The 142,127-nt window shown below is 42.8% G+C and overlaps 3 protein-coding genes and 1 pseudogene across 3 annotated transcripts; 1 reads left to right on the top strand and 3 right to left on the bottom strand.

Moving 5' to 3' along the window:
* Positions 1 to 10,478: 10,478 nt before the first annotated feature.
* Positions 10,479 to 10,700, top strand: LOC119236698 (cornifin-like). Its single transcript, XM_037500646.1, has one exon. The coding sequence runs from the start codon at positions 10,479 to 10,481 to the stop codon at positions 10,698 to 10,700; it is 222 nt and encodes a 73-aa protein (XP_037356543.1).
* Positions 10,701 to 23,276: 12,576 nt separating this feature from the next.
* On the bottom strand, positions 23,277 to 23,977 carry LOC119236637 (small proline-rich protein 2E). The gene has a single exon (XM_037500584.2). It carries the CDS (start codon positions 23,963 to 23,965, stop codon positions 23,723 to 23,725), a length of 243 nt encoding a protein of 80 aa, XP_037356481.1. The 5' UTR covers positions 23,966 to 23,977; the 3' UTR covers positions 23,277 to 23,722.
* A 29,443-nt stretch (positions 23,978 to 53,420) lies between these two features.
* LOC119235567 (small proline-rich protein 2E-like) lies at positions 53,421 to 54,194 on the bottom strand. Its single transcript, XM_037498998.1, has 3 exons — positions 54,147 to 54,194; positions 53,803 to 53,900; positions 53,421 to 53,493 (listed from the first exon to the last, which is right to left on the bottom strand). Exons 1-3 carry the CDS (start codon positions 54,192 to 54,194, stop codon positions 53,421 to 53,423), a joined length of 219 nt encoding a protein of 72 aa, XP_037354895.1.
* Positions 54,195 to 70,024: 15,830 nt separating this feature from the next.
* LOC119236851 (RNA-binding protein 7-like) lies at positions 70,025 to 94,466 on the bottom strand (annotated as a pseudogene).
* Positions 94,467 to 142,127: the final 47,661 nt, after the last annotated feature.

Below are 142,127 nucleotides of genomic sequence, written 5' to 3'. Positions count from 1 at the left end.
GACAAAAGAGCACCTAGCACAGCCAGGCCATTTTTCAGATAAGGAAATTCCTATCCAAATGATAATTACGGTAACACAAGATGAGGTGTCTACATCACACTGAGATCCCAGCTCTCCCGACCTCCAACCCCTCTCTTCCCAGCACGTTGGTCTCCTGATTTCAAGGTGACCAGTAGGGGCTTGGGCCTGGGTTGAGTGGGGGTCACAGCAGCAGGGAAGACAACATAAAACGCAGATGGGCTGCAGTAGTCATTGGCGACGAAACCCCGCTTCTGAATAGTGTGCATGATCCCTAATTTCAAGGGGTGTGAGGCGGATGACACTTGCATGATGAACAAGAAATTCAAATAGGTTTAATAAGATTTCCAGAGATATTTGGAAACTTGTAAGTCAGAAATTGTCCAACAAGTTATTACTAAGTAACCAGTAGTTGTCAAACTGGCAGGAGAAGATGAGGTGTCTTGGGTCTAAAAGAACATATTGAGGTGACTCCATATTATTGCTGTTGTCAATGGTGAGCATGTCTGGAGAAAATCCAGGGCCACTCATAATTAAACAGGCTGATCCTGAATGGGGAAATGAGCTCTATGAGGCACGACTCTTTGGCATGTAATGTACTTTCTATTTCCTATTGTTTGAGGTCAGTTTTTCTTAAGATAAGTTTTTATTGTAGTGCAATAACATATAATTTACATAAACATAAAATTTACCTGTGGGCACTCTCCCTTTATCCAGCTTAAGCATATAATTCAGTGACATTATTAAGTGCATTCACATGTTTTTAATTGTAGACATGCTTGTAGATTGATGTAAAAATAAAAGTCTGGACACTAAATACAGTAAAACATAAACAAGATTATTTGGGGCTGCTTTATGTTGATGGTGATATTTTCTTTTTCGTAATATAATGACACAATGGGTATTTGTGTATCTAAACATATGTAGATATAAAAAAAATCCATCATTAACTGAAATATTCTGTGGCACATAACTTTATTCTTTTTTTTTTAAGATTTATTTATTTATTTATACAAGAACCAGGGTACAGGCCAGATGTGCTGGAGGGTGAGAGGATTCACCAGAGACAGAGCGGGGAACAGAGCAGGCAGACTGATGAAACACACTGCTGAGGGGAGCAGCGGGCGAGACAGGAGAAGTCTGCCGTGCCATGTGGGACCCTCGCCGGCAGGCCGGGATAGAACCGGGACTGCAGAGGCTGCTGACAGCCTCCCAGCGCTGCGCTCAAAGGCCTGCGCCACCAGGGCAGGCCCATATAACTTTATTCTTTTGTGTTTCAAAATCTTTCTACATTTTACCGGTATAGTACACTAAACTGACTCAAAGTTTAAGATAATAACTTAAATGATATAACGTGCCATTATTTTTTTTAGTGAAAAGAAAGTGTAATAGCAATGAATTGAGGAAAAAATGTTTCATCTCTCATAACACTAATACAACAATGACTGCTTATATTTTGAGCCTCCACCAAATCACCAGAGCCCACACCCTATCTGCCTTCCTCCTTCATGCCTTCCACCCTTTTTCCTGTCCCCTCTGGCAGCCATTATCTTTATTTTTGCTGAGTTCATTTTTTTTTTTTTTAAAGATTTATTTATTTATTTATTTATTTTGTTTATTTACACAGGCACTGGGTACAGTCAGAAGCGCGGGAGGGTGAGAGAATTCACCAGAGCCAGAGCGGGGAGCAGAGCAGACAGAAGGACCGAAGTACACTGCTGAGGGGAGCAGCGGGCGGCAGGAGAGGTCTGCGCGCCATGTGGGACCCTCCTCCGGTGGCCGGGGAGCAGCCGGGGATCGAACCAGCACTGCAGAGGCTGCGGGCAGCTTCGCAACCCAGTGCTCAACCGCTGTGCCACTGGGGAGGCCCTGAGTTCATTTTTTTTTTTTCCTAATGTTGTTTGCATGTAATTGCTTTTGGGGTATTTATATTCCACAGAGGAGTGAAACCATCCACAATCTGCCTTTCACTTTTTGATTTGTTTGGGGATTTTTTGGGTTTTTTATTATCATTATTTTAATTTTATATATTTTTTACATCATTTTTCATTTCTGCACAATGTTTGCATTTTCATCTTGGTTATAGTCCCCATACAATTCCCACCCCACCTTGTTTTGATCCTACTCTCTCCTCCCCTCCCCCACCACTGTAGTGTGTCTCTGGTTTATAGTTGCTTGTTGATTTTTATTACTCAGCAATCAAAAAAGATAAACTCATGCAATTTGCAGCACATGGATGGAGCTGGAAGGAATTTCGCTCACACTCAGCAAAATAAGCCAGAAAGAAAAAGAAAAATAGGGCCTCCCTGGTGGTGCAGAGGTTGAGCACTGGATTGTGAAGCTGCCCGCAGCCTCTGCAGCACCAGTTCGATCCCCAGCCACCGGGTGGGGGTCCCACATGGCGCGCAGACTTGTCCTGCCATACCCGCTGCTCCCCTCAGCAGTGTCTTCGTCAGTCTGCCTGTTCTGCTCCCCGCAGAACAAATGAATTCTGGCTCTGGTGAATTCTCTCACCCTCCCACACTTCTGACTGTACCCAGTGCTTGTATAAATAAATAAATAAATAAATAAATAAATGAATAAATAAATAAATAAATAAATAAATCTAAAAAAAAAAAAGAAAAATAACAGACAGTCTCACATATAGCAGGAATTTAGAAAATCTAAATAAGGGACCAGGAAAAAGACTAATTATAATAAAGTAAAAATCAAAATCAACATGCCTTTCACTTTTTGACTGATTTTACTCAACATTTTGTGCCAGTGGTGTTCATATTTTCATAGCTGTGTTTTGCACGGTCAGTGGAATGATGTTATTTCATTTTGATAACTTTTTACCCTGACATTAAAAGCATAGAAGTCAGTGAAGATATAGCTGAGCTAGAGAAATAACTGCCCTACCCACACAGAACATTCTTGAGTCTCTGAAGCAGCTTCCATATGACAATCCAAGGAGGACCCCACTTCCTTGTTGGGGTGCCTGTGTATCTCTCCTCACTAAACATCACCATCCCACTTCTGAACCCTCCGTTGGAACCCCACTCATGCCTCAGGGCCTCAAATCCTGCCCACTGACTTTCACCCCTATTCTAGTTAGGGGCTAAGTGAGGACCTGTCCTGCTACCATCCAAGCACCATCTCTCCCTCGGCTCCTCTGCCCCTCTGCTCCTCTGGACCAGTCGTTTAGAGAGCAGGTCTATTCAGCAAGAAGAACTTGAGGTCCAAACCACACACAGTGTGGAAGACTTCAGTCCCAGCCTGGTAGTTGATCTCAACTGTGCTGATAAAAAAAAAAAAATGCACATTTGTTTTCTCTCCATAGTTATTCTTGTATCTACACCTTCAGTTTTATTCTTCCTACCGAAATTATGACCTTCATAATTCCTGGGGGGAAAAAATTCTCTCTGGCTCAACTAGAAAATGATGATGGAGGGAGTGGCCTGTACTTCTATATTTTTGACTTAGGGATGTTTCATGGTGGGTGTAGGTCAACCACTTTCTTTGCCTATTCTTTATTGGCCTCCAACTCCTTTTTCTCAATTCTCTTCCCTCTCTTCTGTTGGTTAGCTCATGCTTTATCTTCAACACCGCCTCCTCACCTCTTACCCCACACATTTCCATGAAACAAAGAGGTCTCTCTGGGATTTGGGGTCTTACTAGGTCCCTCTGCCCCTGACACATTTTCAGACACAACTGTCAGATGCCCAGGAATATAGGGACCCTCCATTCGGCTGCCAATAGCACTTAAAAAACATCCACAGTGTGGGGGCAGAGCAGGGGCATGTCAGGTTACAGCCTCAACTTCAGGGGAGGTGACACAAATGTAGTGCCAGCAGGTACTCCATAAATATTTAGGTTCAGCAAACTAAGGAGAGAAGTGTTTGGTGTGGAGCGGCCACCAGTGAATGGACAATCATAGAGTGAATAGCTGAACAGATGGCATAACTTGTTATGGGACACCCGAAGCTACTTTGAGAACTGCTGGGAAAGCTCTTATAAGGGCAATGCTCCCTTGTGACAGGCTCAGTATACGAGCTGAGGGAGGACTCAGCAAGAGGGCTCAGCAGCTGTTTCTGCTACTCTCCTGGCCCATTTGTTTCCTCTGCTAGAGGTTAAATAGTGACTTCTCTTTGGGCTGGGCCGTGCCATCCGTGAGCTCAAGTTTCAAGTTGTTCGCATCATTTTTCTCTCTTCTAGACTGGGGTATTAGCCTCTCCTGATCCGAACCCCATCATTAAGGACCCTGAAGCCTTGCTACTGATCTGGTTGGATTCTCAGATCTAGGCAGCCCATTTCTGTCTCCTTGGTGCTCTGTGGCCCCAAAATGGACATAATTGGTTCAGGACCTCAGGTCTGAGGTTGGGCCCCTGTCTTCTATCTCTTTCCAGGACCCACATCCCTAGGTGCAAAGGGGGCCGTTATTCATTATTCTCCTGGTTTTGAAGTGATGCACCTCACTTATGCCTCCTTTCCCCACCTCCACCCCTGCCCCCACAAAACCTTTTCCTTTCTAGCTCCTGGAATTATTCCTTTATCCTTCAGCTGTTTTCTCTAATGTATACTGAATAGTTATATATTAGGGGCCTTTTTCTGTTATACAGGGAAGCTCAATTTTTTCACCAGCAGCACTGAATTAAGCAACGAATTGCTGATGAAGCCATATGGCTTCTGATGGGAACTTGTATCTCCCCACATGCCCCTAACTTTCATCCTGATGCCATTTTCAGGATGCTGCTGATTTCTAATATCAATGTCTGACCTTTGTTGGTATTTCTAGTTAACTGTACTACATGCCTTTTGGGCATTCCTACAAATTCTCTGCCCACGTCTTACCCACACACTGTCATGTGGCCCTTTCCATGTAGGCTTGGGTGGGCTCTGTGCAAAAGCCTCCTCTCCTTCCCTGTGATACTACAGCACAGGGCACCGGTGACACACAGCACTCAATCTGGAAGCATGGGGAGTTAATGCACATGGAGCCTGGTGCTGGTGAGAGGAGTGACGGGAAGCTGTGGATAAATATTCTGGCCTTCCTCTTCAGGACACAGTGCTCTGAGACCATCCCTAAAGATTTTCAATGGTCACATGGACTTGACCATCACTAGTTTTGGTGATGTGCAAAAATAAGGCCTACTTGGGTGGACAGCCCTTCCTTCTCAATTATCCCCTAGTCCATTATTTCTCTTCCCTGGCATCACTCTTCTAAATAAACTTCCCGCCCATGAAACTTGGGCATCAGATACATCTTTCAAAAGAAGCCAAGTTAAGACAATTATAAAATAGTCTTGTGAAATGCAGGAAACAGATCTATAAACATATTCATTTAAGATGGAAATCACTGCCCAGAGCACAGAAAATCAGATGGATCACTATAGGAAAATAGCTCTTGACCTAAGCGCCTTTTGAGGCTCTGGAAAAGTGGGCATGACTGAGGATGTTACTTTCTCAGCCTACTTTTAGAATGTTACACTATAAAGATTTCAGGAAGAGGCCTGTCTCTGTTAAGCGTCATCCCAGGGAGATCAGGGGTTGAAGCTTAATGGAGTTGCCACCTCTCACTATGACAGGTTTTGAGGAGAACTGATGATGGTGGAGTGCCATGAAAAGGAAGGTCTGGGGCCTCCCCGGTGGTGCAGTGGGTTGAGCACTGCACTGTGAAGCTGTCCACAACCTCTGCAGCGCGGGTTTGATTCCCGGCCAGCCAGGGAGATTCCCACATGGCGCGGCAGACCTCTCCTGCCTTACCCACTGCTCCCCTCAGCAGTGTCTTTGGTCAGTCTGCTGTTCTGCTCCCCACTCTGTCTCTGGTGAATTCTCTCACATTCCCACGTCTCTGACCTGTACCCCAGTTCTTGTATAAATAAATAAATCTTAAAAAAAAAAAAGAAAGAAAAGAAAAGAAACGGAAGGTCTGTTTGTCTTTGTGCTGTTTGGCCCTGTCAACTTCTGAGGCTCTTTTAGTTTTGGGAAATATGCTATTGGCCAAAGAAGACTTCAAAAGAGAAGACTTGTGCAGCCCATTTCTAGGTGGTGACTGAGAAGATGGCCACTGGGGAAAGATCTGGTGGTGGTAGATAGTGGTGGGCTTTGTGGAAATGTGCAAGGTGCTGGATACTTAGAGACCATGATGTCAGGGACCCCAGAGACATGCCACAGAAGAGGCAGGTGAGGTGGCAGGAGGCAACTAGCCAGGCTACTGCTGGTAAAACATCTTCCTGGTTGCTTAGAGAGTCTCTCTGCAAGGAGAGGGCAGAGTTCATCTGATGAGCTAGGACAGTACTTGTCAAAGCCATGAAGGTATTTGTTCAGCATCTATAATCATCATTATGGCATCAGATTGCTTCCCCTCCTTTCCTAGTTAGCATTTTTCCTCACTAGAAGTTTGTTTTACTGATAAACATTCTCTCTCTAGATGCCATTATTTGAAAATAAAGCTCTTTCTTATGCAACAAACCAGAACACAACACTGGATGAATTAAGGTAGATGGGCTGAATTCTGAAACTGTGATTCAAGAAAATTTCCTTCTCCTTATTTAATCTGAAATTCATTTTAATTAAACAGTATTGGGAAGTGAGGTGAGGGCTGCTTGGAGAAAATCATCAGAGTTAACTTGCTCTTCTTCAAAACCAACATGGAGGAATTCTTTCTCAAATGGACACTCTTTATCTCATTTTTCTTCATTTTACTATCATCTGCCTAACTTGCTTCTCTATGAAGATGTCAAAATAACCCATCAAAAAATAAAAATAAATCATATTTCACACTATTGATATCTTCTCACCACAAAAGGAAAAGACACAAAAGCATGAACCATTATATTTTCTCAGATTTAAATCCCAATCAGATTGCTCCACAGCAGACATGGATTTCAAGAACTCAGGCTTAGTCATGTGGGAGAATGCAGCCTCCCAGGCTGGGAGGTAGACCATCCCAAGATTGACAGGCTAGTTATTTCTCAAGCTAAAGGAGTGTTAGGTTATCTGAAAGGACACAGCAGGGAGCGTCAGGTGATGCTGTGTCCCGGAACCTCCCCACCAGAATATGGGCTCACCCTGAGCAACCTCACAGTTACAAAGAATTGCTGGTGGCAATGGAAAATTTTGAGGATTCTCCAAATCTAGGTCAAAGGAACTCCTCCAATTCATTTATTCATTCAACTGATGCTCGAGTGCCTGCAATATGTCAGGCGGTGTTCTAGACACTTGGGTTGTATCAGTGATCAATGACAAGAGTCTTTGACCTTGGGGACTTCTATGCTCTAAGAGAGATACACTGTTCTTGGCCATAATAAAGAAACATGATAACCATGTAAATTGTGTTTGAAATGCTATGGGAAGAGGAATAGTAGTAGAAGGTAGAAGCAATTGGGAGCTCCCAAAGGGAAGGTCCTCTTTGAGTAGGTGATGTTTGAACAAATTTGAAGGTGAAGGAGTTAGATATTATGAATCTGTGGAAAGAGTACCACTAGAGAATATCTGAGGCAAGCGCCCCAAGGTGGGAACGTGTCTGGTATGTTCCAGGAGTGCTGTGGCTCAATGAGAAAGAGTAAATGGAAGAAGAGACAAGGCCCCTTAGTTTGTCTTCTGCTCTTACTCCGCCATCAGCCGTCCTAAGGACTGGTGAATCTTATTTCATGGTGCTCTGTGGTCTTCAAAAACAATCAACTTGGAGGGCCTCCCTGGTGGTGCAAGGGGTTAAGACACAACCTGTGAAGCTATCCGCAGCTACTGCAGCATGAGTTCAATCCCCGGCCAGGGAGCCACCCACATGGCACAGCAGACCTCTCCTGTCTCGCCCGCTGCTCCCCTCCGCAGTGAATTTCAGTGGATCTGCCTGTTCTGCTCCTGACTCTGTCTCTGGTGAACCCTCTCACCCCCCCACACCTCTGGCCTGTACCCCAGTTCTTGTATGCATAAATAAATAAATCTTTAAAAAATCCGCTGGAGTAGAAGACACTAGGGAATGTTCCTTCATGTATACAAATGCTGCTTAAATTCTTGGACCTTCTTGTTTTTGAAAGTTTCCATCCTAGAGAGGTCAGATTGCCTGTAAGGGTGGTTTAAAGTCACATATAAGAGCCCTTTGAGGATAGAACATTGAATTACCAAAGAAATGGCTTTGTGCAAGCTTTTGTTTGTTATGCATGAAAAGAATATCGTTGGTTACTCTAAATTGATAAATGTGGAATTATGATTTTTGAAAAAATGTCCCTTATGAAACATAATGGTGAAGAGCTATATTAGCAAATATAATAGAGATATATAAGGTTGTGGTAAAATAAGGATACTAATACTAGTAACTGAATATTGGGGGAAATTACCCAAATATACCCTTTCTACTAACCTTAGGGCATCTGTCTTATCTTCTTGATTATACAAGTTTCAACAAAATTCCCCAGGTTTCTCACTTTTAAAACCACAGTTTGTTACAGATTGTGTATTCAAGGCATATCTGGATTAGTGACCTCAGTTTTATCTTATCTTGAGCAGAGTGAGTTCTGGTATAAAGGGTCAGGTAATTACAGAACTCAGTGTCCCTGTGTTGTTCCAGGAAGAGATCCCCATGAAAGACAAGGTCTTCAAGGCCTGCTGTCACATTAGACAGAACTAGCAGAAAGATGCCCACAGGGCCACGTTGCTGGGGACCTGCTGAAGCTGATTGCCCACCATGGCGTTCGCACTGCTCTAGGTCTCCAGGCCCTGTTCCCTATCAGTTCTGAGGCCGTTCTTGGAATGACGACTTTTTATGTCCAAAAGAATCATTTCAGCCTTGCCTTTCCTCTGCAGGCCCGGGTACACTGAGTGATGGATAAACAGGAAAATTTCTTTCTATACCTGGGGAAATTCATGCCACCATGCCCTTGGCCTCCAGAAAAAAAAAAAAAAAGAAACACCTATTGCTAATCTCCACATCCACCAACAAGCAGACCAACAAACTGGATCTGTGCTAAGGATTAGGGGCTCCAGAAAACAGGGCAGTTTCTGGTTCCAAGAGTCCCAGAACCTCTTCCTCCTCTCTTCTTTCAGCCCACACCCCCTCACCATAAACACTATACCTGGGCACCAAGGACATTCAGTGGGATAAGGCCATGTGACATCATTGTTAGACAGCCAGTGCCAAAAATATGTCAAGTGGGTGGTTTCATCACAAAAGCTGAGCCAACCGGAAAATGAGGGGAGCAGGTGATTCATGTTTGACAAACAAAGAATGAAGACACAGCGGCCCCAAAGATCCCATTTCCTTGAGACAGGCCTCCTTCACTGTATAAAAAGCCAGCTGGCTTGGGGACACCACACCAGACACGAGTGACCACACAGCCTGTTCTTCTCTGCACCGGGTGAGTCTCTCAGCTTGCGATTTTTCCGTTCACTCAAGTGATTTTGATTGGAAACTTCTTGATATTCTTGGCTTCTTTGCCCCCATTGTTGAAACTCTGTTTTAGAGTTAAAGCCTCTTGAAATATCTTTGTTTTAAGTATGTTGTTAGTTTGGATTTGGCAGAATTTAAGACCTCACCAGTTCTACTCCATCACTCTTGCTGTGTCAGCATAGGGGACTGGCATGTGCCAGGACCCACAGAGTGCAGAACAAGGACCAGAACTGAGGGCCACAGCACTTTTAGTGACATTATAGTTCTCTTTGTTCACAATTTCAATACGGAGAATTTTATTCTTTCAACAAATCATTTTGTGAGAATTTTCTTTATTTGACAACTTGGTTGCTAAGAACAATTTAGACAACAGGGAATTTGCTCCATGAAAGTACAATTTATTCAGGAGAGTAAGACATGTGCATGAAAACTAAAGTACCATGTAGAACATCATCAGTAGAAGGTGATAAGTGCTGTGGCAGTTTGGGGAGACAGGCGATTTCTGGAAGACTTGTTCTAGGAAAGCCTCCCAGAAGTGTCAGATAAGTGCTCTGTGATCCATGGTAGTTGCAGAATGCTTAAACTAGCCAGAACAAGGAAAGCACTTGAGGCAGAGGAAGGTATAAGGGAGGCCAAAGGTGGGATTGTGTGAGTTATAAAGAAGTCGGTCTCTATCTTAAAGATGATAACCTATTCTATTTATCAGAAATGTGTGGGTGGGCTGGAGTTACTGGTTTTACGACTTGGGCTTTTTAATTTTTTTCAAATAATACACATTTACCTATAGTCTTATATTGTGACCTCTCATGCTTACCAGGATCCTGTCATTGTGCTGTGTTGGGAACTGGGTTTTTAGAGATGCATCAGGAAGAAAGAGATAACTGGGGAAGGCCCTGCTTAAATGAAGCAGAACACCTGCTTTTATATTCCTCCTCTTCAAAAGCTGAGCAATTATCCAGGTGTTCTTTATGGTAGACAAGGAGAAAGAATATTTGCTTCTTAAGAGAAGCAGCATTGAATGTGTCTTCTTCCATAGTTAATCCCTGTCTAAATTACCTTTTCTGTCTGTAGGTCCAGCCTCCTCTGAAGCATGAGTTCCCAGCAGCAGAAGCAGCCCTGTACCCCACCCCCCCAAATTCAGCAGCATCAGGGGATACAGCCCTGCCAGCCTCCACCCCAGGAGCCATGTGCCCCCAAAACCAAGGAACCATGCCAGCCCAAGGAACCAGAGCCCTGCCAGCCCAAGGTTCCTGAGCCCTGCCCCTCGACCATCACTCCAGTGCCCGCTCAGCAGAAGACCAAACAGAAGTAATGTGCTCCACAGCCACGCCCTGGGGGAGCAGACCACTGGATATTGAATCACCTTTCCATTCTGCTTATGGGTCCCACTTGCAATTAGCATGCTGTCAGTCTGAGCCACAGTCCTTTCTCATTTGGCCCCTAAAAATGTGGGCTATGATTCTTTCTTTCCCAAATACTCTGGGCATCTGAGTCTCATTGTAGGTCTTAGAAGCTTAGAACCTTACTTTAAGCTGCACAGGATTCATCCAAAAAGATATTTCAGATAAAAAACAAGTGAATCAATTTTGTTCTTCCCCCATTAAATTTATTTTTTAATTCTATTCCTGACTGTGTGTTATGATCTGATTCAACTCCTTCCTTCCCCTCATGAATTAGAACCTGTATATAGACAGGTTGGTGAAGAAGGACTTCATTCACAGGCATCTGGTCTGAGTAATAGGTGGGTAGGAGGTGGGTAAGATTACTAGATGGGCAAGAGAGGGCTGCTGATGGGAGGTTATGTAATACCATCATGATACTGATGCTTTGGGCATCCAGAGGTGAGCAGGGCTTTCCTTCTCAACTCAGTGAGTCATACCAGCATCTAGTTAGTGCCTGTCCAGGCTGACTCTGATGCTCTAACTTTCATACCTGCCTCCAAATCTGGCTTCTGAATCACTGATTAATTCCACCAATTACTGATTATTTCAAGGAATACTGTTCCTACATGTGTGAATCTTCTTCTCTTTACTAATTGCATTCTGGTACCCATAACTCAGGTTCTCAAACCAAAAATGCACAACTTCTACTTTTGTTACATTCACTTAGTGTCTTACATTCACTTAGTGTCTATTTTGTGCTGGAAAGAGGTTGAGGGGGATTCATAGCGCTTACCTAGAATTTGCCAACACTAGGCCCCCCCATAAGATATGTTGAAAGAAGCTCTCCTATTTAAATCAAAGAGAAAAAATACACACACACACACACACACACACACACACATAAATGAACAAGACAATAAATAGATACAACCAGAAAATTAAAGACAAAATGACAGTAGCAAATCCTTATATTTCAGTAATCATCTTTAATGTAAATGGACCAAACTCACCAACCAAAGGCACAGTGGCTTGTTGGATCAGAAAATAAAATCCTCTGTCTTTAGGATATCTATCTGAGTTCCAAAGAAAAAACATAAGTTCAAAGTAAAAGGTTTAAAACAATAAAACAATGCTACAAGCAAATAGTGCCCTAAAAAAGGCAGAGAGCTAGGGCCTCCCCTGGTGGCGCAGTGGTTGAGCACTGGGCTGCAAACCTGCCCGCAGCATCTGCAGTGCCAGTTCAATCCCTGGCTGCCAGTGAGGGTCCCACGTGGCATGCAGACCTCTCCTGTCGTGCCCGCTGCTCCCCTCAGCAGTGTATTTTGGTCCATCTGCCTGTGCTGTTTCCTGCTCTGGCTCTGGTGAACTCTCTCACCCTCCCGCACTTCTGACTGTACCCAGTGCTTGTATAAATAAATAAATAAATCTTTTTTTTTATTATTATAGATTTTATTTTTATATTCCCCGTACAATTGTGACCCCCTTATTTTGACTCCAATCCCTCCCCTCCCCACCCCCCACCCCCCCATAGAGTGTCTCTAGTTCATAGCTGTTTGTTGATTTTGATTTTTACTTTCTTATAGTTATTCTTTTTCCTGGTCCCTTATTTAAGTTTTCTAGATTCCTGCTATGAGTGAGACCATCCGGTATTTTTCTTTTTCTTTCTGGCTTATTTCGCTGAGCATGATCCCTTCCAGCTCCATCCATGTCGCTGCAAATTGCATGTGTTTATCTTTTTTGAATGCTGAATAATATTCCATGGTGTATATGTACCACATCTTCTTGATCCAGTCATCTATTTGTGGGCATTTGGGTTGTTTCCAAAGCTTAGCTATTGTAAACAGTGCTGCTATAAACATAGGGGTGCAGGTGCTCTTTGGAATTGATGTTTCTGTGACCTTTGGGTAAATACCTAGGAGTGGAATTGCTGGATCATATGGAAGCTCTATGTTTAGTAGGTCCAGAAATCGCCACAGAGCTCTCCATAGTGGTTGGACCAGTTTGCACTCCCACCAACAGTGCAGGAGAGTTCCTTTTTCTCCACACCCTTGCCAACATTTGTTGTTGCTAGTTTTTTAATATGTGCTATTCTCACTGGTGTAAGATGGTATCTCATGGTAGTTTTGATTTGCATTTCCCTGATTGCAAGTGATGTTGAACATTTTTTCATATGCCTGTTGGCCATTTGCATTTCCTCTTCAGAGAAGTTTCTTTTTAGCTCTTCTGCCCATTTTTTGACTGGATTATTTTCTTTGTTTTTGTTGAGTCTCATCAACTCTTTGTAGATTTTTGTGATCAGTCCTTTATCATTAGTGTTGTGTGCAAAAATGTTCTCCCAGTCGGTGGGGTTTCACTTTGTTTTGGTTATTGTCTCTTTTGCTGTGCAGAAGCTCTTCAATTTGATGTAGTCCCTTCACTATCACTGCTTTGGGTGATGTGTCTGTAAAGATGTCTTTGATGTGCATATCATGTAGTGTTTCGCCTATATTTCCTTCTATGTATTTTATGGTTTCAGGTCTTATGTCTAGTTCTTTAATCCATTTGAGTTGGTTTTTGTGTATGGTGTGAGGTAGTAATCAAGCTTCATTCTTTTGCATGTAGCGAACCAGTTTTCCCAGCACCATTTATTGGACAAACTTTCTTTGCTCCAATGCATATTCTTTGCTCTTTTGTCAAAGATTAGTTGACCATAAATCTATCAGTTTATTTCTGGATTTTCTATTTGATTCCATTGGTCTGTGTGTCTGTTCTTGTTCCAATACCATGCAGTTTTGAGGATTATGGCTTTGTAGTATAGTTTGAAGTCTGGGAGTGTGATGCCACCATTCCCTTTTTTTTTTTTTTCAGGAGCGCTTTGGCTATTCGGGGTTTTTGGTGATTCCATATGAATTTCATCAATAATTGTTCTAATTCTTTGAAGAATGACATTGAAATTTTGATTGGAATAGCATTGAATCAGTATATTGCTTTTGGTAGGATGGCCATTTTAATAATGTTGATTCTTCCAATCCATGAGCAGGGGATGTCTTTCCATTTCTTTGTGTCTTCTTCTATTTCTTTTAACAGTGTTTTATAGTTTTCTTTGTATAGGTCCTTTACCTCTTTTGTTAGATGTATTCCCAAGTATTTGATTTTTTTGGTTTCGATAATAAAAGGGATGGTGTTATTGATTTCTTCTTCTTCAGATTTATTGTTTGTGTATAGGAAGGCTACTGACTTTTGCGTGTTGATTTTGTATCCTGCCACTTTACTGAACTGATTGATGAGTTGAATTAGTTTTTCTGTGGAGTTTTTGGGGTTCTCTATGTATATTATCATATCATCTGCAAATAGTGATAGTTTGACTTTTTTCCTATTTGGATTCCTTGTATGTCTTTCTCTTGTCTTATTGCTCTGGCTAGGACTTCCAGTATTATATTGAAAAGCAGTGATGAGAGTGGACATCCTTGTATTGTTCCAGATCTTAATGGAAATGTTTTCAGCTTTTCACCATTGACAATGATACTGGCTGTTGGCTTGTCATATATGGCCTTTATGATGTTGAGGTATGTTCCTTGTATCCCAAGAATTTCAAGGGCTTTTATCATGAGTGGGTGTTGCACTTTGTCGAAAGCTTTCTCGGCATCTATTGATATTATCATATGGTTTTTATATTTCTTTTTGTTGATATGTTGGATAACGTTGATTGATTTTTGGATGTTGAACCATCCTTGTGTCCCTAGAATGAATCCTACTTGGTCGTGGTGAATTATCTTATGGATACATTGTTGGATTCTGATAGCTAAAATTTTATTGAGGATTTTTGCATCAGTGTTCATTAGGGAGATTGGCCTGTAGTTTTCTTTTTTGTGTGTTGTCCTTGTTCGGTTTTGGTATTAGTGTAAAGTTGGCTTCATAGAACGTGTTTGGTATAATCCCTTCCTTCTCAACTTTTTGGAAGAGTTTGTGAAGGATAGGCACTAATTCATCTCTGAATGTTTGGTAGAATTCATTTATAAATCCATCAGGTCCTGGGCTTTTTTTGGGGGGGAGGTTTTTGATTACCATTTCAATTTCGCTGCTTGTAATTGGTCTGTTTAGGTGTTCTATTTCTTCTTTATCTAGCTTTGGGTGATTGTAGAGTTGTAGGAATTTGTCCATCTACTCTAGATTGTTGAACTTGTTTCCATATAACTGTTTATCGTAGTTACTGATTATTCTTTTGATTTCTGCTGTGTCCGTTGTGATTTCTCCTCTTTCATTTATGATCCTGTTTATTTGTGCTTTCTCCCTTTTTTCCTTTGTGAGCCTGGCCACAGGTTTGTCTATTTTATTTATTTTTTTGAAGAACCAGCTCTTGGTTTCATTGATCTTTTGGATTGTTTTTTTAGTTTCGATTTCATTTATTTCTGCTTTGGTTTTTATTATTTCTTTTCTTCTACTGGTTTTGGGGCTTTTTTTGTTGTTCTTTTTCTAGATCTTTGAGCTTCGAGATTAGGTTGTTTCTTTGAGTTCTTTCTTGTTTCTTGATGTGAGCCTCTTTTGCTATATATTTTCCTCTTATTATTGCTTTTGCTGCATCCCATACATTCAGGAAATTGGTGTCCTCCTTGTCATTCAATTCAAAGAATTTTTTAATTTCTTCTTTGATCTCCTCGTTAGTCCAGTGGTCTTCCAGAAGTGTGGTTTTCAATATCCATGAGGTAGGAGAGTTCCTTGCCTTCTTTTTATGGTTTATTTCTAGTTTGATGCCTTCATGTTCAGAAAAGATGGTTGGTATGATTCAATCTTGGTGTATCTGTTGATGTTTGTCTTTTGTCCCAGTATGTGATTGATCCTGGAGAATGATCCATGTGCGCTTGAAAAATGTGTACTCAGATTTTTTTTTGGGTTTAGTGTTCTATAGATGTCTGTTAAGCCTAAGCACTCTAGATCCTTATTTAGAGCTTTAGTGTCTTTACTTATTTTTTGTCTCATTGATCTATCCATTGTTGATAGTGGTGTGTTGAAGTCTCCCACTACGTATGTGTTTTCTCTGATGTCTGTTTTCAGAGATGACAATAGTTGTCTGATATATTTTGGTGCTCCTTCGTTTGGTGAATATATGTTAATGAGTGTTATTTCTTCTTGAAGTATTGTCCCCTTGATCATAATGTAGTGACTGTTGGGGTCTCTTTTTATCTTTTTGAGTTTGAAATCTGTTTTATCTGATATAAGTATAGCTGTTCCTGCTTTCTTTTTTGGTCCATTTGCTTGTAGGATTGTTTTCCATCCTTTAACTTTAAGTCTATGTTTATCTTTTGTAGCTAAATGTGTTTCCTGGAGACAGCAAAAGGTTGGATTTTGTTTCTTAATCCAGCCTGCGACTCTGTGTCTTTTTATTGAAGAGTTTAGTCCATTGACATTTAGAGTTAATATTGATATGTTAGCATCTGTATTTGCCATTGTGTTTGTCTTTCCTTTGATTTTATTTATTTATTCTTTTAATAACTTTTTTTTCTTTGGCCTTCTTTCATTGTTATTCATCCCTCTGAGGTTCTGGCTTTAGGACTCCTTGTGGTATTTTTTGGAGTGGGGGTTTAGTCGTAATGAAATTCCAGAGTTTCTGTTTGTCTGGGAAGGTCCTTATTCTTTCTTTATAGAGGAAGGAGAGCTTTGTGAGATAGAGTATTCTTGGTTGGCATCTGTTTTCTTGGAGTCTGTTGACTATGTCCCTCCACTCTCTCCTTGTCCATAGTGTTTCTTCGGAGAAGTCTGATGTCAGTCTGATTGGTTTTCCTTTGAATGTTGTCTTGCTGTATTTTTCCTTTCATTGTGGAAGTTTGGTGTTCTTCTTGCTTCTTGTATATCAATTTTCAGCTAGTTCTTCACGTTTGGGAAGTTCTCTTCATTATCTCCTTGAATATTTTCTCTGTTCCTACATCTCTCTCCTCTCCTTCTGGGATTCCTCTAACTTTATATTTCCTTTCCTCATGAAGTCAGATAGTTCCCGAAGTCTTTCTTCTGTCTTTTTCCTTCGTACTTCTCTTTCCTTTTCTGTTTTGGTTCTTTTTATTTCTGTGTCTTCAAGAGTACTTATTCATTCTTCCATTTCATCTATTCTGCTTTCATTGCTTTTCCCAGAGTTCTTTAGCACCTCCATTAATTCTTTGATCTCCTGCATTTCTTTTACTTCCCTCCTTAGGGACTCAATTTCTTCTGACCATTGATTATTTTTCCCTTATCATTGTTTTCCTTTATGACTTCTGTCAGCTTTTTAATCATGGCAATTTTATATTTTCTTTTTGTGGTGTACTTTTTTCCTGAGGAGTTGCTGGGTTGCGTGTAGATTTTCTACTCCCTACTGTCTGTTTTCTAATTTGCTGTATGCATTGGGACACTGTGTTGCTGGTACTAGCCGGCATCTTGGGCGAACTTCCCAGCTCACCTCTGGCTCCTCCAAGAGCCATCTGCCAGTTTCAAGCAGGCTTTACTGAAGAAAGGTCCCTGTTCTAAAAAGGCAATGCGGGTTCGCACTCCTCTGCATGCCCAGTCTGCCCCAGTCTTGGGTGCCCGCTTCCCCTCTGGGCTCGGACTGCAGGCCAGAAGGGGCCTGGCATGGGCGAACTTCCCAGCTGACCTCTGGCTCCTCCAGGAGCCTTCTGCTGGTTTCATGCAGTCTTTACTGAAGAAATGTCCCTGTTCTAAAATGGCGATGCAGGCTGCACTCCCTGCATGTCCGGTCTGCCCCAGCGGTGGGTTCCCGCTCCCACTCTGGGAGATGCGGGACACACTCCCTATGTGCCCGGTCAGCCCTGGCGGTGGTCAATAAATAAATTTAAAAAAAAAAAAAAAGGCAGAGAGCTAAACTTATATCAGATAAAAGGGACTTTCAACTAACAAAGGTAATAAAAGATGGGGGGACATTATGTAATAATGAATGGACCAATACATGAGTAAAATATAACACTCATCAATATATATGCACCAAACAAAGAAATATCAAAATATGTAAAGCAATTATCAATAAACTTAGACATTGACAACAACATGAAAATATTTGGGGACTTCAATACCTAACTAACATAAATGAACAGGTTAACAGTAAACAACAACCTTCAATGAGGAATTAGACGATGGGTTAAAGACATTTATAGGGCACTGTACGTGCCAAAAAAAGTGCACATGGAACATTCTCGAAGATAGACCACATGTTGAGAAACAAAATGAGTGTTAACAAATTCATGAAGATTGAAACCATATCAAGTATCTTCTCTGGTCACAAAGCTATCAATCTAGAAATCAACCACAAAAAGAGAATGGGAAAACCTCAAATATGTGGTGAGTAAACAAATGTTAATAAATATCTATTGGGTTAATGAGGAAAGTCAAGGAGAAATTTTAAAACACCTGGAAACAAACAGAAATGAAGACAGAAGCTACCAGAAACTATGGACTGCAACAAAAAGACACTGAAGGAAAAATGTAGTAATAAAGCCTACATTAAGAACCATGAAAAAATAAATCTTTTAAGCTTACAGTTTAAGGAATCAGAAAAAGAAAAACAAATGAATCTAAAAGCCATTAGAAAGAGTAAATATGGCCTCCCCAGTGGCGCAGCGGTTGAGCGTTGGGTTGAGAAGCTGCCCGCGGCCTCTGTGGAGCCAGTGCGATCCCCAGCTGCTCCCTGGCCATCGGAGGAGGGTTCCAGATGGCACACAGAACTCTCCTGCCGCCCACTGCTCCCCTCAGCAGTGTACTTCAGTCCTTCTGCTTGTTCTGCCCCCCACTCTGGCTCTGGTGAATTCTCTCACCCTCCCGCACTTCTGACTGTACCCAGTGCATGTATAAACAAACAAACAAGCAAACAAACAAACAAATAAATAAATAAAGCATGCCTCTATAAAAAAAAAAAAGAATCTGTCTCTGTTTTTTTTTAAAAAAAGAAAGAAAGAGTAAATAATAAAAATTAAAGTGGAAATAAATGAACTAGAATTCAAAAACAGCTCAAAAAACCAATAAAACCAAAAGCTGGTTCTTTGAAAATGAAGTAGACAAACATTAATTAGCTTCACTAAGTGAAAAAGGGAGAAAACGCTAATAGAATCATAAACAAAAGACAAGAAATCAGAAAGAAAACAGACATCACAGAAATACAAATGATTGTAAGTGATTACTACAAACATCTTTATGCCAATGAACTGGATAATCTAGAAGAAATAGACAAATTTTTGAAGCATGTAAGTTTTTAATATTAAATTAGGAGGAATAGAAAACCTGAACAGATCAATTATAAGCAAGGAAATTGAAACAATAATCAAAAGTCCCCCAAAAAGCAAAAGTCCAGTACCAGCTAATTTCATTAGTGAGTTGTGCCAAACATTTAAAGATGAACTAATACCTATCCTTCTTAAGCTCTAAAAAGAATTGAAGTCTAGGGAATGCTTCCAAACACATGAGTCCCCCATTACTCTGCTACCAAAACCAGACAAACATTTAATCAAAAAAGAAAACTACATATCAATATCCTTGACTAACAGAATGTAAAATCCTTAACAAAATATCAGTCAACAAAATTCAATGATAAAATAACAAGATCTTATACCATGAACACTGGGATTTCTTCAAGGGAAGCAAGGATGGATCAATACTCACTAATCAGTGTAATTCACATTAGCAAAAGGAAAGATAGAAATCATATGATCACCAATAGATGCAGAGAAAGCATTTGACAAGATTCAAATTTCATTAAGATAAAAACTTCCAATAAAATGGGGATAGAAGGAATGTAACACAATAAAAGGCATATATCACAAATACACAACTAATGTCATTCTCCATGGTGAAAAACTCAAAACTTTTCCCCTAAGATCAGGTACAAAGTAGGAAGATTACTTTCGCCACAACTAGCCAACATAGTATTGAAAGTCCTGGCTAGAGAAATTAGGCAAAGAAGAATGATTAAAATTGGAAAAGAAAACTAAAACTATCACTACTTGTAGATGACATGATAATATACATAGAAAACCTTAAATCCTCCACTAACAATCTGTTAGAATCAATTAGTCAGTACAGTGAACTGGCAGACTATAAAACCAATATACAAAATAGTCTGATGTGTTTCTATATGCAACCAATGAACTAGAAGAGAAAGAAATGAAGATAACAATCTCATTTCATCACATCAAAAATAAGGTTAGAAATAAGCCTAACAAAGGAAATGGAAGACCTATACAATAAAAACTATGACATTATTAAGAAACAGAAGATATAAAAAAATGAAAAGATTTCTTGCTCATGGATTGAAAGAATTAGCATTGTTAAAATGGCCATCCTACCCAAAGCAAAGAGTAGATTTAATACAAACTTTATCAAAATTTCAATGGCATTTTTCAAAGAAATAAAGCAAACATGACTGAAATTTATATGGACCCACAAAGAATCCAAATAACCAATGAAATTCTGATGAAAAAGGAAGAATGGAAGTATCACATGACCAGACTCCAAACAATATTACAAAGTTATAGTAATCAAAATAGTATGGTATTGGAATAAAAATCAATACACCAATCAATGAAATAAAATTGAGAACCCAGAAATAAACCAGACCTATGTGGGCAGTTAATTTATAACAAAGGAGACAAGAATATGTTGAAGAGAAAGGAAAGTCCCTTCAACAGAAGGTTAGGAAAGCTGGACAGTCACATGCAAAAGAATGAAAGTAGACCACTATATCATCATGCACAAAATTTAACTCAAAATGTATTACAGACTTGAAAAACCATGATGATGAGATGAGATGATGAGAAAATACTTAGAAACTATAATATGTATAGGAGAAAACATAAGTAAAACACTCCACAACATTGGCATCAGTGATATCTTTGGGAATTTTCCAATGACAAAGGAAACAAAAGCAAAAATAAACAAATGGGATAACATCAATATAAAAAGTATTTTCACAGTAAAAGAAACAATCAGTAAGGTGAAGACACACTTTATTGAGTGGGAAAATATTTGCACATTATACATCTAATAAGGGGATAATATCCAAGATCTACAAATAAATCATATAACTCAATAAGAAAAAAAGAAAACCTGATGAAAAAATGAGAAGAAATAGTCACTTCTCCAAAGAAAACATGCAAATGGCAAATAGGCATGTTAGGGGGAAAAGGATGTCCTAAAGCTAATTCCATACAGGTTTTGTGGACTCCACCCCCACTCCAGACCAAAGCCATCAGGACATTGGGAAAGACAAATCCCATCACCACCAAAGGGAAGGTGGCTGGGACCTGAGGGTGGAGTTAAGCAGCCAGGTTTGGTATAAAACCAGACACATGGACTTTGGGGGGGTCCCCCATTTTGGCTCTCCTCCAGCTCGCAGCTCTAGGCCAGCTCTGAGAGTGCCTTTGGGTTTCCAGGTCGGCAGATCAGGTAGGACGCATTTAAGACTTTATTTCCCTATTTTCTCCCTGAGTTGTACATTTCCTCATTTCCCTTTCCCTTGTAAATAAACCTTTTATTAACCTTTTGTTTGTGCCTGTAGTGGAGTATTAATAAGTCCCTTTTAAGGGCGCGGGTGAGGACCCACAGCCAGGCAACCTGTTTTATATCGGGGCTGCTCCGTAACAGGCACAGCAAAAAAAAATGCTCATTATCACTTATTAGGGAAATGCAAATCAAAACCACAATGAAATACCACATCATACCTGATAATGACTCACATCAAAAAGACCAGAAACAACAAATGTTGGCAAGGTCATGGAGAAAAAGGAAGTCTTAAATATATGGTGGAAATATAGATTAATCCAGCCCCTATGGAGAACAGTATGGAGGTTTCTTGAACTATGAAAAATCGATTTGCCTTATGATCCATGAATTTCTAGGAATCTATGCAAAGTATGCAAAAACACCAATTCAAAGTGACATATGCACTCCTAATCACTGCAACACTATTTACAATAGCCAAGCTATGGAAGCAATCTTAATGTCCAACAACAGATTAGTGGATAAAGAAAATGTGACATACATACACAGCAGAATACTACTTAGTTATAAAAAGCAAGACAAAAATCTTGCCATTTGCAAAACATAGATGGAACTGGAGGAGATTATGCTAAGTGAGATAAGTCAGAAGGAGAAAGAAAAATTCGACACACATGTGTGGAATATAAATAAAAGAATAGAAAAAATTAAAGCCAAACAAGCCCTAGAAATCTGATTGCAGCATTGAGCCTATCCGAATGGAAAGATGGGGAGCATAGGTCAAAAGGGGAGGAGGCCATGAACTATAGTGGAAGATTAAACTGGTACAGTAACATGTCCAATTTGTTGTGGTAACATACATCTGAAGCAGTATGAACCTATTTCCCTAAATCATATAGTGTTGTTAGCTAGCATTACCTCAATAAAAATAATACAATTTAATTTTAAAAACAACATAGTTTTCATTTTGCAGCCTACTTGACCAGTAGATTGAATATTTGAAAACAATCTGCAGAGTGGTAAATTAGCAAAGCTCAATAATATTCAAACATAGTATCAAACTCTCCAGTAATTTCAGTAATGAGTACATAGAATAGGACTCTGAATTTTGGTGGGTGTTAATGTCAGAAGAGCAAGTGACTTACGCAGAGAGGAGGCAGCAAATTGTTTCTACACATTGTTTCCCTTTCTCTACACTCTTCATGTTTCAAGAACTACTATAATTTTTGCAAACTACTCCACTAATTTCCAACAGCTCTATCTGAAATATTGCCAAAAAAAAAAAAAAAGGAAATCAAAAAAGAAAGAGAACAACAGACTATGAAAGCATAAAAGGGTTTTAGAATCCCCTTGTTTCCTGTACCAGTTGTGTCTGATTCACTTTCCCACTGGGGCAAATACGGTGGAAGCAGTGATAGTGGTGACAGCAATGATGGAGATGATGATGATCTAATGCTCTATGGAATGTAATTTTGCATCAGCCATTATGTCAACTAAATTATGTGTGTTGGGCCTCCATGGTGGCGCAAGAAGTTAAATACAGCACCATGAAGCTATCCACAGCCTCTACAGCACAAATTTGATCCCCGGCCAACGAGCTACCCACATGGTGCAGCAGACCTCTCCTGTCTCACCTGCTGCTACCTTCAGCAGTGTATTTCTGTCACTCTGCCTGTTCTATTCCCCACCCTGTCTCTGGTGAATCCTCTCACCAACCCCCGCCCTGCACCTCTGGCCTGTACCCCAGTTCTTGCATGCATAAATAAATAAATGTTTTTAAATAAATAAATAAATAAATAAATAAATAAATAAATAAATAAATAAATAAATAATGTGTGTTTATTCAATTTTGTTCCTAAGAGAAGTTTGTAATGTGAATATTATTATCCCCACTTTGTACAGAGAGAGTGCAGCCCTGAGGAGTTATATAATTTGTTCTTCAAATCAATGACCCAGTAACAAAGAAAAATAACAGATTTTTAAAATTTTTTATTGCAGTAACACTAATGTGTAACATTATATTGGTTTCAGTTGTATAATGGAACCTGTATAACCTATAGCATTATAATTCAACATTTGCACATACTACATTGTGATCACCGCCAAAAGACTAGTTCCTATCCTCAAATCAATCAAACAGTGGTTAAAGAGAATACAGGTATCAGGAAGTGAAAGAAAAATAACAATTGCCCAGATCATAGAAACTCCTGCCCACGTGACAGACAGACACAGAAGACGTTGGAGAGAGTCTTCAATTCCCAGGTTGCTTGCTGCTCCTGCTTCTGTAGCTCTGGGAGGACAGCACAGCTGAGGATCACCTCTTTCCAAGTGCCTTCTGAGAAGTACCAGCATTACAGCCTCTAGAAGGAAACCTTTCACTGTTGGAATTATCACCGTCTAACTTCTGCATCCATGATAGGCTTTGAAGAGAAGATAAGGTGGGGCAGTGGAGCCAGGTGAGCCAATTGTCCTTATTCTTTCCTACTCCTGATGAATCCTGAAGCTGTTACTTGCTCTTAGGTGGGCACTCCTGCTGGCAAGGTGGAGGCGGTTGCACAGGAGGGCATTTCTGCTGGCACAGCTGAGGTGGGCAGGGTTCAGGGCACTTGGGAGGTGGGCAGGGTTCAGGGCACTTGGGAGGTGGGCAGGGTTCAGGGCACTTGGGAGGGGGGCAAGGCTCAGGGCACTTAGGTGGGCACACAGGAGGTGGCTGGCAGGGCTGCTTGCACTGTTGCTGTTGATAAGACATCGTTCTGCAGTCTTAGGATCTGAAAGAAATTATATGACAATGTTCATAAAAATCAAACCAAAAACAAACCCTAGAAATATGACCATAAATTTGAGGCTACCAGAGGGGAAAGTGGAGACTAAAGAGGAGTGGGTGGGCCTCCCTGGTGGTGCAGTGGTTGAGCACTGGGTTGCGAAGCTGCCCACAGCCTCTGCAGCGCTGGTTCAATCTCTGGCCGCTGGGTGAGGGTCCCACATGGCGCACAGACCTCTCCTGCTGCCTGCTGCTCCCCTCAGCAGTGTACTTCGTCACTCTGCCTGTTCTGTTTCCAGCTCTGGCTCTGGTGAATTCTCTCACCCTCCCGCGCTTCTGACTGTACCCAGTGCTTATATAAATAAATAAATAAATCTTTAAAAATAAAATAAAGAGTAGTGGGTGCCCGCTGGACTATGGTGGGGTGCTATGGGTGCCTTGGTGGTGGATGTGGTGACATACATATGAAGAGGTGCAATCCTATGTCTCTGAATCATACACAATTTTGTAAACCAATTTTCACTCAATAAAAATATAAATAAATAAAATTTTGAAAAGGACTCCTAGAGAGTCTTTTGCTCTTTGCTCTTTGCTCATAAATTTTTTTCCAAAGAAAATATCTCTGTTTGACAGAACCAAACAATGATATTTGTATAAAAATAACACTTTCAGGCAGTGACAAAATCTGAAATCGGAACAACCTCACAAGCAATTCTTATTATTATCTCTCAGGAGGTACTAATAGGCTGATTTAGGTACAGAGCACAGGGCCAAGTTCTAATACCCTCTAAGGTATTAGTCTTTGAAATCACAGAGGAAGCTGCCCAAGAGATATAGATAAGAAAAAAAATATTTTGTCCTTTCTTCTTCATATCAGAGTTTCCCTATTCTTTTTCATGGGGGATGCCCAAGCTAGCTACCAAAACCAAATGAAAACACTTTAACATTGTGCCCAGATTCTAAGTTTCATCAAGTAAGAAGCATCAACCCAAGTTCCTAACTCTGGATCCACCAGACTTGCTGTCTCCAGATTAAAGTCAACCAAAAAATAGATAACTCAAGAATTCAGACTCACCACTTCTCCAAAGTAGAGCAGGACTCAAGGACCAGAAGGCTGCTAGTCCTGCAGCAGAGGGCTCCTTTATAAGGCTTGCTGCCCCACCCAGGGGGAGGGTTGCTGCCTAAAATTGGCCTGATTCAATCATTTCCCAACTCAAATGCAAATACATCCATAACTGGCCAGACAGGGATCTGAAAGCAGGAAATGCCCTGTTCCAGGATCTGCTCACTGACATTGCTCTTGACTCACAGAGGCCTTGCTTTAGCTCTCAGCTACAGTGACTTGTGGCAGAGGGAGAATTTAGGGGACTCTCTGGTGTTCAAAGAATTGGGGGAGACAAAGCTAGCTGCTCTGTTCTACTTTTGTTGGCTGCCATTTTGTTGTACGTGTGGGCTTGAAAAGAGTCTGCTTACCTAGCAGCTGCTACCTATTAATGCCTTTCTCTTTATCCCAACTCTTTCTTATAATTTACTTCTGCCAGAGTCCAGCTCCTACCAGGGCAGGGTTGCTGAAGAAAGAGACAGCGTCGGTGAAGGTGAAGGATGAGGGGATGTGGGAGTGAGATAGGGAAGGAATGAGGAGACACAGACACTTGATCAGGGTTCAAGTATCTCCTGCTGAGGGTCTAAGTGGGTCTTTATTTATACATCAGAAATTTTTTATTTGATCATTACATCATGCAATCATGTGATTTTACTTTTACATTGCTTGAGAATTTATTTTTGATCATCAACCAGTGCACAGCCCTCTCTTAATTTTCCCAGTCTATGATTAACTTGGTTACTTGGTTACATTAACTTGGTTACATTATTTCCCTAGGTGATGTATGTTATTCAGAAAATAGAAACAGGTGCTATACACAGTGTGATTTATGTGGTCAAGCTAAAAGATTAAGCAGGCATTGTTAAGATCGAGGGCAGCTTCCTATTTTCTGTATAGAACCAAATGGTCCCGGTACCATGGGAACAGTGTGTGGTGTGTTTCTCTTGGATCATTTTGCCTCCTGGGGCGCCTCAGGGCCCCTTGGGCCACATGGAATCTAGAAGTCTACTAGAGACAAAGAGTCATCCACTGGGATTCAGATGTCCTTGTAGCTCAGTAACCTACACCTTCAACAGAAAGCAAGATTTTTGCTCATAGGTACTCAATATGACATACTACCTACTCCGATATAATTTCTCCTGATTCACCTCTTTTTGAAGAGAAAAAGAGGTCACTACTTCAATTTTTGAAGAAAACTTAGGCATGTTCAAGTTTTCTGGCTTCCTACCCCTTTGAAATCACAGAAAACCCAATCCTATAAGCAATACTTTTCAAACAACTAATTTTATGTACATTATATTTATTAATTAAATGCATATTGTTTGACATAGAATCTACTAGTAAATTCAAGACAATATGGAATCTAGTAATTCAGTCATTAAAGTTAATTGCTTTTCATGTATAGCTTCTTAATCAATGGTAGATATTTTATTATAGTTCTAAAAGTATACTTACTTTTAGAATTTTCCCACATTGATCACAGTAGAATACATGTCAGATAAAACTGTTTCTACTTCTACTTTCTTCATCCAATTTGTCTGTGTGCTAGGAGGTAGGTGGGATGGTTAATTTACCTGTCAATTTGACAGAATGCCGAAAATAAAGCAGAGATATTTGATCCAGCATCACTCTGAGTGTTTCTGTGATGGTGTCTTTGCATGAGATTAATCCTTAAATCAGGCAACTAAGTAACTCAGATTGCCCTATCTAATGTGGATATTATATATGATGTATAATTATGACAAATATAATGGATACTAAGGGAAAAAACTAAAGTTTAGAAAACAGTGTCCTAATATGTTCTCAAATCCTAACAAAGTTTTCATTTCTGCCTTTCAGAGATCTTGCTCTCAAAAATTCTTCTATAGTCCATCCATCAGTCCTGGACTTTTTTCTTTACTATACCCTTGGGCACTAAAGCTTTTCTTTGGGCACAATGGCAAATGAAGGAGCCCAATCTGGCTTACAACACAAGCATCATGTTGCTGCAGATGGAATCTAGATGTCCTATCTAGATTAATGGAATCTAGATGTCCCATCTCAACTGCCCCCAATATCCCTGACACTACTTGTATGTGTTTGAAATTCCTTTTTCAAGAAATAAATCCCTTTTATTCCGTAAGTAAATCCCAAGTGAGTGGAACACGTGCACATTTGGAAGAGCAAAAATGTGACCCGCATAATCAAAATAAACAGGAAAATATTTGAGTGTAAAAAATTCACTAAATCAAAAATAAATATAACATTAAAATATAAATACCCTCATAAATAGAAGATGCCATAAAACATTTAGATTCACCATCCCATTTAAATTAAATGTGATTAAAAATAAGTTTAGAGAAAGGAGAGAGGATCTGTTCAGAAGTCTGAAATCTAGGGGAAAATATGAACTTAAGATGATCAAGTATTTTTCTCCCACTCTCTTTGCAGCAGTATTTAAGTCTTTAAAAGACTATAATTTTTAAAACATATTTGCAACTTTATTCTCTCTTCTCCTTTAACTCCCAAATCCCCTCTACTTGCCATATTTTCCTCTCACTCCCAGTATAGACCCCCATCCAATTTGGTACAAATCAGTCACTCAAGACATGTTTCCATGTATGTAATGATCAATCTTTTCATATCTTTCTAAACTCTTCCTGCCAACCATGGAGCTGACTAAATGTTGAGTACTGAACATTTTAAGTGATACTGAGACAGTCCCCTTGACTTGGACAAACAATCAGGAAGCTTTCCAGGAGAAATGGTTCTATAATTGGAGAAGAGCAGAGGAGGAAGTAGTGACTCTGAAACAGTCACCAGCTGAGCTTTGGAAAGCAAAGTAACAATGAAATCAACCCAATTCATAGCCTCGGTTAAGCAAGTTGGTTCCAAGAGTTGTCATTTCTCCTGTCATTAAGGAAGGGCTTTTGGCCAAGATCACCATTTACCATGACCATAGAATGACAGAGCCATCACGTCAGCACCCCGAGGCCAATCGTCCAGTGTTCCCTAACCTTTGTACCCTTTCAGCCACACTTCCAGCCAGCGAATATTGGTACTCAGTACTTGACTTAAAGGATGCTTTTTTCTGCATTCCCCTACACACAAATCCCAGAGATTGCCTGCCTTTGAACAGCAGGATCCTAAATTGTCCATAAAATACAGTATTGCTGGACTGCATTCCCTCAGGGGTTGGAAGATTCTCTAAAACTGCCTGGTGAAGCCCTGGCCCAACACTTGCAGTACCTGGTCCTGCCCAAGGCTGTGTTACATGTGGATGACCTTTAGGTGACCAGTACCTCCCAACAGGAATCCGACCTTATTACCGGCAAGGTTCTGAATCACTTGGCAGAAAAAGGATATTGAGGTTTCTAGGAACAAAACTCAGATTACCTAAAATATCTAAGCTTTAAAATTGAACAAGGAAAAGGAGCCTGCCCACAGATGGAAAGGCAGCCATCCACAATGCCCCCATCTGAACTCACAATAGCTGTAGAATCCTTGGGAATGGCAGGGCTCTATAAATTTGGATTCCCAACTTCAACCTAATAGCTAAACCTCTACATCAGGCCAAGACAGGGCTTCCCTCCTCAGGGGTAAGAACTGTGATGATACCTTCCAACAACTAAAGCATGCCCTGATAGTTCTGCCACTCTGGGATTGCCCAACCTGGCCAAATCATCTGAGCTTTACATCCATGATAGACAGGGAGTGCCCTTGGAGTCCTTATCCAGTTTCTGGTTACTGTGCCCCAGTCAGTGACCTACTTCTCCAAATAGCTCAACTGGACAGCCAAGAGCTGGCCTCTCTGACTTGGGCAATGACAACCACAATCCTTATGGAAGCAGAAAAACTTTCTTATAATTAACCTACTGCTATCTGGATACCCTGCTAGGCTACCTCCCTAAAAGGAACTAAGGGAGCAGACTGACTGACTCCAAATGCCTGTCTGGGTACAAGGCCCTGCTTATGGACAATCTAGCTTTAAGTCTGCTACTTGGGTAGATTTGCATTGTTATCAGTTCTAGTTCCTTTTTATGTTTTTTTTTTTTTATTCAAGTCACATTACATAAGTTCTAGTTCTTGGTGGGTACAAAAAACTTCAGAATATTACTTTCTAAAATAATTAATACGGGTCAGCCTGATGTGGACCAACTAGTGCAAGGGTGAAATCCTTCTTTACCCTTGTTTTGAGATCTGCTATGTTTCTGTACAAGATTCCACATTAAATCCATCACAGGTCATTACAGTAACAGATATAAATTTAATTGAATTGGAAGGGAAAGAGAATAATCATGAAATGAGGTTAAGAACCTTCCCTGTTTTTATATTATTCTTTCTTGTCCCTTTCTTGCTAGCATTAATAACAACAATAATAATATTTACTGTTATTTAAGCATCAAAAACTAACTGCTAAGAATTAATTCACATTATCACATTAATAAGATAAGATTATGATGTAGGAATTATATTTTTCACTATCGTGCTGGGGAAATTGAAATTAAGGAGGAAGAAACTTGCCCAGGAGTCACATAAATATAAGTAGTAGAAGTTGGATTTAAAACAATGAGGAAATATTCTTTGGTATACCCATTATATCAGGTCCAAATGAAACAAGATTCATGAAAAATTTTTTGTAAGAACCTAAAACTTGGATCAAAGGATCAAATGGAAAAAGGGATAATGATCACACACATGCTCACGCGTACAATTACCATTCCCTCCCACCACTCTAACAATAAGAATACTGATCAGCTACAGTAACCAAAAGCATATTTTAATGGGAACAAAAGAGAAAGAATCTTAATTTGCATTTGACCAAGAAACAAGCCCTTAATCATGATGCTGAAAGGAAGTTACATTGCTCACAGGAAGAAAATTCCCGCCTACATTATAGACAGAAGGCACAGACTAGAATTTGACCTTGCTCCTCTCCGCCTAGGAAATTTGGAATCAAGGGTGATTCTTGATCAGACAGAAGTGGAATAACCACTTCAGAAAAGTCATTTGTCAGTCCAGGAAGAGTAGGTATGAAGATTAACATGGATGGAAAAAAAAAAAAAAGACATGGACTCAGAACCCACAAATTGTGATGAAACATTTTTTCCTGTTTCATGCTCCTAAAAGTTTCAGGGGACTGAGTGTGATCTTGGATGGGCCTATTTTCTGGCAGAATGAAGGTGGCCGCCCAGCAGAGTCTTTCTGCTGGCTCTGCACAGGTGAGCAACTACAAAGGTGGGCATTTGGAAATAGACATGGTTCAGGACTCTTGAGGGGAACACAAGAGGTGGCACATATCTCAGGGAAAGGGTGTGGAAGCCAGTCATAAAGGTGTGAAGAAATCAAGCAAATCTTTGAAAATTATAAGGATAATTACACCACGAGTTTCATGAGTTCCCACTTCCCTGCCTACAGCAGCGTCCTTCTAGACTCATCTTATTGTTTGAGCTATTTCCTCTTCCTTTGTAACTGATGCAATAGGGTTTTCTTTGAGAAAACTTGCTGTGGCGCATACGTGAAAGGAGGTTCTACTGCCCCAAAGCAGTTGTCCCAAGAGAAGACAGTGTCATCTTCCTGTTTCACCTTGAGTACAGAAATCCTACCAACTTGCTTTTTAAATCATGTTCTCTACATACTCTTTAAATGCTCATGGAAAAGGGGAGATTCCTTTGTCTCTCGCTTATTTTTATTTCCCATTAATTCATCTTCTCCTGTGAACTTTAATACAATTCTCTAAAGATGAATTTATATTTAATTCAAATTATATTTAATACAATAAAATTCTCTAAAGACAAAAAATATCACTATCAGCCACTTCCATTGACTCAACAGCATTAAACAGATCAACACATTTAGGTTGAATCAAACACTTTGAAACACAAAAAGCAAGCTGTGACCCCTCCCTGTACTTCACCAGAAATCTCCCAGAGATACCATAATGGAAACCTGAACAGCCCCAGCCTGGGCACTCCAAATAGTGCACAACCCAAGTGTGATTCACCTGAAACGCCTGAAGAAGAAAGGACTTAACAGCTCCTTGGTTGCTGGAAACATCAACCTCAAGATCCTCTTCCCTGGGGCACATGCTTAGTGAGAATCATGCCTTAACTGGGGTCCTACTTGGCACTTTCAGAACCTTGTCCCAGTTTAAGAACTGGGGAGTTCTCCAATTAGCAGGCAGTAGCATAGATGACTGAATGAAGTTAACATCCCTTCTACATCCGCTAAGATCACCTGCATCATAAGCTTGTTCACTCTTTTTGAATCTTGGTCTATATGGCTGGATACCTGGCTCTACCCTGGATATCTCTCCAAGTCTCACCTGCAGCCCCTCCCTCCTCAATCCATTTCCCTTTAGTCTCAATGCTCATTTTAATGATCATGAATGAGTTTATGTGACATTGAATATATCCTCCTAAACTTTTTTTTTCTTTTTTTACAATTAATGTCATGAATAGCCTCCCACATTACTACCAGGGCCACAGTCACATTCTGCAAATAGAGCACAGATGTGCTCCCAGCTTGGCATTGTAGTTTTTATGAAGCCTGCATCACTCTGGCTCTTTGGAGCCCACCAGGACTCCAAGACATTCTGGACTTCAGGTCTCCAGGATCCACCCTTGGTCTGGTACCATAAGCAAGTTCTCCCTTAGCATTATACAAATTCTTCCTACAGAATTACTTCCAAATGAATTTGTTCCACTTCAACTTTTGAAAGGCAAATATTTTGACTTCCATCTCATCTCTGAAAAATCCCATCTTTGAAGAATCTCTTTAGGCAGTCATTCAAAGAACTAATATATTTGTTATTTTAATTATGTAAGTATTATAATAATGACAAAGTGGTTGGCAAGGAAACCAGGGGTAAGTTCAAGAAAAACTTTGTCAGGTTGATCATCATTCCATCAATGTTCTCATTCCATTCATTTGAAAGTCATTAGTTAAAAATTATTGCTAAACAGAGTGGTACCTCCCGGGTGGTACAGCGGGTTGAGAGCAGCGCTATGAAGCTGTCCACAGCCTCTGCAGTGTGGGTTTGATTACCAGCCAGCCAGGGAGATACCCACATGGAGAGGCAGACCTCTCCTGTCTCACCTGCTGCTCCCCTCAGCAGTGCCTTCAGTCCGTCTGCCTGTTCTGCTCCCTGCTCTGTCTCTGGTGAACCCTCTCACCCTCCCATGCCTCTGACCTGTACCCCAGCTCTTGTATAAATAAATAAACCTTTTTAAAAAATTATTGCTAAATTATTATTCCCAATGATTGTGTCTTTCAACATTGATCCTAATGATCACATTCCTCAAAAAATCTTAATGCCGGGCCTCCCCGGTGGCGCAGCGGTTGAGCACTGGGTTGCGAAGCTGCCCGCAGCCTCTGCAGCACCGGTTCGATCCCCGGCTGCTCCCAGGCCACCAGAGGAGGGTCCCACATGGAGTGCATACCTCTTCTGCCTCCCGCTGCTCCCCCTCAGCAGTGTGCTTCGGTCCTTCTGCCTGCTCCCCGCTCTGGCTCTGGTGAATTCTCTCACACTCCCGCGCTTCTGACTGTACGCAGTGCTTGCATAAATAAATAAAAATAAATCTTTAAAAAAAAAAAAACTTAATGCCACTTGTTTCTTAATCTGCCTTTTTACTTACACACCAGTGTGGCTGAGGGACAAGAGCTCTGGGGACACTGAGCTCCCTTGACCCAACTCAAATCCTACATGCCTCTGAGATTTTTCTCCGAAATGTCAGATGTCCCTCTAGTCCTGCCATCTCATATCTCTTCCTAGAAGGCTCGTGTCTTCCCAGGACTGTGAACAGAGTGGTACCCCAACTTCTCAACTTGCACCATCTTTATTTTCCTCCAGAATGATTACTTATGCTTTTTTTGTAATTTTAATAACTTTTCTGTTCATACATACTATAAAGAAATGTTTAATATTCCTTTAATCACTACTTAGAAAAGTGTAACTATGTGCTTTATTATTTTTCTTTTTTAATTTATCTGTATATATTTTACATCATTTTTCATTTTTTTTAAGATTTATTTATTTATGCATACCAGAACTGGGGTATAGGCCAGAGGTGCGGGGGGTGAGAAGATTCACCAGAGACAGAATGGGGAACAGAACAGTCAGACTGACTGAAATACACTGCTGAGGGGAGCAGTGGGTGAGTCAGGAGAGGTCTGCCGCACCATGTGGGTAACTCCCTGGCTAGGGATCGAACTCATGCCACAGTTGCTGTGGACAGCCTCATAGGTTGTGTCTTAACCCTTGCACCACCAAGGAGACCCCTCATTTTTCATTTTTTTACAATGTTTGCTTTCTTTTCTCAGGTGTAGTCCCCATAGAATTTCCACCACCAGTTCACCCGTGCGCCATCACCACAGTCCCCTGTGCTTTTCCCACCTTCATTTTGTCCCTTTCCTTCCCTTACCCTGTAGAATGTCTCTGATGTAGAGTTGTCTGTTTATTTTTGTTTTGTTTTGTTATGTTTTTATTGTTACTATTTTTGCCCTAATGCCTTATTTGGTTCCTTTATATTCCTCCTATAAGTGAAACCATCCAATATTTTTCTTTTTCCTTATGACTTATTTCACTGAGCATAATCCCTTCTGGTTCCATCCATTTTGCTGCAAATGGCATCAGTTTTTTTTTTTTTTTTCTTTTTTGATTGCTAAATAGTATTTCATTGTGTATATAGACCACATCTTCTTGATCCAGTGATCTATTTTTGGGCATTGGGTTGTTTTCAAGTCTTACCTACTATAAATAAGGCTGCAATAAACATAGGGGTACAGTTATTCTTTTGAATTAGTGTTTTTGTGTCCTTCTGATATATCCCTGTAGTGGAATTGCTGGTCATATGGCAGCTCCATTTTTAGTAATCTGAAGGACTTCGCACAGCTTTCCATAGTGGTTGGACCAGTTTGCTTTCCCACCAGCAGCATAGGAGAGTTCCTTTTTCAACACATCCTCTCCAACATTTGTTGTTGCTATTTTTTTTAATATGTGCCATCTTTACTGGCGTAAGGTGATATCTCATTGTGATTTTGATTTGCATTTCCCTCATTATGAGGGATGTTGAACTATATACTTTATAATAAGCAGAATCTGCCTTCCAACAGTTACAGGCTACTGGAGGGGCCAGGCAGATAACACCAGTGCTCCTAACGGTAACCAGAAGCCCTCCCACCTGCCCACCCAACATATTGGTTTACCTGCCCCCAATCTCAAATAGCTCCTGCTGCCCCTCCTCCTCTGGTCTCAGTCTACAGATTTAATCAAAGAAGAATAGTTAGGGCCAACCTTTCTCTTTTCTCATGTCCAATCAAAATGTACATCCCCAGCTTTTTATTTCCACTCCACACTGTAAAGTTTGCCTCATAAGTCAGAATCCAAGAAGTGAATGAATATTCTTTGGGAAAAGGGAAGCTTCTAAGAAGACAATGATCCATTTATAAACACTAATTCCTATTGCAGCATTTCCCAATGGTTACAGTGAGACTTGTAACAGGAGATGATCTCACACTGTAAACAATATTATCTATTTTAATCAACATTTGAAAAATTCATAAGTTGAGTTTCAAATTTGTCATGTCATATAATACAGTCTAGAATGACTATAAGTTTTTAGACAATTGATGTGAAAGTAATTTCAATGAAAACTAGTAAGTATGTAACGATGCTAACAACATGCAAAGATAAGAAAAGGGGTGTGAAATTCATTGATGTTTGGGAAACACCACCCTGAAAATATCCTCACATCTCTCCCAGAACATCCTGATGATGCCTATGTACTCAGAAACTTAGCTGCCACAGAAAGTCCACTGCAGTTTCCTATGTTATCCTAATCCGAACTCATCACTTTTGCTGGCCCTCTCTGTGTCTCCTGGTCTCTGAGGCTGTTGCATTTTTGCTGTGGGTGGTGGAAGCTCCCTACTTTGTTTGTGAAAGTGCACAGAAGGGACCTGCTACCACTGAATATCAAGCCAGATCTGCATACTCTGCATCCTAAACTCCAAAATAAGACAAGGTCCAACATGCACAAAATCTAAGTACAAGATAGTACTTTTAAGTTCACACACAGACACATGTATGACTGACTGTGGATCTAAAAAAAAGAGCAGGTTGAGCAGAGCATAAGAAGGCTGGTGCCTACCAAACAGACGGATGTGTTTTCTCTTTCCAAACTCAGGCGCCAGCTCTTCAAAGCAAATGTTTGACAGGGTCGACTTACTTAGTATTGTTCTTCCCTTTGTAACTCCCACAAACCACCACCAAGTAAGCTCTGGGAGAACAGAACTGAGACCTGGTTGATCTCTTACTAAGATAGCCACAAAATCTATAATAGCATCTGAGAAATAATAGACACTGAATAAAGATTTAGTGAATTGATTCATGAATGATATAATCTATTTTTCTCTCTTCACACTCAGGGATGAGCCCAAATGAACCTACTTGATTTAGTGAAATCATCAAAAAATCTTTCCTAGAATGCAGTTTTCCAAAAGGAAGAGAAATAGGTGCAGGACACAGCAAAGGACAAAGGTCCTCCTGTGCTATCACAGAGAGCTGTGAGCAGGGCACCCGACTGAATCATCCAGGCACCCACTCAGGGTCAAGTATCTGGCATGGTCCCTACCTGGAAACAGGAGTTGTGTGTGAAGGCAGTATGTATGAGGTCATGAACTGCCATGAATAAAGCTGCCTCTCGCTACACTTCAAGAGCAGGTATCTGCAGAGCATGTCATCACCAGCGAGTCAGTGGTTATTGGGACACAGACACTTGACACGCAAGGGCACTTTACCTAACATAAAGCGACGCCTTGTATCCTAATTAACACACCCTAAACCTAATGTCTCAAAGGAAGTCTTGACTCCACAATCCAGAATCTGAATCATTTGCCTAAATCTGAATGACAGTTTCTGAGGGACTCCAGTTTCTTAGCACACACCTCCCAAAAGGTGACAAGGAAGACATTGATGTTTCTTCAGGTGTAGTGCTCTGGGCCCTTCAAGACAGAAGTCTTATTTAGTCACTGAGGATCTATATGAACTTCTCCTCAGACACAGAGTTGGTCATGGAGCAGCTGCTGTCAAATGAAGAGCCTGTTCATGGCTACTTCCACCCCTGGCCAGTGTCGACCCTGCCACCCAGAGAACTCCTTTTCACCAGCACCTCCTCCTCAGCTAACAGCAGTTTCCTTGTGCCCAGCTGGTCTAGAAGGGAAGGCCTGCATTTGATTCATGAATGGTTAGCCCAGTCGGTGGGGGAAAGCCAAAGTGAAGGTCTCTTTCATAACCAGGCCTACTCCCGGCTGGGCCTAAAACACAGAGGTAGGAGGGTCTGTTCCTAGTGGGGAGGGGGAAACAGAATAAGCAAATCTGGATTAGAAAAACGTAACTAAATCCTCACAGTATGTTCATTGTAATGATATGTGAGGTATACAGTTGATGTATAATTAAATCATATGACAACTATAATAAAGAAATCTGGGGGGGGGGGTCTTCCTGGTGGCACAAGGGATTAAGATGCAGCACAATGAAGCTGCCCGCAGCCACTGCAGCACGAGTTCTATCCCGGGCCAGCAAGGGACATGACCCACATGGTGCAGCAGACCTCTCCTGTCTCACCCACTGCTCCCCTCAGCAGTGTATTTCAGTCAGTCTGCCTGTTCTGTTCCCCACTCTGTCTCTGGTGAATCCTCTCACCCCCAACACCTCTAGCCTGTACCCCTGTTTGATCTGTACTCCACAGATCAAAATTATTAAAACTATTTACATCTTTGCATATTTGTTTCCCTTTTTACCTACAAATAGTAATAAATTGCAATTGAATGTCCTGTTAAAGTAGTGAATTAGAATATTTTTCTTGCTATTATATCAATTTTGGTTTAATATAATTTAACAACTTTTAGGTGCAAAAGTATTTAAAATTTTTATGTATACTTGTTTAAACCTTTGTTAATTTGTGGGGTTCTCATCTACTTTTTAATGCTGCTTTTATTCATGAAACCTGTTATATCATATATTTACTTAGTTCCTCAAGCTTGTTCTTCCTCCATATACAATATTCTATTTTCCTGCTAATAACTTTTCAATAAAATTAAGATTTTATATATAAAACCAGCACCAGATATATACATATACACATCTTCTAAATAGAATTTTGCTAAATTTTCAATTGTTAATCATCTCTTATTATATGAATTTAGATTTACCAAGATTATATTTGACATTCTCAGTAACATCATTTTTTAGCTGATCTACTTTTTTTCTTATGTTATTCTCCTCCTCATTTTTTTCTTATAAATGGGTAATGTCTATGTATGTGTCCTTATATAACATTGTTCTTTCTCCAAGTCTAGAATCTATGCACTCTATTCATATTCTTTTGATAACTATCCTTTAAAATGTTACGCTAATGTATAACTTAAATTCTAAAATAAACAACATATAATCTTTGTTTACAACATAAGAACTCCAGAACACTTTTAGCACATATCACATCATTGCTCTGGGACATGGACCTTCCAGATGAGGTCCCAGTGCTTTAGGATATGCTATATGTAGTAGGGAGCAGAGACACACACAGAGGAGGCTTCCAGACTTAAACTTACAGAGAGAATCCCAGATTTTTATTTCTTGTCTGCTGTATTTTTGTTTCTGAGGTTGTAGTTTACCAACCTTTATCTTCTTGGTGAATTTTCTGAAATCTCATACTTCCATACATTTGAACCTTTCTGTGCATTAACTAAGATTTACTCTTGGAATGATAATAATTGGCATTAAAAATGTTTAAATAATTAAACATTTGAATAATTGAAAAACCATGTGGCAAAACCAGGCATCAGCCACTCAAAACTTCTGTTGAAAAATAATACAATAAACACATCTTATGCAAATTCACAACAATTTAAACAAAAACAGACTTTAACAGTTCATATCTCTAGAACAAAACAGCAATCACCATTTCCCGCCTATACTGAAATGGAAATGGTAGTCAGTGAAATAAATCAAGGAGAAAATGAAAGTTAGAATTGGACTTGAATTTTTAAAAAGATCACCATTATATACAGAAGACATATCTATATAGAAGACCAAAAATGATTTATAGATGAATTTTCAAGTGTAGTGTAAGACTTATACTTGTGGCTAGCTCTATGGTGGGCATAGGAAAGGCAATCACATTTGTGTGATCAAAAAAACAAATAGAAAATATAATACGTTAAGTGAAAACATGAATTATATATAATACTTGTTTATTTTATCGCCAGGGGTGCTATAATAAAATATCACAGACTAGGTAACCTAAATAACAGAAATTTGTTTTCTCACAGTTCTGGAAGCTAGAAGTCCAAGTCCAAGTCCACAGTTCTGGGAGGCTTGGTTTCTTCTGAAGCCTCTTCCCTCAGATTATAAATGGTCACCTTCTTTCCGAAGCCTCCCCCATCTCTCCTCTGCATGCATGCATCCTTGATGTCTCGTTTTGCATGTCTAACTTTCCTCCTTTTAGAAAGACAGTGGTCAGCTTGCATTAGGACCCCCATGCTTGCACCCTCATTTCAACTTAGTCCCCTCTATAAAGGCCTTATCTCCTATACAGTCACATTCTGAGGTTAGATTTGGGGTCTCAACATATGAATTTGTGGGGGTGACAGCATTTGGGCCACAATAACCTATAAAAATAAAAAATGTATATCAGCCAGAGATGCCAGAACAAGTGCACATTCACATGCAAAAAACAATCTAGGCATTGACTTTTATACCTTTCATAAAACTTAACTGGAAATGAACCATAAACCTACATATTAAATGCAAAACTCTAAAACTTATAGGAGATAATATAGAAAATCTAGGTGTCCTTGGACTTGGCACTGCATTGCTAGATACAGCATTAAAAGCATGATTCATGAAAGAAAAATGGAAAATTAGACCTCATTAAAATTAAAAACAGCTGCTCCACAGAAGGCTGTTAAGAGAATGAGACAAGTTACAGATGAAAAGAAAATATTTTCATTTTTCTTACAAAGGACTTGTATCTAAAATAAACAAAGACCCCCTTAAAGTCTACAACAATAAAATAGCCCCAAGGTGGAGGATTATGGTTGCTCTGGTAGTGGGTGTGGTGTGGTGACATACACCTAAAGAAGTATGATCCTGTACCCCTAAATTATATAAGGTGTTGTAAACCATTGTTATCCTAATAAAAATTAATGCAATTTAAAAAATGAAAACAACCCAATTAAAAAGTGAGTAAAAGTCCTTCATCAACACTTCATTAGACTTCTCTACAAATGGTGACAAGCATATAAAATGATGCTAAATACTATGTGTCATTAGGGACTGCAAATTACAGCAAAAACGACAAATGATTATACATCTGTTGGAATGGCTGACGTGCAGACATTCACACAGGAAATGTTGGTGAGTCTGTGCAGCTACAAGAAGTTTTGTCCTTGCTGGAGGGAATGCAAGATGGTGCAGCCACTTCAGAAGACGTCTAACAAGTTTCCTAAAAAGCTATCATAGTCTAGCATACGATCCAACAATTGTGCTTCTAAGCATTTACCCAAATGAGTTAAAAACTTTCATGTGCAGGAAACCTACCACAAATGTTTATAGCAGCTTTATTGAAAACTGTCAAAAGTTGGAAGCACCCAACATGTTCTTTGAGCTATGAATGAATATGCAAACTGTGTTCTATCCAGACAGTGGAATAGTCTTCGGTGATTACAGACGTTCTATCCCCCTCACTGCTTCTAGAACTTGACTATGAAGGCTACCTCCACAACAGAGCTTAGTTCAAGGTGGAAGAACCTGAGAAATTTGGGTGCTGAGAGCAGGCGCGTGGCAGGAGGGCGTGCATGCATGCATGCATGCATGAAGAGGAATAGAAATGTGAGCGACTTAAGTTCCTTCGTTCACAATGGCTATTAATCATCCTTTCTTGGAGGCTACATTAACACTAATTATATTGTGGGAACTACCGTTTATTGAAAGTTTGCTGTGTACCAGGCAATATGCTAGATTTATTATACACATCATCCCATTTAATATGGTGAATAAAAGAAAATTAGACTTGAGCCACAACAATATAAAGAGATTCACAGCATCAATTGGTGATTTCATCCACTTTCCAAAAACCCACTACTTGGAGTCATTCATACAGACTCACTTAACTATACGCTGCAGCAGCATTCTTTCAAGGCTGTGGACCTCAGGAGGGCGAGTTTTGTGAGCTGAAAACATAGATTTGATACTTGAAGATGAATTGTTTAAATTTCCCTTCTAGGTGGGATAATTGACAAACATATCAATTAGCTCTTAGTAGTAAACTTCCACATTTGCCCAATGAACTTTTAAACTTTATTTTCTATGCACTTTTTTAAATTTAAGGGATAGCTTAATTCATAAACTGTCAAGTTTATTGCAGCGACAACCAAAAAACACTACTAAATAACCAATTATATTTTTAGGCTATAATGTTGCAGACATAATATATTGGAATATTCTCCATAAGCAATGACATGTGATGGGCAGAACTTAGTTGATATAAAATTTGCACATAATATTCCCATTATACTTAAACAAAAGCCCAAACCCTCTCCCAGTTCAAAATTTCTCTGTGTGATCTGGCACCTGAAAGGTCAGTTGCAGCTTGGGGTTTCTGGGAGAGCACCAGTAGATATGCCTTCACCGAATAGATCCCTCTCTCAAATACCAAACTAACCTTACACATTAAGGAACTAGAAAAATGAAACTAAAAACCACTAGAAAGAAGAAAATCTAATCATGAACATTAGAGCAGAAATAAACAAAATATAATAAAAAAAGATAGTACAAAAGATCAGTGAAGCTAAGAGCTAATTCTTCAAAAAATAAGCAAACTTCTAGGTAAGCTTACGAAGAAGGAAAAAAACAGAAAATTCTAATTAAAAAAATCAGAATTTTAAGAAAAGTTACAGCAAACACCACAGAAAAGCAGATTATAAGAGACTATCATGGGGCTTCCCCGGTGGTGCAGCGGTTGAGCACTGGGTTGCAAAGCTGCCCGCACAGCCTCTGCAGTGCCAGTTCAATCCCTGGCTCTGGAGGAGGGTCCCACATGGTGCGCAGACCTCTCCTGCAGCCCGCTGCTCCCCTCAGTAGTGTACTTTTGTCCTTCTGCCTGTTCTGCTCCCTGCTCTGGCTCTGGTGAATTCTCTCACCCTCCCGCGCTTCTGACTGTACCCAGTGCTTGTATGAATAAATAAAATAAATCTTTTTAAAAAATACTATTAAAAAAAAGAAAGACTATTATGAACATCTTTAACCAACAAATTGGAAAATTTAGAACAAGTGCACAAATTCTTAGAATATCCTCTCGAGACTGAATCTGGAAGAAACAGAAAATTTGAACAGACCAATTACAAACAAGGAAATTGAAACAGTAATCAAAAGTCTCCCAAAAAAATAGACAAAGCCCAAGACCAGAGGGTTTCAGTACTATGTTCTACTTAACCTTCAGCGATGAGTGACTATCCTTTTCATACTCTTTCAAGTACATTTTATAATGTCAACATTACCCTGATACCAAAGGCAGATAAGGATATTGCAAAAAAAGAAAACTACAAACCAATAACCCTGATGAACATAGATGCAAAAATCCTCAACAGGGCCTCCCTGGTGGCACAAGGAGTTAAGAAGCAGCCTATGAAGCTGTCCGCAGCCCCTGCAGCTCGAGTTCGATCCCCAGGCAGGGAACTGCCTACCTGGTGCAGCAGACCTCTCCTGCCTCACCCACTGCTCGCCTCAACAGTGTATTTCAGGCCATCTGCCTGTTCTATTCCCCTCTCTGCCTCTGGTGAATGCTCTCACCCTCCATACCTCTGGCCTGTACCCTGTACTTGTATGTGTAAATAAATATTTTTTTTAAAAAATCCTCAACAAAAATCTTAATAAACATCATTATTTGGTAGCATTAGATACTTCTTTTATTTCTTCCCTTTAATCTATAATAAGTAAATTGTATCTCAAGAGAGATTTCTCTGTTCATCATGTTAGGGACTGAGAGAGATTCACAAATCTGTATGTCTAGAGATGGGTAGACTGTGGAAGTAGAAGAACTACGGTAGCAGAGAGTTGGGTCATCAGCCTAATCTGTGGCCTGACAGGTCACTCTGGTGAGGGGAGGACAGAGACAATATGAGTGTCAACCCAAGAAGCTCTCTGCTACCTTCTTTCTCTCTAGTCTCCGCAATACTAGTTACTTTTATGTTGATTTTCTTAATAGAGTTGGATAGTTTTTGGAAAATTTCTTCATTAAAAAAATCTTGAGCTCAACCCAAGTAAATCTCAAGGTAGTAGAAACAAGACATATCACAAAGGCCAGGTGTTGGCAAGAAGGGCAGAAGCAAAAACATATGTAACTATAACTCCCCCTCCCTTCCTTGCTGCCATATTAGTACAAGTGCTCCAAAACAAACAGACTTGACTCACTTGGAGAACCCCAAAGGAAAAGATGCAGCAGTGAGCTTAAGCCAGGCCTTCTCCCACCCACCCATGGCAGTGACTATTGTCCTTCCTGTCCTCTTTAACCCTCTCACTACAGCAGCAGAAACTGAATATGGTGGCTGCCCACACCATCCCCAGAAAACCAGTAGTAATGCCCACAGATTTAGCAAAAATGACAGCAACAGCAAGCAGTGACCAAAAACTAAAACAACTGAAACCATAGTGCCACCTAATGGAGAAAAAGAAAGTCATTGTATAACTAAGCTATTGAATTGGCAAACAAAACTTGACCAAAAAGAAAAGAAAAGTATGTCAGATGTGCAGACGAGTAATATTCCATCGATTAACATGAAAAATCAAAGTAACCCGGCATCACAAAGAGTGGAAAATTTTCCAGAGACCAAACTTAAAGACACAAAAGATTGTGATCTAACAGAGAATACAAAATATATTTATGAATAAAACTCAGTGAGGTACAAAAAATTCAGAAAGGTAATTCAGTGAGCTTAGGAGACAAATTGAAGAACAGGAAGAAGGAATACTGAAAGTTTCTCCAAAGAGAATGAAATTCTAAAAAATAATCAAAGAAATTCTGGGCCTGAAAAACTAAATAAATGAGAAAATGAATGCAATCAAAAGCATAGAAAAGGATACAGAATGTATGGAAAAGACATTTAGTGAGCTCAAAAAAATAGAAATCTAGAAATAATTCAAGCAGAAGAAACAAGATTTTTTTAATGAAGCCATTTTACAGAAACTATCCAACTCCATTAAGAAAAGCAACATAAAAGTAACTAGTATTTTTTTAATTTTTTTTTTTTAAGATTTATTTATTTATTTATATTTATACAAGCACTGGGTACAGTCAGAAGCGCGGGAGGGTGAGAGAATTCACCAGAGCCAGAGCAGGGAGCAGAGCAGGCATTGACGTGAGAGAATTCACCAGAGCAGAGCAGGCATTGACAAAGTGACGAAGTACACAGCCATGTGGGACCCTCGCCCGGTGGCTGGGGATCGAACCGGCGCTGCAGGCGCTGCAGAGGCTGCAGAGGCTGCAGAGGCTGAGGGCAGCTTCGCAACCCAGCGCTCAACCGCTGCGCCAAGGGGAGGCCCAAAAGTAACTAGTATTACAGAAAGTAGAGAGAGAGAACGTAGCAGCAAGCTTATTTTAAAAAATAACAACTAAGAACTGGGGAAGTTCATGAAACTAACAGAACACCTAATTATCTAAACACAAAGAGACCTACACCAGGACACAATAATAAAATTGTGGAAAGCCAAGGATAAAGAAAGAATATTAAGGTTTGCATGGCAAAGGGGGGTTGCAGGGGGAGGGGACCTATAACTTATACAGGTACTTGTCCCATCAGGATATCATAAGATTTCTTTGCAGAAACTCTATAGACCAAGAGAGAGTGGAATAACATTTTCAAAATACTGAAAGATAAAAGCTAACCAGCCAAGAATACTCTATCTAGCGAAGTTACCCCTCAGATACAAAGGCTTTCTCAGACAAAGCTGAAAAAGTTCACCTTAAGAAGTTGAAAGGAACTCTTCTATTTGAATAAAAGATGAAAATAAACAAAAAATTAAGCCGGGTGATAAACAGAACCAGAAAGTTACAACTCTATCTCAGGACATGGTATTAAACACTTAATTATAGCATAAAGGTTAAAGGGAAAGAAACATTAAAAATATAGATATTTTAACGTGGTAATGAATTCCTTGTTAAAAAAAAAAAAAAGGTATAATTTGTGAGAGTAAAAACATAAAGGAGAGGATGAAAAAATATCACCTGTGTGGGCAAATGAAGATGAGATTATGTCAGCAAAAAAAAAAAAAAAAAAAAAAAGAGGACTATTTGAGCTATAATATATTCAACCACAAAACAAATCTGGAGCAGAGACAGAAAGCATCTAAAAAGAGAAAACACCATGGAAGTCCACCTAAATAAAATGGCAGATAGAAACAAGAGGAAAGAAACAGTGGAGATATAGAACCAGGAAACAAAATAAAAAATGGCGGTGGCACTGCCTCATGTATCAATAATCACTCAAAACATAAATGGATTGAAGTCATCAATGATAAAGCAGAGTGAGTGGATGGATTAAATAACAAAACCCAGCCATTTACTATGAAGTAGATCTCTGGGACCTATTTCCGTTCTAAAGACAAACAAAGGCTCAAAGTGAATGAGTGAGGAAAAAACTCGAAGCAAGTGGTAACCCAAAGAAAGCAGGAACAGCTCTACTCATATCAGATTAAAATAGACTTCTGCCAAAAAAATGTTTCAACAGGTAAAGATGGACATTATATGATGATAAAGGGGTCAATCATTAAGAAAATATAGTGCTCATTAATATATTTGCACTGAACATAGGAGCACCAAAATATATAAAGCAAATATTAACAGACATAAAAAGAAACAGTGACAGCAACATAATAGTAGGGGAATTTAGCACTTACTTCAATGGATAGATCATCCAGACAGAAAATAACAAGGAAAGAATGCCCTCAATTGACACATTAGAACTGATGGACAAAATAGACACATACACAACATTGTACCCAGAAGCAACAGAATACATTATTCTTAAGTGTACATGGAATATTCTTAAGGGTAGACTATAAGCTGAGATACAAAACAAGTCTCAATAAATGTACAAAGACTGAAATCATATCAGGCATCTTTTCTGACCACAGTGGTATGAAACTGGAAATTAACTACAAGAAGAAAACTAGAAAAATCACAAACATGTAGAGATTAAACAGCATGCTACTGAACAACTATTAAGTCATTGAGGAAATAAAAGAAGATATTTTTAAATACCTGGAGACATAGGTAAGTGAAGATCGGAGGTAGGAGACCTCTGGATGCAGTAAAAGTGGAACTAAAAGAGAAGTTTATAGTAATATAGGCCTGCATAAAAAGTAAGAAAAATCTCAAACAATCTTCCCTTACATGTAAATAAAGAACAAATGAAGACAAAAAGCAGTTGGTGAAATCTGAGCAAGTTTAACCTCTCTGAACATCGGGAAAATGACAACCAAAGTAATTATCACATATTTCATGAGGTGTAGATAAGAAGGCTTTTGTAAAAATTAGGGTAATATACCTTAAAGTTTCAAATCTTAAAAATTAAAAATAGGGCCTCCCCGGTGGCGCAGCGGTTGAGCGCTGGGTTGCGAAACTGCCCGCAGCCTGTGCAGCGCCAGTTCGATCCCCGGCTGCTCCCCGGCCAGCGGAGGAGGGTCCCACATGGCGCGCAGACCTCTCCTGCCGCCCGCTGCTCCCCTCAGCAGTGTACTTCGGTCCTTCTGCCTGTTCTGCTCCCCGCTCTGGCTCTGGTGAATTCTCTCACCCTCCCGCATTTCTGACTGTACCCAGTGCTTGTATAAATAAATAAATCTTTAAAAAAATAAATAAATAAAAAATAAATAAATAAAATAAAAAAAAAATTAAAAATAAAGCCCACATTCCCTGAGTGCCAGGTCCTATAAATATAAATTGTGTTGTGTCAACAGTCTTCTCTTTGTTACACAGTGTCATAAAGAAGGCGAGTTTGTTCTCCAGACCAGGAGGAAGAAGGCAGTTAGCATCTTGATTATGAAAAGGAACTAGATTTAGGGCAAATATATCTACTTCTTGTTCTATATTTTCTACCTCCATTGAGAATTTAGACAAACCTCCTAATAGGGAATAGTTAGGGATCATTTTTTCTCATTTGTACAATGAAGAATTAGTTTTTAAGGCTTTCTAGATCTGACCTTAATTTTTTTTATTTATTTTTTTATTATTTAAATTTTATTTTTATATTCCCCTTACAATTACAACCCCCTTATTTTTACCCCAAGCCCTCCTTTCCCCACCCCGCCCCCCATAGAGAGTCTCTGGTTCATAGTTGTTTGTTGATTTTGATATTTTATTTCTTATAGTTATTCATTTTCCTGGTCCCTTAAGTTTTCTAGATTCCTGCTATGGGTAAGACCATCCAGTATTTTTCTTTTTCTTTCTGGCTTATTTCGCTGAGCATGATCCCTTCCAGCTCCATCCATGTTGCTGCAAATTGCATGTGTTTATCTTTTTTGAATGCTCAGTAATATTCCATGGTTTATATGAACCACATCTTCTTGATCCAGTCATGTATTTTTGGGCATTTGGGTTGTTTCCAAAGCTAGATCTGACCTTAATTTTTAGTCCTTACGACTGAAGACTTTTCTTGTTTTCTCAGTGCCTAACAATGAGTGACCACAAATCCTCAACCTCTATTTCACCCCTGGAACTATAGTATAAATAAAAGCCCAGGGCTCCAATCTCTTGATACCATTGTCATGACCCACAGAAAGAATACTCAGAAATGAAAACAGGATATCTGAGAGATCTGCACTCCCACATTCATTGCCACATTATTCACAATAGCCAACCTATGGAAGTGACCTAATGTCTGCTGATGGACCAGTGGAGAAAAAATTACATATTTACATATATATAATCTATAGATGCATGAATATACAGATATAATTTTTATATAAATTATACATTATATATAATATATATAAATATCTGCATTACTATCCACACAATGGAATTTATTTAGTTATGAGAAAGAAGGTAATTCTGCCATTTAAACAACATGAATGACTCTTGAGGACATTATGCCAAATAAGATTAGTCAAACAGAGAAAGACACATGTATATGGAATCTAAAAAATAATAAGTCAAACTCAAAAAAACAGAGAATAGAAAAGGGATTGACACTGATTTGGGAGAAGGGAAGAAGAGATTGGGTAAAGGGTACTAACTTTTCAGCTACAAGATGAATAATGTCTGAAGGGTGAATGTGAAACATGTGGCTATAGTTGATAACATTGTATTGTGTAAATAAATTTGCTAAAAAAAATAAAATTTAAATGTTCTCACCAAAAAAGGGGGGAAGAAAATTATGTGAAATGATGGATTTATTAATTAGCTACATGAAAGTAATTCTCTTACAAGGTATACATTTATTAAATCACCACCATGTACACTTTAAATATGTTAAGATTTTATTGGTCAATAAAGTTGAAATGCTTTCAAATAGCCCAGAATATCAGATTATAATTATAATACTTCTAGATCTAGCATCAGTAATTAGACTACAAAGTAGGAGAACAGAAAATAGAAAAATAGAATTCACACAGAATTTTTCATAGATAAGTTCAGCTAGATAAATACAGATTTTCTGCCTTGGCAATTGCTTTTTTCTCCAAATAATGAACTGAACTTTGATGTCATAAAGATTTCCCTAGAATAGTTTAATAAAATCATGAGTTTGTTTTATCTCATCGAAACGTAAAAGAGGCTAACTACTGCTGTTATATATGTAATGAAGCTAGTAAAAGGTTTTGAGAAATGTACAAATGATTCTAGCTCACACATCCTCACATTTTGTCTGTGAGTTTAAAACGGAGCCGGACACCTCCCACATTCGCACCATGCAAACAGCAGGTGATCACTTGGCGCAAGAAACTTACAATATGTGCGTACTACCCAAACCAGGATGGCTTTATATTACCAAACAGGAGATGTTTATCACCAGAAGAGGGAAGAATCTCCATGAGATACTCAGCAGGATCCCAATATAAAATGGGCTATGAAGAAAGCAGCTGAAATATTTCTGTAGGTCTACCATACCAGGTGGAAGGAATCCTTCCTTCCATTATCATTAACAGGAATAAGGAGAGCCTGGCACAGGAGAGTCCATACTTACTCCCCAGTTCTTCTCCATGATACTCCTGTTTGTGCTCAGGAGGGAGATTGAGAACCTGGCAAAAAACAAGAGTGAATACAGTGGGACAGGCAGGCAGGAGGAGACTGCCTGCAGGGGCTGGGGGAGAGGCATGAAGCCCTAAGGTGCTCCTAGATTGTTCACTTACACTAAGCAACAACCATAAGCAAACCCTCTCATCCTAAAGACATAAACACAGACCCACTGCTTCTGGTAAAGGGGCAAAGACTTCTTGTTTCTTGTATTGGAGTTGAGGCAGGGGGAATCCTCCCTAGGAGAAGGTCAGGAAAATCTCTTGGTTCCAGAGGATCCAATATAAAGAAGCAGTTCTGCTTTATGTAGCAAGGACTGTGCACTCTGCTGCCAGCCATGGCAGAAACTTTAGCCACCACAAAAGAAGGGGCAGGAATGCAGAGAAGATCCAGTCCAGAAGTTCAGGCACACCAACCTGCAGAAGGCTGGACCAGGAGAACCCAAAGCAGCCTCTCCCTTCCACAGCATTGCCCCCTAAAAGAGGAAGCATGTCTACTGGCAGGCAGGGGCACTGAGAGAACAAGCACCTCCTGTACTTTTTCTCCCCCTTTCTTTCTTATTTTTTTTTAAAGATTTGTTTATTCATGCATACAAGAACCGGGGTACAGGCCAGAGGTGCGGGAAGGTGAGAGGATTCACCAGAGACAGAGCAGGGACCAGAACAGGCAGATTTCTCCCTTTCTATCATTCATTCTTTCTTTCCTTTTTCTCTGTCTCCCCTACCTCCTCTCTCTCCCTTTTCCTCGTATTTGCTACCCACACATAACACACACATGAAAAACTGTAGAGAAGGGTTGACCTATTTTGATGTGCTTATAAATATGTGACTATGAATAAATCAGAAAGTTCACTTTTAATTAAAATAATGAATAAGTCAAAAAGTTTACTGTTACTTAAGAATAATAATTTTGTATACGTGTATGTGATGTGTCAACTGAAATAATTGCTGCTGTGAAGCAAATTCAAAGTTTAGCAAAAGAGAAATATATAAAAGAGGTTACTCATAGTCAAGTGGAGGCCTAGAGCTGTGCAGACCAACATCAGAGTGAATGATCTCTGAGTGAATGATCTGAGTGAATGATCCTGTCCTCGGTGATTTTGGCCGTGGCTTATATAGGTAAATTACATGTACAGACTATATGACCATTTTTTTCTTAACAAAGGAATGAAGACATCTGGTTAATTTCTAATATTTTCAGTTAGCTAAAGGAAGTTGGTTTCTAACAAATTAGTCAATTGATAAAGAAGAAACAATGTTCATAATTTTGAAATAATCCCTCAATTTTACAGAGCTAATTTAGCCAGAGCCATTTGTGTTTGGGAAGATGAAGGACCAAAGGTTATTGAATCTCTTATCCATTAAGTGTCTTAACAGACAAGGAGTGCAGTCAGGCCCTTTCTCATGATCCTTCTTCCTGAAACTCCCAAGCAAGACAGGGGTCATCTTTGGACAGTTTGGACCTTCCTTTGTTTCTCACCCAAGAATTCTTCACAGAGATCAAGGACCATTGTTCTATAGACTCCAGCCTCTTGAGGTGGCCCCGGTACAATAGAGGTGGACATTTTTCAACAGGACAAAAATGTAGACATTTCTTCTTTTAGTCCATTGGTGGGTGGATGGATGGATGGATGGATGGACAGATGGGGAGAGAAAATAAAAGAGACAGAGATGTCATGTGTGGAAAGAGAAATGAACACACAAATCAAGATTTTCTTTGAGCACACATATACATGAAATATATAAAAGTGGCATATAGCAATAAAATGAAAAACTCTGTGTGACACTCTTAGTATTATTTGATTCTGGGAATGAAGTGAGAGAGAAGGAAAGCAAAAGGAAATAGTCAGCATTATGTTAGCCCTTCCTTTAAAGTTCTATTTCTCCTTTAAATGAAACTGTATAAGTGTATTTTTTAATTAAAAAATCATTACATGATATAAAATTATAATCAAATATCACAGTACATCAACAGTTATCATTTTGAGTAATAGAGATATTTAGTACTTCTATTTATATCTGAAATTTCTCCAGATAAAAAATTTAAAAGATAAAAGGTATAAACTGAAGAAAAAATGTTGAGTAAATATCCAAAATGCTGACAGTGATTACTCTAGCTGATATGATTTTAATTTCCTTTTTTTATTTTTCATCATTTTCAAGAATTTCTTTTAAGGCTATATATGCTCAAAGCAGCATAAAACATGTTGATGGAAATTCTAGAAATTTTAATCTTCAAAGCAACAAGATATTAGTGATACAAGCTGTTAACGAACATTATTGTCCTGCTTCTCCACAACGGCTTCCATATCAAGGATTCACACCACTTTGGTTGCTTCCAGGGTTCAAATCTTCACTTTGATTATCTAAAATATCCTTCATTTAACTAAAAATACAAGAACTCACACCAGCTGCCCAAAGGTGGTGAGCACGTGAACAGAGGGATTGATAACCACTTTAATATTGCCTTTGGGAGATATTAACAAAATTCTTCTTATACACACATACACACAACCCTGTTCTGAAATCCTTTTGTATATGTGTAGGGGAGTTTCCATATTGCTTTCCTATTGACCTGTCACTTCCATCAGAGACCTGTCTTTTCCCATCCTTTCTCTGGATTTAGGCAGTCACGTAGCTTCGCCAGCTCCATAAGCCCCACTACCACCTACCCAGTGCCATTTTCTCAACACAACTAGTTAGAAAACATGGGGCTTCTTTGGTGATGGAAACTTTAGAGTGCAAGCTGCATAAGAGTATCCAGCTCTTATATATACAGCAGGTCTTCAAATACTTCATTTAACATCATTTCTAGAATGTAATAAAGACAAAATCCCGGTGAGGCCACCTAAACAGTGTTATTGCCGGACCTCTTTTTTATACATTGACGACATTAAGTGGACTGGCTGTGTAACTTAAACAAGATTGAAGCGTTTCCTGCAGGAAACACTGTATTTAGTATTCATCTATACCTTTTTTTTTTTTTTTTTTAAATTCCAGAACCTAATTTTCCTGCTTGGTTCATTCTGAATTTTAAAGGAGCATCCAAAATCTCTTAAATGTCTTTTGTCTCCTCTCCTTTTTTCCAATTCCCTTTAATTCTGCTTTTGTCCCCACCCTCCCCCCTCCATTTGGACTGATTGAATGATGGAAGACAAAAAAAGATTGGTATGTAGTATGGTTCCATTTATAGAATCTCAAAAACTGAAAACTATAGCTTTTAGAGATGCCTCAATATTAGTAGTTAAAATATACAAAGAAAAACAAGAGAAGGGTAATATTGTCAGAATGGTGCTTACCTGTAGCAAAGTGTGAAATGATTGGATTGAGGGAAACTGGCTTTTGAATAGTTGGTATGTTTTTCTTGACTTTGGGTTGGTTACATGAGTGCTGATTTTATAATCATTTACCCTATACAGCTAATGTTTACAAACATTCTGAATATGGTGATTATATTCCCAAAAGATATGAAAGGCTCCTTATGCTATTGTTATTCTCAAAGACAAAATGGGAGGAAACAATCCATCAACACTAAGTCAGAGTTTTTTTTCAAGAGTGTAAGTCTACCCTCCAACATTGTTTTGAGGGTTTGGAACACAATAAGAACAAAATTCCCTGTCTATATTGTTAGCTCTAATTTAATGACTATTAATGAAGTAGATTTCCCTTTAAGATATGAAAACTAAAAGACCATCTTCTCTTGGGATCAACCTCTCAAAATAAGTTCACTTTACAGAATGGTTTTATTTATTTCTCAGCTCTTTTAACTTTTTATTGAAAATATCTTTGAAAGACTATAGTCAAGTACTACAAAAATAAATTATGTATGATGTTAGGAATCACACAGATATAAACTTCAAGACTTTCACCACCAGCATCTATCACTATCAAACTTAGAATAAGTATCAAAATTGTCACTATGTCTTCAAAACCCACCTTTTCTGACCTCCTGTGCAGGAGTCCCCTTGACAGCATTCTCTCTGCCTTAGAGTTCACCAATTCCTCTCATTGCAACAATCTACTCCAGATACATTTGAGGCTCACTTCTAGTTATTCAGGTCTTTGCCCAAAAATCCATTTGTGAAGAGCCTTTCTACAATCCTTCTCTAAAATATACCCTTGTCGGGCCTCCCCTGGTGGCACAGCGGTTGAGCACTGGGTTGCGAGGCTGCCCGCAGCCTCTGCAGCGCCAGTTCGATCCCCGGCCACCGGCGAGGGTCCCACACAAAAAAATAAAAATAAGAATAAAAATAAAATAAAATAAAATACACCCTTGTCTTACATATGTATGTGTATGTGTTGTTGTGTGCGTAAAATCCTCTCAAGAATTTAGACTTTAAGCAAAAGGACTTTTAGTCACTACTACCTTATCCCATGCACATATAAGACTCCTTGGCACATGATAAATAAATAGGAAATATTTGTGGATAAATTAATCCCTATAAGTTTATAGAAGCTATAATAAATTAATTTATAATAAATAATAAATTAATTTCTGTACTGAGGTGCATGCATTCTTTCTTACATTTTACAGATAAAAAAAACTGAAGCTTATACACCTAATTATCCTTTCATTCTTTTCAGGGACAAACAAGCTAAAAAGGAATAGAAATGAGTTTAAAACCAACAAAAGAGAGTTATGTGATGTACCCAATCCAAAAGACACATTTCAGGCAAAACTGAATTCAGCAATGGAAAAGCATGACTCTAAAATTCAATAGAAATGAAATGTGGTTGACAGAAGAGACGTAAAACACAAAATGCAAACAAAAACGATGTGGGTTTGACCATGAAACATGTGCTTTATTGCAGAAGCAAAAGAATAGACACAGCAGTGAAGTGCACACAGGATAGAGATCACCACCCAGATCATAGACAGAAGATAGCAAAACATATTGGGAGTTGATATTGCTGTTCATCTTCCCACAACATAATGCAGCTTCGGGAACAAAGCCTTCTTCTCCACCAGCTGTGACACCAGGCAGGAGGTTAGGGAAGATGCAACCCATCACCATGGCTGAAGGGACTAAGCAGAGCCTGGATCTTCTTGCTCATGGTCATGATGAATTCCACAGCTGTTACTTGCCCTTGGGTGGAAACATCTGCTGGCAGGGTTGGCAAGGCTGCAACGGAGGACATTTCTGCTGGCATGGGGAAAATGAGCACTGCACAGGTGGGCATGGAGGAGGTAGACATTGCTCTGGACACTGTGGAGGCGGGCAGTACTCCTGGCACTTAGGCAATGGACATGGCTCCTGGCACTGTAGAGGTTGGCATGGCTGTGGGCATGGCTGTGGGCACTGTGGAGGTGGGCAGTACTCCTGGCACTTAGGCTGTGGACATGGCTCCTGGCACTGTAGAGGTTGGCATGGCTGTGGGCATGGCTGTGGGCATGGCTGTGGGCATTGTGGAGGCGGGCAACACTCCTGGCACTGTGGAGGTGGGCATGGCTCCTGGCACTGTAGAGGTTGGCATGGCTGTGGGCACTGTGGAGATGGGCATGGCTGTGGGCACTGTGGAGATGGACATGGCCCCTGGCACTTGGGCTGTGGACACGGCTCCTGGCACTGTAGAGGTTGGCATGGTTGTGAGCACTGTGGAGGAGGTGGACAAGGCTCCTGGCACTTGGGCTGTGGACACAGCTCCTGGCACTGTAGAGGTTGGCATGGTTGTGAGCACTGTGGAGGAGGTGGACAAGGCTCCTGGCACTTGGGCTGTGGACATGACTCCTGGCACTGCAGAGGTCTCCATGGCTGTGGGCAGTGTGGAGGTGGGCATGGCCGTGAGCCCTTAGTCATGAACACAGGAGGGAGCTGGCAGGGCTGCTTGCACTGTTCCTGCTGGTAAGACATCTTTCTTGGGCTCAAGGAGTCTGAAAAAGAAAATGACAACAATGTCATAAGAGAGGGAGAGATGGAAAATGACTGCCATCCACCCTCAGTGCCTAAGGACTCTCTGATCCCCAATGCAGCCTTTATGATTTTGTGCAGTTTTTCACCCTCCCTTTTAGCACCTCCTACCCTCAACTCTTCAATCTTTTCTGGAGAATCTCTCCTATCATTTTCTAAAGACAAAATTACCTCTTCAGTGACATGTAAATATAATAAACATTATCTGGGCTAGAGCAAAGATATCAAAATTCCAGTCAGACCCAAAACAAGCCTTTCCTCCTATCTCCCAAGAGACTGTGTTGCTGGTCTGACTGCCCCGATAGTCGTTCTGAGCCTCGGCCTTTTGAGGACGGGAAGGCTCAAACCCAGCTCTCAAGAGGATGGACTCGGAGAGGGATGCATTTGGACCTGATGCAGAGCAAGCAACAGAGAGTATCATGTCCTTCTTCCTCTCCTTCAGTTAAAAATCATACTTCTGACCCCATTTTCTCTGCACTTTCAAGGTCACCTACAAACAGCAGCAAAAATTCACCCCCAAACCCATTATCTTCTTTTCTCCATACCTGATCATTAATTGGTTAAAATAGTCTGTCTTTCTTTTCTTACCAAACTTTATTGACTTGCCATTCATTTACAAAACTTGGGGAGTACAATTCTACACCTCAGCAGGTGCACATGCTTCAATCGCCCTCCTCCTGAACTCCAGTGCAAATACAGTATCACGTGACTCTTAACTCCTCCCTACACCTCCCCTCTGGTAACCACAATAGTTTTCAGAGTCTAGAGTTATAGAGTAGACACTTCTGTCCCGGCTTAAATCCTAACACCACCCAAGCGCCAAGAAAAACCTCTAAGATCTGTACTCACCAGAGGTACTAAAGAAGATCAATGACCGAGCGTCAAGAGGATAGCACTGGTGTGGTGGGGAGTCCTTTTATAAAGGACAGATGATGATGCACTTATTTCCCAACCCAAATACCACGTGCATGCAATCTCCAAAATGACCTGCACACTCACACTGATACCACGAAACTTCCTTGTCCTCAATCCTCCTCACCCCTCACTGGGAAGTGCACAGCAATTCACGTGGGGCCATAGTCCCCATGCCAGTGTCATGTAGCAATTAGGAAGCATGAGAAATTCTTGGACAACTATGATGCTGCCCCCATCTCCAGCCTCCCCAGCATCCATATGGAAAATTTACTACCCCATTAGGTTGCGCCTGCCCAACATCTGGCTTTGTTCCCTTTGATAATGAGACCAGTGTGTGCCAGCCTTGCAGCCTGACCATATCTCACCAGAAGAACCAAACCTTAACCCTGATCCACAGTTTTTATTTACAACTTACTGCTCTTTTACCATGTCCTACTTATTGTTAGATTTTTCTAGGCAATTAATTGGCTTGAACAGAGCCACAAAGTCTTATCTTGGTTTCCTGGATGCTGACGGTCCCACGCTGGGTGTGTTTCACATGACTCCTTTAATGGGTTTGAACAGGACAGCATCATCCTTCTGTTTTCTAGGCCATACACAGACTGGGGCCCCTCCCTAAAGTTTCATATTTGCAGATTTACACACTGATCTGGTCTCTGTGGCCCTCAGGATTGAATGACTTATAGTCAACTAGAAACCCAAATTTGTCTTCTCTCATTTTCTTCAAAACTGACTCAATGGCTGGACTACACCTATTTCTCTTCCACTCATTCATACTCCCCTAATATCATGTGCAATTTTCCCCTACAAAAATCAATTGAATCTTTATCAGGCCTTCTGTTTTATAATGGTTTTTAGTGGGATTTTCAGATTTTCTTAGTATACTCAAGAAGTGATGATCCAAAAGTTTTATGTATACCATTCAATTCATGGGTACCTTTATTTAAGTAAATAAAATATGACTGACACAGAAACCATTGACAATTTCCTAGTGTAATTTGTTAAATCATAATAACATTTTGGCTAATAGTACTCATTCTGCCTCCTAGGGGGAAACTTGAATGCCTGGGCTATAGGCATATGCAAGCACCTACTAAGAAACTTTAAATATCGTCTAACTTCACTGAAAATTAGAAGTAAGAACTATATCTGCCTCAAAGTTTACTGCAAAAATGCAAACAAATGCCTATATAAAACAGATTACATGGTAGGTCTTCAAAAATGTGTGAGCTTTCCCTATATCTGATAAGAGATTAATTTTCCAAAAGATATAAGGAACTCCTACAACTCAGCAGCAAATATTTACATATATATATCCTTATACAGCAAATGTATTATATATAACAAATAATATTTTCTTTAATACATAGCAAATTATATAATACATATACATATATATATATATATTCTTCCTTCTTTTTTTTAAAGATTTTATTTATTTATTTATACAAGAAACGGGGTACAGAAAATTCACCAGAGACAGAGCAGGGAGCAGAACAGGCAGACTGATAAAATACACTGCTGAGGGGAGCAACGGGCATGACAGAAGAGGTCTGCCACGCCATGAGGGACCTTTGCTGGCCGGCGGGGATTGAACCAGCGCTGCAGAGGCTGCGGACAGCTTCACAGCATTGCACTCAACTGCCTGCGCCACCACTTTTTAATGGGCCCCCTTCCTTCACTTTCAAATGGGCAAAGGACTTGAATAGATATTTCTCCAAAGGAGACGTACAAATGGCCAAAGAGCACATGAAAAAGTGCTTAACATTACTACTCACCAGGAAAAGGTAAATCAAAAGCACAATGAGATATCACCGCACACCTTTTAGTATAGTGATTATCAAAAATAGTAAAGACAATAACAAATGTTGGTGAGGCTGTGGAGAAAAGGGAATGTTTGTACACTGTTGGTAAGGATGAAAAATCATGTGACCACTGTGGAAAAGAGTATGAGGGTTTCTCAAAGAATTAAAAACAGAACTACCATAGGATCCTGCAATCCAACATTTGGGTATTTATCCAACTTAAATCAGGATATTGAAGATACATTAACACTCCCCTTGCAGCTTATTCACATTAGCCAAAACGTGAAGACAACCTAAATACCCAACAGCAGATGAGTGGATAAAGAAAATATGTATCATATTGTGTATCACACACACACACACAATGAAATGCTCAGCCTTAAACAAGAAGGAAATCTGTCATTGGAGAAAACATGGATAAACCTGGAAGATATTCTACCAAGAGAAATAAGCCAGATGTAGAGATAAATACTGCATGATTCTCCTTATATGAGGAATGTAAAATAGTCAAACTCATGGACATAAAGAATTAGAAGGTGGTTGCCAAGACCTGGCCTTAGGGAAAACAGAGAGTTGCTAATCAATCAACAATACAAAATTTCAGTTATGCAAATGAATAAATTTTGGAGCTCTGCTGTGCAACATAGGGCCCATACACAACAATGACTGTATTGTACACTTAAAAAAAATCTGTGAAGACCATAGATCTCATGTGGAGTTCTTCTCACAACAAATACTTTTCAAAAGGAAAGAAATGCAAATCCCAAAATGTGGAAAAACTATTAAGAATAACAAATACCTAGTCATGATTACTAATCATGTCAAATGTCCAAAAATGCGCTAAAGAATGGCACTGTGTAGAGTTTAAGACCCATGCAGCTAAAATCCTCATCTGGCTCCTCTTTCTTCTCCCTGACATCCATGCTAATTAGAGGGCGGCTGATTGTTGCATCTCAGCATCACGCCTTCTCACTGGTGAGAAGAGCCCTACCCACTGCCTGAGGGAGGATTTCACGCCTTCATCTCATTCCAAGAAGAATGCTGGGCAGCATCCACAATCCCTAACTTTATCGGACTGGGACAGAAAAAAAAAAAAATGGCAACTTAATCTGGGGATTTGAGGAGGTAGGACCTTCTCCCACTGAGCCCTCCTCATGATCTTTCTCAGCATCTCAGAAGGAAAGCATGAGGCCAGCTGTCCCTGCCTAGGCTGAGATTCAGCAATGGAGTCACCTTGATCACTATTAGGACACTGACATATCTCCTGGATGCCAGAAGGAACAGGGATGTTCCTGGGATGGGTGCGGTGCCACACGACATTGTTTTCCCTGTTGAAATCCTAAGGATTAGAGGTGTTGCCTACTGGTGTAAGGGAATTATCTAAAGATTGTGTGATTTGAAACAGTTCTACCAACAAAATTTTAGACTTGCTTGTCTTTGCCTGGTGAATTACTAATAGAGTCCAAGGTAATTTTTAGCAATAAATTATTTGGATTAATTATGTTTGATAAACTGAAGGAGGATGAAACTTTCTTAAGAATGCTTGATGAAGTTTGCCAACTTTAGAATGAGTGATGACTATTTCTTGATACATGGAGGAAATCACTGAAGGACAGGTGATCCTCACATTCTGTGCAAATTAAGGAGGATCTTCTCTGAAGATAGTGTAAGATCTACACAAAGATTTGTTAGGTTTTACTACAAGGCTAATGGCTCTCCAGGAGAGAGGTTGAGTACTGGAGGTGACAAGACAGGAAGGGATTCTTTTTTTTTTTTTTTTAAGAATTATTTATTTATATAAGCACTGGATACAGTCAGAAGCGCAGGAAAGTGAGAGAATTCACCAGAGCCAGAGCGGGGAGCAGAACAGGCAGACTGACAAAATACACTGCTGAGGGGAGCAGCAGGCATGGCAGGAGAGGTCTGCGTACCATGTGGGACCCTCGCCAGCAGCCAGGGATTGAACTGGCGCTGTAGAATTGTGGGCAGCTTCGCAGCCCAGTGCTCAACCGCTGCACCATCAGGAAGGCCCAAGACAGGAGGGGATTCTAAATCTTCACTGGATGATCCTTTCTGTACCTTTTGAATTTTTGTATCATGTGTATTTTTTACCTATTTAAAATGTTTAAATATTTAAATGTCTTTAAATAAAATCATAATAATAACAGAGAACTGATAAATGATAAATGTAAGTTTTAAATGAAGAAATATGAGCAAACATTATTAGCAAATTGTCGTTGTATAAACACAATCAATGAATTTCAACCCAGTCTCTTCGTCTTAATAAGTGCATAGCTTTGACCAATTTTCTGTTTCCTTATGACAAAAACAAAAAATGCAGTAACAGTGCTTTGATCACAAAAGTTTTTATAAGGTCTAAATAAGATAAATAATAAGCTTAGTAAAACAACTCTTGAAGACTAGAAATCACATGGCTGAAAGATCTGGTTCCAAATTCCTAGTTTGGGAAAAGATTTTGAAAGGCCAGAGTCATTTTATTAGAATCAAAGAAATAAGGGAGGGAGGGAGAGGAAAAGAGAGAGGGGAGAGAGAATAGAGGCATGGAAAGAGGAGCAGAGAAAAAAGAGATGATTCTATTTCCCAAGGGCCATTTCATTGCAATTTGATCGAGCATTTATAGTCTAGTACCTTATGTTTCCAATAAAATTATTTCCATTTTGAATAATAACTTAAAATGACTTGGTACTAAACATGTTCCTAAGTTCCAGAGAAAATAATAGAATTTGAAATGAATAGAGACTGCAAGATAATGGAGTCCAACACTGCCTTCCTTTATTAATGAGGCAAGTGGAGCCCAGAAGAATAAAAAAGCTCAGCATTCTACAGAGTCACTTCTGGGAGGCATCAATGATATGAATCTAAGAGCATCAGGTTATTTCTAAGATCATCAGATTATTTTCTATTCTCTTTTATAAATTAAGGAATAATCATTAAAAAATTAGTCCTGCTAGAGGGGATTATGCTAAGTGAAATAAATCACATGGAGAAAGACGAATACTGTGTGATTTCACTCATATGTGGCATATAGAGAAATTGGATGAATTAAATGAAACAAAATTGAAGTTTTAGACAAAAAGATCAAATTGGTGGTTACCAGAAGAAAATGGGAGGTAAGGGGTAAATTGGGTAAATGGGGTCAATCCTATAAGAGAGTATAGAATTGTACTATTAGTGGTGAACTTAATACAGTAGATACAGAAGTTGATTTATAATGATGCACACCTGGACTTAGATAATGTTATAATGCAATGTTACTTCAGTAAAAATTTATTTCAAAATATTTTTAATTCTTTTGATTCAAAAAGTGTGGTCATCCTCTGGATACTTGATAAGAAATGTCTGAGACCTTGTCCCAGTTGTGATTTTTAGATAAAATCCTTACTATTAGGGTCATTGTCCTCATCTGTACAATAAAGGGATTTAATAGGATGGCTCGAAGGCATATCCAGATTTGTCCTTGGTTTTCAGATTTCACTACATTTTCAATCTGTCAAGGACAGTCTGGGCCTATGTGCCGGTCTCCCTGACAACTCTACCACATGAGTGACACTCTCCTAACCTCCTGTGTCATTGCTGGCAAGGCTGCTGCTTCTCCCCGCCATAAGCCAGTATCCTGACATGGTTCCTCTTTGACATAAAGTGAATACAGAAGAGGTGGTGGGTATCTGGAAATGAAACAGCATCATGGCTGAAACATAAATGCCTGGGACATGGGGTGAAATCTACCTCTTCCCAAGGGAATGGAGGTAGAACTCCGAGCCACTGCTCAAGGCCCTTGAAGATTCCTGAGGTACAGTGTGAAAGCTTCTCTTCAAATGGTCCCTGATCAGATTTCTATCTCGCGGTGATATCAGTGTATTAAAAGATTCTACTAGCTCACCCCAGAAACAAAATTAGCAGAAATGCAGTAACAGAGAACAGTGGATAAAAATAGGCCCAGAATGTTAGGAATGTAATTACCAGATATTTCTGTTGATGCAACTGCTGAGTGAGAAAGGTTGGGGTGGAGATAACTTGTACATCATTTCAAGACTAAGTAAGCAAAGAACAAAAAAAGATATCATTAGCAAATATGTGTGCTAGAAGACCCAGAAGCCATAGCTTCAAAATTCCAAGGGAAAAATTTTTTAAACCTATATGTTGTTAATCAAATACGAATGAAAAATAATCTAATTTCCAGAAATAAAAAAATCCACATTTATCTTTTCTGATGTAGCTTCCTCAGGTTTTGCTCTAACAATAAAGGGTTAAAGGGCCTCCCTGGTGGCGCAGCGGTAGAGCGCTGGGTTGCGAAGCTGCCCGCAGGCTCTGCGGCGCCGGTTCAATCCCCGGCTGCTCCCCGGCCACCGGAGGAGGGTCCCACATGGCGCGCAGACCTCTCCTGCCGCCCGCTGCTCCCCTCAGCAGTGTACTTGGGTCCTTCTGCCTGCTCTGCTCCCTGCTCTGGTGAATTCTCTCACCCTCCCATGCTTCTGACTATACCCAGTGCTTGTATAAATAAATAAATAAATCTTTTAAAAAAATAAATAAATAAATAAAGGGTTAAAAAGCCAACATGGGAAAGACTTGAAATACAAAAAGCTATGGGCATAAATGAGAGTAATTAAGGGAATTGCCCTATGGTGACAACTGCTTGGGAGACCGACAGATCAACCAGATTCTACCCAAAGACAATTTTGAGCGACTTGAGTAGCAATACTGCCAATTAAAAAATATATCTAATACAAAAGAGAAAAAGTAAAAGTCTAGTTAATTTTAAGATGTAAGCACCGGTGAGCAGCTAAGGCTACCACCCAGTAATCTGGTGGGGGAAAATGTCTGTCTAGAGATTGCCATTCATAACTGAAGAGTCTCAGATACTACAAACTTTAAAATTTAATCCTAGTTATTAGCATTTTCTTCATCACTTTCTCAAGACCAGACAATCAGCCAAACAGTCAAGTTGTGATTTGTAAACTCTGCCAATAATTGCTTCTCCTGAGCTAGAAAGGGCATGCCACTTGACATAGTGATACTTTAATTTCCCAAAAGATGGAGGAGGAGAAGGAGACAACTTACAATGCTAAACAAAACTTTAATACAGGACAGGCATCGGCTATATTTGAAGTAAACTGTAAGGTTATCTTAATATTAAAAATGTTATTTCTTTTTTTTTTAATAGAGGCATGTTTTTACTTATTTATTTATTTGTTTGTTTGTTTGTTTGGTTTATACAAGCACTGGGTGCAGTCAGAAGCGCGGGAGGGTGAGAGAATTCACCAGAGCCAGAGCGGGGAGCAGAGCAGGCAGAAGGACCGAAGTACATTGCTGAGGGGAGCAGCGGGCGGCAGGAGAGGTCTGTGAGCCATGCGGGACCCTCCTCTGGTGGCCCGGGAGCAGCCGGGAATCGAACCGGCGTCGCAGAGGCCGTGCGCAGTTTCACAACCCAGCGCTCAACCGCTGCACCACCGGGGAGGCCCAAAAATGTTATTTCTTTACATGGTACAAAGCATTATTAAATTCATAGTTTCATACTTGTTAGTACTAACCAATTGCTTGATCATAGCGTGAACAGTGCATATATGCTCACAGTAACATGTGATATTCATTGTGCTTCTGGGAGCAACACACAGTCCTAGAGGCTTTATGTACTTGTGAATTTCATGCTCAAAAGAGGACTGTGAGACACGTACTATTATTCCCACTTCAACCTTGAGCAAATTCAGACTAAAAGGGTAAGTAAATTACCCAAGGTCACTATAGGGTAAATGGTTTTTCAGGCTTTTCTGCCCTCCCACCATTAGGATGGCCCTACCTGATGGGGCACATGCAGTTGTTGTATTGTTGCAAACTGTCTTGTTTACTTCTGTGGGTCATGGGAGGGGTATTGCGATAGTCCCAAAGAGAAGCAAAAGCAGGAGGAGAGGCAGGAGAAAGAAGGGGAGAAAAGAAGCCAGAGAAGCCAAGAGTGAAGATTTGTCGGGGGGCTTAGAGGCCTTCCAGCCTCCTGGCCCCCTAGCACTCCTGTCTGCCATGTACCTGGTTGCTGCAATGCATGTAAAGCTCAATAAAAGCCTGAGAAAGCCACCAAGAGCTCCAGGATGCCTCTCCTTTACCCATCTGCTGGATCATAGAAAACCTGCTCAGTGCTCATCCTGTCCCTACAGTCACATAGTCACGAAGAAGCAGAACCATGGATAAACTTGACCACAGGGCCTGGGATCACAAACACTCTGCTATAGGCCCAACAACAGAAACTTCTCTTCAATGGTGTCCACATTTTTTAATCAATATGGAAAAAATACGTAAGACTTGGTTGTAGATACAGTACACAAGGCAAATGCTATTAATCATGACAATGTAAGAGCATAGCTGCCACAATTTGGGGGATGGTGAAAAAGCAGAAGCATTAATATCCTCACCTCTTTAATTGGGAAGTCAAGGAAGCTCTAAATTTTATGGAGCAAAAATATACTACAATGTTTAAATCTGTAAGAATAAGCCATATAAGAACTAAAACTATAATTTTGAAAATATGGAGGAGAGTAACGATATTGCTGAGATGCAAATACTCAGTTTTCAAAGAAGTGAATAAATAGATTACATAAAATTGATAAAACAAAAATATTACAAATAAAAAATGCTTCAGTGACCAGGAAAGACTGGAAATGGAGCTGGAACAACTGCCATTTTTCATTCCATTGCTTTCACACCGCTTGATGCCTTTTTTGAACATGAGCATGTTTGTTACATATGTATGTATATATATATATATATATATAACTTATTTTTTATTTATATCTTTTACATCAGTGTGCATTCCCCATAAAATTCCCTCCACAAGTTCACCCATGAACCATCACCATAGCCCCTTGTGCATGAGTTCATTTTTTTTTTTCCAAATAGAGGCATGTTTTTATTTATTTATTTGTTTGTTTGTTTTGTTTATACATGCACTGGGTAACAGTCAGAAGCGCGGGAGGGTGAGAGAATTCACCAGAGCCAGGGCAGGGAGCAGAGCAGGCAGAAGAACCGAAGTACACTGCTGAGGGGAGCAGCGGGCGGCAGGAGGGGTCTGCGCACCATGTGGGACCCTCCTCCGGTGGCCGGGGAGCAGCCGGGGATCGAACCAGCGTCGCAGAGGCCGCGGGCAGCTTCGCAACCCAGCGCTCAACCGCTGCGCCACCGGGGAGGCCCTGCATGAGTTCATTTAAACCAACACCCTGGCATACTCCAAACAGCCTCACGCAGCACCAACCCAGCCAACCACATCAGTGACCCCATCTCTCTTACTCCAAAGCTTTGCTCTCTCAGCCAACTAAGTTCTCTGTCTACTCAACTTATCCTGTGTTGAGGCAAATCACTATCAGCCTGGAGGAAGCTAAAGTCCCTCTCACTCTAAAACCTGTCTCGAACTTGAGATCCTATGTGGTGACAGTCCATTTCCTTGGCCCTTCTTAGGATAGTTCCCACCCCTTGTTCTTCACTTGCTGCCTCCTCTGCTCCATATTTGAATTATCCATGACAGGCTGGCTCAGCTCCACCTTTCTACCGAAATTGCTCTTGTCTTGTACACTTCCAAGCACTCAGCAATTTGAGTTATCTTGACTTTATTTCTTCTACCAACAACTACTTATCCAATCAAACACTCTGTCATGCCAGTTTGATAGCCTGAATATTTCTGGAATCTATTTCACCCCTTTCTATGCTAACTGTCATGGCCCTAGTTCAGCGCCTCCTCAATTCTGATAGGTTATTACCATACCTTGGTAACATATCTCTCTTCCCTAGTCTTACTTGATCCAAACCCATCTTCCGCATTGCAGTCAGAGAGATCCATTAAAAAGTCAAATCTCAATATGTCACTCGTGTGCTTAAAATACTTTAGCCTACCAGCATAAGAAAGGTCCAATTCTTCCTTTCCCTCCAGCCTCATCCCTCCTTATCCCATGCTTTGAACTACATACTGTTAACAATATCAAACTTCCCATAATATTCCTCATACATCATTTTTTCTCTCCTCAGTGCATCTGTTCACTCTTTTTATCTGGCTACTATCTACACAATGCTCAAAAAAGCCATTACTTCAGTGAAAAACCTTTCAGGATCCTTCACTGAGAGGTACAACCCCGACACCCACTCAGAGTCTCCCAAAACACTCTGAGTTTTGCTTACCCTATTCATCTGCAGTTAGTGGACTTTCCACTCATCTGCTTCTCCTTCAAACCTGAAAACTACGTCTTCATTTTATATTTGAGACACACATTCCAAGACCTGGAACATATTAGGTGTTGATTTAATACTGGTAGAATAAATACATGTTTTTAGATTCCTAAAATTTTTATTGTAAATGAGCTTCCCAACAACAATTCTGGGAGGAATAAAATTTTACCATCTGTATGACAAGAACAAAAATAATCGCTTTCCCTCTCCTTCCTTATGTTCAGCCCTCACTGCCTACTATTGGCTGGATTCTTTTAGGTAATTGAAACGGGTAGTGGATAAGGAGGAGGGCTAAGAGGGCTAAAAGGATATCAGAAAGTCTAGAGAGGTAAATGCTAGAAAAATAAAAAATATTTGGAAAGGAAAGTAGTTGAACTAGAATAATAAAAAAAAAAAAAAAGGTTCTGCCTAGCAGGAGGGACATCCATCCCTGGGTCCCCAATAGAGCTCAAATGAAATCTAGCATGTTTGAATCCAATCACTTTCATTGTAAGACTTAGAGGGAAAAGATAGATGGACCAATGATGGATGGATGGATGGATGAAAGGATGGATGGATGGATGGATGGATGGAGATATCTATAGATCCCAAACATTGATAGATGTTAAATTAGTGGGAAAGTATGATATTCCAAGTAGAAGGAATTTCAAAGACCTTTGGTTCAAACACTGGGAGCACATTACAGAGCATGAAACGGAAGCCCCAAATAGATAACTCTCTGCGACTATCTCACACCCAGACTGTGAAAAAGACAGAACTCTCCAGGTTTCAGAGCTTGGCTTCTTCTTCTGCACTTTTTACCTTCATTTACCCAGTTTATAGTACAAGTTCCCAGCTCCTCAGAAGCATCATATAAAGATACAGAGTCCATTATTCTCACAGTGGACTACAAGTGGTTGGGACACATCTCTAGTGTTGTTTCCTTCTCTCCCAGGGCTCTTTTGCACCGGATTAAAGGGATAATAAATAAAATGTGTGAGAATACAGCATGTATTCTGGTGGGCACCTGCCACGAACAAGCCAAAATTCCAAGACAAGATGTTATGTGTTAGACCCTGTAAGTGTAATTTGGGAGGTAGATCAAAGTCCTGTAGCTGATGAGTAACATCTGTCAGACATGTGCATATGTCTTCTGGCTGCATATAAAAACCTTCAGAGATTAAAATTAAATGCTCACATTAATCTAAGTGTGAAACACAGGCTTCCTGGCTCCACTAGGGACAGTCTCAGCCGAGGGGTCAGTTCTAACTCAGAAATGTCTTTCTTGTTCAAGGGTACAGTGAAAGCTCTTACTCCCCAGCCAAGAGCACACTTCTTTCTATGTCTGGTCTCTCCTTTTGGACCCACTAACTGGGTAAATTGATAGGGCAGCTCCGGGGAACCATTACTAACTTGTGTCTCTCCAGACAGCTTGGCAGAGAACTGACTCTATTCCACCTCACGTGGAGGTCCCTATTGTGCAGCTTTATTCTGTTTATGATAGAAGGAAATGGAAAATGTTTGTCATTGCAGGCAAAGGAGGTATTGATTATGTATGGCCTCTCCTCTCTGAGTATTTAACTTAGAATTTTGTTGTTTAACCGGGAAAGAAAGCTTGTTTCTACCTTGTTTGTTGTAACTTTCTTAGTCCCACACTGCTTGCTGTGTGGAATCCATGGACACACCAGCCACTTATTAAATGAAAAGAAGAAAAGAAAGAAGCATAAAATGTAGGGAGAGAGAAAAGGAAGGTAGGAGGGATAGAAGAAATGTTTTAGGGAATTCCCTGGTGGCGCAAGGGGTAAGCACAGCACTGTGAAGCTATCTGCAGCCACTGCAGCATGAGTTGGATCCCCGGCCAGCCAGGTCGCAACCCATATGGTGCAGAAGACCTCTCCTGCCTCTCCCGCTGCTCCCCTCAGCAGCGTATTTTAGTACATCTGCCAGTTCTACCCCCCACTCTCTCTGATGAATCCTCTCACCCTGCCCCCACTCCCCCATCCCTCTGGCTTACACCCTTTTTCTTGTATGCATAAATAAATAAAACTTTTTAAAAAAAATAACCATTTTACTTTCTATTACATTATGGAAAAATCTACTGGAAGTAATTCAAAACTGCCAATATTTCTTATTTAGTCTTTATTCTGTGTTACGAATCAGGTATGACAAGAATATTGGTCTCCTATAAAGCTTCTTATTTTTTTTCTTTATATGTTTTCAATATATTAAGAACATCATAGTACAAATGTCAAGGTTAATGTTAAGAAGAATCCAAATTTTTCAAGGAATACATTTTTAACAAGATCTGTAATGAAAGGGAAACAGTATCTTGATAAATAAAAGTAAATCAGAAGATGTTTAAATGCTTTCAAAGTTTTAAACAAAAAAGCAACGTGAACAATCTCCATAATAAACATGTCCTGGGCACTTAGAAAATGCTAAGTGCCTTTTTAAATGTGAGTGATAAATGCAGTAATCAATGGCTTCATGAATTTTTTCCCCCCAAAACTAGACTTTCAGTAAAACGTTTTACTATTTTTTCTACTTATGCATTTTTGTTCCTCCTAAGAGGGAGGATTTACACTAACACTGCATTTTAATGTAAAAAAATATTTTTAGGGATGTTTAACTTCCTGTATGACTTCAATCATGCATCAAACATGATTTAATGAACAAATTTTAATTTTTGGTTGGCGAGGATGTGGAGAGAAAACTGGTCCAACCACTATGGAGAGATGTGTGGAGATTTCTGGACCTACTAAACATAGAGCTTCCATATGATCCAGCAATTCCACTCCTAGGACACAGAAACATCAAGTCCAAAGAGCACCTGCACCCCTATGTTTATAGCAGCACTGTTTACAATAGCTAAGCTTTGGAAACAGCCCAAATGCCCAAAAATAGATGACTGGATGAAGAAGATGTGGTACATATACACCATGGAATATTACTCAGCATTCAAAAAAGATAAACACATGCAATTTGCAGCAACATGGATGGTGCTGGAAGGGATCATGCTCAGCGAAATAAGCCAGAAAGAAAAATAAAAATACTGGATGGTCTCACTCATAGCAGGAATCTAGAAAACTTAAATAAGGGACCAGGAAAATGAATAACTATAAGAAAGTGAAAATCAAAATCAAGAAAAAACTATGAACCAGAGACACTCTATGGGAGGTAGAGGGTGGGGCGGGGAGGGATTGGGGTCAAAATAAGGGGGTTGCAATTGTATGGGGAATATAAAAATAAAATTTATTTTAAAAAAATACAGCCATAAATAGCTGCAACTGACTCCACAGAAATCACGTGGTTCCCTCACTTTCTCTTTTTTTATCCAGTGTAAAGACTTTCATTTTTGAAAAATGGGGATAACTAGAAACAAACTAGTCTTTTCTTCTAGATATGTATTTTAGGATTTATGCTTTCTTCTTCTCCTGACCCTCTTCTCCCTCTCATTCATCTTGTTCTAACTTTCTTATCAATAAAAACGTTTACCAATTTAAAAAAATTAAATTTTGGGCATAAAATGTGTAGATTTATATGGGTATCTTTAATTAGGGTAAAACTCAAAGAAGCAGGTCATGGAACTTACAACTTAAATTTTCTAAAATAATTTTCTAAAATAAACTTTACTGATCAGTTTTTAGAAATGTTACTAAATGAATCACCAAAAACACATATTCTCACTTAACAAAGAACTGAATCATTTCAGATTGTCAACTGAAACACTTTTTACTATATACACAAATGTCTATATACATTTGACTGTATATAATAGCCATGTCTGTATATATCTGTATAGATCTCACTCACCAACAAGAAACGTCTTAATATGATAAAAAAGGATAACAGATAATTTTTTAAATATTTGCTTTTTCACACAACTAGGTCATACAATATATCCCTTTCTTAATTGTTTGAAATGTTTAGCAACTGTGGTACTTTTCTTTGTATAAAACTCTTTCTTCTTCATAAAACTCTGAGGTGACAGGTTATTAATGTAGTAAACTTGGGACCACAATTCTTCTCATTTCTGTATTAAACTGTAGCTATAAGGATTTTTAAATTTATAAAGAAATGTGGCAATTTGTAAAGCTTCTCTGTCCAGTCTTTCAACAAAACATTTCCAGGCCAACTTAGACAAAGCACCTAAAGTGGCCCTAGAAAAATGTCCTGTTAACACATTAGTGTCGAGATGAGCACTGATGGGGTTCAGTGAGTAGGGTTCTTCTGAGAATGAATTCAGCAGACTCTCCCATTCAGCGAAACACAGCAAGTTTATTAAGAAAAAGAAGAGGGCCTCCCCAGTGGCACAGTGGGTTGAACGCAGCGCTGTGGAGGGATCCCAGTAGCCAAGGAACTACCCACATGGCGCAGCAGACCTCTCCAGTCTCGCCCGCTGCTCCCCTCAGCAGTGCTTTTGGTCTGTATACCTGTTCTGCTCCTGCTCCCCACTCTCTCTCTCTCTGTTGAATCCTCTCATGCCCCTGCGCCTCTGGCCTGTACCCCAGTTCTTGTATAAAGGAGAAGGAGGAGGAGCATTGGCATGGGTACAAGTGGGCAGCCCTTTGTCAGAGCAGGGATTGTTCGTGTATATTGTTCTTAAAGGGATTCATTCCTTTGTAGAATTTTATCCTTTGTGGGCCCTGTTGGATTATTCTAAAAGGACTGGTAACCCTCTCTAGAAGGCATAGCAATCTTCTCTCCCCCTTCTCTGGTTTCTGGTCTTGCAGAACTTTCATGGCCTGTACAGTCTTTAGTCATTTCTATCCCACCTCTGGTTTCTGACCTGGAGAAACCTCCATCCTAAATTTTTCTATTCTAAGGCTCCACTGAGCACCATTTTCCATCTTAGGCATGGTACCAATGGCCATGATCCTTATCTTTATGTAAGAAATCATCTCTAGGGCCTCCCCTGGTGGCGTAGCGGTTGGGCGCTGGGCTGCGAAGCTGCCCACAGCCTCTGCAGTGCTGGTTCAATCCCCAGCCACCAGTGAGGGTCCCACATGGCACAACAGACCTCTCCTGTCTCACCCACTGCTACCCTCAGCAGTGTGTTTTGTCAGTCTGCCTATTCTGTTCCCCACTCTCTCTCTGGTGAAGCCTCTCACCCTCCAGCACATCTGGCCTGTACCCCGGTTCTTGTATAAAATAAATAAATAAATCTTTAAAAAAAAAAAAAAAGAAATCATCTCTGCTTCCTCTGTGATGGTGGCCACATCTATGATAGCGCTGTTCATAGCTATGCTGTCTGTCCCTCCGTAGGGATGAGAATTCTGGCTTTCTGCTGTGATGGTGTGTCTCTTGGCACCACTGGGAGCTTGCAGACTTGTTAAAAGTGTGATTATGGGACTGAACTAATGGGGGAAATCCTGATTGACCCAGATGTGGAGAAACAAATTTCCCAATACACAACATCTCTCTCAAAACACTGTTTATCATGGCTTAACTCTGAAGGTTTTCTGGTCATGAGAAAGATCTCTGAATTATCTGTGTAGATGGAGTCAGTTATCCACAGTTCCTTCATACCTGCTAGGAGATGTGGAGGTAAGGCTGGAATTTCCAGCATATTGGGGATATGACAAATTCACATCCTGCTGAATCATGATCTGCTTTCCAAAAAGTTTGATTCCATTAAATGCATTCATTGCATAAGAAACAGATACTTCCTGTCTGAAATTCACATACCCAAAATGCTTTGGTTTACCATCTGTAGGGTAAGGAAAAATGTCAGGCTTTTCTGCCCTCCCGCCATCAGGATAGATGATGGATCCTTGTGGTCCTGAATGCATGCCTGATGGTGGGCACCTGGAGTAGGGTGTGGGCATAGGTAGATGGGATTCACCTGGGCTAAGACTGTGCTTATAAGGGCGGTGTCATGGGGACGCCAGCAGAAGCCAAGAACGAGCAGAAGCCGAGAAAGAAGCAAGAGCAGCAGAAGCCAAGAGAGAGGGAGAAAGCCAGAGAGCCCAGACATAGTGAAGACCTGCCTGCCAGTCTCCCGGCCCCCCAGCATCCTTGCCTGCTGTGTACCGGGTAAATTCCAATAAAAGCCTGCAAAAAAGCCACTGAGGACTCTGACTCCTCCTTTACCCAGTCTGCTGGATCATAAAAACCTGCTCCGTGACCATTCCTGCCCCTACACCATGCTTATCTTTAGGAATTTTCACTTTTATTACTGGACCTGCCTGGTGGAAAATCTCCAAAAGGAGTGCCTCAGTTGCCCACAAGGAGAATGCAATCTGCTTTCATAGCAGCCCCTATCTTATTGCCCCCCCCCTTACTAAAAGGGCCAAAGGGTCCTGCTGAAGCACCTACTACACACTCAGAAACCCCACATCCTCATGTCCCAGGCATCACCTAAGGAAAGGACACGACAGAGTTATCTCAGGAGGGGACTGATCGGTGGTGAATGAGTTCTAGAGGGTCCTCAAATCGGAAATCTTCTATGTAATCTATCAACTTAATGGTTGCTGTTATTTATTCTTATCTGGAATTTAGTGTTTATGCTTAGTTAGATACACCTGTATTTCAGGTAGTCCCAGAAGTGCTGAGGAAAGGGCTGGGGGGCGGGGGGTGTTGTTTACCTGGTAAGATTCTGGGAAATTGATTGCCTGGGAAAATTTAGCTTAAAATGTAGATGGGGGAATTTCAACATATCAATCATGCTGGCATTTAAGGCAGGTGTCACCAAGTAACCCTAAGCAAGGGTAGCCCTGCCTAGAAGGGTACTCTTCCTTGAAAAGAGGGAGACTCAGTCCTCCTGTTGTAGAGCAACCCCGCCAAGGCCCACAGGTTTGGTTTTTATACCCAACCTGGCTGCTTAACTTCACCCTCAGGTCCCAGCCACCTTCCCTTTGGTGGTGATGGGATTTGTTTTTCCCTATGTCTTGATGGCTTTAGTCTGGAGTGGGGGTGGAGTCCACAAAGCCTGTATGGGATTAGCTCAGGACATTATTTCTCCCTAACACTCCTACCTGGTGTGACCTCAATGAGTAGATTGTGGGTTCTGGATCCTCTAAGCCTTTTAAAATGTGTGTCCAGTTGCCCACAACACCCTATTTCTTTCTACTTCTTGGCTGCCTCAATGAGTCACTCACTAGTCAAGGATAGTTTGTGGGTTTGTGGGGTCCTGGGCTGAGTCAGCATATGTAGTGTCGACTCTGGGACGAGAATGTGATTTGATGTCTGACAGTGAAGGGAATGAACTGGAGAGAAAAGAAATAGAGTTCATATATTAACTATTTTCTACCTTGCCATTATGCACAAAGGATATAAGGCATCTCACAAGCAGATATCTACAATGATATGATAAAAACTGAGAATCAGCATCTTGAAAAAGAAAGCAATTATTCTAGAAAAAAATGGCTACAAAAAATTTGATCAGACTCTAAAATTATCTCCAAACTTCCTGACAGTAAACCCTTGCAGTAGTTTCTTAAATTTCAATTGAATAGAAATTGATAGTGTGTAATTTTCATAGCTATTACTAACAGTATTATTTCTTTTTTTTTTTTTTTTTTTTTTTTTGGTGGGACCCTCGCCAGCAGCCAGGAACAAACCATCGCTACAGAGGCTGCGGGCAGCCTCACAGCCCAGCACTCAACCGCTGCGCCACTAGAGGAGGCCCTAACAGCATTATTATAGCAACTAAATGACAGCTTTTATGTGCTTATTTCTTATAAAAACTTTTGTTTAAAATAAAAGGGTAGGGCCTCCCCGGTGGCGCAGCGGTTGAGCCCTGGGTTGCGAAGCTGCCCGCAGCCTCTGCAGCGCCTGTTCAATCCCCGGCTGCTACCCGGCCGCCGGAGGAGGGTCCCACATGGCACGCAGACCTCTCCTGCCGCCCGCTGCTCCCCTCAGCAGTGTCCTTCGGTCCTTCTGCCTGCTCTGCTCCCCGCTCTGGCTCTGGTGAATTCTCTCACCCTCCCGCGCTTCTGACTATACCTAGTGCTTGTATAAATAAATCTTAAAAAAAAAATAAATAAATAAAATAAAATAAAAGGGTAACATGAAAAAAAAAACACATGGTGAAGATGGTTGTTATATGGAGTTAATGCCAACAGGCATTATTAGAACAGGATATTTAGAGTATTTAAAACAGTGAACTGATTGCACATCCAGGCTTAGACAAACTTTTCTGAATACAGCTTCTCTTATCACCATCAATGGGGACTAGAAACCAGACAGCCATCATTCAGATTTGAAATGGCAGTCTCTAGAATTCTATATTTTGTTGAAGGGTGAATATAAGTGAACTGGAAATCAGATGAGCCTCTAGCAGAGGTGGTCTTCTCCTGTGATAGTGAGTGCATATTAAAAACTTTTTTTTTCCTTTAGTTAGTATGAAATTAGACACCAGCTAGTGTGTCTGCTTATAAAACATGCCATTATTGTAAGGATGAGTCTCTGATGTAGCACCTCAGAGACCTCATTGTTAGCCCTGAGCCACAGCTGCACCCCATCATCAAGACTGATGTCCACCCTGAGTGAAGGGGGCAGAGGGAAGGTCTCCTATCTAGGCACTATACCTGCATTGAGAGCTTCCTCTTTACTTTTTAATAGCCCACCTTTTATTACTCCAATTCCTGCTTTAGTTCATAATTCCTGACTACAGTGTGCTTTCTATCACCTACCCAGATCTTGACAGATACAGTGCTGTTCTCAGACTTCTGAGGTCTGCCTTCTAATGATGCGCAGTCCTGCACCCTACTCCCTAGAAAACAGAAACACTCCATTCAGTGCCTTCCATGCTAGGAGGAATGCTTACAAAAGCAAAAGCAGTATCCTCTGGAGTAACATCTACACACCTGAGCGGTCCATGTTCTCCCTGTCCACCCCAGATTCCTTCTTCCCTCGCCACCACCCAGTGTCCTCAATCCTAGAAGAGGTCAGAATTCCCCAAGCCCAAGGAAAATGAAATCTTCAAGACCCATCATTTTCACTACATTTGATCATCTGATGACTCTAGAAAATACCTATCTTCTACCCCCACCCACAGCAGCCATGGACAGAAATATCAAGTTTTTGTGGCTTTTCCTGGAGTTGCAAGCTGCCCTGCCATCATGTGTCATGGTCAGGGTGCTGTCGCTTCTTCTGGTGCCCTTCCTGTGCCTTCCCCCCGCACGGGGAGCCCAAGCGCCTTCCAGTCACCTGGAAACTATGTGGAGTACCAAGACTTCTTTATCAAATTCTTGCCTTTCTATGTATGTCAAGGTATTGTGGGAAAAAGTATATCTTATCTGGAGAATCTGTAAATAAGCTGCTTTGAATGTTCTCTCACCCTCCCAGTTTTTCTCAATGAGACAAATAAGGTGGAGAGGCTAGGTGTCCACATAGCTTCCCAAATCCAAGACAGTGCCCATTTCTCCCTCAGCACTCCTAACTTGTCTTACCAACATCCCTGTGAGTCACTTGCTGCTGGCTTTCTTCTTCTGCGGCAGCCTCTGCCGCTGAACGCCAGTGAACTTACTGGAAAGAGGGATGCTTTCACTCAGACACATCAGAGTGAGTAAGACCCCCTTCCCCTGTGTGCTGGACTGGACAGTCAATGACGGGTAAGATCGGGGGCAGACTAAAGAAGGCACTGGCCAGCCTCTTGTCTGTGACTCCTGACGACCTAAGACAGGCGCCTATGATGATTTTGAGCACATTACATTCAGATCTTCACTCTTGAAGTGTGTCTGTCTGTCATTTATGCGCCGATTCCTTGAGCATCCTCACAGTTCCTCAATCCTGAGACAGTCCTGCTAGTCTACCGCTGCACTAGTCCGCGGCATTCTTCCACCAATGAAACATCCATCACAGACTTCTCCTAATGCCTGGTTTCTTACTGTCCTGATCCTACGAGGAAAAGGATGGGGAAAGACAGGGATCTAGGAGAGTGAAAAATAAGGAATTGTTGGAGATTCATTTCACCCTCACTGAGTATGGGTGAAATGTTATCATAATTAAGATCATAATTTCCCACTCAAGTTCCACCCAAATAACCAACATTCTATAAAAACGATTAAAACATCCACTAGTATAGAACAATAGAAATTAGAAAGAGGTGCCGGAGGCCAGCTCCAGCTAGTGAAGTGAAAGGATGAGACAGCATCAGCGAAGCGGAGTGGAGAGATGAGGGGAAAAAGGAATGAGGAGACACAGACACTTGATCAGGGTGCAAGTATGTCCTGCTGAGGGTCTCAGCTGGTCTTTATTTATACTGCAAAGCAGGCAGTGAGATTACATCAACATAAGCAATGAAGCAAAACAAAGACAATCATTACATATTTTCTCATGGGCATATGGAGACCCTCCTGGCCTGATACCAAAAAGGACACTTCTTTGATCACCTTAAGAAAAACATCAGGAACAGTCAGTTTTCTTGGTGCAACTCATTTTCCCAGCATGATCAATCACCTAAGACAGCACAATATTTGGTAACAATTAATCATTCTTTCAAACTCCCTTATACCAGAATGGGCATGAATGTCTTATCCTATATTTTGTTGCTTAAATCAACCCATTTCCCTATCACACAAATAATCTAGCTAATCTATCATCTACTTCAAAAGCAGCCTAAAGTAACTCATCAAATCTACTTTACTTCTACAAAAATCTAATTCTTAACCAGAAACATCTAACCTCCATACAACCTGAGACCTATTGACCTTTTGCATACACCAGAAAATGTACTGCTGCTTCAAATATGTATCCCCCGTGTTAGGCCATGGTTTCCAAGCACAGCTGGTTCAGGGCAGCTTGTTCTCCATAGTTCTTAGAGCCAAAACACACCTTTCCTAACTATACCTTTAGCAATTTTTCTTTCTTTTGTAATAATTTATGCGTAAGAACAACGGACCAACTGACGCCTTAATCTGAATTAGGTTTTCACAAGCCAATTTGTAACTAACGTATTTTTGTATTAACCAAAAACAAACAGAAGAATTTTAGTAGGAGTTGCTGTGGAAACTCCCGTATTCACATCTTCTGTGGAGAGTGGAAATTTCCCTCTTCTTGGGAGTCTCCTCCATTGACAGACCATGTCATTAGACAGCATGGGTAGCGCTGCCTACATCAAAGAGGGTCATCAATTTTTAAATGAGGTAATATCTATTTATATAGGCAATTATGGCTTACTATAAGTTATGACTGAAATCCAGCTCAAACTGCAAAACTACAAGAAACAGTCAATGTATTCCTCCTCCTAAAAAACACAACCATCTACCCATTTATTTAGTCCAAAAATGGTTTGCATCATGGATTTTATACCTCTCCTTCCTCCCTACCATATAATCAACAGTAAGTCCATAGATTCAACATTCATTGCTGTGGTTTTCCTTTTTTACAGACTATTACTAAATTAAAATCTTACTTAGCATTATAACATATAAAAGGGTAAACTTGAACTACTTCAGCTGAAATTCACAGAAGAGAGGTGTAAACCTGTTCTACTTGAACAAACAAAATAACCTCCTGCAGTTTCCATGCCTGCCTCCAAATCATTTACTCTTCATTCAGAATCCATAGTGTTCTCTTTAAGTGTGATTTTGATGATGACATTTCAGGGACCTAAAAAGCCCCATATAAGTTGTCCCTGCCTCTCCTTCTTGTCATTCCCCAACCCATTTACCCCACCTCCTTATATTCCACCAACGTGCCTCATTTCTGCTTCTCCAGCACAGCAAGCTCTGCCTCTCACATGCTTCTGTCTGTGCTATTCTTCCCGGGCTGAGGCTTCTTATCTGTTAGGTCTCGGCTCATGCGCACCATTGACTGCAAGTAACAGAAACCCTCTCAGATTAACTTAAATAATTAAAATTTACTTTCACCATTTCCTTCTTAACAGTAGCTGATGGCAGATTCTTCTTCCCAAAAACACAGGGAAAAAAAATTTATGATTTTTAAATCAACTGTTGGAGAGCTCCTGAAGAAATGAAAACTAGAGAAATTAAGACCATAAAGAGAAGGAAGTCTTGGAGAGGAAAATTGGCTTTCACAGCTGCATTTTCTCTGGGGCATTTACCAGTCCCGCTAGAGAAGAGGCCAATCTTCTGGGCTTTTTGAGATATATCATTACTTTCGAGAGCCAGAAGCTTCTAATGAGCTCACTAGAACATGCTGACAGAACTGGAGACTTGAGGGGTCTTAAACACAAGGCTGACTATCCTGTAAATATTTGACAAAATCCAAAGCTGCATGAGGTGAGGCTGAAAAGGGAGACATTACAGGAAAGTGGTAAAAGTAACAATTTGAATAATATTAAGTCATAATAAACTAAAAATTCATGTTTAATATCAATAATAATAACTAACCAAATAGTAAAATAATACAAAACTAATAAGAAACAAAAGGATAGGGCCTCCCTGGTGGCTCAGCGGGTAGAGTGCCATGCTGTGAAGCTGTCCTCAACCTCTGCAGCATGGGTTCGATCCTGGCCAGCCAGCGAGAATCCCACATGGCACAGCAGACCTCTCCTGTATCACCCGCTGCTCCCCTCAGCAGTGTATTTCAGTCAGTCTGCCTGTTCTGTTCCCAGCTCTGTCTCTAGTTAATCCTCTCACCCTCCTGCCTGCACATCTGGCCTGTACCCCAGTTCTTTGTATAAATAAATAAATAAATCTTTAAAAAAAAAAAAGAAAGAAAGAAAAGGATAATAAAATAATAAATATATATTTTTTTAAAGATTTACTTATTTATTTATATGAGCACTGGGTACAGTCAGAAGCACGGGAAGGTGAGAGAATTCACCAGAGCCAGAGCGGGGAACAGAACAGGCAGACCGACGAAATACACTGCTGAGGGGAGCAGCGGGCACGGCAGGAGAGGTCTGCACGCCATGTAGGACCCTCACTGGTGGCCAGGGATCGAACTGGTGCTGCAGAGACTGTGGGCAGCTTCGTAGCCCAGTGCTCAACCGCTGCGCCACCAGGGGAGGCCCAATAAATATTTTATTAATTAAAAAAGCAAGCAAGAAAAAATGAACCTAAAACAAGTACATTGAAGAAGAAAAAGTAAGAGGGTGGATATTGCCTAATTAAATGTTAGTTAATTAAATGTTAATAGGTTCCATACACCAAATAAATGGCTCAGATCATCAGACTGAATTTTTAAAAAGTATCTGCTGCTTAAGACAGATGCACTAGGGCCTCCTGGTGATGCAAGGGGTTAAGTCACAGCACTATAAAGCTATCAGCAGCCACTGCAGCATGAGTTTGATCCCCAGTCAGGGAGCTGACCCACATGGCACAACAGATCTCTCCTGTCTCACCAGCTGCTTTCCTCACCAGTGTATTTCAGTAGATCTGCCTGTGCTCCCCACTTTGTCTCTGGTGAATCCTCTCACCCCCACCCCTGCACCTCTGGTCTGTACCCCAGTTCTTGTATGCATAAATAAATAAATCTTTTTTAAAAAGAGAGAGAGATGCATTAAATTAAAAGGAAAAGAGAAGTTCAAACTAAAACTATGGAAAAGACAACTTTGCAAACAATAGCCAAAAGAAATCTATGTAGCAATACTAATACCAAAGTAAAAATTAATTTAAGAAGACTTTCTGGAGATTAATAAGATTTAAGTAGTCAACACAGTAAAAGCATAGCAATTCTGAATCTGCATGCATCCCAAAAGAGGCCAAAAATAGAGACAAATCAAAATCACACACTTCTTTCAATAATCAATACAATAAAAAGACAAAAATATCGTAAGGGAACAAAATAGCTCTCCACTGAATCTGTAGTTATACCCCTTTTTCCATTCCTAATATTGGTTATTTATTTTCCTCCTTTTATTTCTCCATCAGTTGTCTAGGAATTATCAATGTTATTAATTGCATTCAAAGCAAGCTTGATTTAGGTTCATTTCCTCTCTTTCCTTTATTTAGTTAATAAAATTTGCCTATTATTTTATTGCCCTGTCTCTTATTAGTTTAATATTATTTTACTATTCTGTTAGTATTATTATAGATATTCAAACATGAATTTTTAGTTTTTTATGGTTTAATATTATTCAAATTAGAAAGAAAATTAAAGTCAATACTTATGTTTCTGTCTCCAAAAACTAAAAATAAAACAAATTTAACTCAAATAAAATAATAAAAAGCAGAAACTAACAAAATATAAACACAAACAGTAAACAGGAAAAGTTAACAGAACAGAAAGCTTGTTTTGAGAGCTACTAGTAACATTGATAAATCCTAGACAATTAAGAGAGAAATAAAAGAAGAAAAATAAGTAATCAATATTAGGAATGGAAAAAGGAGTATCACTACCAATTCTACAAGCATTCAAAACATAATAATAGAACATTATGAATAAAATTATGCAAATAATTGACAATTAAATGAAGAAGACAAATCACAGAAAAATACAACTTACACAAACTAATACAGAAATAAATAGAAAAACTTTATATTCCTAAATACAATAAAAGATTCATCAATGATTAAAATAAAGAACACTTGACCCATTAGCCATCACTGTGAATTCTTCAAAATTTTTTATTTTAAAATTTTAATTATAAAATGTATCATACAAGCCCTCCCTGGTGGCACAAGGGGTTAAGCATCAGCACTATGAAGCGATCCACAGCCACTGCAGCACGAGTTCAATCCAGGCCAAGGAGCTACCCACATGGCGCAGCAGACCTCTCCTGTCTCGCCGCTGCTCCCCTCAGCAGTGTACTGCAGTCAGTCTGCCTGTTCTGCTTCCCACTCTGTCTCTGGTGAATCCTCTCACCTCCCCCCCCCCACACACACACACCTCTGGCCTGTACCCCAGTTCTTGTCTGAATAAATAAATAAATCTTAAAAAATAAAATAAAATAAAATAAAATAAAATACGTCATATATTTGTTGCCAGAAAATGCCGGATTCTTTTCTGCCTGCCACAATTGTGGAAAACAAAAGACAAAGCAGGGATTGAATCTTTAATATGCACCTTAATTAGATCGGTACTCTAATGTGAGAAAGGCCAAGCAAGCATCATGCTCCAAAGAAAATCATGCTCGCATCTCATCTCTAACAGGTCACTTGATCACCAGCTAAACAAAGACACTTAATTATTGGAGAATGGCCTTCATTCCAAACAGTTTACAACTGCTGGGAGTTTTATGGTGCCCGTCTCCCTAGCAGCTCCCCCTCAGCTGACATCTGAATTCAGAACACATCACTTCTACTGGAATGGCTCAGTCTCTGACAGAAATAGTGTCCATGTCCATCACTCTCCCAGGAGCTTCCTGGACTGGAAAGTTAACTCAGAGCAAACAGGTCACAGGTTAAACAACTTGTGTACAAGCAGATTCTTAAACCATGCATGTCACCCTTCTCACTCCCTCCCTAGCCCCCATCACATTGAGAAAAGCACTTAAGAGTAAATGTATGGGGGACATACATGCATCCTTTTTTGTTTGTTTGTTTCCTGTGGGACCCTCGCCAGTGGCCAGGGATCAAACTGGCGCCGCAGAGGCTGTGGGCAGCCTCCCAACCCAGCGCTCAACCACGGTGCCACCAGGGGAGGCCCCATGCATCCCTTTTATTTTTTTTAAAAAAGGCAATAAACTGGGCACCTTGTGTCTACCACAGAGATTAAGAAGTAGAACATGACCAGAAACTTAGAGTTTAAAGTTTTAGGAATAAATGGTACCAATTTTATACAAATTCTTCTAGAGAATGAAAAATAGTGTGAATTTTTAACATGGAGATGAGAAAACAGATTTTTAAATGTATGATTATCTTGATTAACATTTAAAAGGTATTTGTTAAATTCAACTTTTATTTTTCAAAAATTATCTTCACAAATTAAGAATAACGGGACTTCCTTAACCTAACAGAGTGTCTCCAAAAATATTACCATTTCCACACACTGTATACCAGAAATACTTGTCAGCGCCAATAAGATTAGAAAAATAAATAAAAGGCTTAAAATGGCCATTGCCTTCATCTTGTGATTGGTGTGCAAAGTAAAGGAATATAAAGTCTGTACCTGGGATTTTGATGTTTAATAAGGGGAGGGATATCAAGCAATAGACAACTATGTAGCAAAGTGGGCTCTAGGAAAGAAGAAAGGAAAGGTGGCTTATAAAATGTCCTTTTTCCTTCAACCATTTCTTTTATGAGGTCATTTTCAAAATATTCACCATCCTGATGAAAGATGACATGTAGAAAAAAAGAATCACTTGTGAGTGGTTTGCTTTTGGAGGAGTCTGGTCACACCTCTAAAGCTGGGGTTTCCTAATGAACAAATGCAAGACCAATCAAAGATGGGTGGGTGGAGAGAGAAGGCAAATAAAGCCTGTGGGGGCCATGGGAACTTTCTTGGGAGCAGTGGCCTAGCATGATTGCAGTCTGGAAGCGCTGGACCCCTGTTATCTGGCACCCTAACTCTAGTGTAGGATGGCATGAGCTCTCCAGGCCCACTTGGCCTGGAGGACTTCAAAGCTGAGAGGACCAGGGATTCTTGCCTGTAGCAAAAGATACTTTACTTCAGAACTGGGAGATGTGATGTCAGGATATTTTTGTCTCTTAGATCTTACAGATTTACTTCGATCCAGGAAAGATTTCCTTTCAGCGGCAGTGAGTAAGTAAAGTCCCTTTCTGGTCCCTTACTTATCCTTGTTCACCCAAGGACCCTGAACTCTGTCCCCACCTCTCAGCTAGATGAAGCGCACCCCATCTCAGGAGGAACACCCTGACCAGATGGGTGTTCTCACAAATGTGTCCTCACAAGTAAATACAAAACAAACAATGTGTGATTAGTAATTTTTCTTGGTGGGCTCCATGGTGGAGCAAGGGGTTGGGCACAGCACTGGGAAGCTGTCCACAGCTTCTGTAGTTCAATCCCCAGCCAGGGAGCTACCCACATAGCGTGGCAGACCTCTCCTGGCTTTCCTGCTGCTCCCCTCAGCAGTGTATTTCAGTCAGTCTGCCTTTTCTGTTCCCCACTCAGTCTCTGGTGAATCCTCTCACCCCCGCACATCTGGCCTGTACCCCGGTTCTTGTATGCATGAATAGTAAATCTTTAAATATAATGAAAATAATTTTTCTTGGGAGCCTCTCCTTAGGAAACTGAAGTAACACACATGCAGGGTCTCTCTTACAGGCCAGACCTTCCCTGTCTCTCTTGTCAGCTGTGGTCTAGCCAAGCAGCTAATCCCACTGCTGGATGAAGACCTCCAGGACAGATGTTCAGTTCCCTTTCCTAGAGTTGAAGGCACATGATCTCCAGATATTCAAGGTTTTCAGCTCCTCAGTGCCCAACGACTGGACACCTCAATCAGGGCCATGTGGCCCCCACCTCCACAGAGGGCCCCCCGCATCTTTGACGCACCCTCCCCGCCTTCATGAGCTGGTCCAGAGACGCCCCAGCTGGCCTCTCCCGGCTGCCTGCAGTGAACAAGGCCCCGAGAAGGTCCACCCCGGTTCGCCTGGGGTCCTTCCCCAACAGGCGCTCGTGGAGGAGGGAAATGAAGGGCAGGAAGGGAAGAGACTAAATGGAAAGATGAGTGAGAGGCCAGTCAGGGAAGAGACTTGAATAAGTGACAAAAGAAGAGTCACAGGAAATTCTGGAAGCCGGAGAGTTTAAAAAAAGGAGAAGGGAGAGAAGATGGAGGAGGAGGTGGGGGGACAGGAGGGGGGAAGACGGGGGAGGAGAAGGAAATGTGGAGATGGAGAGGACAAGGGGGAGGGGGAGAGCAGGAGGGGGAGGAAGGGGGAGGGGGCGCAGGAGGAGGAGTGAGGGGGAAGGAGGAGGGGGAAGGAAGAGGGGGAGGAAGGGGAGGAGGAGCAGGGGAGGGGAAAGGAAGAGGGGAGGGGGAAGGATGGGGAGGAAAGAGAGGAGGGGAAGAGGGAGAGGAGGGGAGGGGAAGGGATAGGGAGGAGAGGGGTAGGGAGGAGGGAGAGGAGTGGGAGGGGAGGAGGGAGAGGAGGGGTATGGAGAGGAGGGGAGTGATGGGGGAGGAAAGGGGGAGGGGAAGAGGGATGGGGGAGGAGGGGGAGGGGAGGAGAGGAGAGGAGGGGGAGGGGCGGAGGAGCTGGGGCTGAGGCTGGAGGGCAGCCTCTTGCTGGCAGGGAGGCAGGGCCGGGCTCCAGTGAGTGGACACACTCGGGATCCGGAGGGCGCCTGGCAAGTCACACTGTGTCGCTGCTGCTGCCACCGAGAAGGCCTCCTCCCCAGAATTAAGAAACCTGCAGGAGGGAGGTGGCAGACTTTTCAAGCAGTGCTGTCGCTTTAAGCTGCATGAAGATAACACCCAAGCTGGAATAGAGGATATTCTGTGTCTTTTGGCCTCTTTTTCAGCCTCAGGGACTAAAACCTCTCTGTCAAGATCATCCTCACTGGGGAATTACCACATGCTGGGAAAACAATGAAATACCGGTTTCTGAGTGCTTACTGTGAGCCTGGTTTTTACCAGTGCTAAATGATTCAGTGCTCACAATCCCCAATGACTGGTCTTTCAATCACTGATAGCCCAATAAATAAACTGCATAACATAACATAAATTGCAGCTAAAATCAAGATATGATCTGAGTTCTTTGGTCTGGGAGCATATAACCTTTCTAATAAATGCAATCATCTCTGTTAGGTAACTGGCCCTTGGTGAACCATCCAGTAAATAACAGAGGATGTGTCTGACCCCAATCCTGTCAATACCAGCTCCAGAGGAGAAGAGAAAAGTCATTAAATAGGTCATCTGTGAATGCAGGGCAGCAGAATTGCTTAACCTGGAGAAGAGAAGATTTTGAGGAGAAATAGAGCCAAGATGGTTGCCTAAAAGTCTTGCAAGAGGGTGCAAGAGTTCTTTATTAGGTGCCAGTGGTGAACGAGGGAGACCGCATGGAAATTACAGGTGGCAGATTTCCATTTGGGTCAAGATATTTCTCATAAGCAGATCTCCAAGTGGGGCGACTTCCTTGAAAAATTATTTCTTTGTCACTAGAGGGATGTAAAATGAGGTCAAATTGTCAATCAAACTGCCAAGCCCTACCTTCCTCACCCCTAGCTCTTTTCTTTCTGCCTCACTTCCTTAAATCTGATCTTAGTTCCCAAATTGAAAAAAAAATATAACCACAGAACCAGGTCTTCCACAGAAAGCCAAACTGAATCACAAGGATTGTCTTCACATGAAGGAGTTTTATTTGAGATGGCCATCAAGGGAGTCAGCAGGATAGGCACCCCAAACAACCGGCTTGCCGAATGGCAGAAGCTCTAGGATTTTATAAGCAGTGACATAATGTGAGGGAAGGACAGAGTTTCACATTTCCAGGTCCAAAGAGGTGCCAGGCTGTCTAGGGGACTGGGTGTTTAGTTCTAGTCAGGGTGATTAGTTTTCTCCTTAGGGTGTTTTTTCAGCAACCAGCAGATATTTGTTACTGATGCTACTGATGGAGGATAAGAACAGAAAAACTGGGCCTCCCCGGTGGCGCAGCGGTTGAGCGCTGGGTTGCGAACCTGCCCGCAGCCTCTGCGGCGCCGGTTCAATCCCCAGCTGCTCCCCAGCCATTGGAGGAGGGTCCCACATGGCGGCGCACAGACCTCTCCTGCGGCCTGCTGCTCCCTCAGCAGTGTACTTCGGTCCTTCTGCCTGCTCTGCTCCCCACTCTGGCTCTGGTGAATTCTCTTACCCTCCCGCGCTTCTGACTGTACCCAGTGCATATATAAACAAAACAAACAAACAAACAAACAAATAAATAAATAAACATGCCTCTATAAAATTAAAAAAAAACAAAAAATGTTAAAAAAAAAAAAAAAAAGAACAGAAAAACTGGAAAGGAGGTGCCACAAGACCAGAAACCTGGCTCACACAATGCCAAGAGCTGGAGGTGGGGGTAGAAGGGATTAACAGCCATTAAGCCAGCTATAGAAACTAAGATCCTTAGATGCCAATGCCTAGATCACTAATACAAGACCCAAGCAGATATCAGACTGCTGGAGGGGTTTGAGGAGCACAGACCTGAAGGGGAAGATATGGAGCTTGAGGGCCATCATAGAGGCTGGACCTTTTCAAATTCTACATAGTTTATTCAAAGTCAACAACAAACAAACCACTCCATGAGAGTGAGCGCCTCCCATGGAGAAAAGGCTCTATCAGTGCAGTCTCTGCACTTGCTCAGGGCAGCAGTCCTTCTGCCCACCTGTGACCATGCAGGTGCTCCTTTTCACCAACTCACCCCCTCTGCAGGGCAGCAGCTTTCTGCCTGTCCGTGACCTTGTCCCATGCCAGGACTTCTCCTCACTGACCTCCCTCAGGGGAGGCAGCTCTCCTCAAGGCCGCCCGCCTGCAACCATGCAGGCCTCTCTCAGCAAACCTGTCCCTTTCTAGGGCACCTCTTCCTGCCTGCTTGTGTCTGTGCAAGTGTCTTTTACTCTTCTGTCCCTTTCCCTAATTGCCGGTCCTGCCTGCAGGCCGACGGGGTTCAGGAACACGGCGGAGGGGTTGGGGATGAAAAGACACGTGCACTCACATGGATGGCTGCTGGAACTCTCTTTATTCTAGGGGCGCGGCTATCGCTCGGAAAGCCTGCGCATGCGCTTTACGTGGATTTTTCAACATCCGGTTACTCTTGCATCAGCTTCCGCTTTGGGCGGAAGTGACTCATCTTTGGGCGGAAGCGACCACCACCCCAGGTCCCCCTGCTGGTGTAAGCCTGGTACTGACATCTCCCCCGTTTTTACTTTATTGATGGGGGGGGACACACACTGGGCCTGTCTTAGGTTGTGGCAGTCGTACTCACGTGCTTACCCATCATAGCCACCCACTACCAGGATCCTAGGTAAGGTAGTGGAGCTGTCTTAGGTTGCTACGGATACACCACCATCTTACCCGTCATTGGCCTACAGGTGGTCAAGGGCAATGTTTATCCACACCCTGGGATTTTCAGTGGGCTGTAATGGAGAAAAGCGCACGAAGCGCACGTTTTGGAGAGCTACTTGCAGATTTTTCGTCTATTCCACTGGCACCACGTCTATTCCACTGGCACCACAGGATGTAGAAAATGATTTCCAGGCAGAAGAGGATTGTACCTAGGAGTGATATTGCTTCCCCCAAGGATTTTGTACTGAAGCACGGATGTTGTTAATGGTTAGAATTTGATTAGCCAATTGTGCAGTAGAATTGAGAAAGTTTGGTTCCACGGGCCGCGCAGGTAGGCATTAAGGGTATGAACTTGAAAGGAATAGTTGAAAAGGATGGCAGTTGTAACACACATGAAGGCATAGGTAGGAATACAAGGAACATGAGCAGTTAAAGTCAGTAAGTCAATTTCTTCCTGTATTAAGGAAACTCGTGGATTCAACTGGAGTAGTCCGACTGCGAGATGGTTGTTAATGGAATTTAGTGTGAGAAAGGTGCTGGAAACTCTGGAGTAGTCCGACCCGACTGCGAGATGGTTGTTGATATCTGCGTTGAGTACGAAGTTGGATAGATCTAGGCCGCCGACCACCGCGGCTGCAGCTGCCAGCGTCGAGAAGATGGAGATCAAGGCGCCAACAACCAATGACGGACCTGCTTGTTGATTTCAGATGATTACCTGAGAAGTAGACTCAGACACATTGACAGGCATAATAACGACCTTAGGGAAACGCATGACAACAAAGGAATTGCTGAGGGTTCTGGACCAACAAGAGGAAAGGTGACAGCTACAATTGAGGGAGGATTGATTGTTGAATGATAGATTGAAAGACACTATAGAAGGGAGTCCAGTGGTGGAATTGGTAGACAAGAATGACAGGAGAATACCCCCCCTTTCTGGAAACTGGCAGAAGGAAAGGGGGATTATTAACTATTGTCCAATGAATCATGTTGCAAAGGAGGGGGGGTGCTTGCATTTGGAGGTGGAAGAGTAGTAGCAGGTGGAGGATCATTTTCAGAAGGTTTGGAAAGCGCCTCTTCATTGGGCGGATCGGAGGGCGGACTATGAAGTAAGCGAGTCAGACGAAGAGGGATCCAACGAGGCTGAGGTTGACCTGGAGGAAAGATACAAAGGGATCCGGGCGCCTCGGCGAGGACCGGAGCCAGTGGTTGCCATTTAAGGGAGTGGGGCTCTTTCCAAACAACTGAGCGGATAGAATGACTGGTCTGTGTTTGCCAATGGACCTCCGCTCTTGTTAATTTAGTTTGGGTGTCCAAGGAGGCAAAATTAATAGTAAACAGAGCCTTGGACAGGCGAATGCGAGGGTCTGGTGGGGTGGAATTAGATTGTTTTTATATTTGATTTTTTAAGTGTTGATGGGCACGTTCTACGAGAGCTTGTCCCTGAAGATTATAAGGAATACCTGTAATGTGAATGATATGATGGTCAGAGCAAAAGGAGGCAAAGGATCGGCTAGCATAAGCCAGACCATTGTCGGTTTTGATAACACGAGGCCGTCCCATGTACGCAAAGGCCTGCCACAAATGTGAGATAACATCCTTTGTCGCCTACCCCTTATGAGGGGATGCAAAGAGGAGGTGTGAGTGAGTATCAATGGAGACATGGACAAAGGATTGGATTGGTGGGAAGCAAAAGGGATGATGTTGGAGAAAGGTGACTAAGGGGGATCGTGGGTAGTGTGAGATGAATTCCCCCGGGAATTGAGTAGCGCAGAGAATCCAATCCATATGTGGCTTTGTGTATGGCACATGGGAACACTCAGTGGACTAACAAGTAACTACTAGTAATGCAACTACAAATATGAATGTCTTATTATTACACAATAGGAAGAATAATTAGTAATTTTAGAGGGTATTGGTGGAAATGGTTGAAGGCAAATGACCATAAATGGTCAATGATTCAAAAAGAGAGGCCTGGATCAGTTGAATTCTAAATAAAAGCTACTAGTTGTCATAGCTAAATTCACCTTGATAAGAGCTAAACTACTTTTGTAACTACTACCTACAAGCTTACTTTTAAAGCCTTGCTGCTTATTATCTCTTTCTGCCAAATTTAATTCAAGTTGGGTTTTAGTTTATTCAAGAAATTCTGCCACAGAAATGTATTTTTGTATTGTCAGTCTTCCTGTACTGTTAAAGATTTGCCTTTTTCTGAAGATATTCAGAACCATGATCCTCTTTAGTGCACTTCCAATACATCTCTAATTATTACATTTCTGTAGATACTAATTACTCTAATTACTTCCACATTAACAACTCATGATTAAAGCTATAGGAGGTATAATGTTAAATAGAATTGCCTTTACAATAAGAGATCCCAGAGGTGATCTGAAGCACCAATGGCTGGATCCAAAAGAACTGCCTAGGTTTCCTAGGATAAATGTTATGAGAATTACAAATATATTTTATCCTTATCTAATAAGCAGTGATTATTACTAAATAAGCATTATATTGATGCAATTTGGCCAAATATGGAACATTTTCTGTAATGTAAATTTATTTCAGTATAATTGATGTTTAGCCGGATTCTGATTTGATGCTCAATTAATTTACAAAAATCTACTTATAAGAGAAAAATGTAATTTCTCAATGTATTAACCAACAAAACTTTTAAATCTCTCTTATTTAGAAACTGAGAAGTAATAATGCTATGCATATAACTTTAAAAGATTAAATTTCACTGTTGATAATATTGGAATGAAACCATAAAGCAAATACTTCAGTATTTTATACACCTCACAAGATGTCAAGGATGGAATCAGATTAATTGTAGTATATATGATTAGAAAAGTATAATATTTTGCAATTCAAGGGCCTGTGATTCATATAACCAAATAGTAAAACAATATAGATGCTATGAATAATTTGAAAATATATACACTGTGTACAAGAAGTACACAGGACATTGGAAAAATTAAAAGCAATTTATTGCTGTATATTTTAGTATAAGTGAAGAAAAATGTGGTCTTTCTTTTACTTAGAGGCAACAGTAAAAATGTATTTTGAAATAAATTTCAAATATAAAAATGCTCTCCATTATTTTATAAATTAAGATTTTTTTTAAAGTTAATTTTGATGAAAGCATAATTTTGCAACATTCAAGTAACCTTTAAAACAGTTTTATTTACATCAATAACTTTGTCAAGACTTTAAAAAATCAGCCCAACAACAAAGAACTACAAATTTTATAAGTGAGATTATTTTGATTTTCTTTAAAATTAAAGGGCTTCTTTTCACTTCATATATTTGGAACAAATCTAAAGTGCTGAATTATGTCTACCTATACAACCATTGTATGAATGTTTAACGGGAGTTCCATAAGTTTAGAAGCTGTAGGGCTCTAACTTGGCCCTTGGACATGGTATTGCCCATGATGCCGATCACTTACCTAATCCTTACCTTACTGATTGATCGGTCCCTCAGAGGATCCCTTGTACTCGTGTCCCACGTTCGGGCGCCACTTGCCGGTCCTGCCTGCAGGCCGACGGGGTTCAGGAACACGGCGGAGGGGTTGGGGATGAAAAGACACGTGCACTCACATGGATGGCTGCTGGAACTCTCTTTATTCTAGGGGCGCGGCTATCTCTCTGAAAGCCTGCGCATGCGCTTTACATGGATTTTCAACATCCGGTTACTCTTGCATCAGCTTCCGCTTTGGGCGGAAGTGACTCATCTTTGGGTGGAAGCGACCACCACCCCAGGTCCTCCTGCTGGTGTAAGCCTGGTACTGACACCTAATAAACCTGCTCTTTAAATATAACTAACGTCTCTGTCTCCTGGAGAAACTCGCCTGAGAAACTCACTGTGTGTCACTGAAACAGCTCTGGTGAAACCTTCCCCAGAGTGAACCCAAGGACCCCACTCTCAAAACCCATCAGCTCCAAAAAAACGACAACACTACTACTAACCCAGAGAGACTGAGGATTTTATTAGGGATGCAGCATGATCCATTTTCCAAGTTCCCAGGAACGCAGGGAGAGCCAATTAATAGCTTATAAAAAGGGAATGGGGGGGTGCAATTCAGTGAGTTGACAGCTAACTAGAGAGGGAATGCAATTTAGTAGTGAATTAATAGCCCTGAGAAGAGAATGCAAAAGGGTGGTTATGTTGTCAGGTTTTGGGGTTCCTGGATATGGGGTTCCTTGGTCCTTGACTACAGTGTGAGAAGAATTCACAGCCACATCTTTAGCAGAAGCGAAAACTAAGTTTATTTAGAGACAAATGAAATTATGCCAGGAAAGGGGCCGCAGGCAGGCAGTCCCCAGTAAAAAGAACTGCAAGGGAATTGTGGGGCTTTGTCTTAAATGGGGCGTAGCAGCTGCTCACTCCATCTCTTCCTGGGGTGCACTGCACAGGAGCTCCTGGGGGCCTGGGTTATGGATCAAGGCAGCAGTTTCTAAGTCACTGCCCCTGGACTAGCTTTGTAACAGGGTGGTCCCCAGGAAAGGGGGAGGTTCCAGCTTCCCTGCCCCACCCAAGGAAGGGTGGAGCTGAGCAGGGAGAGAAGAAGCTGCAGAAGAGACTGAGGAAGGAAGGAGCAGGATGGAGCAAGGAGACCTGGAGGAGGTGCATGGAGCCTAGAGACACGTGAAGAAACTGCGCTTGTCTTTTGGTCGTGGACTGGGTGACACAGATGTGGGTGAGACCCGTGGGGAGGTGACCATGGCAGCTTTTATCTTGATGTTGATTTTGCTCTTTTCCTTCCGGGCTTGTCCAGTTGTTTGTGACCCTTTTCTGTGGGTCCCCACTGGAAGATGCTTTAGACTTGTGGCAGGCTTTGGGGCCTTGCTCTGGGCCAATCCCATATGGATGGACTTTTACCCACGAGGGGATGGGTAACTTTAGGTGCTTCATTTAGAAACTAGACTCTTTGCCTTACCTGTATTGTTTCCTAGTTTTATTAAAGTTCCTTCCCATTAAAGTCTCCTATGTTTTGTGTTGATGCGGCGGATGGCAGAACCCATTTAGAATAGGCAGGTTTGCGGGGCTTGGGCTGCCCCTCTCCCTGTCCTATAACAGATTGCTTCCTATCTCTGCCAGTCTTTTCTCAAAAGTCAGGTGTCACAGTGTTGACTTCTGTGTGCATGTAGGGGCAGGATGAGCACAGCGCAGGTTCTGTATGATCCTATAAAGACGGGGTAAAGGAGAGTCCTGGAGCCCAAGGCGGCTTTCTCAGGCTTTTATTGCGCTTTTACATGTAGTACAGCAACCAGGTACACGGCAGGCAGGGGTGCCGGAGGGCCGGGAAGCTGACAGGCCTCCAAGCCCCAGGCAAGTCTTCACTCTTGGCTTCTCTGGTGTTCTTTCTCCCCTTCTCTCTCTGGCTTCTGCTTCTCTTGGCTAATATCTCAATACTGATCCAGGGCCCACAGAAGGAAACAACACAGCTTACAACAACGTAACAAATGTAGGTGCCCCATCAGGCAAAGAAATCCTAATGGCAGAGGGCAGAAAAGCCTGAAAATCACTTACCCTACAGTGCAGCAGTCAGTGAGTCCTTGCTCACTGTCAGGGTTCAGGAGAGGGTAGAAGTCCTGCGTTGGGGGTGTTCTTGGGACTCCTTCCCCTGGCAAGGGAGTGGCTAGACTGAAGTTTTCTCCTTTGCTTCCAGAATTATTTACATATTGGACTTTGCCCACTAGGGCCACTGTCCCTGCTCATGACTTCCTCAGGAAATTTCACAGATCCTTCCTCACCATGAAAAAGGAGGCAGGAAAGATTCCCTCAGTAGTTGAGAAAAATGTGCATTTTTTTTTTTTTTTACATTTTGATTTTAGCAAATAGACTGAGAATTTCATCCATGTCATGTCTCAGTGAAAGAGTTTCTTTGGAATACTATAAAGACATACTTCCTTGTTGACAAATCCTTGTTATAACCCATAGGTAAGCCAAGTATGAAAAGAAGTTTGATCAGACCTGTTTTCTCTGTTCAGTCATACTTCCCAGGTACTCAGTTTCATGCTGTCATTTCAGTGAAATTTAAAAGCAGCTTAAAACTGCGTCATTAAAAATATCTAGCTTTGTATCAGCTGGGGATAATAATCACAAGCTGACTAAGCAGAAAAGGGTCTCAAGTTTACAATTTTAGCACAACCAACAAAGGCGGTTAAGTCTCCCTTACTCGGACATCCCGGGTGGCGCGGTGGTTGAGCGCTGGGTTGCGAAGCTGCCCGCAGCCTCTGCAGCGCCGGTTCGATCCCCGGCTGCTCCCCGGCCACCAGAGGAGGGTCCCACATGGCGCGCAGACCTCTCCTGCCGCCCGCTGCTCCCCTCAGCAGTGTATTTCGTCGATCTGCCTGCTCTGCTACCCGCTCTGGCTCTGGTGAATTCTCTCACCCTCCCGCGCTTCTGACTGTACCCAGTGCTTGTATAAACAAAACAAACAAACAAATAATAAATAAATAAAACATGCCTCTATTAAAAAAAAAATTAAAAAAAAGGTTTAAAATGTCACTAACCATTTAAAAAAAAAAAAAAAGTCTCCCTTACTCAGGCACAACCTATCTGACTAAGCAGAAAAGGAGCACATGAAGAGGCTACTGGGTGGAGTACAGAACTGTTGGCTGGGTTCCAGGTTTGAGGCTGTGTTGGAGGAACAATGCCCAGAACCACATCAGGGAATTGACCTGGAGAAGAAGAGGCTGCTAAAGCCCCAGCCCCAGGAGCAACATCTGTATCACAGCTGTTCAGGAAATCCTCAGAAACAAAAGAAACAAAAGAGACCCCTACCATTAATGCAAAGTGCTTTCCTTGTCAACCTCTCTTTCTGGAGCACATTCTGATGGGTAGATCATGGTCCCATTGTCTTGCCCTGGTGGTTGTGCCCTGATTGTGAAGGGGAATCTGAAGCTCATTTTCTGGGTTCTACCCTGGGGAGTTCTGTTCTGGGGAGAAGAGATCCATGAGTTGCCGGGGACCAGCCTCCAGCAAAATGTCGTGTCAGGGGTTCCTCAAAGGATGAGACAGCCTAGAGGACACCTTAGGGGCTGAAGGGAAGGGGATTGAGGAGACACTGATACTGGATGGGGTACAAATCTCTTCTGCCAAGAGATGCAGCATGCCTTTATTTATTCATTTTTAGTAATCAGAAAAATTACATCATCATGTGCAAAGCAAAAACAATTAGTGTATTTTATTCCCATGGACTACTGGCTCCTACAGGTCTCAGCTAGATGGTAGCCTTCAAGGTTAATGGATAAAAAACCAAACCTTACACTAAAACTTACTATTTCAGCTAGACAATTACCTAAGACAGTTGATAGCCGCCGGTACATCCCTATCAGTTTAAGTCTAAGCATCAAAAGACTCTTCTGTTCTTATGGCCTTCAGCCGGGGACCAGCTGCTTCTCAGCTATCAGAACTTTTTCTACCTAGAAACTTCTTAACACAGTTAACTTCATTTAAAAACTTTCCTAAGAAACTTCTAAATAAAAAGGAAACTTGTAAAAAAGCAAAAGAAGGACTTACTATAATACTTGCACTGGATTGCTTGTCAGATATGTACAATAAATTGTCTCCCATTGTCAAGTGGGCCAAATTGTTTAATAACTAATTTTCTAAACAGACAATTTTCCATGCCATTTACTTGCAGTATACTGGTACATGTAATTTATTGCCTAATGTACTTTTTGGAAATTTTTCTTTTTTTATGGCCAAGAACAAAAAATAAAGGGATGTTAGATCTTCAGCCCCACGGTGTGAGGCACAAGGAATCTTCAGCCCCACAGTGTGAGGCTCTTTAGCTTAGGCCCCATGGTATGAGGGCCTTTGACTTAGCTGCTTGCCAGTGTCTTATCTGGCTGGGGCATGAAGGCCCCCTGCAGCAATGAGTTCATAAAATAACCCATGTATGGTGATGCTGTCCCACATATAGAATACTAGAGGAAATACACATATTTGCCACAAGCCCAAATCAGGACTGACTTTCTATCCAGCCAAGTTGAGATGACATCCAATACCAGTCCCATGTTAGAAACATCTTTCGGGGTCCAGTTTTGCTAGCTGGAAATTTCCTGAATAAGATTGTTTGTAAAGTAACACTGACTAGCTCAGGTAGGTTGTGCCTGAATAAGGTAGACTTAACTGCATTTATTAGTTTTGCTAAAATTGTGACCTCAAGACCCAGGGAATTATTACAATGACCAGAGATAATATTGGGAACTCAACAATCCCACCTGCTATCGCCTCAGTTTCTTCCATTTACCTTTATCCATCTTGCTCAGGCTACCTTCATCCAGGTAACCTCAGTTCTCACCTGGCCCGACTATAAAGCCTCTCAGTTGGTCTTCGACTCCTGATGTCCTCTTTGCCAGTCACCAAACTGTAAACAGAATGATCTTCCAAAAATACAAACAGGGCTACAATATCCTTCACTGGTGTCTTGCTGCACTTGGACAAGTGTCCCACCTCCATGACTTTGACCTGTGAGTTTGGCTGCCCCGACATGTTCAGTCCCATGCAGCACTCCACCGCCCAGACTTGACTCACTAATTCTGGTCACACTGGCCTCTCCATACCCTGTATGTGCCAGTTATGTGCCAGGTTCCTTCCCTCCAAGCCCCCACACATGCTGCTCTCTCAGCCCAGTTCTCTCTCCCTGACCAACTCTCAGGCACTATATAGGGTTCAGGCTAATTATCATCAATGCTTCCAGACCAGGTTAGTACATCCTGTTTTATGCTCTTATACATCTGAACCATTGTGATTTAGTAATTAAGTAATGATTAAATAATTCACGGTTAAGTAATTATTCCTCTAACCATTTGCTTGATGTCTTGTCCTTCCTGGAGTTAAGTTCTGTGAACTACTCACCGCTTTATTCCAGCACCTAACAGTTTGTTCCTGAGACATAGGAGGCCCTCTGTAAATGTCTGTGCAACCTAGTCCACTTCTCTCTGATCCCCCCGCCCCAGAAACTGAGGCTTTGCCACAAGAGTAGGGCACTTTCAACCAAGTTACTGGAACCCAATATACACTCCGTGACCCTAGAAACATTTTTTTTTATATCTCTAAACCTCACTTCAGCAGTTTGAACAAGAAACATGTAAACTTCCTATATACTTGAAGAGGTTGTGTTATAGAGCAACCCCGATATTAAACGGGTTCCTGGCTGTGGGTCCTCACCCGCACGCTTTAAAAGGGACTTATGAATACTCTACTACAGACACACACAAAAGGGTTAATAAAAGGTTTATTTACAAGAAAAAAGGAAATAAGGAAAATGTACAACTCAGGGAGAAAATAGGGAAATAAAGTCTTTAATGCGTCCTACCCGATCCGACGACCTGGAAAACCCAAAGTCACTCTCAGAGCTGGCCGGACCCTGCGAGCTGGCCGAGAGCCAAAATGGGGATCCCCAAAGCCCACGTGTCTGCCTTTTATATCCACCTGGCTGCTTAACCCCACCCTCAGGTCCCAGCCACCTTCCCTTTGGTGGTGATGGGATTTGGAGTTCCCAGTGTCTTTGGCTTTGACCTGGGGTGGGGGTGGAGTCCACAAAGCCTGTATCGAATTAGCTTTGGGACATCCTTTTCCCCCTAACAGTTGTAACACACACACACGTCTACCTGTCCATCCATGTCCCAGTCCCACACCTGGCTGACAGCATCACCCCATCATCATTCTGTTCAGACTGCTCTTGTGTTCAGAAGATCCCAACAGCATGACTAGGACCTTTTCCACTCGATGCAACTGCTCTATAGCAAATCAGGTCTTTCCCTAACAATGTGGATTCACCCAAGTTTTTGAAAACTTTCAAAGAAAACCACCTTAGCAACTGTGTAGGCACTGATACTCTTCTCTCACCTGGAAGAACAGCCACGAAGGAGAAGGCACATGTCCATGTCTGTGTGGGTATGATAAAGTCTACTCTTTCGGACCCTTCTGGAACTTTCAGAGAGGGCAACTGAGGAGCAGGAGGAAAGCAGACACAGATTTTACATAGCTAGTTCTTGCAGCCACTGCAAGTGGGAGTGCAGAGGTAAAGCAATCATGCCTCATTTCATTCAATCCAAAGTGTATAATACAATTCAAGTGTGTAGGCTTCCGGTAGAATGATTTTAAATCAGCAAAGAACTTAGGCAATGAGAGAAGTGGGTCAATACCTTGACCTTATCCCTGTAACATCTGAGCACACGGAGGATACAGAATATCTTTACACCTTACATTACACCTTCCCAGTAAATCCCCTCCCAAAGGCTCCCACTGACAGTTCCTGTCCCCGTGGGTTAGTTTCATTTATTCTAGACCCTCATATAAACAGAACCCAACAGAGTATGCTAAAGTTGATTCCCTACCATCTATTACTGATAAAAAGTTTGCTAAGCCTGTTTGATATTCATCACATTACTGCTTTTGTCAGCAGTTTCTTTAGGTTTTTTTTCTTGGTAGGAGTGTCCCACTGCACGAATTAGCTGCAGCTTTTCCATCCATTACATGTGATGGACATCTGGGCTGTTTCCATTGGCTATCTATTACAAAAAAACTACTCTGAACATTTGTGTGCAAGTTTTGCAGATAATGCTTTAATTTCTCTTAAATATTTAAGAGTGAAGTCTTTTGGTTATGGCACAAATGAATATTTAATTTTATAAGAAATTGCCAAATTGTCTTCTAAAACATCTGTGCCATTTTGCATTCCCACCAAGCATTCCACATCCTCCCACCACTAACTCTAGTCATTTATTTTAATCTTAGCCATTTCTGTGGATCTGAAATTGTGTCTCACAGGGGTTTTCAACCTCATTTCCCTGACTAGCAATGTTAAGAATTTTCACCTATTTTTTTTTTTTTTGGTTATTTATACTTGACCATATTTGGTTATTTGTTCATTTTGTTATAGGGCAACCCTGATAGAAAATAAAACGGGTTGCCTGGGGGTGGGTCCTCACCTGCGCGCTTAAAAGGGACTTATGAATACTCCACTACAGGCACACACAAAAGTTTAATAAAAGGTTTATTTACAAGGGAAAAGGAAATAAGGAAATGTACAACTCAGGGAGAAAATAGGGAAATAAAGTCTTTAACGCATCCTACCCGATCCGCCAACCTGGAAACCCAAAGGCACTCTCAGAGCTGGCCAGACGCTGCGAGCTGGCAGAGAGCCAAAAATGGGGGACCCCCCCTCCATAGCCCACGTTTCTGGCTTTATACCACACCTGGCTGCTTAACCCCACCCTCAGGTCCCTGCCACCTTCTCTTTGGTGGTGATGGGATTTGGAGTTCCCAGTGTCTTTTGGCTTTGGTCTGGAGTGGGGGTGGAGTCCACAAAGCCTGTATGGAATTAGCTTTAGGACATCCTTTTCCCCCTAACAATTTGTTTGACCATAAATCTCCAGTCTATATCTTTATACTCTTCCATTGACTGATATTTCTATCCATATGCAAAGGCCATATGTTCTTGGCTGATGGACATTTATACTGATTTGTTTTTATTGAGATAACACTGGTTTGCAGCACTGTATATGATTCAGAGGTGTAGGATCACACTCTTCAGATATATGTTACCATGTCACACCCACCACTGAGGCACCCACAGTCCTCCATCACAATCTTCTTTGTCTCCCCTTCTCCTACTCTGGTAGCCTCAGTTCTACAGTCATATTTCCAATCTTGACATCAGGTAGTGTGAGGTTCACACTCTGATGTTTTGCAAAATTGTTTGGATTATTCTAGATTCTTTATATTTCCATGTAACTATTTTAAGTTGGCCTGTTAATTTCTCCAAGTCAGCTGGGATTTTTATTAGAATTTTGGGGAATCATTAATAGATTGTAGGGAATCAGCAATAGATCAATTTAAGAGGACTGACATCTTTTAAATTTTGTATTATCTTTTATATGAACAGAGTACATCTCTTCATTGATATAGATCTTTAATTTTTCTCTGGATTGTTTTATAGTTTTCAGTATAGAAGTCTTACACATTTTTTGTTAAATATATTGCTGATACTTGATGACTTTTATGCTGTTGTTAATTGATTTTTTATTTCATTTCCAATTGTTTGGTGATGGTATACAAAAATATAATTGACTTCTGTATATTGGTCTTGTATTCTGTGGCATTACTAAAGTCCAACTATATTAGTTCCATATATAATTTTGAAGATTCCTTGGGCATTTCCTCATAGGCAATTACTTCATCTGCAAACACAGATATTTTTGCTTCTCTTTCAATTCATACTTTGATTTATCTTTTATGTGTTTTATCTTATTTCCCTGACTGGAAACAAGTAAATTTTGAATAGAAGTAGTGAGTTAGAATTTACTTGCCTTGTCCCTGATATTAGAAGAAATTATGTCACAATTATGTCAGTTATAGGTTTTTTTTTAATAGATGACCTTCAGCATATAGAGAAAAATCCTAGTTGGTAGAAGTTTTATCATGAGTGGATGTTAAAATATGTTTAATGCTTTCTCTACTCCTGTTGACATAATAATAGAATTTATTATTGACATAATAATAATAATGTCTATTAGTAATAAAATTCTATTATTAAAACTTAATCCATGCTCATAATTTTTTCCGGGAAACTTTAGATTGGTTCTTAAGGCCTTTCCACTGAATGAATCACATGCACCCAAACTCTGTGGGCTTTGTTCCTTATGGAAAATCCTTTTGTTATAGACTTTAGTCATATTTCTCTTTACAATAACGCATACATTAGTGTTTGAATGACTAGGGGCTGCCACCAGCCACATTGACACATGGAAGCTCAGCACAGAACAAACCAAACATTCATTAGCAACTGTTCATTAATCAAACATTCTTTAATTGTATTTTCAAGAAATTTTTACTTTTCATCTAAGTTGTAGAATTTATCCTTACGAAGTTATTATATAACATGCAATCTTATCCATTCTATAGAATAATGTCATGTTTGTTAGTATGGAACATTTCTATCCACTCTGGTACAATGTTACCACGTGACAAAGGTGCTCTGCAGAGAGCCAGCAACAGCAGTCTGGGTGTCAGGGGTTCCAGAAGGATGGGACTATGTCCACAAAATCGTGAGGGAAGGGGGAAGGAGAATGAGGAGATGCAAACACTTGGTCAGGGTGCAGGCATCCTCCTGCTGAGGGTCTCAGCAGTCCTTTATACATTTCAAGCAAACCTTGAGCGCATAAGCATAGGCACTAGGGCAGGAAGGTAACAATCCATCTCTCTCAGGAACAACCAAGGGTTTATTTGCCCTCCTGCAGAGGTCGTGACATTTATTATTTTTTGATTAAAGATGGCACACTGGCTAAACAAAAGTGTTCTTAGAATAGTCATTTACCTTAAACAACCAGTCATTTTATTACTAGCAAAAAGGCTTATGTGACTGCAACTAGCATTTCCATGTTTGTCATAGTGAAGGATTAACTAAGGGCTGGGGAAACAAAGGGCAGGAAGTTACCTGGCTGAGGGGAAATAATGGGATTATTTCTAACTAACCTATAAAGTTTAGACTAACATATAACCAAACAGTTGAAGCAAAAAACAGAAGGCTTTTATGTAGAAATCATTATCTATAGTATATTGTTTTAATATTGTTTTGATATTAAGGACCTAGGGCCCGGAGGGCATTAACGCCAGGCAAGCCACACAGACTCTTCCCTAGCTCCCAGCTCTCAATTAAGGGAGGAATTCTCCTAATCTAAACAAAAAGTTTTCTGCCTATTACTCCTCTTCTTATCTAGACAGCCTAGTTTCCTTATCTAACTTTAATATCAAGGGAAATTTACTTTTCCATAAGATTGCTCGTTGTTGTTCTAAGGAACTACAAATATTTCATCAGTGGCAGGGGCGGAGGTTATAGCTTTTGGTTATTAAAATGGTTAATACATGGCATATCTGTAATTGCAACATTGACTATTTCCAAATGCATTATTTGACATGTTAATTAGCTTTACCAGTAACAAAATTGTTGTTGACTTATTCTTGAATGTATACTCTAACAGCTACCATACCAATTGTTACATCCAGGGGAGTCAGCACTAAACAAACAGGAAGAATTTAGCAGGAGTCAGCTATGGTGCCTCCTGGATTATCAGGAATTTTCTTATACTTGGAGCATGGCCTGCCTCTGCCACCCACCTGTTATCTTTAACTTTAAAGCAAAAGAATTTCCATCTCCAATTAGCCCTTCCTCAAAAGACCACATCTCCATATCAAAGACTTGGCCAAGGGATGTTTATAGCCTTTAGTTCCCAGAAGTTTTTTACTTGTTAATGTAAGGCCAAATACTGAATTGCTGCCTTTTGGCAGAGAACTACTAATTTTATAAAAAAAAGTGTAATATTTGTATCATGCAGTGCCATTTGTCATCAAACTGGTCATTCAGTGATTGATCAGTATTTGCAGCTTTACTTTTGAATACATATTTTAGCAATGGTAGAAACTAGCCATAAACAAATGAGGAGAATCTTGGAGTCAGCTAATGAGATTCCTGATTTTTCAGAAATCTGCCCCATGCCCGGACTTTTGTCAGATGACACTGTTATAGGACAGCCCCGATATTGAATGTGTTGCCTGGCTGTGGGTCCTCACCCGCGCGCTTAAAAGGGACTTATGAATACTCCACTGCAGGCACACACACAAGGTTAATAAAAGGTTTATTTACAAGAGAAAAGGAAATAAGGAAAATGTACAACTCAGGGAGAAAATAGGGAAATAAAGTCTTTAATGCGTCCTACCCGATCCGCCGACCTGGAAACCCAAAGGCACTCTCAGAGCTGGCCAGACGCTGCAAGCTGGCTGAGAGCCAAAATGGGGGACCCCTCCAAAGCCCACATGTCTGGCTTTATACCAACCTGGCTGCTTAACCCCACCCTCAGGTCCCAGCCACCTTCCCTTTGGTGGTGATGGGATTTGGAGTTCCCAGTGTCTTTGGCTTTGGCCTGGGGTCGCAGTGGAGTCCACAAAGCCTGTATATGGAATTAGCTTTAGGACATCCTTTCCTCCAAACAACATGAGTAGCATGGCTCCTAATAAAAGACAAAGCATATTCTTAGTGTGATAGATCTCCGATAGAATTAGTGTGCGCAGAGCGAAGAAAGAATATTTTTAATAAAAGCTTCCCAATCAAACACTCCAAATGTCACAACCAAACAGGGGACACCCAAAGCAGGGCCACTGAGCCCCAAAAGTTTGCTACCAGTTTCAGGTAACTTCCAGTAAGGAACCACAGGAAAGGGGTTCTGAATCAGGTCCTAAAGAGCTGGGACAGAGGATATACCACATGGAGATAACAGTGTAACAGGGTGGTCCCCAGGAAAGGGGGAGGTTCCAGGTTCCCTGCCCCACCCAAGGGAGGGTGGAGCTGAGCAGGAAGAGGAGAAGCAGAAGAAGAGACTGAGGAAGGAAGGAAGCAGGATGGAGCCAGGAGACCTGGAGGAGGCGCATGGAGCCTAGAGACACGTGAAGAAACTGCGCTTGTCTTTTGGTCGTGGACTGGGTGACACAGATGTGGGTGAGACCCATGGGGAGGTGACAATGGCAGCTTTTATCTTGATGTTGATTTTGCTCTTTTCCTTCCGGGCTTGTCTGGTTGTTTCTGACCCTTTTTTGTGGGTCCCCACTGGAAGATGCTTTAGACTTGTGGCAGGCTTTGGGGCCTTACTCTGGGACATTCCCATATGGATGGACTTTTACCCACGAGGGGATGGGTAACTTTGGGTGCTTCATTTAGAAACTAGACTCTTTGCCTTACCTGTATTGTCTCCTAGTTTTATTAAAGTTCCTTCCCATTAAAGTCTCATATGTTTTGTGTTGATGCGGAGGATGGCAGAACCCATTTAGAATAGGCAGGTTTGCGGGGTTTGGGCTGCCCCTCTCCCTGTCCTATAACAACAGCTGCCATCATCAGCCTCCCCTTGTGTCTCTCACGTGTCTCTTCCAAATGTCTTACATGTCTGTCCTCCATGTGGTCCCTACCATGTCTCCTTCCCAGAAGTACCAGGTGCATGTCAGGTCACATAAGCAAGAGCTCCCTTTCTCAGCCCACCTGCCTTCCACATGATGTAGCTTCACCTGACCACTCAGACCTGTCCTTAGCTCCCAGCAGCTAGTCCACGGCAGCTGCATGTAAGAGGGGTAGGGATCATGGCACACTTAACAATAAGCGGACAAGGGAAAGAAAGATGGGCACAAGCCAGTAAGTCTCTTTTTCCTCTCTGGCCACCCATTCTCAGTGCCTCAAAGAGGCTACTATCTCCCACACCCACTGTATGTCCTGCACTTACCTTGCAGGAAAGGTAAAGTGTATTGCCAATGGAGCACCCCTCTGTGTCTGGACTGCAGGCTGAGCTGCTCATGAGATGCATTCTGCAAAGTACAGACAGGTAGGGGGGACTTGGCACCTGGGCCAGAATTGCCAGCCAGGCTATGGGGGGCCTGACCTGGAGGGGACGGGCCCCAAAGAATGTTACCTACTGTAGAGGTCCTCAAACTATTTGAACTTAAGAAGGATTTACACTCTTAAATTTGCTGAAGAATAATTGAAAGAGTTTTTGTCCTTGTGAATTTTATCTACTGCTATTTCTTGTATTAAAAATTAAACTGAGAAAATTTTAAAACGTATTAATTAACGGAAGTTTGACTGATGACATCACCACATCCCATGTAGTCCTGAATGACATTCTACTGTAGCTAAATGAAAGTGGAAAAGTCAAACTGTTAGGGGGAAAAGGATGTCCTAAAGCTAATTCCATACAGGCTTTGTGGACTCCACCCCCACCCCAGGCCAAAGCCAAAGACACTGGAAACTCCAAAACCCATCACTACCAAAGGGAAGGTGGCTGGGACCTGAGGGTGGGGTTAAGCATCCAGGTGGATATAAAAGGCAGACACGTGGGCTTTGGGGGATCCCCATTTTGGCTCTCCGCCAGCTCGCAGCGTCTGGCCAGCTCTGAGAGTGACTTTGGGTTTCCAGGTCGGCGGATTGGGTAGGACGCATTAAAGACTTTATTTCCCTATTTTCTCCCTGAGTTGTACATTTTCCTTATTTCCTTTTCGCTTGTAAATAAACCTTTTTTTAACCTTTTGTGTGTGTCTGTAGTGGAGTATTCATAAGTCCATTTTAAGCGCGCGGGTGAGGACCCACAGCCAGGAACCCGTTCAATATCGGGGCTGCTCTATAACAGCTTGGCGCCCAACGTGCTTTGCAAGTTTCACCTGTGGTTGACCAGCCCAAAGTAATTTTTCTTGTGTTGGTCACCATAAAGCACATTAGGTCTGCAGTACTCTCAGTGAAACTCTTTGTTTCACGTCTTGAAAAGTCTGGTTTTTTTTTCCGCTCACACGGCTCTTGTGGGTGTGGTTTTGACCCAAAAGTGGCCTCAACCATGAACTTCAGCAGTTTAATCCCTAACCTGAGTTCTTTCAGTTTGTTTCCGGCCTTGATTTTAAGTAGCCTTTTTCCATTAACTATTACCACCAGTTTGATAAGTGTAAATAATTGGATTAAACCTAGTGTATGGCACATGATTTTACTTCTGTATACAGATGTGAATGGTTTACAAGCCATCCCTTTGCAGTCTGTGCTTCTGGGTGTTTTTTTGGCATTGTGCATAGGCTCCATGTGCTACATTCTTGTTTTTATGAGAAGTAGTGGTTATACTTCACATACTGAGAATGTGCTGCAACAAATTCAAGCTCTTAACTTAGCTATGAAACAACAAAATCAGGCTTTTGAGTCAGCTTTTAAAAGCATGCAGGATAAAGAGCAACATCAAAATCAGGCTTTTGATTTAACTATTAAGAGTATAAGAGATGAAAATGGTAACGTTTTTGAGTCAGCTTTTCAAAGCATGCAGTATCAAGTGCAACAACAAAATCAGACTTTTGAGTCAGCTTTTCAAAGCATGCAGGATCAAGTACAACAACAAAATCAGACTTTTGAGTCAGCTTTTCAAAGCATGCAGGATCAAGTGCAATGACAGAATCAGGCTTTTGATTTAACTATTGACAGTGTGAGGGATGAAAATCGTAACGTTTTTGAGTCAGCTTTTAAAAGTATGCAGGACCAGATACAGGCCGCCCTCCGTAAATGGGATATGGCGGAGGCGAAGGCTGGGGTAATGGTGCAGAGAAGAGATAAACGTTCTCCTTCCCATGAGGACTGCAGAAGGGCAGAGTTAGAAGAGGAGGAGAAGTATCATTTGCTAAACACCTTAAACACATCCGAACAAAGGCCTTCTCCACGTGAAGAGGCCCCTCCTGAGGCCCCTCCTGCACAGAATCCTGAGGCTTCACAGCCTCCATTGCCCTCCAGGGAGGTAGTTATAATGGCGTCTCCTCCCCACACTAGGAGTGGCACCCATTTTGGCAGTAACGATCGCCCTGTGGCAGGACAGTTTCCTCTTCACCAGTTGCCCATAGGTGGCTTGAATGAACAGGGGGGACCTGCTGGGTACTTCTGGGCGCACCATCCTTTTAGCACTGGGGACCTCCTAAATTGGAGGAGCTCTGTTCCCCCGTACCGGCAGGCTCCTAAGAGGATGGAGAACTTGTTTGCCTCCATTTTTCTCTCCCACCGCCCTAACTGGGCAGATATACAAATAATGTTACAAGTTTTACTAGGTCTAGATGAGCGGAGGATGGTAGCGAGGAAAGCCAGGGAGGAGGCTGAACGTCTCCGCCAACAGGATAGCCAATCCCCAGAGCCAGAGATTGCTGTCCCAGAGGTAGATCCTGAATGGGACCCCAACAATGGAGGAATGGTGAAGTTGAATCTCTATAAAAAATGTTTATTGGTAATGTTATAGGACAGGGAGAGGTTGCTGTTATAGAGCAACCCCGATATAAAACAGATTGCCTGGCTGTTGGTCCTCACCTGCGCGCTTTAAAAGAGACTTATGAATACTCTACTACAGATGCACACAAAAGGTTAAAAAAAGGTTTATTTACAAGAGAAAAGGAAATAAGGAAAAATGTACAACTCAGGGAGAAAATAGGGAAATAAAGTCTTTAATGCGTCCTACCCAATCCGCCGACCTGGAAACCCAAAGTCACTCTCAGAGCTGGCCAGACGCTGCGAGCTGGCGGAGAGCCAAAATGGGGATCCCCCAAAGCCCACGTGTCTGCCTTTTATATCCACCTGGATGCTTAACCCCACCCTCAGGTCCCAGCCACCTTCCCTTTGGTGGTAATGGGTTTTGGAGTTCCCAGTGTCTTTGGCTTTGACCTGGGGTGGGGGTGGAGTCCACAAAGCCAGTATGGAATTAGCTTTGGGACATCCTTTTCCCCCTAACAATTCCCCCCTTTCACTTTTTGCCACCATTTCCATGGTGATGAAGATCCAATATGTGGAGGTTGGGATGCAGTCTCAGATGAACATTTTTTTCAGGTTCCAGTGTGAAAGAAAACCAGTTTCTCCAGGTATTTGTCCATTGTGGAAAGCAAAAGTCCTCTACTCCAGGAAAAATAGTTCATCAGTACAAGCCAAAAAAAAAAAAAACATCTGGAGGCATTAGCCAAAACAAGACAGCAGATATGTAAAAATAACAGGAAAAAAAATCTTAAAATGGTTCAACTGATGTAAAACACAAATTTTCTCAACCTTGATCCCAAACTTTTAACAGCATAGCAAAAGTTTGCAAACTAAATCTACTTTTAACCATTTTTCCTATTTTTGCATAAAATCACAGGGCAGAAAATAACTAACAGCAATTTTTAGCTGGCTTTGTTAAAATACTCCATATAGGATCAAAGCGAACCATTGGCATCCGGTCGATGTAGGCTTCAGGTAAAAAGTTGGTCTCATCAGACTCCACCTGGCTTCCTCTTCTCGAGGGTACCAGGGCATTTTCGTTGGCCGGGTTGTCCAGTCCTGCCAATGGAGGCAAGCTTCCTCACCTTCTTTGGAGGTCTCTGGAACCCTAAAAACAAAGCAAACAGGTTCTCCTCTTCTTGGTTCAGCTCTTTTTCAACTTTCTGGAAGAACTCCACACAAAGTCACAAAATCAAACTCACGTCCAATTTTTTTTTTTTTTTTGTTTAAGCAGACAAAATCCCTACGGAAGTTATGTAAAAACAGACTCTGAGATAAGTAGCAAAAATTACTACCACTATTTGTATGCTGTGTTGGTATCAAGGGGAGAGAAAATGTGACAAGTTAGCTTTGCTGGAAAAAAAAATTGCAACCTTGATGCAGATCCTGGTTACTCAAAACAAAACAAAACAAAACAAAAACTTTGTGGATTCAGGACAAAATGCATAAAAAATTACCAGTATCATGTCAAAGAAAACTTAGTAAATGTCAGGTGTATTTCCAGGTCTATTCAGTCCTTTGTAGGAAAGTTTTTTTACTCTCAACAGTTCCATCAATAGGAATCTATTGAGACCTTTTCTCCCTATATTTCCAGATACAATTTCTGTAGATATTAAACAATTGAATTATACAATATTACAAAGTGACAATCACCATTGACAATTTACATACATACCAGATAATGAGAGGTTTTTTTTTTTAATACACATTTTAGAAAACCACTGTTAACATTTCTGTACATGCCAACGTTTTACCATTTTCCCAAGTGACAATGCTTCCCTTCCAGTTTTACTTCATTAGGTAAAAGCCAAATAGAACAAATTCATCTAATGCCTTCCCAGGAGGAAAGGGAGAAAGTTTGTGGAGTGTCTCAGGAGCTCTACTGAGATTCCACAAAATTTCCTTGCATCAGCCAAATGACAGGCTACCAAATTTGTACTTGAATTTAGATTTCTGGGAAGCTTTGCCATAAATATCAGAAAATTAACAGAAACAACATTAAGTCTCTATGAAGGCACCGGCTTATTTCAGTTGACAATCAATGTTGACAATCAAACCATAACCTTTAGTTTTTCTCATAATTGGAGACTCTTTTTTTTTTTTCTTTCCAACGTCTATGGGCACCATGTATACCAATTTGTCAATCACTGGAGGTCAAGACGGATAGACACAAGGACATACAGACAGACAACATATAGACACAAAGAGCTCTTTAGTTACCATTCATCACGCGTGGGATATCCCATACAACTGCAGTTTGTCTGATAGGCCAAAGTAACAATTAAAAAAAAAAAAACAGAAAAAAAAACTTCAAAGTAAAAAAAAACAAAAGTTGATAGGAAATAACAAAATCAAGATTAAAAACCTTTCTATGTAAAAAAAATACTGTCAGCATATGCATGATCCTAGATGTTATTTCACATCTCCTAAACTTTGAAAGGGAGAGATTGGTTAGAGCATGTTAGTTTTTTTCTCAGGGTTTCTTCAGAAAAAAAAAAAAAAACGAGTTCTTGGGTATCCTGCAACAATAACTGGAAAAGAAGTCAGTAACATTCAAGTTTTTTTCTGTTTCTTAAACAAATATTTCAAGTCTTCAATGGGTTCACAAGACCAATGGGACTTCGTCTCTGGGTCAGTTCCTTCTGGCGCTTTCTTAACTCTGGAATGATGTACCCAGGGTTTTATACCTGCAAGTTTCAGAGAGGTATGTGTGCTCAGCAAAACACCATAGGGACCAGTCCATTTTTCTGACAGCTGGTTTTGGGCATCCCCACTCTGCCAGGTCTTCAGAAAGACCTGATCTCCAGGTTTGAAGGGATGCAATTGTTGATCAGGAGGCATAGAGATCCTTGAGTTTACAAAGTTATGAATTACTGCCAGAACCTCCTGGATGTGTTTCACATATTGTGTGATCCGGCAATCTTGTGCTATTTCTGGACTGGCTTTCAGAACTGAGGCCTGGAAGGGTCTTCCGGCCTAGAAGGGTCTTTCGAACACAATTTCAAAGGGGCTTAATTGTAGCCCACTTCTAGGTGCCACTCTTATGCGGAGGAGGGCAAGGGATAGTACCTGGTCCCAACGAAGCTGTGTTTCTTGGCACAGTTTTGCCAAGGTTTTCTTTAAGGTGTGGTTCATTTTCTCCGTTTCTCCAGAAGACTGCGGTCTCCATGCAGCATGCAATTTCCAGTTGATCTGTAACTCACTGCTTACTGCATGAGTAACGTCAGAGACAAATGCTGGCCCATTATCACTCTGGATAGACTCCGGCAACCCAAAGCGAGGAATTATCTCCTTCAGCAGCTGTTTTGCAACCTCGGAAGCTTTTTCTGTCTTTGTGGGAAATGCTTCCACCCATCCCGAGAACGTATCCACAAAAACGAACAGGTATTTGAAGTTGCCTGTTGTTCTAGGCATTTGTGTAAAGTCCACCTGCCAGTCCTCAAAATGGCACTTGCCTCGATATTGAACCCCAATAGCTTTAGGGCGGGAGTCAGTCTTGGGGTTATTCCTGGCACATAGATGACAACCTTGGGTGATCCGTTGTGCTATTCTATGCAAATATGGTCCCTTCAAATATGGGCGCACAGTTTCCAATAAGGCATCTCTCCCATAGTGGGATCCTTCATGAAGATGTTTTAGCACCGGATATACCAGGGCCTCCGGGAGGAGTATCATCCCATGGGAGTTTACTCTCCAAGTGGAGCTGGGGTCAAACTCAGTAAATCCCCATGCACGAGCTCTCTCCTCATCCCGCTCGGTGTATTCAGGAGCATACTGAGTCAGGTCCACAAGAGGGATGAGTGCACCCCGGAGGGCAGAACGGGCAGCGGCCTTAGCTGCCCCATCAGCTGCCCTGTTGCCCTTTGCCAAGTCAGACCCACCCTTTTGGTGGCCAGGACAGTGCATCACAGCGACAGCTGATGGTAAAGCTACTGCCTTTAACAAGCCCAGGATTTCTAATGGGTGTTTGACATCCTTGTTACTAGCCGTAAGAAGTCCCCGCTCCTTCCAAATGGCCCCATGCATGTGGAGAATCATAAAAGAGTACTTTGAGTCAGTAAATATATTGACTCTTTTACCTTTTGAGAGTTCCAAGGCACGGGTCAGGGCTATTATTCGGTTTTCTGTGCTGATGTACCTATTTTACTCGAAAAATCCCACAATTCTCAGAGCTGTGGATTCCTGGCATGATGGAGTCTGTTCCCTAACAGGTAGGATCAAGCCCACACTTGAGGGTGCAACCCTAAAGTCCAGGCTCCCTTGAGCCCCAAAAACCACACTGTCCACTCAGTCACCTGCGGGAAGACTGCAAATCAGATTTGGGGTGGCTGTCAGCCAAGGGGGCCCAGGCTAGGGGCCCCGGAAGCCCCTCTCCAGGAAACTCAGTATCCTTCCTGTGACCTCCTGATTGCCTCCTATCCCTCGTATCCTTCCCAAACACGCACACTCCCCAATTTCCCCGCCAGGGGCCCTCTGTGTCCACCCGCCACGTTTTCCCCTTCCTTTCCAGCCCGCACCAATGAACAGACTCAGACCCACTTGGAAACAAGTGAATTTATTCAAGGAAGTGGGAAGGAGGCAATCACAGCACCACAGGGTTGAAAGTATCAGACTCAGCCACAGAAGGAGTCAGCTGTGGCTGGGCATGAAGAAATGTTCAGGGAGGTGATAAGAAACAAAAGATCTCATAATTGAAGAGTGTGGGAAGAAAAGGAATCAGAATTTTCCACTATTTAAGTCATTTACTTAAAGCTTTTCAAAACCTAAAAAAAATGGAGAAGTTCTGAAGGCAGAGCAGAAGGGGGGTGCTTCCATCATCCTGATGAACTGCTCAGGCCAACCAGGGAGGGGGGCGGTTTGCAGATGCACAGCTGGGGAGTAGGCCTGCCTTGGCCACAGGGGACACACACAGATGGCTTGATGGTGCAGCACTGCAGTCTGGTCCCTCCTGTTTCTAGAAGTTGAAGCTGAGATGAATCAGTTGACTAATTGCTGGAAAAGCAAGCTGTCATTCTCCCTGAGTCAGTTGCAAGATGGAGAGTCCTGGGGCTGTATGCTGTTGCCTGGAATTCTTGAGGGAAGGAGTAGGGTGGGCAGAGAGAGGATACAGCAGCTTCATGCCCAGGGTGAAGTCATGAAGGCTTCAGAGGAGTTCAATACCACATTGGCAGGCATTGTTGTTGGCCTAGAGGGTACATCCCCTGGGACAGGAATGGAGGATAGGGCATGTGCACCTGGGAATTACAGGTCCTTGACCACTGGAGAGTGCAGTTCATGGACATATGGGTAGTACAGGTCATGGTCCCCAGGGGAGTGCAGGTCCTGGGCCACTGGGGAGTACAGATCATGGACATATAGGGAGGCAAGGTCATGGACCCCAGGGGAGTGCAGTTCATGAACATCTGGGGATTGTAGGGCGCAGGCCACTGGCCGGGGCCATAGCACTGTTGCGGCTGCCAAGAGTCCATTTCGCTGGATTGAGGAAAGCCTGCAAGATAAAGGAGATGAGCATTTTTAACTGGGAGAGGAGAGTTCTCCCAGGGATGGCCTCTGTCTCTTCCTACTCCTGCCTCATTCTCAGAGCTGCTGGCCTTCCCTCCATGCTCACAGTCATGCCTCCCAGGGGGGCCTCCACCAGTCACAGCTGACAACAAGATGGTCACTCTTTGGCCGCCCAAGAGAAACTCAGCCCAGAGAACCGGGGCCCCTGGTGCCTCTGTCCTGAAGCAGGACATGGGATTGTCAAGACATGGGTGGCAGGGAGAGACTGAAGCCAGAACACTATGCCATGAAAGACAATAGACACAAGTTGCTAGTCCTGGCAAAGAAAGGGGTTCAGAGGCAATAACAATATGGGCTGCATTCACCCCAAGGGATTCCTTCTGGAGGAACAAGACCAATCTGTTGGTCTGTGGTGGAAGAGAGGAGGTGCCTCCCACCAGGGAAGGCCCACCCAAGGCTGGACAGCTCAGCAGGGGTCGCACCTCGGCCAGGTGATGAAGATAGTCACAGTGGGACCACTTGCTGCAGTGCAAATTGTCCTGTCTTTGAGTTCATGGGCCTGGATTGATGGAGGTGTTTCTCGTGTCCCCTGCTCTCCTTCTCTGTCCCCCTATTCTCCACAGTCTCCAGGCTGCATCATGCTCATGCCTGGCAGGGGTCCTGATGTTCTCAGGGGTCAAATAAAGAACCCGAAATATAGACCAGGCTATAATCCATAGGAAAACATAACCACTGTGCACCCAAGTGCCAACAGCACAGCTCAGGCCTTCAGGCAGTGGCTGGTGGCTCATCTGCAGGGGCTGGCGAGCAGCTCTACTGAAGGAAAAGCACACAGGGAGAGAGAAAGAGGGGTTAAGGGGAACTGGAACAGTGAAGGTCTGGGGGGCAGTTTCACCACAAACCATTTGCTTGACACAGGATGTGACTTTGTTGCTGTCAAGTTTCATCACATTGAGACCAGGATCTCATGCTCCATCAGCCACCAATGTGCTCCCCACACCTCCCACTACCTAGCTTGCTCTCTCTGTTACTGTGGTCCTGTCAGTTCTCTGGATTTTCTTCTCTGTCTCTCTCCAGCTCCCTCACCCCAACTCTGCTTCTATCATTCCTCTCATGTGCTGTGAAAGGTCCATGCAGCAGGCCTGAATGCAAAAGACTCCTCTCACTCCTCGCCCTCTCCAGACCCCTCTTCTGCATTCTCTAATCCTCTAAATTCTCAGTCTTCACCACCTCCAGCTCCCCAATCCAGCCCCTCCCCCACTTTCTTTTCACCTCCTAGCTGCCACACCCTCTCCTTGCTGATCCTCTTCTCCCTCCCCTCAGGGAAGTGGGTGTAAACTGAAGGAATAGTTAGAGTCCATGTTCCTTTCTCTGTCTGATCTCTCCCAACTTGAAAAGCCTCTTGGCTCTTTCACAAACTATCCCACTACCTACACCTAAAAAAAAAAATTTCATTATCTTATCCAAGCCTATGACCACACATGTCATAATTACCTGTTATCTTCTCTTCCACCCTGACCTCTGACCTGTCCCCTAGCTGGTCTCCAACCGGCAGCACCTAAACCTATAAACTTTCATAAGCTCAGAAAGATTACCCTGTCTTCCTCAAAAAACCCTCCTGACTTCCAAAGGCTGAGGATGGTCCTCAAACCCCTATCCAGGATCTGCTGAACATGGCCTTTATAGTATTTAACAACCGGGAGGAATGGGACAGGGCAGAGAGGGAACTCCGTAGTCGCCAGAAGCCTGAGCTTCAAGCTCAGGCCCCAGTAGCTGCCTTGAGACCACCAGGCCCTGCTCCTCCAACGACCGCAGACCGACAGAGGACGACAATAGGCCCCATGGGCCCCAACTGACCGCCACCGGGAGCCTGCTTCAAATATGGCCGAGAAGGCCACTGGTCCAGACAATGCCCTAACCACTGCCCTCCGCCAGGACCGTGCTCCATCTGCAATGTCCAGGGTCACTGGAAAAGTGACTGTCCCTCCACGTCTGGCTGTGGTGGGCCAGTCCTTCCAGTCCCTGCAACTCTTGCCACCGGCGGTCTTGGGTTTGGCAGCTGAGGACTGAAGAGGCCCAGACTTATCAACTCCGATAACCTTTGAGGAGCCCAGGGTAACGGTCAAGGTAGCAGGTAAGTACATCTCCTTTCTGGTTGACACGGAGGCTACGTTCTCTGTCCTCCCCTCCTATTCCAGTCAAGTTCATCCTTCTCAGGCCTCGGTTATGGGAGTTGACGGCCTTCCTTCTCAGCCCAGGACTACTGGTCCGCTCTTTCCTAGTCATGCCTTCTTGCCCCACACCACTCCTGGGTCATGATCTTCTGACCAAACTCAGGGCTACTCTCTCATGGTTCCAACACCCTAGCACTGCTCTCATCCTCCCACAACTCCAAACATCTCCTAATCCTTCTCAGGACTACCCACTGTCTCCTTCCACTGTCAACCCCATATTATGGAATATCTCTATCCTGATTGTTGCCACCCATCGTACCCCAGTCCTCATTCGCCTTAAGAATCCCTCTTCTTTTCCCTCTCACCCCCAGTTTCCAATTTCCCTCGCTCACCGTCAGGGTCTCAAACCCATCAGCCAACGACTCCTGGGAAAGGAACTCCTTACTCCTATCAACTCGCCCTGTAATACTCCCATTCTCCCCGTTAAATCATTAATGAAGTGGTGGTGCCTATCCATCCCGTAGTGCCAAACCCCTACACCCTTCTATTTCATATACCGTCTTCTACTACACACTTCTCTGTACTTCACCTCAACGGTATTTTTTTCTTACCATCCCTCTGAATCCTCAATGTTACTTACTATTCGCTTTTACTTGGGAAAATCCGGACACACACCTCCCAGCAACTGGCCTGGACAGTCCTGCCTTAGGGTTCCCGGGACAGCTCTCATCTGTTTGGTCAAGCATTAGTCAGTCATACTCCACCCAGCTCTCTCCTCCAGTGTGTTGCTGACCTCCTCCTCTGCCGTCCTTCTCTGCCACTGTCAGCAACACACTGCACAACTCCTCAGCTTCCTATGCTCCAAAAGATACTGTGTCTCCCCATCCAAAGCCCAACTTTCAGTTCCCACAGCCATCTATCTGGGTCTTCCACTAACTCCTTCCTCCAAACAGCTGACGGTGGACCACAAACAGGCCATCTGGGACCTTTCCTCCCCTAAATCAGCAAAACAAATCCTTTCTTTCCTAGGTTTGGTTGGATTCTTCCATCATTGGATCCCTAATTTTGCTTCCTTAGCCAAGCCACTATATAATACAGCAAAAGCCTCCCTGAAGAACCTCTCCAATGCCCCGGATAGTCCAAAGAGTCACACATATCCTTCTTCAGGCACCTGTCCTTACCCTTCCTGATCCAGAAAGCCTTTGCTCCTGTTCACAGACGAACGTTGGGGCACTGCGGCAGGCGGCCTTTCCCAGCCTCTCGGACCAGCCCTGCATCCTATCCCTTATCTCTCCAAGCAGATGGATCCCACCGATTGAGCTGGCAACCCTGCCTTAGAGCCCTGGCGGCGACAGCTCTACTCACCCGGGAATCCCTCAAACTTACTCTGAAAAGACCCACCCAAGTACATTCCCCGCACCGCCTTCGTCCTGTCTTGCCGCTCGCTCTCCACTCTTACTCCTTCCTGCTTACAAAATTTCCATATATTTTTTATTGAAAACCCTCTAGTGAGTCTCACTCAGTCTAATTCTCTCAACCCAGCCACTCTCCTGCCTGTCTCTTGCCACCTTCTGCCATTCATTCGTGTACTAAAATCCTGGAAGAAATGCAAACCTCCAGACTGACTCTCCTTTGTAAGATGCCTCCTGTGTTTGTAGACTGGCAGCTCTTGAGAAGGTGCGCGCGGTCAGCGGAGGGCTGCCTAGGCCACTGTTACCATTGATCAGGTAATCGACACAGGAAAACTGCCCAGAATAACCACCTCCCAAAAGACAAAACTCATAGCACTTAACCAGGGGCCTTACCCTCAGCAAACATAAAAAAGTCAACATCTATATAAATTCAAAATATGCCTTCCTTATTGCTCACAGTCATGCTGCGATTTGGCAGGAAAGGGGGTTCCTTTCCACCAAGGGGTTCCCCATCATGAACGCTAAACTTATCCTTAAGCTTTAATAGCCTTGCAGCTTCCAACTGAAGTTGCCATTCCCCACTGAAAGGACACCAACTGACAATTCTTACATTACCACAGGGAATAACAAGGCGGATGCAAGGGCTTTTGCTCTCACAACTGACTCTGATGCAGACCCTTCCCCTATTCTCTATCAGTCCCCTCCGTCACTCCGACTTAGGAGCCTAATGAAAGCCAATTCTTGAGTCTGCTCTTCTTCCATCCCTCCTTGAGTGCAAAAGTCTGACAAATATGTTCCCGTCGTCAAACCTGTGCTCACATGTCACCTCAAAGGGGAGTTCGCCTCCCTTCTTTTGCAGCTCACCAACTGTGTGGACACCTACCCGGACAGAATTGACCTCTCCCTACTCAGGCAACTGCTCCAGGAACACAGAGACCGGTACTTACCCAGTCCTGCCTCGAATCTCGACCTCCTCAACCAACCTTCCCTACCACTGCATCCGAGAGACCAAGGCCTGCTCAAATCACTTCAGCCAAAGCCACTGCAGTCTCGGTGGACCGGCCCACACATGGTTATTCTCACCACGCCTACAGTGGTAACACTTCTGGGACACCCCTCCTGGCACCATCTATCACGGGTCAAACGTGCCCCCGAAGACAAACAGTATGTATGTCATAACCTGGGTCCTACTAGGATGTGCATTTCTTGTCAAAATCTCCCCTAGCTCAGTGTCCTGTGTATGGAAATTCAAAGTTAGGGAGACCTTTGTCTCAGGATCCACTGAGACCACCCACTAGGTGGGTACTGCGAGTGCCCACAGGCCGGATGCACAGCACCTATCACTCTCGCCCTAACTCTTTCATCGATTAATAACCCTATGAACACCTTGTTTTGTTTCTTTACCATCAAACCTTAGATCACTGCAAAAATACCTATAGAGAATATGGGGGGTGCCCTTACCAGTCATGCACAGTGCACCTTCCAGACAAAGGCCAAATGTTCTCTCTGGTCCGTCATAATACGGGCTTCAATATGAATCAAGTTAGCTATGCTATTTCAGATCCTTGGGACCAACGTTGGGTACAGGGAGTCCAAGCCACAGTGTGCACTGGCTGGCATTCCTACCCAGTGGCAACACTGTCCATCTCAAGGGAATATGTCCGGACACAAAATGCCACAGTCCAAGTCTCCCAGCACATCCTCCATTCAGAACAAATCCTATAAAATTAGCTAACATCATCAGAAAAGACCGAGATACCCTCAACCTGGATTCATATAATCCAAAACGCTATAACCTTCCTAAATGACTCTTTTGAGACTAACACCTCCTCTTGTTTCCTCTGTGCTTCCCTTCAGAGGCCTCTACTGGCGGCAGTTCCAATTAATCTCAATACCACTACCGCCAAAATAACGGACGCTGCTTGCCAGACTCCCCAACTCTCAGTCCCCCTATGGGACTCCAATCACAGCTACCCCTTCAAACTGATGCCCTTGTCAGCTTTCATTCCTGTGCTTCTAATATTTCGGTTACTTCTGTGCTCCGAACAACAGCAAAGGGAAACTTTTTTTGGTGCAATGTCTCTCTCTCTCCAATGGTGTATTAATCTGCTACTCCAGGCCCATGTATCCAAGTCCTCGTGATCCCACAGTTAACTCTGTACGGACGGTCTGAACTTGGTTGGTTATTCTCACCACATCGGACTAAGCGGGCAGCCTTTCTTCCAATCATGTTTTAAATCAGCCTGGCATCATCGATAGCAGCTGCAAGTATGGCAGGTGGGGCCCTGGGATACAGCCTGATTTCTGCCCAGGAATTTTATGAAAGGATACCTCCTTAGAAAAAACCTCTGTGTCTTTAGCATCATTACAAAGACAGCTCACCTCCCTGGCACAGGTCACTCTCCAAAACTGGCAGGCTCTGGACTTGTTAACAGCTAATAAAGGGGGTACCTGCCTGTTTCTCAGGAAAGAATGTTACTATATCAGCGAATCGGGCATTGTAGAACAAAATGTAGAAGCCTTAATAAAAATACGCAAAGACATGGAATGAAAAACCGGGGACTCCAACTCTCCGCTGACATGGTTTCAAAATCCTATAGTGTCATGGCTCCTCCCATTCTTGGGGCCAATACTAATGATAACCTTATTTTTTCTTTTTGCTCCTTGCCTCCTAAAATTCATACAGGCTCGCATTCGGGAAATGTCTCGTACCACCTTTCACCAACTCCTTCTCCACCCATATTCTCGCATCCCTGCAGAAGACCTTCATAACCAGGCCTGAGTCACCCCCTTGGTCTTCGCCCCTTTTCAGCAGGAAGTAGCCAAAGAAAGAACCCTTGCCCCTTTTCCTATCAACAGAAGGCTGGTATGAAAGGTCCATGCAGCAGGCCTGAATGCAAAAGCCTACCCGGAAGCCCACCTGGGGGGCAGGAATGTGGATACCTGCCTGGAGGACTCAGACAATGAGCCTCCCCTGTCCCCCTACTAGTCTCTTCTCAGACAAAGAACCTCTACCTGCCCCACGAAACTCCCCCTGCCCAACAAACTTTTTCCCGCCTTACGAACCCAACTTCCCACCTGACCTCTCCTCACCCTATAAAACCCTGCTTCCCCCTAACAACGTGCGCGGCTTCACTGACCCCCACCTTGGGTGCGTGAGGTCCACCCGGGGCTCAATAAACTTTCCCTCCCTTTGAGAAATTTAGCCTGGCTCTCCTTTTCTTTACCGCACCGAACCTTTCATGCAGGACTCCTGAAACTTAAGTGTTGCACGGCACATATTTCAGTAAAAGCTGGAGAATACATTTCCTCCTTGGAGTAAGTCCTCATTCATTCATTCATTCAAATATCTCTAACAATGAAAAAACAATTAAAGAATTCTCCTTATTACCAACACTAGGATGCCCACCAGAGCCCCTGCTGGGCTTTGCCACAGGAGCAGGCCAGACTCACTCACCTGCCTCCTGCTGCTCCAGGACTCAGGAACCCAAGTGGCAGGAACAGCAGACTGCTGGGCCCTTTTATACTGTGTGCACCCATGCATGGAGGAAACATTGGGGCGTTCCCTGCAAATTTATTGTCTTATGTCTCTGACTCACTTCCTGGAAAATGTTGTTACCCTCCCACATTGCACTAAAAAAAAAAAAAAAAAAAAAACTCCGCTTTGGCAGCTACCTATGGGTTAAGCACATTTTCAAGCGCTCTAGAAGGACTTTCTCTAGAGAATGAGAGTGCTGGGCTGACTCATCATAAGCCAAAGGCAGGTGGAGAGTGGTGAGAGGGTCAAGGACACAGGTCCTGGAAGCCATTATCCTGATCACAAAGGAACTGGGTTAGGTCTTACGATTATTTTATTTTTAATTTTTATGGCGGTAACACTGGTTTAGAACATTATGTAAGTTTCAGGGGTGGATCATCGTAATTCAATATCTGTATATATTATGTTCATCATGAAAATTTCAACTCTATCTTCACTTTTTACCCAACTGATCCATTCACTCCTCTACTCTCTTCCCTTCTGGTAACCATTAAAGTTTTGGTTTGTTTTGTTTTGTTTAACTCATTCATTTATCTTTATTTTTCAATGTATCACCTATGAGTGAAATCATGTGGTATTTGTCTTTCTCCACTTATTCATTTCACTAAGAATAATACCCACTAAGCCCATCCATGCTGCTGCAAAAGGCAGGATTATATTGACTTTATAACTGAGTAGTATTTCACTGGGTGTTTACATCACTCAATTCTCTTTCTCCCTCTCACATATACACATATCACTCTCCTGATGGACAAGCAGGAGCCCTTCCTAGGTCCATGGATTTAGGGCCACCTCCCTCTCTTTCTCCGCAGAAGACGGGACAGACAGTCCTAGCATGTCCTTGGCAATGTCTTGAATCAAAAATGAATCAGAAACTCCAAATTCACAAAATCCATAAAGAGTCTTTAATTATTAAAAAAAAAGAAAAGAAAAGAAAAGTCTAATGCAGCACTCTTTAATGGAAGACCAATATATGGGATTAATAGTAGTCACGGAGGGGTGGGGGGTTGGCAACAGCAACTTATTTCTGCAGTTCTCTATGTTGTCAGATCACCGAATCAAAGATCAGAACCGTTCTTGGACCTTAAACTCCCAAGAGCTAATGCTCAGACAGTGTCTTAAGGGAAGCCAAAGAAGTACAGGGCAGAATCCTGGACCACTTGCAGAAATGATGAATTTTATCTAATGATCTTTAATCCCCAATTTCTGCCACACTAGACTTTGCTTGGAATTGATTTGTGTGAGTATGTGTGTTTGCATGAACTTGTCTGGATCACTGTGCCCAGATCTTTGGTCAAAGTTGCTTCTATATTTTTTAGGTGGGGTTAATATTTAAATCAGTAGTCTCTGAGTAAAACAGATCACCCTCCCTAACATGTGCAAGTCTCGTCCTACCAGAAGGCCTGAATAGAGAAAAGACTTTCCCCAAGGGAATTCTGAGTGGCCCTTTAGATTTGAACTGCCACTCCTCCTGGAGTCTCCAGCATGCCAACCTACTCTGCAGATTTTGGACTTGCCAAGCCTTCACTGTCACATAAGCCAATCCCTTAAAATATGTATATATGAGCCTCCTACTGGTTCTGTTTCTCTGGAGACTCCTAAACAACACTCCTTCTCCACATATGAGGTGGGCATGTGGTACCATATTAAAAGGGAAGCTTGGCCATGGTGCAAAGAAACAGCATGAGATAAAGTGGTTGCAATAGCCCCAATCCCCTCCCCATAATGATCTTTCACCTTGGATTTTTTTTTTTTTTTTTTTTTTTTTTTTTAGATTTATTTATTTATTTATATAAGCACTGGGTACAGTCAGAAGCGAGGGAGGGTGAGAGAATTCACCAGAGCCAGAGCAGAGAACAGAGCAGGTAAGGACCGAAGTACACTGCTGAGGGGAGCAGCGGGCGGCAGGAGAGGTCTGCGCGCCATGTGGGACCCTCCTCCAGTGGCTGGGGAGCAGCCGGGAATTGAACTGGCGCTGCAGAGGCTGCGGGCAGCGTCGCAACCCAGCGCTCAACCGCTGCGCCACCGGAGAGGCCCCTCACCTTGGATTTCTACCTCCAGCAAACTGCCCTGTTGGAGCCAAGAAGATAATCACATGCTGACACACCTGAAAAATCTCTCTCTTCCTAGACGTCCTTCATGTGTTACTCACCAGACAGTGCCAAAGCAGGTTGTTTTGTACAGAGAAGGAGTTTGACAAGTGTTTCGGGGAACTGGAGAGTTACACCTAGAACTGGAAGTTGGAGGGAATCCAAGGTGTTCTCCCTACCTAAGCTGAATGAATGCTTCACCAAGGGTTGAAGCCTCCTTGGCCCATGTACATCCATCTTCATGGGAGAGGCAGATGAGTGAAGTGAATCAGATGACTGAGGAGGGCTCCCCGTACCTACCCAGGCCCCTTCACTACTGAGAGGGGGTGCTTAATATGCACCTTGATTCTTGTCTTAGTGGAATTGAAGGAACTGGAAGTACTGATCAAGATGGGTGAATCCATGGATAAAAGTGCATGCATCTCATGAATGGAACGGAAAGAATGACTGACTTCAAGAAATTCAAAGAACATGTCTTGTCACATGACACATTTCAAGTAAAAGAATATGCACCCTGCAAAGGTTTTGTCATCCAAACCCCAGAGGGAATCCATGGACACCAGGACTCTCTAGGCATGGATACCCCTTTTTCACTCCAGAGCTAGTTCATTGTCCTTAGTTGATATGAAATCACAGGCAAAGAAGAAAGTGGACTTGGGTAGGACCATAAGTCAAAAAACTCCACTAAGTTTTTTGTCTGTGGCATAGCCTGGCCTCTGGCAGCTGAGGTGCCCATGGACACCAGGACTCTCTAGGCATGGATACCCCTTTTTCACTCCAGAGCTAGTTCATTGTCCTTAGTTGATATGAAATCACAGGCAAAGAAGAAAGTGGACTTGGGTAGGACCATAAGTCAAAAAACTCCACTAAGTTTTTTGTCTGTGGCATAGCCTGGCCTCTGGCAGCTGAGGTGCCCAGTTCAGGGAGGGATTTGGGGTGAAATGAATCTTGCTTAAAGCTTGCTTAATTTCAACAGTGAAGTAGAGAAGGATTTTTATTCTACCCCCTTCATACCTTATCACAGAGTGAGCTAAGCAGAGGAGTGGGGAGTGGACTAACAAGGAACCGAGGAAGAGGGAGCAGCAGAGAAGGGTGAGAGCAAAGTAATGCCGTCCCAAGGACAGACCTTGATCTTCTCCAAGTTTAGACTCAACTGGAGACAGAAACCCTGGAGAAACAGAGAGCAGCCTCCTTCCTCTGCACAATGAGCAAAAAGTGCCTACATCATCCTCCAAAGTCACTGAAGAGGGTGAATCAGGGTGGAATGGCTTCTTCTGTCCTTAGTCCCATGGTGGGCATTTCTAGTGGAATGTGGATTGCTCTGATGTCTGCTGGAAATCTACACACACACACGCACACACACACACACACACACACACACACACACACCCCTTTCAGGGGGAGTAGGCTTTTAAGTTCTGATGGGGAGCAGTCCTCCTACCTCACTGAACATGGTCTTTTACTCCCCCGAGACATACCATGCTGCAACTTCTGATGGTTTTCTTGTCTTCTTTCTTTGGACTAGCTATGGAGCACTCACCGGGCACCTGCTTCTCTATCAAAGTTATCTCTAATTCTGTACTAATCTTAGGATGTGATTCTCTCCCCTCCCCCACTTCAGGGGGAAGTTTAAGGAATAGTGGAGGCAGTTGGTATGGTAATTTCACATGGGTGACAACACAAGGCTCAATAGTGCTCCTGCTCCACGTCACCACGCTGGGCTATGCTAATGTTGGGCCTGCTGGACGCCATCCCTGATCTGAACAATTCTGTTGCCAGAGGCCAGGCTGTGCCACAGATCGGGAGCAGATGGGTCCCCCCAGGCAGAGAGGGGCTCCTACGGGCCCCAAGGTTATCCTTACTTGGTGGCTGCTGCCAGTGCTGGGTGTTTTTGAGGCAGATAGTAAGACAAAGATGGGTAGATTTCTGCTCTTCATCCGACTCCAAGCAACCCTAATAACAGACCCCAGGTTCCCCCACCCAACGCCTGATAACAGACCTCGGCAGGATCTGATGTAGTCAAAAGCCAGAAATCATGAAGAACAAGATATACAAGGATCCTGAGGAAGTGGACCTCGGGGATCCCACTCGAGACCCCCTTCCCTGCAGAAGCTGTTTTTTCCTCTGTAATGAAGCTCTGACTTCTTTTGCACTACCTGGACTCCTGCTGACACTTACCTGTGCCTGTGGTAGCACCACCCATTCTTTGGATGTTGAGCTTCCAAGAACTCATTCAGGCAGGTTTGTCAACCTTCCCCAGTTTCATTCTGGTTTCACTACAGGGCAGAGATGTGCCAGGAAGTCTGATGGGAAAGTCGTCCGAGGGCCAGGTGGGGTATGGTGGTTCTGTTGAGAAGGTACCACAGTGAAAGGAAACAAACAAAATTAAAAAGTGAGTCCTATTTCCTATTTTCTCTTCAACCAAGAAAAGATGTCTTACCAGCAATAGTAATAATGCAAAGTCCCCTGCCTGCCCTCCCAGGTGCCCAAGCTCTGTCCCCCGCCCCCCAGCCTGCAGAAGCGCCCCAACTCCATGCAGCATGTTGGGTACCAGCAGGAAAACCCCCCAAATTACAAGTGACTTCTCTGAAGACTCTTCCCTAATCTGGTCCCCAGGTGGCTGGAACAGCTTCCCTTCCACCAGACACTCCACTTTTGTCCATGACATGGAATATAAAGAGCCCTGGAAGAGGTTACTGCTTCTCCCCAAATGCGAGGTCAGCCATGAAACCTCCACAACTAATCCAACCAGCTTCTCCCATCTACACCAGACAACAGAGATGACAAAAGCCACCTGTTCGCTGGGCTCTCCTTGAAGCCTCGACAGACATGTGCCTCTCAAGCTACCACCCCCTGCAGGGGCCAAAACCAGGCTTCCCTCCCACCACTGCACCTGCTGCTCCCAGTGCTGGGGGTGGTCCCCGTCACGTCTCCCTCTGGACATGGAAGAAAAAACATAAAAAAAAAAGAAAATATTAACTGTTTTTCAGTTTCATAAAAAAAAGTGGCACTCTCCTAAACGACCTTAAAGGTCATATGAGAAGCCACCCACCTCTCTCCAAGTCACAGAGAAGTTAGGAAGCCCTCTCATTCCCAACCTTGCCCTCCACCTGCCCCACCCCAGCTCACATTGCTGGTTAGAGCCCCCAGGTGACACTGGTGTGGCAGCCCCTCTCCAGCACTGTTGGAACCATGGCCCTGACTCCACTTCACCGAAGAATCTCGAATTTTGTTCAGTTCATGCCCGGTCTCCAGTGGGCCTGGGAATGGCAGCAGTCAGAGGAAACAGAGTGAGGGCCTGTCCAAGAATGTTACAGGGCAACCCAGATATAAAAAGGGTTGCCTGACTGTGGGTCTCACCCACACGCTTGAAAGGGACTTATTAATACTCAACCACAGGCACACACAAGAGGTTAAAAAATGGTTTATTTACAAAAGAAAGGGAAAATGAAGAAATGAATAACCCAGGGAGATAAAGAGGGAGATAAACTCATGAATGCATCCAACCCAAGGGCACTGCCCTGGAAAGATGCCTGGAATCCCAAGGGCACTCTGAGAGGTGGCGAAGAGCCAAGAGTCATGAGGCCAAGAGATAGTCCCAGGGCCATGTGTCTGGTTTATACCAAACCTGGCAGCTTAACTCCCTTTGGCAGAAACCCTCCCTTCGGTGATGATGGGATTTGTCATTCCCAGTGTCTTGATGGCTTTGACCTGGGGTGGGAGTGGAGTCCACAAACCCTGTATGGAATTAGCTCAGGACATCCTTTCCCCCTAACAAAACTACTTGAACTTAAGGATTTACACCCTTAAATTTGCTGAAGAGTAATTGAAAGAGTATGGGGAGCCATGCTACTCATGTCGTCTTGTTAGGGGGGAAAAGGATGTCCTAAAGCTAATTCCATACAGGCTTTGTGGACTCCACCCCCACCCTAGGCCAAAGCCAAAGACACTGGAAACTCCAAATCCCATCACCACCAAAGGGAAGGTGGCTGGGACCTGAGGGTGGGGTTAAGCAGCCAGGTTGGTATAAAGCCAGACATGTGGGCTTTGGAGGGGTTCCCCTATTTTGGCTCTCCGCCAGCTCGTAGCGTCCGGCCAGCTCTGAGAGTGCCTTTGGGTTACCAGGTCGGCGGATCGGGTAGGACGCATTAAAGACTTTATTTCCCTGAATAACTATAAGAAAGTGAAAATCAAAATCAACAAAAAACTATGAACCAGAGACACTTTTAGGGGGGCAGGGGCGGGAGGGGAGGGATTGGGGTCAGAATGGGGGCGCTGCAATTGTATGGGGAATATAACAATAAAATTTATTATCTAATAAAAAAAAAAAAAAAGACTTTATTTCCCTATTTTCTCCCTGAGTTGTTCATTTTCCTTATTTCCTTTTCCCTTGTAAAATAAACCTTTTATTAACCTTTTGTGTGTGCCTGTCGTGGAGTATTCATAAGTCCCTTTTAAGCGCGCGGGTGAGGACCCACAGCCAGGAACCCGTTCAATATCGGGGCTGCTCTATAACAGCTTGGCACCCAATGTGGTTTCCAAGCTTCACCCGTGGTTGACCAGCCCAAAGTAATTTTTCTTGGGTTGGGCACCATAAAGCGCACTAGGTCTGCGGGACTCTCAGTGAAAATCTTTGTTTCATGTCTTGAAAAGTCTGGTTTTTTTTTTCCGCGCATACAGCTCTTGTGGGTGTGGTTTTGACCCAAATGTGGCCTCAACCATGAACTTCAGCGGTTTTATCCCTAACTTGAGTTCTTTCAGTTTTTTTCCAGCCTTGAATTTAAGTAGCTTTTTTCCGTTAAATATTACCACCAGTTTGATAAGTGTAAATAATTGGATTAAACCTAGTGTATGGCACATGATTTTACTTCTGTATACATATGTGGGTGATTTACAAGCCATCCCTTTGCAGTCTGTGCTTCTGGGTGTTTTTTTGGCAATGTGCATAGGCGCCATGTGCTACATTCTTGTTTCTATGAGAAGTAGTGGTTATACTTCACATACTGAGAATGTGCTGCAACAAATTCAAGCTCTTAACTTAGCTATGCAACAACAAAATCAGACTTTTGAGTCAGCTTTTAAAATCATGCGGGATCAAGTGAAACAACAAAATCAGACTTTTGATTTAACTATTGACAGTGTGAGGGATGAAAATCGTAATGTTTTTGAGTCAGCTTTTAAAAGTATGCAGGACCAGATACAGGCTGCCCTCCATAAATTGGATATGGCAGAGGGGAAGGCTAGGCTAATGGCGCAGAGAAGAGATAAACCTACTCCTTCCCATGAGGACTGCAGAAGGGCGAAGTTAGAAGAGGAGGAGGAGGAGTATCATTTGCTAAATACCTTAAACACATCGGGACAAAGGCCTTCTCCACGTGAAGAGGCCTCTCCTGTGCAGAATCCTGAGGCTTCAGGACAAAGGCCTTTGCCAGGTGACCAGGCCCCTCCAGAGGCCCCTCCCTTGCAGAATCCTGAGGCTTCACAGCCTCCATTACCCTCTGGGGAGGAAACTACAATGGCCTCTCCTCCCCACACTAGAAGTGGCACCCATTTTGGCAGGAAGGATCGCCCTGAGGCAGGACAGTTTCCTCTTCGCCAATTGCTGATGGGTGGCCTGAATGAACAGGGGCAACCTGCTGGGTACTTTTGGTCCCACCATCCTTTTAGCACTGGGGTTCTCCTAAGTTGGAGGACCTCTGTTCCCCCGTACCGGCAGGCTCCTAAGAGGATGGCGAACTTGTTTGCCTCCATGTTCATCTCCCACCGCCCTAACTGGGCACATATACAGTCAATGTTACATACTTTACTAGGTCTAGATGAGTGGAGGATGGTAGTGAGGAAAGCCAGGGAGGAGGCTGACCATCTCCACCAACAGGATAGACAATCCCCAGAGTCAGAGATTGCTGTCCCAGAGGAAGATCCCTGATGGGACCCCAACAATGGAGGAATGGCGAAGTTGGATCTGTATAAAAAATGTTTATTGGTAGGACTGGAACAGGGAATCCCCAAACAAAAAAAATTTTAACAAAATATTACAACTCACACAAGAGGATAATGAGGATCCATCAGAGTTCCTTGAGAGGATTATTCAGACGTATACAAACCACACGAATATAAATCCAGATGCCCCAGAAAATGCTCGTTTGATCACTATGGCATTTATCACATATAGTGCTCCAGACATAAGGAAAAAGTTAACAAAGGTAGACGGCGTCACAGAGATGAGTCCATCCCAGGTAGTGGACTTAGCATTTAAGGTTTATAATAATAGAGAGGACAGAAGAGAGGACAGGAGACCGAAACCTGCGACCGTTTTCGTACAAAGAGAGCACAGGACAGGGCTTCAGGAAAACAGTAATGGACAGAGACATGAACCCCTAGGAAGAGATCAGTGTGCTTTCTGTAGGGAAGAGGGACATTGGAAGTACAGTTGTCCCAGGTTACAGGGAAGCGGCAGACGCAGTAATTACAGAAGGCAGGATAGAAGACTGAGGACACCACGACAGGATGATTCACGTAGGGGTTACAGGAGGGAATATAGGAGGAGTACACAGAACCAGGAACCAAGGAGAGAGGAAAGAAGACAGATGTTAGCACAGAGGTTCAGATGATGATAGGGAATACGGACGGAGAAGGAATCGAGAGCCCAGCACAGAGGACAGGAGACCAGTGATAGCACAGAGTAGGGTCTCAGGTGAAGATAGGAGGGAATATAGACAGAGTAGAAGGAATCTGGAGCCAAGTGCAAAGGAAAGGAGACAAATGATAGTTCATGGAGAAGGTTCAGATGAAGAATAGGGGTACCCAGGGGCTCCACTAGATCTTAAGCCCATTAAAATAACCCCCTCGGAGCCCCGGGTAACCCTCGCTGTGGGGGATCGTCTGATTGATTTCTTGGTGGACACTGGAGCAACATACTCAGTTTTAAATTCGAAATTAACTAAAATGATCAGAGACTGCAGCAGTCACTGGGATTATGGGGAGGTCACAACAGAAACCCTTCCTACAACCTTAGGAGTGCGGGTTAGGTGTTAGGGGGAAAAGGATGTCCTAAAGCTAATTCCATATAGGCTTTGTGGACTCCACCCCTACCCCAGGCCAAAGCCAAAGACACTGGGAACTCCAAATCCCATCACCACCAAAGGGAAGGTGGCTGGGACCTGAGGGTGGGGTTAAGCAGCCAGGTTGGTATAAAGCCAGACATGTGGGCTTTGGAGGGGTCCCCCATTTTGGCTCTCCGCCAGCTCGCAGCGTCTGGCCAGCTCTGAGAGTGCCTTTGGGTTACCAGGTCAGCGGATCGGGTAGGACGCATTAAAGACTTTATTTCCCTATTTTCTCCCTGAGTTGTTCATTTTCCTTATTTCCTTTTCCCTTGTAAAATAAACCTTTTATTAACCTTTTGTGTGTGCCTGTCGTGGAGTATTAATAAGTCCCTTTTAAGCGCGCGGGTGAGGACCCACAGCCAGGCAACCCATTCAATATTGGGGTGCTCTATAACAGTCTGACAAAAGTCCGGGCATGGGGTAGATTTCTGAAAAATCAGCAATCTCGTTAGCTGACAACAAGATTCTCCTCATTTGTTTATGGCTAGTTTCTACCATTGCTAAAATACGCATTTAAAAGTAAAACTGCAAATACTGATCAATCACTGAATAACCAGTTTGATGACAAATAGCACTGCATGATACAAATATTACATTTTTTGTAAAATTAGTAGTTCTCTCCCAAAAGGCAGCAATTCAATATTTGGCCTTACATTAACAAGTAAAAAACTTCTGGGAACAAAAGTCTGTAAACATCCCTCAGCCAAGTCTTTGATATGGAGATGTGGTCTTTTGAGGCAAGGGCTAATTGGAAAAGGAAATTCTTTTACTATAAAGTTAAAGATACCAGTTGGGTGGCAGAAGCAAGCCATGCTCCAAGTATAAGAAAACTCCTGATAGCCAGGAGGCGCCATAGCCCACTCCTGCTAAAGTCTTCCTGTTTGTTTAGGGCTAATTTCCCTGGAAGTGACAATTGGTATGGTAGCTACTGGAGTGTGCATTCAAGAATAAGTCAACAGCAATTTTGTGACTGGTTGAGCTAGTAACCACGGCAGCACAAATAATGCACTCGAAATAGTCAATGTTACAACTACTGATATGTCACATATCGACCATTTTTAAGAATCAAAGGCTATAACTGTAACAGGGTGGTCCCCAGGAAAGGGGGAGGTTCCAGTTCCCTGCCCCACCCAAGGGAGGGTGGAGCTGAGCAGGAAGAGAAGAAGCTGCAGAGGAGACTGAGGAAGGAAGGAAGCAGGATGGATCCAGAAGGAGACCTGGAGGAGGCGCATGGAGCCTAGAGACACGTGAAGAAACTGCGCTTGTCTTTTGGTCGTGGACAGGGTGACACAGATGTGGGTGAGACCCGTGGGGAGGTGACAATGGCAGCTTTTATTTTGATGTTGATTTTGTTCTTTTCCTTCCGGGCTTGTCTGGTTGTTTCTGACCCTTTTCTGTGGGTCCCCACTGGAAGATGCTTTAGACGTGGGGCAGGCTTTGGGGCTTTGCTCTGGGCCAATCCCATTTGGATGGAGTTTTACCCACAAGGGAACGGGTAACTTTGGGTACTTCATTTAGAAACTAGATTCTTTGCCTTTCCGGTATTGTTTCCAAATTGTGTTAAAGTTCTGATACCGGAATTGTCAGGCCTAGTCTCCCAGCCAGGAACAGATCCCAGGCTGCAGGGGCAGTGCTGAGTCCCAGCCACTAGACCCCCACGGGTTGGTGTCTCATGAAGCCGCAGCAGGAACTTCGCAGACGCTCAGGCAAGCAAGTGAGAAGAGGCAGGTTTGTTTAGAGAAAGAAAAAGTTTATTGAGGAGAAAAAGAGCAGAAATGAAGTGGGACTCCCAGGCCAGGAAACCAGGCCTGGGAGGGGCAAGGAAGCCAAAGTGGAGTCGTGTCTCAGGGAATATATACCTTCTTTCCCTCATTATTCTAAAGCTCCACCAGTCTCTTTGTGATTGGTTAGTTCTCGGCTGTCTCACTTAATTTGCTACTGAGTGGGGGATCTTCACATTCCTTATCTAACAGCTTTCTCTTTCCCCATTTGTTGCATCTTTATCTTTATGGCCCAGTCCTCTGGATGAACATCCCTGCATTGAAGTTAAACAGCTGCCCTTCTAATGTGTCCATAAATTAAACCACTCTCCATTTCTCCAATCTCTGCCTCCCTTTACCACCCGAAGGAAACCAGGACCAGCATTAACAATGTTGTCCTTGGTCCTGGCATGTTTGTTTTTCCTAGTGGAATTGGTTACACTCCTCTTGCTGCCCTTATCTCTGAAGTCTTCCTCAATTCTCCAAGGTCCCCTCCTGCAGTGTCCCTAAAACTGCCTAATTCCTAGCTTGCCCTGTGTCTCAGTTCCTTCCCATTAAAGTCTCATATGTTTTGTGTTGATTCAGGGGATGGCAGAACCCATTTAGAATAGGCAGGTTTGCGGGGTTTGGGCTGCCCCTCTCTCTGCCCTGTAACATAAGCATCTCCACCCCTGCCCCTGATGAAATATTTGTAGTTCCTTAAAACAACAACCAATAATCTTATGGATAAGGAAATTGTCCCTTGATCTTGAAAATAAATACGGAAACTAGGCTGACTAGATAAAGCAGAGGAGTAATAGGTAGAAAACCCTTTGTTTAAATTAAGAGAATTCCTCCCTCAATTGAGAGCTGGGGGCTAGGGAAGAGTCAGTGTGGCTTGCCTGGCATTAACGCCCTCCAGGCCCTTGGTTCCTTAATATCGAATCAATATAAAAACAATATACTATAGATGATGATTTCTACGTAAAAACCTTCTGTTTTTTGCTTTAATTGTTTGGTTATATGTTAGTCCAAACTTTATAGGTTAGTTAGAAATAATCCCTTTGTTTCCCCTCTCCCAGGTAACTTCCTGCCCTTTGTTTCCCTAGCCCTTAGTTAATCTTTCACTATGGCAAACAGGGAAATGTTAGTTGCAGTCACACAAGCCTTTTGCTAGTAATAAAATGACTGGTTGTTTAAGGTAAATGACTTCAAAGAACACTTTTGTTTAGCAAATGTGCCTTCTTTAAATCAAAAAATAATAAATGTCAAAACCTCTGCAGGAGGGCAAATAGACCCTTGGCTGTTCTTGAGAAAGATGTGATTGTTATCTTCCTGCCCTAATGCATATGCTTATGCACTTTCCCAGTTTGCTTGAAATGTATAAATAAAGGGCTGCTGAGCCCCTCAGTAGGACTATGCCTGAAGCCTGACTGAGTGTTCACATCTCCTCATTCCCCTTCCCCCATCCCTCATGATTGCACAGATGCCTTCCCATCCTTCAGGAACCCCTGACACCCAGACTGCTGAGGCTGGCTCACAACAAAAGAGCTTTTGTCCTTGTGAATTTTATCTACTGCTATTATTTGTATTAAAAACTAAACTGGGAAAATTTTAAAACATATTACATACCAGAAGTTTGAGTGATGACATCACAGCCCATGTAGTCCTGACTGCCATTCTACTGTAGCTAAATGAAAGTGGAAAAGTCAAATCACATCTGAATATGATTATGAAAATAGTTTTGACTCACACAGTCCACAGAGAGACTCACACCACCCTTTGAGAAACATTGGGCTAGTGAGTCACTACAGGGCTGGCCTCCAATACCTTCCCCTCCCCCGTTACACAAGGGCCGGAGGACGGAGGAAGTTCTCCTTAGCTTCCAGCCTCAGATTTCCAGTGGGGATATTTGTGTCTATCATTAACTACCCTACTGGATCAAACTCTACACTTTCACTCCAGGTGATTGATTAGCACCAATAAAATGTCTGGGCCTGACAAAACCTGGAAACAGAGGAGATGGGCTCTTAGAGAAGCATCAACTGAGGTGACGGGGACACATGTGTGCACACAACCACCAGGTCTCCTTGGCAAGGACATATGTCAAGGTGCAGAGCATGTGCCCATGAAGAAGGGAGAGCAGAGGGCGACTTCTGTCCTAGGCTTCCTCCTTGAACTAGACAGACCACAGGCAGGACCCTCCTTAGCAGCCAGTCAAATGAGTGATTATGAGAGTTTGAAATTAATCACATTCTCTTTTTGCCCCATTTCTCCCACTGGCCACACAATAACTTCTCTCTTACTTCTACGGACTTAAAATCAGATCATGTCAATTGACAAATACATCTCAAGGATAAGAAATGTCAAGACCATCAAAGGGTGGGTGTAGAAGAGAGAACATAAGGACTGATTTTTACCTTGGGAAGTAGGATTAGGGAGGGTTGTGGAACTTTCCCTAAACTCCACCCATTTCCCTTTCTGAAGCTCCCACCTCCTAACAGCTGGGCACGAAGCTGCCCATGGGTTCTCCAGTTCCTTTCTCCCAGCACCAACACTGAACAGCAGGCAGCCCAGAAGTTACTTCCAACCACTCCAGCAGAAAGATGTCTTCCCAGACCAGTGATCGGACGACAGGTCATCAACAGTGTCCTTCTCCAGGAAAGATCAGGGAGTGGACAATGGGCCACCAGTCAGGCATCTGCATGAATGTCCCACACATTCCCCATTCTGTTTCAACCCTGCTGTGTCTGCCTCCAGCAGCACTCCTACCCCCTGCTGGCTCAGGGAGGTCCACGTCCAGAATTGCTTGGTTCTGTACCTCTGAGTCTCACCATTTGGGGGAACTTAAGAAACAAGGATCATTTAAAAAATGTTAAACTAAGACTACCTTAAAAAGTGGAAAATTCTTCAGAATTTCCTCACTTTCCAACCCCCATCCTCAATCAACACAATGTCTCCTTTGAACACACACACACACACACACACACACACACACACTTCACTCTGCCCTGAGGCCTGTTCTGGATTTTGACAGGTATTCCTGCTTTTGTCCTGTCTCCAGTAAAAGCAAGCTCTCAATATTCCTGACTCTGCTCTCTTCTCTTCTGGGGGAAAGAGGGAATGTTTCCCTCCACAAAGGAGTGATCTGTGCAGGTCAACAGATCCTTCCATGTCCCTCACAAGGCCCCAGGCCATTGAAGAGTGAGGTGGCATCCCTAATGGCCCATGTAGACTTCCCTTGTTATCCCACAAGAGGACCAGCTTCCTTCTCCCTTCCCTGAGGCAGACCCACCAGGTGGGAAGAACTGACAATGGAGTCACCCCCAGGGAGCTCATGGGTGAGAAGCTCTGCAGACTCAGTCAAGTTTGGGTTCTGAGTCAGCACCTGAGGTGTGAACTGATCCTCCCTGAGCCCTATCCCAGAGGAGACTGCCCACTGCATACTCCCTTCAGCCAGTCCTCTGGGGTGTCCAAGACAGAGTCCAGGAGCCCCAATGCAGCCTTGAAGAGTTAGAGAATTTTCTCTCACAAATGTGGCTCCCCTGATTTCATAAGTTTACAGTTGTACCTTTAGGGCATTTTAATATTTTCATCTCTCAGTTTTACTGTCCAATTGTGTCTTGTTTAATCAGCAATTTATTGAGCATCAACTGTGTTCACCCTGAGCTAAGATACAGAGAAAAATAGCCTGGGGATCTTCAGAAAAATCACTAGTCTTCCAGTGTGGAGAAACAGATGTGTGAGCCTGCCATTAGAGGGCACTGAGTTAAGAGAAATGGGGGTGCCAAGTTTGCATGGAACCTATGGGATGGGGGGCAGACTTATGGAGGAGCCAGAACTTGTGAGACACTAAGCAGAGTCTGCAAGAAGAATTGGCAGTCAGGGAAGGACAGATGGGGATTCCATGCAGAGAGAAAAACCCATAAAAACTAACCCAATGACCATTTCCTACATTCAATTAGGACTTTATCCTATGACTCCATCAACAAGTATCTGCCTAATGCCGATTTTTCTTGATTCTGTTCTTAGAACTGGATGTTGCGCATCACTGTGAAGTTGGGCAGGAGGTAGGAAGACCGGAGGAAGCTGACAGCTTTACTGTTTCACTCTATCCATGAAATCTCCATCCAGCCAGTCCTAGAGTCAAGTTATAATGGGAATTTTGTCTAATAACCAAGTCATGGTGCCAAGACCAGTCCTGAAGTGCTTCTACCTGAATGACCTGCTAGAACAGAAAACCATAACAATGAGATTAATCTTCAAATGATCTCCTACCTTCTTCACCTTGGCTAGGGGCTCTTAAGGAAGAAAAGGACAAAGCAATCCCTGGAGCTCAGCCTTTCCACCTAAATTATAAACCAAAAGCAAAATTCTATGCTTGGAGGGATTGCAGAGATTGGTCACCCTTCAAATACTTGAAAGGCAGGAGAACAGTCATCTCTATTATGTCTCCATTAGATCTGACAGAGAATCATCGACACAAACTGTCCTCGCTTAGGTCTCTTCATTGGAACAAATCAACACAGCCCCTGGGTCCTGGACATTGGGCGTGGCCTGGTAGCTACAGATGGGGTGTGGTGGGGTGGGAGCAAAGTGGAGTGGAGGTCAAATGGAGGGTTACTAGGGATACAATGGTAGGTGTGGTGAAATTACATACATTTTCAAAGGTGTAAACCTATATGCCTAAGATGTATACTGTGTCATAAATCAACATCACCTCAATAAACACAACTGTTTTAAAAAGAGCAGTGAAGCTGAAGCTTGCTCTGAGGGCTGTACTGGGGTCACCAGCACCAAAAAAGGATGGTTGCACATCCCAGGAGGCAACGGAGACTAAGTGGTGGACAAGGCTTTCATCTGTCACAAACAGCCTGAGCCGGAACTTTCAACAATACCTGAGCCAGAACATTCAGCTTTGGGTGGGGACACAGGCACTGGGGGTTACTGTGGGTGTGAACCATCTCTCCAAGGCACAGGGGCCAGTAAAGGTCTTCTATTCCATACTCGCTGATTTTGTCCAGAAACTATACAAAGAGCCATCCTTTCTGCAAGGGCCTGTCCCAGAGGTGAGCAAGGCTAGGTCGGGACTGGCCTCTCAGACTCCACCATCCTACCCCTTTATTGTCTGCTGCTGACCAGACACATTTATAAGATGAGCGCTAAAGTCCTAAAATGACAACAACACAGGTCCTAACAACTGCTTCCATGTCTTTAATAGCAAAGAAGGCTGAGCTCTTAGAGGGGAGAGGTGACTGGACAAAGTGGACCTTGGGTGTATTTATTGGAGTCCTGCGACTCACGCGCAGGACCAGGTGCAGGGAAGGTGGCCCTGCTTCTCCCGGAGGTCAGCAGCGCCTTCGTCCTTCTCCCTCCCCTGCTCCTTGATGCACATCGCCCACCAGCGACTCTGAACACCCATATGCTGCTGTGTCTTCCAAGAGATCAGTCCACCGCGTAAACGGTTTGACCTGTTCTTCCCCATGTGTATACACAAGTCCATCTACAAAGGAAGAGAACACAGGCTTTCTATTTTTACTCAAAAAATCCCACAATTCTCAGAGCTGTGGATTTCTGGCATGATAGAGTCTGTTCCCTAACAGGTAGGATCAAGCCCACACTTGAGGGTGCAACCCTAAAGTCCAGGCTCCCTTGAGCCCCAAAAACCACACTGTCCACTCAGTCACCTGTGGGAAGACTGCAAATCAGATTTGGGGCGGCTGTCAGCCAAGGGGGCCCAGGCTAGGGGCCCCGGAAGCCCCTCTCCAGGAAACTCAGTATCCTTCCTGTGACCTCCTGATTGCCTCCTATCCCTCTTGTCCTTCCCAAACACACACACTCCCCAATTTCCCCGCCAGGGGCCCTCTGTGTCCACCCGCCACTTTATCCCCTTCCTTTCCAGCCCGCACCAATGAACAGACTCAGACCCACTTGGGAACAAGTGCATTTATTCAAGGAAGTGGGAAGAGGCAATCACAGCACCACAGGGTTGAAAGTATCAGACTCAGCCACAGAAGGAGTCAGCTGTGGCTGGGCATGAAGAAATGTTCAGGGAGGTGATAAGAAACAAAAGATCTCATAATTGAAGAGTGTGGGAAGAAAAGGAATCAGAATTTTCCACTTATTTAAGTCATTTACTTAAAGCTTTTCAAAACCTAAAAAAAAATGGAGAAGTTCTGAAGGCAGAGGAGAAGGGGGCGTTTCCATCATCCTGATGAGCTGCTCAGGCCAGCCGTGCCAGCCGCGGGGGTGCAGACACACAGCTGGGGAGCAGGCCTGCCTTGGCCACAGGGGACACACACAGATGGCTTGATGGAGCAGCACTGCAGTCTGGTCCCTCCTGTTTCTAGAACTTGAAGCTGAGATGAATCACTTGACTAATTGCTGGAAAAGCGAGCTGTCATTCTCCCTGAGTCAGTTGCAAGATGGAGTGTCCTTGGGCTGTATGCTATTGCCTGGAAATTTGGAGGGAAGGAGTAGGGTGCACAGAGAGAGGATACAGCAGCTTAATGCCCAGGGTGAGGGCGTGATGGCTTCAGAGGAGTTCAAATCCACTTTGGCAGATATTGCTGTTGGCCTGCGGGGAACATCTGCTGGGACAGGGGTGGAGGACAGGGCATGGGCACCTAGGAATTTTCCATCCTGGGCCCCGGGGAAGTAGGGGTCTTGGACCCCGGAGGCCTGAGGCACGTGGGCCTCAGGGGAACGCAGCTCCAGTGACTACGGGGAGTGCAGGTCATGGACCCCGGGGGAGTGCAGTTCTTGAACACCTGGGGATTGCAGGGTGCAGGCCCCTGGCTGGGGACATTGCACTGTTGCTGCTGCCTAACGGACATTTCTCTGGATTGAGGAAAGCCTGCAAGATAAAGGAGATGAGCATTTTTAACTGGGAGAGGAGAGTTCTCCCAGGGATGGCCTCTGTCTTTTCCTACTCCTGTCTCATTCTCAGAGCTGCTGGCCTTCCCTCCATGCTCACGTCATGCCTCCCAAGGGGATCTCCACCAGTCACAGCTGACAGCAAGAGGGTCACTCTTTGGCCGCCCAAGATAAACTCAGCCCAGAGAACCGGGGCCCCTGGTGCCTCTGCCCTGAAACAGGACATGGGATCGTCAGAACATGGGTGGCAGGAAGAGACTGAAGCCAGAACACTATGCCATGAAAGACTATAGACACAAGGTGCTGGTCCTGGCAAAGAAAGGGGTTCAGAGGCAATAACAATACGGGCTGCATTCACCCCAAGGGATTCCCTCTGGAGGAACAAGACCAATCTGTTGGTCTGTGGTGGAAGAGAGGAGGTGCCTCCCACCAGGGAAGGCCCACCCAAGGCTGGACAGCTCAGCAGGGGTCACACCTTGGCCAGGTGATGAAGATAGTAACAGTGGGACCACTTGCTGCCGTGCAAATTGTCCTGTCTTTGAGTTCATGGGCCTGGATTGATGGAGGTGTTTCTCGTGTCCCCTGCTCTCCTTCTCTGTCCCCCTATTCTCCACAGTCTCCAGGCTGCATCATGCTCGTGCCTGGCAGGGGGCCTGATGTTCTCAGGGGTCAAATAAAGAACCCGAAATATAGACCAGGCTATAATCCATAGGAAAACATAACCACTGTGCACCCAAGTGCCAACAGCACAGCTCAGGCCTTTAGGCAGTGGCTGGCAGCTCATCTGCTGGGGGCTGGTGAGCAGCTCTACTGAAGGAAAAGCACACAGGGAGAAAGAAAGAAGGGGTGAAGGGGAACTGGAACAGTGAAGATCTGGGGGGCAGTTTCACCACAAACCATTTGCCTGACCCAGGATGTGACTTTGTTGCTCTCAAGTTTCATCACAAAGAGACCAGGATCTCGTGCTCCATACACCACAGATTTGCTCCCCGCACCTCCCACTACCCATCTTGCTCTCTCTGTTACTGTGGTCCTGTCAGTTCTCTGGATTTTCCTCTCTGTCTCTCTCCATCTCCCCCACCCCAACTCTGCTTCTATCATTCTTCTCATGTGCTGGACTCCTGAAACTTACAGTGTTGCATGGCACATATTTCAGTAAAAGTTGGAGAACACATTTACTCCTTGGAGTAAGTCCTAATTCATTCATTCACTCACTCATTCATTCATTCAAATACTCTAATAATGAAAAATCAATTAAATGAATTCTCCTCATTACCAACACTAGGATGCCCACCAGAGCCCCCTGCTGGGCTTTGCCACAGGAGCAGTCTCACTCACCTGCCTCCTAATGCTCCAGGACTCAGGAACCCAAGTGGCAGGAACAGGGGACTGCTGGGCCCTTTTATCCTGAATGCAGCCAGGCATGGAGGAAAAATTGGGGCGTTCCCTGCAAATTTATTGTCTTATGTCTCTGACTGTCTTCCTGGAAAAGGTTGTCACCCTCCCACATTGCACTAAAAACTCCGCTTTGGCAGCTGCCTATGAGTTAAGCACATTTTCAAGCACTCGAGAAGGACGTTCTCTAGAGAATGAGAGTGCTGGGCTGACTCATCATCAGCCAAAGGCAGGTAGAGAGTGGCTGAGAGGGTCAAGCACACAGGTCCTGGAAGCCATAACCCTGATCACAAAGGAGCAGTGCTAGGTCTTAGCATTATTTTAATTTTAATTTTTATGGAAGTAACATTTATCTATAAGATTATATAAGTTTCAGGGGTGGATCATCGTAATTCAACATCTGTATATATTATGTTCATCATGAAAAGTTCAACTCTATCTTCACTTTTTACCCAACTGATCCATTCACTCCTCTACCCTCTTCCTTTCTGGTAACCATTAAAGTTATGTTTTGTTTTGTTTTGTTTATCTCATTCATTTGTCTTTATTTTCCAATGTACCACCTATGAGTGAAATCATGTGGTATTTGTCTTTCTCCATCTTATTCACTTCACTAAGTATAATACCCACTAATTCCATCCATGCTGCTGCAAATGGCAGGATTTCATTGACTTTATAACTGAGTAGTATTTCACTGGGTGTTTACATCACTCAATTCTCTTTCTCCCTCTCACATATACACATATCACTCTCCTGCTGGACAAGCAGGAGCCCTTCCTACGTCCATGGATTTAGGGCCACCTCCCTCTCTTTCTCCACAGAAGACTGGACAGCCAGTCCTAGCACGTCCTTGGCAATGTCTTGAATCAAAAATGAATCAGAAACTCCAAATTCACAAAAATCCATAAAGAGTCCTTAATTATTAAAAGAAAAGAAAAAAAAAAACAAAAGTCTAATGCAGCACTCTTTAATGGAAGACCAAAGTACGGGATTAATAGTAGTCACGGAGGGGTGGGGAGTTGGCAACAACAACTTATTTCTGCAGTTCTCTATGTTGTCAGATCACCAAATCAAAGATCAGAACCGTTCTTGGACCTTAAACTCCCAAGAGCTAATGCTCAGACAGTGTCTTAAGGGAAGCCAAAGAAGTACAGGGCAGGATCCTGGACCACTTGCAGAAATGATGAATTTTATCTAGTGGTCTTTAATCCCCACATTCTGCCACACTAGACTTTGCTTGGAATTGATTTGTGTGAGTATGTGTGTTTGCATGAACTTGTCTAGATCACTGTGCCCACATCTTTGGTCAAAGTTGCTTCTATATTTTTTAGGTGGGGTTAATATTTAAATCAGTAGTCTCTGAGTAAAACAGATCACCCTCCCTAACATGTGCAAGTCTCGTCCTACCAGAAGGCCTGAATAGAGAAAAGACTTTCCCCAAGGGAATTCTGAATGGCCCTTTAGATTCGAGCTGCCACTCCTTCTGGAGTCTCCAGCATGCTAACCTACTCTGCAGATTTTGGACTTGCCAAGCCTTCACAGTCACATAAACCAATGCCTTAACATATGTATATATGAACCTCCTACTGGTTCTGTTTCTCTGGAGACTCCTGACCAACACTCCTCCACATGTGAGGTGGGTATGTGGCACCATATTAAAAGGGAAGCATGGCCATGGTGCAAAGAAACAGCATGAAATAAAGTGGTTGCAATAGCCCCATGCCCTCCCCATAATGACCTTTCTCCTTGGATTTCTACTTCCAGCAAACTGCTCTGTTGGATCCAAGAAGATAATCACATGCTGACACACCTGAAAAATCTCTCTCTTCCTAGACGTCCTTCATGTGTTACTCACCAGACAGTGCCAAAGCAGGGTCTTTTGTACAGAGAAAGATTTTGACAAGTGTTTTCGGGAACTGTTCCAGCCCGCTGGGGACCAGATTAGGGAAGAGTCTTCAGAGAAGTCACTTGTAATTTGGGGGGTTTTCCTGCTCTTACCCGGCACGCTGTACGGAGTTGGGGCACTTCTGCTGGCGGGGGGGGCGGGGGACAGAGCTTGGGCACCTGGGAGGGCAGGCAGGGGACTTTGCATTATTACTATTGCTGGTAAGACATCTTTTCTTGGTTGAAGACAAAAAAGGAACTAGGAATCACTTTTTAATTTTGTTTGTTTCCTTTCACTGTGGACCTTCTCAACAGGACCACCATACCCCACCTGGCCCTCGGACGACCTTCCCATCAGACTTCCTGGCACATCTCTGCCCTGTAGTGAAACCAGGTGAAACTGGGGAAGAATGGGAGGTGCTACCACAGGCACATGTAAGGGTCAGCAGGAGTCCAGGTAGTGCAAAAGAAGTCAGAGATTCATTAGAGAGGAAAAAAAAGCTTCTGCAGGGAAGGGGGTCTCGAGTGGGGTCCCTGAGGAGCACATCATCAGGATGCCTTGTGTATCTTGTTCTTCATGAGGTTCTGGCTTTTGACAACATCAGACCCAGCCAAGGTCTGTTATCAGGTATTGGGTGGGGGCACCTGGGGTCTGTTATTAGGGTTGGTTGGAGTCGGATGACAGCAGAAATCTACCCATCTTTCTCTTGCTATCTGCCTCAAAAATACCCAGCACTGGCAGCAGCCACCAAGTAAGGATACTCTTGGGGCCTGTAGGAGCCCCTCTCTGCCTGTGGGAACTGATCTGCTCCCAGTCTGTGGCACAGCCTAGAACTGGAAGATGCAGGGAATCCAAGGTGTTCTCCCTACCTAAGCTGAATCAACGCTTCACCAAGGGTTGAAGCCTCCTTGGCCCACATACATACATCTTCATGGGAGAGGCAGGTGAGTGAAGTGACTCAGATGACTGAGGAGGGCTCCCCGTACCTACCCAGACCCACTCAGGCTGCAAAGAGGGGGTGCTTAATATGGACCTTGATTCTTTTCTTAGTGGAATTGAAGGGACTGGAAGTACTGATCAAGATGGGTGAATCCATGGATAAAAGTGCATGCATCTCATGAATGGAAGGGAAAGAATGATTGACTTCAAGAAATTCAAAGAACATGTAGTGTCACATGACACATTTCAAGTTAGAGAAAACGCATGCTGCAAAGGTTGTGTCATCCAAACCCCAGCGGGAATCCATGGACACCAGGACTCTCTAGGCATTGATACCTCTTTTTCACTCCAGAGCTAGTACATTGTCCTTAGCTGATATGAAATTACGGGTAAAGAAGAAAGTGGACTTGGGTAGGACCATAAGTCAAAAAACTCCACTAAGTTTTTTGTCTGTGGCACAGCCTGGCCTCTGGCAACTGAGGTGCCCAGTACAGGGAGGGATTTGGGGTGAAGTGACTCTGGCTTAAAGCATGTTTAATTTCAACAGTGAAGTAGAGAAGGTTGTTGATTATACCCCCTTCATACCTCATCACAGCGTGAGCTAAGCAGAGGAGTGGGGAGTGGACTAACAAGGAAGTGAGGAAGAGGGAGCAACAGAGAAGGGTGAGAGCAAAGTAACGCCGTCCCAAGGTCAGACCTTGATCTTCTCCAAGACTCAACTGGAGACAGAAACCCTGGAGAAACAGAGAACAGCCTCCTTCCTCAGCACAATGAGCTAATAGTGCCTAGATCATCCTCCAAAGTCACTGAAGAGGGTGAATCAAGGTGGAATGGCTTCTTCTGTCCTCAGTCCCATGGCGGGCATTTCTAGTGGAATGTGGATTGCTCTGATGTCTGCTGGAAATCTACACACACACGCGCACACACACACACACACACACACCCCTTTCAGAGGAGTGGGCTTTTAAGTACTGATGGGTGAAAGGTCCATGCAGGAGGCCAGAATGCAAAAACCCACCAGGAAGCCCACCTGGAAACAGGAATGTGGAAGCCTGCCTAGAGGATTCAGACAATGAACCTTCCCTCTCCCTACAAATCTTTTCTCAGACAAAGATCCCCCACACCAACCTACAAACTTTTTCTCCGCCTTAAGAACCCAGTCTCCCACCTGACCTCTCCTCACCCTATAAAAGCCTGCACCCCCCTGACAATGTGCGAGTCTTCACTCACCCCCACCTCGGGTCCGTAAGGTCCTCCCGGGTTGCAATAAATTTTCCCTTCCTTTGAGAAATTCAGCCTGGCTCTCCTGTTCTTTACCACGCCAAACATTTCATCATGGTGCCGCAAACCCGGGTAGGCTGTGTCCCCTGGCACCGGGGCCGCCTTCTTGTCCCTGGGACCTCTCCTCTCCATTGCAGACCCCTCACGTCCACCACTGGCCTTAATCCTTGGGGTAAGACACCTGCCTGACCCTCCTTCCTGGGAGGCCCTCGCCTCTGGATATTCGGGCTCCTCTCCTGACCCCCTCCCTGGGTGGGCTATTCTGTAAACCTTGGACCCTCGTCAGCCAAGTCCCGTTACACCTAGATCCTGGGTTTGGGGATGCCCATCCAGACTCGGTGCCCGAACCCTAGGCAACAACCGAGCAGTGGAGACGTCCCCCTCGCTTGTTTGCCCCCGTTCTGAAGGCCAGGACCGAATCGTGGGACGCCGCGATTCAGGGGCCTGCGCCCCCGACGGCCAGATCAGGTTCATGGGATGCTGCGTCCTGACTCTGTGCCCCTTTAGTTGGGAAAGGAGCCAACTTAGTCATGGGGTCCGCAAATTCCAAGCCAAGCCCGGACACCCCACTGGCATGCCTTCTCTCAAACCTCAGTCCATTGGGACTTAGGCCACAGAACGCCCTAAGCGTCTCGTCTTTTACTGCAACACCTCATGGCCTCAATATCAATTGGACAATGGCTCCCACTGGCCCGAGCGTGGCACTTTATCGACTTCTCGGTGCTCACAGACCTAAACAATGTCTGTCACCGCCATGGGAAATGGTCAGAGATTCCTTAAGGCCAGGCTGTCCTCCTCTTGTGCTCCGCCCCCTCCCCCCCTCCTGAAAACCTGCCATACTTTCTAAGTCTCGAGACTCCTCTCACTCTTCGCCCTCTCCGGACCCCTCTTCAAAATTCTCTGATCCTCTAAATTCTCTATCTTCTCCTCTAGCTACCCAATCCAGCCCCTCCCCCCCTTTCTTTTCACCTCCTAGCTGACACACCCGCTCTCCTCTTCTCTGCTCCTTAGGGAAGTGGGTGGGACTGAAGGAGTAGGTAGAGTCCATGTTCCTTTCTCTCTGTCTGATCTCTCCCAACTCAAAAGCATCTTGGCTCTTTCACTAACAATCCCACTACCTATACCTACAAAGAATAAGGGGGGTACCTGCCAGTTACTCAGGGAAGAATGTTACTATATCAATGAATCAGGGATTGTAGAACAAAATGTGGAAGCCTTAATGAAACGACGCAAAGACATGGAAAGGGAAAGCCGGGCCTCCAACTCTCTTGCTGACAGGGTTTCAAAATCCTATGGTGTCATGGCTCCTCCCACTCTTAGGGCCAATATTAATGATAACCTAATTTTTTCCTTTTGAATCTTGGCTCATAAAATTCATACAGGCTCGCATTCGGGAAATATCTCATAGCACCTTCAACCAA

Source organism: Talpa occidentalis, unplaced genomic scaffold (assembly GCF_014898055.3).
Source record: "Talpa occidentalis isolate TD23 unplaced genomic scaffold, MPIMG_talOcc4v2.1 talOcc4.9, whole genome shotgun sequence".
Classification (NCBI taxonomy): Eukaryota; Metazoa; Chordata; class Mammalia; order Eulipotyphla; family Talpidae; genus Talpa; species Talpa occidentalis.
Note: the sequence above shows the minus strand (reverse complement) of the source record. Positions and strands in the feature narration are given on the sequence as shown.

Coding starts and splice junctions, on each gene's coding strand:
- LOC119236698 (XM_037500646.1), top strand. CDS start 10,479: ATGAGTTCCCAGCAGCAGAAGCAGCCCTGTACCCCACCCCCCCAAATT.
- LOC119236637 (XM_037500584.2), bottom strand. CDS start 23,965: ATGTCTTATCAACAGCAACAGTGCAAGCAGCCCTGCCAGCCACCTCCT.
- LOC119235567 (XM_037498998.1), bottom strand. CDS start 54,194: ATGTCTTACCAGCAGGAACAGTGCAAGCAGCCCTGCCAGCTCCCTCCT. Junction 53,901..54,146: donor AGCCCTGCCAGCTCCCTCCT/GTGTTCATGACT, acceptor CAGTGCCAGGAG/CCGTGTCCACAGCCCAAGTG. Junction 53,494..53,802: donor CAGCCATGCCAACCTCTACA/GTGCCAGGAGCC, acceptor CTCATTTTCCCC/ATGCCAGCAGAAATGTCCTC.